This window comes from Rhinolophus sinicus, linkage group LG01, assembly GCF_036562045.2.
Source record: "Rhinolophus sinicus isolate RSC01 linkage group LG01, ASM3656204v1, whole genome shotgun sequence".
In the NCBI taxonomy this organism is placed as follows: domain Eukaryota; kingdom Metazoa; phylum Chordata; class Mammalia; order Chiroptera; family Rhinolophidae; genus Rhinolophus; species Rhinolophus sinicus.
Window position 1 is genome coordinate 50,362,926 of NC_133751.1, and position 144,179 is coordinate 50,507,104.

At 43.9% G+C, this 144,179-nt stretch overlaps 2 protein-coding genes and 1 long non-coding RNA gene across 7 annotated transcripts; 2 read left to right on the forward strand and 1 right to left on the reverse strand.

The window, feature by feature from the left end:
* Positions 1–460: 460 nt before the first annotated feature.
* Positions 461–71,204, reverse strand: MASP1 (MBL associated serine protease 1). 5 transcript variants are annotated; one of them, XM_019752100.2, is made up of 16 exons: positions 70,802–70,939; positions 64,952–65,183; positions 43,982–44,159; positions 43,061–43,192; positions 40,696–40,892; positions 38,891–39,038; positions 37,368–37,486; positions 36,298–36,376; positions 24,280–24,417; positions 23,447–23,521; positions 12,814–12,951; positions 9,189–9,302; positions 8,111–8,296; positions 6,215–6,282; positions 4,182–4,281; positions 461–3,723 (listed from the first exon to the last, which is right to left on the reverse strand). In XM_019752100.2, the coding sequence occupies exons 1-16, from the start codon at positions 70,804–70,806 to the stop codon at positions 3,533–3,535; spliced, it is 2,100 nt and encodes a 699-aa protein (XP_019607659.2). In that variant the 5' UTR covers positions 70,807–70,939; the 3' UTR covers positions 461–3,532. The 5 variants fall into 5 exon arrangements, with proteins under 5 accessions (XP_019607659.2, XP_074185334.1, XP_019607658.1 ...); XM_074329233.1 differs by lacking the exons at positions 461–3,723; positions 4,182–4,281; positions 6,215–6,282; ... (2 more) ...; positions 12,814–12,951; positions 70,802–70,939 and adding exons at positions 16,867–19,344; positions 71,120–71,204; XM_019752099.2 differs by lacking the exons at positions 461–3,723; positions 4,182–4,281; positions 6,215–6,282; ... (1 more) ...; positions 9,189–9,302; positions 12,814–12,951 and adding an exon at positions 16,867–19,344 and having other exon boundaries at positions 70,802–71,056.
* LOC141570957 (uncharacterized) lies at positions 68,572–74,666 on the forward strand. The gene is made up of 3 exons (XR_012495391.1): positions 68,572–69,234; positions 70,602–70,706; positions 74,431–74,666. It is a non-coding gene; the product is annotated as an uncharacterized LOC141570957 (long non-coding RNA).
* Positions 74,667–129,238: 54,572 nt separating this feature from the next.
* Positions 129,239–134,683, forward strand: RTP4 (receptor transporter protein 4). Its single transcript, XM_019752139.2, has 2 exons — positions 129,239–129,464; positions 132,640–134,683. The coding sequence occupies exons 1-2, from the start codon at positions 129,286–129,288 to the stop codon at positions 134,654–134,656; spliced, it is 2,196 nt and encodes a 731-aa protein (XP_019607698.2). The 5' UTR covers positions 129,239–129,285; the 3' UTR covers positions 134,657–134,683.
* Positions 134,684–144,179: the final 9,496 nt, after the last annotated feature.

The window sequence follows — 144,179 nt, forward strand, 5'->3', positions numbered from 1 at the left end:
ACTTTTGCTTGAAGGACTTCTTGGTGGCACTGATTCTTTGATTCCTGTCACTAGGAAGCAAGATGAACTCATGGCAGAAGGAAAATACATACTCCAGTTTGTAACAGGCCACTCAGAGACATAGTGCCATATTTTCTGAACCAAACAAGTGGACATATGATTAAAAAAAAAAAGTTTTTTCTATTCTGGGTGTGACAAGCAAGAAATGTAATTTGGATGTTGAGAGACTGGCATCCTGAGATGTTTTGATACTTTACAAAAACAATAGGACAAGATATTTAATCAGAACTGACCTGGAAAACCTAAGACATGCTATAGTATCAATAATATAGTCTTCCCATTATAGTCTCTTTCTCTCTTTTCATAGAACAGCGATCCTAATCAGATACAGAGAAATGTTGATAAATGAAAACACAACTCACCAGACTCATCAGCGCATGAAAAACATACAAGCCGAACAGAATGCTTAACTCAATGCAGATGTTTATTGGAACAAGTGTGTAGTTAGCTACAAGAACAACAGCTTCTGTTGCTAACAAAATTGGCATGATCATTACTGATAACAACATTCACAGTATGGAATCATAACTTTAGCTATAAAACCTATATTCCAGGGAGGTGGGTTTTAGTTGCGTGGAAGAGACCTTTGTAAGAGGTGGCTCGTTTTGCAGTTGGAATGGGCTGCATTTGGAGGTAGTGAGTTTCCCATGTCCAGAAATATTCAAGAAAGAGGTCATGAAGTTCGACAAGACGGAGTTAGATACTCCAACCATCTGCTTCTATGACTCTGTGAGTGACTTGAGTTTCTTGGATGTTAGCATTAGTGCAGGGGCTCATATATCTAATAAATACTGTAGATCAAGCTTAGGCTGAAGCCCCACAGCACATTTAGATATTTCCTCAGAATAAGGATGAAGTTGCTGTTGGAAGAATAAACGATAAACTGGGTCCAGCCAGAAGTCAATACATATCTCCCTTGCTTTTTGAAAGTTTGCTTTACTTTACTTTACTTTTGCAAAAGACAGATATTTGTACTTGTTTCACTAACAGAAAGAAATCTGAAGAGGATTTTCAGTTTTAAGAAGAAAGGTCAAAAGCAAAATCAGCGTGCACTGTTTTGCAGCAAGCTGTTATCGACGCAGCACGCACCTTGAGCAGTGAGAGTGGCCCGGCCAGTTACTTCCCCAGAAACTACACTCAGCACCTTAGCATCAAAGCCTCTATAGCTCTGAACTGTGTATGTGAGCATCTGGGCTCTATCTTGATTTGTTTTGTGTATCAGTTAGCAAGATGTATGCGAGGGTAATTGCTTCTTTGCTTTACTCCATTTGGCTTATGAAAAGTTTCTTAGGAATGTTCTTCTTTCAGTTAGAGGGGGAAACCTGTATTTGTACACAAATCCTGAGGCTGTTTTAAGTCCCATCCTTGTCTGGCTTTAAGAAGAAAGGCTCTTTTAGATGTTGGTTCTGACCCTAGAATCAGAACATTGGTCTACTAGACAGGTTGTTTTTGTGAGCGAAGCTAGAATAATCTGAAGAAAGCCTGAGGGGACATTTATTCTGTTCTCCTTCTACCTGGAAGACCTCCCTGTCCTACCTGTGGAAATGCACACCCTACTCAAGGTTCAGCTCCAGTACCACCTCCTCTGGAATGCCTTCCTGATGTCCCCTCCTCCAGTGCCTTTGTGCTGCTCCAACACGTGGCACTTGGTGGGTTCATTTGATTCATGGTGGTCACTTGTGTATGTGTCGGTTCTCCCTGTTGGAGCTTGTGGAAGGTAGGAATCATGCTCCCCTCATCTCAGTAGTTTCCAGAGCAGTCTGCACAGCCTGGTACATGGAGGCTCCCAGATAGTGCTGCGAATCAGGAAGGTAATGGTGTTTTGGAATGCCTCAGGACAATTCCCAAACTTCGCATTGCAGTTCTTGGTGCATGAAATAGAGCTCCAGCTTGACAAATACCTGATGGAGTTGGGTACCGCTATCATCTTCCATTTACAGAATAAACCACAGGGCACAGAGAGGTAGAATGACTTGCTCATAGAATGAGAATCAGGCTGTGAACTGCTCTCTCTGAGCATTCAGCCCAGGCTTTGTGTCTATACGTCCTTATTCCTCACTATCTTCTTCTTTCAGCAAGAGACCCTGAATGACTCCAGCAGCCGCCATGCAGGTCAAGAGGTGAAATCTCCCATGAGGACCAATTTTGATAGAACATAAGAAAGGGACTTGGGGCTTCTGATCACTTGAAGGGCTTAAATCTCAGAGTTCTCAAGAGGATGAGGTCCCTGGAAGCATGCTGAGAGGGGAGATGGCATTCTGTTTGGGAAACACTTAGGACCATTTGGGGCTAGGGTATTCAGGGTGAGAAACAGGTGACGAATCAGGGGAATGGCTGCTTGGGGCCAGCTGTGGACATAGGGAGGCAGAGTGCAGGGGCCTGAGTCTAGCCTACCTAAGCTGACCTTGTACAGCTCAGGTTCTCAGGAAGGGAAGCAGGCTGGGGCCTAGAGCAGAGGCTCTGCTTAGGGATAAGGAAAGGTCCCTTGACAAGCACTATGTCCCTGGGAATCAGGGTGAGGTGGGCAGGGATGAGTATTGCTGAAGCGGCACTATTTTTTCTGTGTCAAAACTCTATTGAACCCTAAGGTAATTTCTGCCTTTCGGTTACTTTGGCTTTAACTTATTTCATCAAGGAAAAATGGCTTCATTGGATCCTAGGTTGTCAGAGCTGGGAGCGTTCTTAGGGATGAGGGAAAGGGACTTACATAGTCACACAGGGAGCTGGGGGCAGAGATAGTTCTAGAACCTGGTGTCTGGCTTCCCAAGCAACCATTCCCAGTCTCCCTCCCTGCCCTGCTTCTCACAGACACTCTCATTATTAGGTATCTAGCTCACGTCCATAATCGCATTGCTTTGGGACATGCTATAGGACTAAGAACCTTGTCTCTTTTACATTTTTAGTGATTGGGGAAGGGACTGGGGTTGGGAAAGGTGCATGATAGTGAAGAAGTGCAGAGCATTTGGGGCAGATGAAAGAAGGGATGGTCAAGGTTGAGGGTAAGGGCACACGGCAAGCAGCCCGCAGACCCAGCCACAATGTGTAAGAGAACTTCACACTGACCTTCTGCTAAGTCACATTTATTGAGCACTTAGTTTATGCCTGCACTGTGCTAAGTGCTATGTATATATTAATTAATTTGATCCTTATCAGACTCTTATGAGGTAGGTAAGGTATGCCATTTCCATAATGTGGACCAGAGACACCCTGAGGTTCAAAGAGGTGAAGTCACCTGCCCAGTGTTGCAGAGCTAGCAAGTGACAGAGCCTGAATTCATCCTTGTGTTCTGATCACTCAGCTGTTCTGCTTCTTTAAAAAGAGTGAAAGGGGGGCTGAGATGCCCCTATTTTTGATCAGTAATGAATGGATGGACTGAATGAGGTGTGTGCAGGGCAAGGGTGCCTTGCATCAGATAATTATCCTCTGCGGCCGACTGACCATGGACAGACAGTGTGGGGGTGAGGAACCGAATTCAGTTCTTCATTCTGGTGACGTTCTGGATCCAGTCCTTGTTGTGGTAAACGTAGGAATATACTCCATAGCGGTCTTTCTTTCCGCAGTCGTCGCCCCAGGACACTGTGCCCACCAGGTACCACTGGCCTTTCTCTTTATCCAGGGTCACCATGGGGCCTCCAGAATCACCCGCACAGGCGTCCTTCCCCCCTAGATGAAAAAGAGATACAAGTTAAAGTAACGTGTCCGCTTCCCTAACCCCAAATTCAAAGGAGCCTCGTTCTCCCCACATCTGACTTGTACTTCAGAGAATTAGGCACGAGGGGGCGCAAGGAGACCATTTAACGCAAACGTGGACTGAGCAGTTCTAGCACCGGCCTCTTCAGAGCTCAGTGATTTTAGAAACTGCAGGTTCAAGAATTTCGTGTTTCATAGGGGAAAAGTTGCACTTGGAGAAGGGAATAATGGAAATTCCTTAGCACTCTTCTCTCTGATGCGGTTTCTCCAGAGGAATCCTTCCTCTCATGACCATCTCCCTCTCTGCCTCTCCCCTCCCCTCCTCCAGTGCTCAGCCTACCAGACTCCAAGGTCTGCAGCTCTTCCATGGCACGGCTCTGCATCTTTCCCTGGCTCGTGGTGCCATGTTGTATGCCAGCCTCTCGACTTACCTTCCTTCTCCCCAGCACAGATCATGTCCCTCGTCACTTTCTTCTTCAGTGGGGCGTAGGCCTCTTGGCAGGTGTGGTGGTCAACAACTGGGATTTCGATCTGGAACACAAGGTCTTTGTTGGTCCCCACTCCTGGCTGAGGAGTCTCTGCTGTTCTGACACCCCTAGAGCTGACTCCTACCCATATCCTTCCTGGATGGGCCTGGGTCTACCTTATACCTGGACTCAGAAACTGCCCTATAGTGCAGGTGCAGGAACGCTGAATGGAGAATCAGGAGATCCATGATCAGTCTCAGTTATGACCTTGCTGTGTGACCTTGGGCAAGTCATTTGCCCTTTCTGGGCCTCGGTATTCTCATCTGTAAAATGGAGATAATAATACTTGCCTGGAACATGCATTATTTCAAATATGGCAACATACGCAAAACCTATCAGTCTTCTACCCCAACTGTTACTGGGTGTGGGGCCTGGGGCCTGTAGCTTAGTCAGTTTTCTGAGACTATTTACTGATCTGAAAAATGGAAGTCACAATATTTGACATACGCATCACAAAGAATTTTACAAAGAAGAGAGGAATGAACAGATGCTTTGTAAACTACAAACAAAGCATAAATATTAGATATTGTAGGGTTACTGCTGCTCGCCTTGTAGCAGCAGTATTTACGTTCTCCCTCACTGCAGTATGAGTTTCTATATCTGGGTCAGCATCTTGTACATTTCTGTCTTTCATAGCTTGGAACACAGTTAGTCTGTATATATTTAAATTGAGGCAATAAAGTGATAAAATAAAAGTAAGGTATTGCGGTTATCACTGCCTTTGATTCAGCTTGGGGTTAAATGTTGGCATAGATGTCTGGAATAAAATGAGGAAACACATGCGTTTCATTCAGCCAAACCAAGAGCTGAATGGGTCATATGGACTAAAAGTGCAGCTCCTTGGCCTTTGCTGGGAGGGAAGCCATTCAAGTCCCTCTTGGGCCATGCCTTCCCAGATAAATGGAGAGAAGAAACCAGGGCAGGGTGTTTGCAAGCATATATTTTCAGCAAACTGTCTGAAGATTTAAGTGCCTGATTAACCTCTATTTATTGTTCAGGTGTCATTTAACTGTCACTTCCTCTGGGAAGCTCTCCCAAACCCCTAAGACAAGGTCAGATCCCCTGTTATACGTTCCAGAGCAACCTGCACTTCTCCATTACATTTATCATGTTGATAACTACTTTCAGTCTCTCCCACTTGACTGTCAGCCGAAGGAGGCCAGCATACCTTTTATCCTCCAATATACCGAGTAGCTGTTACATTGACTACTACATGGGAAGCACCAAATAAACACCTTGGAGTTAATGAATGGAGGGGTGAATCATTGTTGCAAATCAAAATTTCAAAGTACATTGCATTGAAGGATTTAGAAACTAGCTGTGGCAGTCATAGAACCCAGTAATGTCAGAGCCAGGCGTCTCGTGGGGGCATCTAGTGTTGCCCCTAACTTTGCAGCTTGAGATATTATACTGTGTCTAGAGAGGCAAATGACTTGTTTAAGATCACCCAGCAAGTTAGTAGGAGCCAGGACGTGGAGCCATGTCTCCTTGCTCTTAGTACAGTGTTCTTTTATGCAGTGATATGAATGTGAACTTGTAAATGCAATAGTCAAGTTCATGACTGCAAAGACTGTGGCTCTCAAGGGCCCATTCTTGTTTAGTCTGCTATGTGAGTCTTTACTGTGTACAGATGGACCATTCTTTCGAGTGCAAAAACCTGCTGTTTTCGGCAAGACTTTTCCTACGCTGAGCCTTTAATAAGCTACAGAAATAATGAACAGTGTTTAGCGCCTAGAGACCAATGACATGCAGAACAAACAGATGAAACTTGTTGGGATTCAAAGTCCCGATGAACTTTGGAGGTGAGTGTGGATCCCTGGTGTCTCCCTCTCCCACCCCCTGCCCTAACCTCCAAGTCCCTAAGGGGAAACATGGAGTAGGAAGGTCCCAGGCAGGGCAGACGTGTCACTTTCTGTAGGGCATAAATTGAACTTCACCTCCATCAGGGTATCTGGGAACCTTTGCAAGAACTGCTTTCCCCATCCACTGACAATGACCACGGCCCCTGGAGGAGAGAAGACACAGTGAGAGCAGAAGAGGCTGCTGTGGCGTTTTCGGAAGGTCGCATCTTTCAGCCCCTTCGTCTTCTGCCTGTGGAAGAAGGGCTGAATTTGCCCCTTCAGAGAAAGGCAGCATGGTGGGAGGGGGGCTGCTGTGTTGGGGGTTACCTGCAATAGAGGTTTGGGCATTTGTTTCTATGAATCATTAACTGGTTTATTTGTCTATTCTCTCACACTGCCAACTAGCACGGAACCGAGGCTCCATGAGAGCAGTCGTCTCATCTATCTTGTCCGTTGTTGTATCCCCATGACTACAACAGTTCTGGCACATAGTAGGTGCTCAATCAATAACTGTAAAAAAAAAAAAAAGTCTGGCCACAATATGCTATGGGGCTTTTAGCAAGCCTTCACTCCTGCCTCCCCTTCTGAGTCTCAATTTCCCTATGCATAAAACGAAGAGGCTGGACTAGGTATTCTCTAACTGCCCCATGCTCCAGCTCTGATATGCTAGAAGTCCATGAAATTGGCCAATCTCGGGGTGATGTGGAAAAGGGTTGAGCACTGATAGAGTACTTATTTCTTCATTTGAAAAAGAGCCTGGATCCTGAAAACAGTGTAATGCTTTAAGTTGAAAAACCTGGATTGCCAGCCCCAGGTCTGTTCTTACAAGCTGTATCTTGGGTAAGTCACTTCACCTTGCTGACCCTCAGTTTTCTCATCTTGGAAAACGGGACGACAATACCACATCACAAGGCTTTCATAAGTAGTAAATAAATTAATGAATATAAAGCAACTGGTACATGGTAGGCACATGACATCTGCTGAATCAGAGCCGTATCCATGCCTTTCCTGTTGGCTCACTTCCCCTAAATACTCCTCAAATTTCATTCAGCAATTTTTTAAATAACTTCTTTGAACTAAAGGCATTTAGCTATGACATGGCACCACTGAATTTAGAATAGAATGAAAAGGAAACCAACAGCCGTGCATTGGACTCTCACTCTATGTTGGATACGTTTGAGTAAATAATTTCATTTAAATATCACAATCACCCCATGGGGTTTTATCCTCAGTGTGAAGGTTTGGCAACTTCCTCAAGGTCAGTCAACTAGGAAATGGCAGCATGGGGATTTGAACTTACCCTGGTGATTAAGCTATTGCCCCTCAGCAACAAACTTACCTTCCTATCCTCTGCTTTGTGATGCTACAGATGAGGCTCTGAAATGACAGTTCTGCTTTGCCAGGGGGGTGGGCCTGAAGTTAGGGGGCACTTCCAGGAAGGCTTGCCATTACTTTTGGCATCACCCTAGCGATAATTCCTCACCAGCAGTGGTGGTTGGTTCCAGCCATTTTCCCCAGCACGGTCAGCTCAGGGCCCCTTCCGCAGGAGTCTGAGTTCCCCGCTCCACAGGTACCCTAGCTAAGCTTCCATGGTCTATAACTCCGACCTCTGCCCTTTGTTCCCTCAGCCCCAGGAGGGGTAGTTTCCTCCTGAAAGTACCGCCGCTATTACTTCAGCATTCCCTCTTTACTTCTCCAGTTCTCCAGTACCCTATGTTAAATTCTCTCTGTCACAGTAACCAGTCTGGTGTCCGTTTTCCTATCTGGACGCTGACTGATACACTATTCACAGTACTGATTAAGCTTGCCTGTTTATTATGTGCGTCTTTGGAACCAGTTCTGACTTAGCTGTTTTATGGGAGGCAGCGGAGGAATCACGCAGACACTGTCAACTGGCTCAGGTGGCACCAGAGCTCACCAATGCGGGAGACGAGGTCTCCGAGGAGGTACCTGCTGTTCTGCAGAGGTGGGATCTGGGGTGGGGAGGGGTACCTTTCTCAGGGGGCCTCTCAGGTAGACAGATGGGCATCACAAAGTCATTCAGCACTGGGCCCTTTGACAGCTCCACCAGCGCCACGTCATTCTCAAATGTTTCAGGGTCATACAGGGGATGGAGGAAGATGTGTTTGACCGCGAGATGCTGTTCAGTCTCATCTGACCGGAGCCTCCAATGCTTGCCTGGGCAAGAAGAAGGTACATGAGACACGGGAATAATGGAGGTGCAGAGGATAAGGTCTCACACACACCTTGCTCCCTGTCAGCCCCCTGTCCCATCCAGCCTGTTTCCAGCCTTAATTCTTTCACTCCCCTTCATACCTTTTCTTAGTCCTCCTGCCTACCTGCCCTTCCCCACTCATTCTCATGGGCGCCCAGCTCTGTCTTTGTGCATGAGCTGATCCCATGGCCTTACAATACTCATTCCGGTGCTCATTTCCACATGTTCAAACCACATAAACACCCTTCGGTGCCTGGATCACGTGTTGCCTCCTCCATGAAGCCTCTCCAGTTCTTGAATTAGATTTTTCAGTTAGAAGTCTTTTCCCTGACGTTTTATCTGTTTCTCTCCTACAGAATTTACTACTTTCTCTCTTTCTTATAAGAAAGTAGAGGTCTCCGTGTCCATGGTTTATTCCTTTATTAAACTGTCAGCTCCTTGTGGGCAGGAACTAGATCTTAACCATACCCGTGTCCTAGATCCTGGCATAATGTCAGTAGATAAATATCTGTTGAACTCATTGAATCAGCTGGTGGTCTTGATTTTATAAAGGGGAGGACAGGCTTGGTGTGTATGTATATGATCTGTTTCCAACCATGGTTTTCTAGAAGCCTGAAGCATCTTTGGAAATTATCTAGACCAGGCTCTTTATTTTACCTTAATATAATGTTTATTACAAAACACTGAGGCCTAGACTTCAATGACTTTCTCATGGTCCCACCACCTGGCAATCATTGCCTTGGACTTAGACCCAGATTCCTGGACTCCAGTCCAGCTCGTTGATGAGTGAGTGAGTGCACACACCCCATGCCCAGAACCACACTGGCTTCAGGAATCAACTTGCCCCTCACTCACCCACGATGATTTTGAAGTCAGAAGGGCTGAGCAGGTATATGTCATATAGGGTTGGGTCCTCTGGATTCAGCGAGTGGTGGAGGCAGTGAGCTGCAGTCACAATCCATTTGGAGCCTGAGAACAGAATTGTACACACATGGCCCTGCATTGCCCCATCCTGCCTCCGAGTGTCTTGAGCTGAGGGTCTACTCCAAGGTACCCCTCTCCATCACATTTCACAGGCCCCGTCCAGACACTCATATCCTAATCTGAAGATGAGGAGGTAAATCTGTGATTGTATCTGCCTATTGCAACCAAAGCCTATACATCTTAAACAGGTTTTCAGGGCTCCCTTAAACCCATGGGGTTGGGGAGACCCAGACAGCCCAAGGTGGGTCCACAAAACTCCTGGGACTCACTGGCCACCTCTCAGGCCTTGTGGTCCCCAGGCCAGCATCAACAGCCTCATTTGGAAACTCCTTAGAAATGCAAACTCTCAGGCCCCATCAGAACCTGCATTCAGTAGGAAAATCTGGGGATTTTAACAAGATAATTCCCATGCACACTAAAGGACAAAAAGTACTGCTTTAGCGTGGTGCTTCTCAGCTGCGAGTGCACATTAGAATCATCTGGGGAATTTAAAAACAAAGCAAAACAAAACAAATTGTGCTTAGGACAGATGCCAGACCAGCTAATTCATGGGAGTGGGGCCCAAGCACAAGTATATTTTAAAAGTTCCACAGCTGATTCTACTGCTACCACGGCTCTGAACATAACTTCTCATTTTATAGATACAGGTCCTGAGGCCTGGTGTCAAGCAGAGATGTCTACAGTTACCCGGAAGGTTAGTGGCAGGCCAGGGCCAGGGCCTGGGTCTCCTGACGGTCAGCTTAGAGCATTTCTTGTATCTCCACTGTATTTCCTCCTCAATGGACAAGTTCCTGCCCTTTTGTTAGTACAGGGTCAGGCTTCAGTTCATCCTTTGGAATGGATGGGAAGCCCATAAATAGCTATACCCAGAGGCATAACCATGATGAACCAAGCAGCAAGAAAAGCACCAGGGCTTTGGGATGGGGGCATCGGGGCAGAATCCCAGGAAGAGGTACCTTTCTGGAGCAAGTCCCAGGCTCCATTTGGTCCTCAGTGTCAGCCCTGTGCTCTGCGTACTGGGTTCTGGGTGGAGTGGCACATGGATCAGCTGGGGGCGTTTTCCATCTCTGACCATAGCCAGAGGTTGTTGGCCGAACTTTCCAGGTAGAGAAAGTGGGATGAGGTAGCCAGGTAGGAGAGCCTGCCTCAGTGCAGGGCTCTGGCCATTTAGATGAGCCCAGGAGTGTGCAATGGCCAGTCCAGAGATGCAGCTTTGCTTCCCAAATACTCTGAGTCCCTGAGCCAGACTCCCTCTAAGCAGCCTTCAGTGTGGACACTGCCATGTGGTACTTTCCCTCCTTCCTTTTTCCCTTAGCCCCTTTTCTGCTTTCTCTGCCCTCTCCCATCCCTCCCTCTCTCTACAAAACAGAATCACAGGAGGAGGAGATTCTAGATTAGGAATGTTGTACAGGGCAAAGCATGAGAGAACTTGTAGTTTGGCCAAGGATAGAGAAGCAGACTCCAACATGTTCAAAACAGAAGTAACAGGGAGTAAACGTGCAGTAGACACGGTTAGCCCTCTGTATGTGCTTGTTCCAGATCCAGAAATTCAACCAACTGTGGATCAAAAACATTAGGAAAAAAGTTACATTGTTGCTGACACGTACTATTTAGTTGGGTCTAGGATGGTTGCTTGTATACGGAACATGCACAGACTTTTTCTTGTTGTTATTCCTTAAATAATACAGCATAGGAACTATTTACATAGCATTTATATTATATCAGCTATTATAAGTTATGTAGAGATGATTTCAAGTATACAGGAAGAAGTGTGTAGGTTATGTGCAAATACTAAGGCATTTTATATCAGGGACTTGACGTCTGCAGATTTTGGTATCCAGTAGGGTAGGGCCTGGAATCAATCACCCGAGAACACTGACGGATGACTATACAGTAAGCACTGAACATTATCAAACTTAAAAACTCAGGACCCAACACAACTAATTCTTAAAACTGTGGGCACATAATCGATCTCCTTTACTCACGTTCTAGCAAAACCGGCAATGTCTGGTGATGGAGTCTCGCTCCCTCCATCTCTCTGTCTGCTCCCCCTCACTCACCATCTCTCTGCTTCTCTTCTGACCCTTTCTTCACTTTTGGTTCCTCCCTGTTTTTCTGTCTCTCCTGATTTCTCCTCTCTCTTGGGTGTCTCGTGACCCATCAGTCTCTCTTCCTCTTGTCGTATTTGTTTCCTTTTATTTTCCCCTTAATCTCTCTTTAGTTCCCTCTCTTACTTTCCAGGTCTCTCTCGTGTTCTGTCTCTCTTTCTGTCTTCTCTATATTTGCCCTTCTAGCTCTGCCTCTCTTTTCCTCTCCCCCTTCTTTTCCTTGGTCCTCGCCCCTGCCGACTCCCCACAGGGCTGCCCCTGTCCCACCTGTACTCATTCTCCAGGCCCCTTGGGGAGGGATCCTTACAGTGAGACCATGCGTCTTTGTGTTATTGGGAATATAAGGATCAATTTCTTGGCAGAGGAGGGGTAACGCCTGTTCCCATTTCACATTCCCCAAGGTGTCTGGACTGCAGCCCTTGTCCAGGGCTGGTGTCTCCCCTCAGGGATCCCTGATGAGGAGTTGTCCTCACCTGACCGCGCCCTGGAGGAGGTGGGTTGGTGAGAGGTGAGGCCTGCAGCCCAGGAATGGCCCAGGCAGACACGGACCCGTCCAGGCCTTCTTCCTCTGTGATGGGATCAAGTCGGAAACTGGCTGGGGACTCTAGAATGCTATTAATTTTTCTTATGTTGTTAGAGCTGGAATGGACCTTCGATTATCCAAACCAAACTGTGGCAGGAAGATGTGTCAGCCATTCCTTTCCTGTCCTCACTCCTACTCCCACCACGTTCAATCCACTACAAAATTCTGACAGTCCTATTTCCCAAATGCTTTTGAATCTGCCTCATTTCCATGTGGTCCCCTGTCCTTATTCTGAAGCTAATGACTTCCTCCCCCACTGTTGCAATAGCCACTTCACTGAAATCCTGGACTCCGGATTCTCCCTCCTTTCAATCCACACTGCCTTTGGAGAGAACTTTCCAGAACATGCTTATAAACCTGCAGCAGCATTCAGGATAAAATCTGAATTCCTAAGCAGGGTATTCTAGGCCTTTGTTCATCTCCCTTCCCTGACTTCTCCAGGGTGAGTTTCCTGGTTCTCACTGATCCCACAGCCCTGGTATACTCTGCCTTTGAGCTGCAGGTAAGTGCCTTGGGCTGTAATCCACATTTGAGGGGCTGACTCCCTGACCCTTCCCAGTGCCAGAGACTGACCAGGACTCAGTAGGTATTTGTTGACTGAAGGAACCAGCTAGAACAGGAACACATGTCTCCTGGCTCCAGCTAAAGACTCTGTATCCCACATTTTACTTCTGGGCCCTGCTACCAGTGTGGATAATGATTCTCAATGATGAAATCTTGATCAGTCTCAGAAAGAGGGTCGGGTCCCTTTGCTTCCACCCTGGCACCTAACCCTGGTCCCCCATCCCTTCCACCTTCTCCTTACCTAGAAGGGAGCCCCCACAGAAGGGCTGCCCATTCAGGTGCGACAGCATGGCAATCCAGGGGGTGGTGCCCTTTACAGCCGGGCGTCCATTGAAGATCCTGGCCATCAGCTTCCGGGAGAACTTGGGGAGCCCGCACACTGCAGTCAAGGGAGGGAGGGACACATCACACTCTGGGCTCCATCTTGCCCTCTGCCAGAGCTACCAGCTCATCACCTTCTGTAAGGAACATCTGTTACGCTTTGATCTCCCAGCATCCATTGCCCCTTCCGGTGATAGCACGCCAGTTTTCCTCTGGGATCCACTCTTCTCCCTTGCTTAGTCCATATATCCTGAGTTGGAGTGACTTTACCAACTCAGATTCCAGGGGTAGGAACGTGACCCAGACCTGACTAATTAAACCCTCTCGTCCTCTGGTCCCAACTATTGCTCAGAGATGGGAATGAAACCCTGGCCAGGGCAATGAGTCTGACTTGGGAGTTTTGTAAGCATATTGGAGAAAGAGATGGCCTTTATCAGTTGGGGTTGCTAAGCTACTGGCTATAAGCCCAGGTATGCCCATGATCACTTCATGGAGAACCTGCTGAGAATGATGCTACTAACATAGAAAAGGGGAGCTAGAAAATGAGGAGTGAAGCAAGAGAGACCTTGTATCCTAATGTTTGAGCTCCTTGATTTAACCATACCTGAAGCCTTTTGATATAGACTTTTCAGCTATGTGAGCCTATAATTCACTCTCTGCCCACCCCCTCCCCCCGAAACTGTTTATATTGTGTTTCTGTCACTTAAAATGAGAGTCCTGACTAATAAACAAATGTCATGCTCCATCCACAGGGATCTCTTTGCCTCAGAGAAGCCCTGCCTCAGGGCCTTGGGGATTGAATACCCCTCCTCGCCCCCAACCAGTGACTGCCTGCTTCATACTGTGTTTTCATGGACCTGGACTCACAGACACAGCACACATGAACCTTACAGCGGAAGCCCTTGGAGACCATCTAGGCTATCCCTCCATCATGCAGCTAAGGAAACTGAGGCCTAGAGAAGTGAATTGACTTGCCAAAAGTTACCCTGTAAGTTAGTAGCAAGAGTCTATTTCTAGGTCTCCTGACTTCCAACTCTGGGCTTTTCCCACTCTGGCCAGTACCACTGACTCTTACTACATATGTGACTTCCCAGAGCCCTCATACCGCAAACTCTGATCCAGCTGTCACCAGCCTGCTGAGTAGGGCTGAGGAAAATCTCAGATGTATGTGCTGCAACCTTGCCTGCTTCTTCAGCGTCTCCCAGCATCATCAATGCTACCTGCCCTCAGCCAGCTGCCCCAAGCTAACCTCCTGCCCCCATTCCCACAGATACTCAGAGGCCACTGAGTAAAATCTCCCCCAACCAGCCCCTATCCAATCTGCTTCCTCTGTAAACTTTCTTCTCTTCAGAACTAATTCCAGGCTTTGGATCTCCTCACTTCCAAACTCTTGGGGACCTGGCTTTGGGGATACTCACCCCTCTCCTGTATCATGCATCTCTCCTTTCTCTATGTGTCCAAAACATTTTAGAATTCTCATTCTAAAATCAAACTTCCATTTTCCCTGCTTCCGTTCATTTCAAAGTCTCTCCTCCTCTCATCCATAGTCAAGCTTCTGGAAAGAGGAGTTGATACTCAGTCTCCACATCCTTCTCTCTCCTTTGGGGATAAATTTGGAAGAAGTGCCATGCTCTGCACATACTTGGAAGCAAAGTGGCCATTTGAATATTTAATAGATCCACAACCATAGATGGCGATAAAATGGCTCTGGGCCAATAAATGGAACTTCAACAGTGATATGTACATGTATAGGGAGATACAATTTGAAATTTTATCTCATGTATTTTCATCCCTAGGAAGTCTCCTTGTCCTGTGACTCCTCACTATTGAAGCTGGAGCATCCACTCTTTTAGGTGAAGCTAGATACAGCTTTGACTTTTGAAAGAGCAAAGCACAAAACAAAGTCTAGAAATACAAACTTTCATTTGAAGAGTCAGGGCTTGTAGTAAAAAACTTGTATGTTTCAAGGAACCAAAACCCAGAGAACTGAGCATAGACTATTTACTATGAGACACAGATAAGGGAGGATGTAAGGGCAGTTTCCTGCCTCAGAAAAGAGGTCAAACCTAAGAGAAGTCTGGAGAAGGACGGAGGGAGGAAAGTGGGGAGGGAGGGCCGAACCGGGAGAGATAGAAGAGAGAGGAGGAGGAGGAGGGGACAGAGGAGGAGAGAGGGAGGGTTCGGGACCTTAAACACCAGCAGCTGGCCTGCCCCTGGCTCCTCTCGCAGAGTTGGCAGGAGTGACTGGGTCCCTGTCCCTGGGGCACTCCAGTCGGAAGCTTCCTCTGGACTATCCTGTGGCACTTGCACTGTTGACTACTTTTCATCCCCCTTGACACTCCCTGGGATCTGAAGCATGTCTCTTCCTGTGTTTCTGACCCCTCTTTTTGTCTCATTTCTCTTCTTCTCTCTATGCCTCCCAAGCTGCAGATGGGGAAATTGAGGCCGAGAAAAGGAAAGTGATTTGTTAAAGGTTATACATGCTGCTGTTTCCCTTGTTCAGTCTGCCCCTCCACCCTTTGTCCTGCAAACTTCCAGTAGATAATACCACCTCCTCCTATGTCATCATACCTCCTATACCCTGTGGGATTTCAACTCAGGATCTCTAATCTGCCCCCTGCTCTGAAATATTCCCTCCTTAAGTCTCCAGCTGTGTGGCTCATAAACTCTCCCAGCACAGCAAAGCCAAGCCCTGGCCTCCACTCTCCCCTTTGTTATTCCAGATGTCTGCTGGTGTCTGCACAGGCCTCATCCTTGTAGCCTCTCTTTCCTTCAACCCCCATATTCAATTAGCCACTAAACCAGCAAAAAGAATCACCAGGAGAAGCAGAGAGTAATGTGTCTCCTCTGCTCCATGTCACAGTGTGCTCTCCATGTGACCTCATGACACTTCAGTGTCTCAATATGTCACAACATATAGTCCAAATGTCTAGAGGAAAGTAAACATCTGAAATGTCATAGAACACAAGACATGATAATACTTGAAACCTGCTAAATACAAAGTGCAAAACATAACTTAGGATTCTTTCAGTTCTCAATAGGGTAAAAAGCATGACATTTTCATTCTGATACAAATTCCAATCAAAGGCACAGCAGGAGTGCATCCCTAGGACAGCCCTCACGAGCAGGCTAGCTTGTGCCACCCCAGCACCTGCACTATTTCCAAGCCCAGACACGAAGCTCTGTCCAATGCACTGCTTAAATGTTTTTACACCTCCCCTGCCCCCACATCTGCACTGTCACAGCCCTAGGTCTGGTGGGTGTTCACCAGCTCTTTCCAGAATGGTTTCAGTAGCTTCCCGACCGCTCTCTCTAGCTCAGTCCCTCCCCATACACCACTTGCCCCACCATGCTGCCCACCCTCGGACCTGCTGATTCAGAATTTCACAAGCATCCTAGGTAACTCTGATATACCCGAAATTAGAGAATCACTAGTTACAGGATAGAGTGAAGACATAGTGTGTCTTCTGAGATGCTTTCCCGTCTGCTTTAATCCCCATTGTTCACTCCACTCATGGCACGCTTTCCTGTGTGGTCTTTGTCCGCTTTGCCTGTCCGCTCCCTACCCCAGAGCAGTCTTTACAACCTCTCTGCAAAGCTCTCCAGATCCCCTTTCAGCTGTATGGATTTCTTGCTCCTTTAAGTTCCCCTAACACTGCAATCTCCACTCCTCTTGTGACATTTAACTCCTTTTGACTGTGTGAGACCTAGATGTACACGACCTTGCTTTGCATGCTTGTTTAAACTCGTTGAAGTCAAGGGCTTGAATAGCAGGCAATGCCATGTAATGAAGGAATGCGCAGCCTCTGAGAGGGCACGTGTCAATAGCCACCCCCATTCTTCATCACCCCTTCTTGGATGATGTCGTAGATGACAAATTTGTACTTCTTCTGTAATGGGAGAGGTTTTGGCTTAATGAGGGGCCAGTTTCTCTTTAAAGAGTCAAAACAAAACAAACCCCAAATGTAGGCTGTTGATTATCCACGGAGGTTTTATTTCCACTTTAGAACCCTGACAGGAGAAACAGAGTGCAAAGGCACCTTACAGAGTAGTGAAGCTTGTGATATAATATATACAATATATAGCATCCTCTACATACACTTCATAGACATAGGAGTGTGGTTTCATGAACCGATTAGAAAAGTGGACACTTCCCAATTGTTCTCGTGGAATCCCACTCAGGGACTTCTCTGGCCGCCAGTCTCTGATGGAGAATCACAGGACAGCGAGCTCTGGGAGTTGATGGACCATCAGCCCCTGAGGGTCAGGGTGCCGGCAGTCAGAAGCACTGAGTGTTGGAGGTGGAAGGACGCTGAGGGGGTCTAATGCCTTCCTTTTACAGATGGGGAAACTGAGGCCCAGAGAAGGAAAGTGATGTGTTAAAGGTTATACAGCCAGTTGGGGGCAGAGCTGGGGCTAGAGCCCAGGACTCTTGGCTCTCTCTGTCTCTTCTCACTGCCTTTCACGGCCAAGTCTCTGCCTCCCCTCACTCTGGCTTCTGGAAGTCGGAGGAGTGCTTTCCTCTGAACAGTCACGTTGGGTGAATTTTCTGAAGAGCTCAGACCCTGTGCAACCTGGTGGCTTTAGGTCACTTCTAACATCCTGAGCCCATTCTTCTTCCGTTTTCCCGCCCAGAGGCGCAGCAGTGTGGGCTTTCTCTTTTTCCAAGCGACCCAGGTGAGTCTTCATGCCTGGGGCTGGGGCTGGGGCTAGTAAACCTTTTCAGATGATGCGTTTCAAGGCTGGAAGGTTGCTTTGTGCTTGTCTGGAGCTGCAGGTGTGGACACACCATGTCATCAGCTGGCATTTGAGTGTAACATATGGGTCCAAGTGACGTGTTCTGAGTTGACAATAGGAATTTAACAGGATTGGGGAGCCTCCCAGTGCTATTGTCTCCCCCCAGTCACCCAAACCTTCCCAGCTTTCTCCTCGTCCTTTAAAATTCCTTTAGCAGGGAACATAAGGGCTAAGGCCTGGATGGCAAGAAGCTTTTGGGAGAGAAACCCCAGGGATAAGAATACTGCAGCGGTTACACGAAGAGAGAGGGGCTTTCAGGGTATGATCCTTGTCTCCCCCAAACTGAGTGGTTTTCTCCTAGAGGAGGGACTAGACTTCTCTGTGCTCAGAGCGCAGAACTGGGAAAATATATGGACTCAGAATTCAGCTCAATGGAAGGAAACATTTTCTAACAATCAGGCCCAGTTCCACCAACAGGGGGTTTGATAATTGAATCGGAGTGAATAAGGTCACTGGGTAAAGCAGTGACCTTAGGAGAGGGGTGCTAGGACCGGCCCAGACATCTAGCTCCCTTGTATTGCTGAGGACGGCGAGGCCTGAAGAGGGGAAGGGACTTGCCCAGGGCCGTGGACCCAGGATTCTTGGGTAGAGACTTTCCCCCGATACCACACTGCTGCCTCTCGGGGTCCTGGGGCTGTCTCAGGAGGGTGGGGGCAGCATGTTCCATTCCATCGAGTCTGGTGAGTAACAGGGAGTGTGTCATCGGAAGTGTGTGGGCAGCCTCGCTCAGGCTGGGGCAGGGCAGGCAGGCCCTGAGGAGGTCGGTCAGCTCACCGCTCCACCTGGAGCTCCCCCAGACCTTGTGGGGAGCCCAGCTGCTCCCAGACCCAGTCCACATAGTTGGAGACCTTCGTGTAGACCCCATAGACCTGCTTGCTGCCACATTCTTCAGGGCCCCCCCAGGACACCAGACCTTGGGCCACCCAGCTCTGGCTTAAGTCATCGAGGAGGACAAACGCCCCGCCACTGTCTCCAAGGCATGTGTCCTTGCCGCCCTCATAGTAGCCAGCACAGAACATGTTTTCAGTGACACTGTAGTTGCCCAAGCGGGACTCGTAGCTGGTTTTGCACTCGGCATGTGGCACCACGGGTAGCTTGACATACTGCAGGATATCTGACAAGGTCCGCGTGCCGCTGCTGATGATCTCATCCACTGTCACGTTAGGATTGGAGATGCCCCAGCCGGCCACCAGGCCCAGCGTGTGGGGCGCCGGGCCTTCGGGCTCGGGCCTCGGCAGGCAGATGGGCATGATGTGGGGTCCCAGTGGCACAGGCTCCTGAAGCTGTACCAGAGCTATGTCGTGGTTGTAGTTCTGGATGTTGAAGTCTGGGTGAAGCACCACTCGGGCAGCTGAGCTGTTGGCTGCCCCCGATTTGTCCCGTATGTCATGCAGGCCCAGGTAGACAGTGATGTGCTCCTTGGAGACCGGTATCACTGTGTTGTCTCTGCGCTGGGAGCGCAGCACATGGGCTGCCGTGAGGATCCAAGACTCAGAGAGCAGGGCCCCGCTCCCAAACCACTTGTCGTTTGGCACCCTCGAGGTATCTTCCACCACGATGAGGGCCTGCCAGGGGAAGAGGCCGGGCTCAGCATTCCGGCCCCCAATGATCCGCTTGACCAGGTTTGGCAGGGAGCGGGAGGGCTGACCACACACTGTAAGGAGAAGGGAGTGGGGACAAGAGACAGAGACTCGTCAGGTCAACCATGGGAAAAGAGTCAGCAAAAGAAATTTACATCTCACCCACTGTAGATTATGCCACCATGGGACCCTACTCTACATCATGAGGCCACACTGGCCTCGGAAAGCTCTGTGCAGGGTTTTATTTGGCCTAAGTCTTTCTAGTCTGGCCATGCTGTAGCCAGGGCCATCTGTGGAACAGACCATTTCATATATGGGACCTTCACCATTTGAACCATTTCTAGCAAGGATCACTTTTGGCCTGGACCATCTTGAGCCTGGCCTCTCTTTGGCAGTGATCACCTTTTCCCTTTCTTTTCTAGAAGGGCAGCTCCTATCCCAGACGTAGTCCATACTGTAGGTGCTTAGAAAATGTCTGAAAACCACAGGTCATGGGATTTGAGAGATGGAAGGAAACTAAAAGACTGCCTCGCAGGACACAGCAAACACTGACCTGGGAGCTAACACACCTGAGGCCTTGACCCAGCTTTTCTCTCCGAGGTCCTCTGTGACTCTGGGTAACTAAATTTCCCTTTCTGGATTTCAATTTTTTATCCTCCTAATGAGGCTGTTGATCAAGATGATCTCCAAGGATACTTTAAATTCCAAATTCCTTTGATTTTTATTTCATTTGCCATGGCCACCCCCATTTTATCGGTGAGTAAACTCTCTAGCGGTTAAGTGATTTGCCCAAGATCACATGGCTAGTAAGGTAAGTAGCAGGGGCCTAACTAGATTCTCAGATCGATGCCTTGTCCTGTATCCCACAATGACTTGTTTCAGGTAAAGATCATGGTCACGAGCCCTCTAACCTTGTCTTCCTTAGCATAAAGGACTCATTCTGTGAATGGATGCCCAGGGCATCGAAGGTTAGGGGAAGGTGGCATAATCTACAAGCAATGATGCGTGGGCTCTGTTCTGAGCCACCCATCATTGCACCTAGGAACCTTGTAGTACCTTCAAGGGAAGAAGAAAGGTCTGATCAAACTTCGTTCCACCGCGCTGTACCCCGAGCATGCACATGCACCGCCAGCCTCCTGCGGCCAAACACTGTTGGCTCATGAGCAGAGGGTCTTCAGTACTAGCCCCCCGCTGGCTAAAAACACGTTCACATGGGCCCTTCCCAGCATGGTTTTTACGCCTGGGAAGTAAGCCTGGTATGAGTGTGGGCCTCCTTTTGGTTGCAAATGGCCAGACTACACTTCTGGCCCTGGAAACCATCAACAATCCTTTAAAGACCAAAGAGCATTTGAGTTTTCTTGGCAACTTTGGGAGGTCAGGCTTTCAGCAACCTAATGCTTTCCAGACGCTCTTCTTCTTGATGCCAAATGCGTTTTACATGATCCTGAGGCAGCCTGTCTTTCACCCCAGGCCAGATGTGAGCTAGCATTTGCTAATCCAGATATGGCCTTTCAGAGTTGAAGGCCAGACTCCCAATTACAAGCATCAGTCTACAAGGTGACATCTCAAGGCAGGTTTGTGATCAGTCCTGCACAATTTATCTAGTGCCCAAAGGCCCTCATCTGGTGAGGGACACGCCTGTGGCTTAGTCCATGGTCACAACAAAACCAGTGCCGAATGGTGCCTTTTCTCAACAAATGTGCCAGTGGCATACCCCAGAATGTCAGAATTGGGGAAGCTTGGAGAACACCTAATTTACAGATGGAGAAACCGAGGTTCAGAGAAGGCAAGTGATGTGCTCAGTCATTAGTGGCAGAGCTAGAAGTAGAGCCCGTTTCTTCTGACTCTAGCTTCATTTTCTCCACTAAAGTTTGTTTACCTTCTTGCTATGCTCTTGTCCTATTAAAAGGTTGGGAGTGCTCATGGAAATGGGGCGATTCTTTTTGACTGGTACCATTTTACGTTTAGTTTTTCCTGGGACAAAGGAGTCTTCTTGAAATTCTGTATCTTCAGCTGTGCTGAAGCCAGACTTGGTCTCTAGAAGAGTGGAAGTGCTGAGGGAGGGGTCTTAAAACAAATATGTGATATTCTAGAATTTTGGGTTCATGAGGATAGCATAAAATGTAATCACAATCAAGAATGGCTCAGCATTGTTTGTGTTGACATGAAAAATCTTGGCTCCCCTTCCAGCTCTGCACCTAACTTTCTGTGGGTAGCCTTGGACCAATCATTATATCTCACTGATCCTATTTTTTCATGTGTAAAATAAGGGGCAAATAATATTAGCTTAACAGTTTTCTTGGAAAGGTGGATATTATGAGGCTCAGTGAAATGGCTTTCTCCATTTTGGCTTGCTTCAATCTCAGTATTTCAGGAGGAGAGAATTTAGAAATCTCTGGCCTGGTCCAGTGATACACGATAGTTCTACCCAACACCAGGTGTTAAAAGAATTTCATGACTCATTGTACCAAGATGCTTTCTATAAATATAGACGATGATGACTATTAAAAGTTACAGAATGTCATGGATCACATGGTCCTACTCCCTCCCTTTTGAGGGATGGAATTCTAGTCCCAGAGAGGTGACATTACTTACCCAAGACCACAATTAGGAAATGATAGCACCAGGACTAGGACCCAGGCCCCTAACTCCCAGCTCAGTGTCTCTTCCCTTTCCAGAGGTTGCAACATGGCTTCCCAGGATGGAATCCACCTGCGGTGCTGTTTTCTTTTGCCCACAGAGTGTTTTAGCAAAATGAGGATCTGACCCTCCAGTTTGTCACAGCTCCACCATTCCCCATCTTCTCTGACACCTCACCAACTGTGCCCCTGGATGTGCTCCTGGCTAAGGCTAAATGAGACGATGGGGATCAGTAGAGTGTGGGTGGGTTGACCTTTCCCCTGTTCCACCTGCTCATGAATTCTTTCTCAGGCTAAGGCCTTCCTAAGTGATGTCTTCTGAACCAGTCTTCACCCTTCCACTCCTAGACAACCATGTGAAATGACTTCCTCCTTCTCTAGGATCTCATAGCTCCTGTGAGGGCCCAAACTGATTCACAAATGCTGACACTTGCTTTCAGTTCTTAGGTGACTTGATAGCCTTTCCATTTTAACGTCTAACATCTAGAAGCCTACTGAGTGATACTGAGGGTTACTAAAATATGCCAGTCAAATAAAACACTTTATCAATCTACCAACACTCTAATTAAGTAAAATACAAGTGCCATCCAGCATTTAATCATACTGCAAAGTTCCTACTGCTTCAAGCAAATGCAGACAGAATCAGTGCTTCTTCTGAGTGTTATTTTGAATGGTTGTGTCTTTCAATTATTGCTATTCTTGCTGTTTTCAAAGTACAAATTTCTGTGTTGTGAATATTAAATTTAATTTCTGGGGGTTGTTTGTTTAACCCTGCAGTGTGCATATAGGGCTATGATTTTCTAATAAGTTGATTTGTGTGTGTGTGTGTGTGTGTGTGTGTGTGTGTGTATATGTACATATGTATATATATATGTGTGTGTATATATATGTATATATGTATATAGTATATATGTATATATATGTGTGTGTGTATATGTATATATATGTATGCATATGTATATATATGTAACAATGATTGTGATACAAATCATCCATACTTTTCATACTAACACAAATATCCACAAAATATCCCCTAAATCCATATGCACAGTGACACCCCCTGTTACCACAAGTCTTTTTTCATTTTAAAGTGTGGTCAGTAGGTGAGCCATGGGGAGGCCACAGTCAGTAAGACTTGCACACATTGCTCTTTGAAAGAACTCCTTACTCTGTCCTATGGTTATTTGTCTGATGTTGTTTGTTTTCTCTACAGTGGTGAGTGCTGGATGATGGGGTGCTCAGTTTCTTGATTATCCCAACACACGTAGACTGTGTGGGGTGAAAAACCTGGTGTGAAGGGAGTAGAACTGCAGAGAGGAGACAGGAGACTCCTGAAGTGATAGAGCTGGTGAACATAGAGGCTGGTTGGTTTGAGGTATGAGGCTGGGCTTCTCTGATCTTTGACCCTCTGAAGGTGTCTCAAAAAAAAGTCAAAGCCCCATGTCACCCATTTCCCGTTCCATTAACAGCCAGAGCACCTGCAGCCTGAAGGCCTTGGAGGGGAGACCTGGGGGCAGAGGACTTGAGGATGAGGTACCTGGCAGGCAGACGGGCTGGTCTCTCCCCAGGACTTCATTCATCCAGACTCCTTGGGCAGAACAGGTATAGATACCTGGGAGAGTGAGGAAAAATTGGAGAACGTGGTTGGTTGTTAGCACATTGGTTTTATGGATCTGGGTTCTTAATTTCTGTATTGTGGATCATTGCACATCTTCCAAATCATTTTTCTGATGCCTTTCCCTCTAGCCAGTCCTCTCTGCAGCCTGAAGCCTCTTTCTAAAATGAGAATCTGACCATGTCCCACCTTTGCTCAGTGTCACCAATAGCTCCCCATTGCCTCAAAAACAATCACCACATGCTTCAGCATGGTGTCCAAGGCTCTGTACAGTATGACTCCTGCTCCCTCCCTCCCAGCCCTGCTCAGCCCTGGCGGACACTGCTCATTAGTCACACAGGCCGTGGTTCACACAGAGCTCTGTGGGGCACTTGCCCTTCCCTTTCTTCTCCACTTTACAAACTCTTATCTGAGGCTTATGGTAGCTCTGTGAGCTACACCCCTGCTCCCTTTTTGAAGTGAGAACTTGGAGGCTTTGAGAAATTGGGAGAATTTTCTTAGTGCCACTCTGTAGCAGAGCAGAACTGAGGCCTCCCCACCTCCCTGAGGGTACTTCTCTGTGGGAGACTGTGAGAGTGGGAAGGATCTTGGGGTGTAGGTCTGAGCCAGGGAGAGAAACAACATGTTTCCAAGTGTTCCACCACCCAATTCCTCCCAAACCATGGCCAACTGACCGGCAGTTTCAGCCCCCAGCATAATCCTGAGACCCATAGGGTGTGAGGTGGGAGGGGGCTGATTCAGCATACAGGTCTCACCTGTGATATTGTGGAACATTTTGTAGTAAGGCTGCTGGCAGGAGTATCTGATCTCAGATTTGTATGTGGTGAGGTTGTTCCTGGTGGAGAAGGTGACCAGTCCATGTTCCAGCTCTGCTGGGGAGCCACAGTCTGCAACTGAGAGAGGAAAGAGTGAGACCCCTCAACTGCCCTTTGCTGTTCTTGGGGCCATCTGTCTCATACAGGGGGTCTGTCTCATACAGACGTGCAGGTTTTGTACTACACACAACTTCAGTAACCAGTGTTATAGTCTATGAGAATGGTGCCCCAGGGGTTGTGGAGGGTGCAACCTGTGTAGTCACCAGTGGCCCTGCTTTTGGGGTCTCTCCCATCTACTGTGTGGTCAACTCACCTGACCTGGTGTCAATTTCAGGGCAAGGACAGGTCTGCTGAGATTTAAGCAGACTCGTCTCTTCCCCACTAGGACCCTTTCCTTGACTTCCAGTTCTATTATGTAATCCTCTTAGCCTCTTCTGCCCAAGCATGAAGCCTGTGGTTCTGCATGAAAATTCTGGCTAGTGTGAATAAAAAATATTTAGTTCTTCCAGACCCAAACATATGCTGAGAAAGAGCCATTAATGTGCTCACATTGGAGCTTGGCAAAAACAAAAACAAAGCAAAACAAAAAACCAAAAAGCAAAAGACAACAAAAAGAAACCCAACTCCTGCATGAGTGCACAGCCCCATCCTGCTGGCTCTCTGCAGGCACAGAAGTCAGGAGGTAGGGTCACGGTGGATCAATTTTTAGTCTTCACCTGCTCATTTTCTCTAATCATTGATCGCTGGACATTGGGGCTCGCTGTGGAGAAAGACCAAAGATGCCTGTTCCTCAGAGGTGGTCGTAGGAGAGATTGCCAGTCCAGCCAGGTGTTAGGGGAGTTGTCAGCACTGATAAAGGGCAGTATAAGTCTGCTGGGAGCCAGGTCGGAGGCTGAGGAGCCAGACTGTGAGTGTCTCTTCATGGGCCTCCATAGGTTCCTAAGGAAATCCTAACCTTAGGTTTAACAGCCTCCTCCAGAGTTGAAGAATCATAGAGGAATCAGAGAACTTCACAGTTGGAAAGGCACCTTAAGGCAGGCGATCTAGAACATCATCTTTACAGATGAGCCCAGAGAGGAGACTTGACTGGTCTAAGGTCACGCAGTGAGTTGTGATCTGAGAACCAGACCTGCCCTTAAACTCAGTTGTTTTGCTTTTTTGTTTGTTTGTTTTTAAGAAAACTAAACCTATCGTGTTTAAGGATCTGTTTTCTAGTTAAAACTGCCTATAATCAATATTAGCTGGGCAGTGGCGGACCTTAGCTCTCAATCTTCTGATAATTTTGGAGGACTGCATTCCAAGACCATGGTAGAATTTCCAGTTTCTGTCTTCCTGAATTTTACCTGCTCACTTTGGGTAACAGAGAGAGGACAATTTACCCTGAGGCTACTCAGAAATTGTGATTTTTAACTGTAGGATTCCAAATTCATCTGATTGAGCAACGAGTTGTCTAACTTAAAATATAGCTAACTCCAAGGCCCTCCGGGATGGAGCTGAGGGTGAAGGATGGGAGTAAATGCAGGGCCCTCCTACCCATGAGGAAGGAAAAGCCAGGAGAACTGGTTAATGTTTTATCCTGGCCTTCAACCCCTGGACATACCATTTCCATTTGTTTTGATCACCCAAAGTAGACACACTCTTCACCTCTGTGAGGAAAGCATGTGAAGGTTAGCACTAGGACAACAAGAGGTGATAATATTTATTCTTTAAAGCTATCATCAGTTTTTCATGTATTTTCCTGCTGAGTCTCAAAACAGACGTTTCTTCCTTTTTTAGGAAATGCATTGATACCTGGATCTTGGAATTACTCTCGTCTCCCTTAACTTTGGTCTAGGAGTCCATTTTGCCTAAGGCAGCCTCAAGACCTGATACCAAGTTTCAGGTGGAGGGATTCCAGGGTTGGTCTTAGACGTGGCTAGATGGTCAGGAACTGAGAGCCTGTTATGTGGCCAAAAATGGCGGGAAGAGATGTTTCTGGATAGAGGGCCTGCTTTCACATTACTCCAGAGAATTAACTTTGCCCACTGATGAAGCTGGTCCTACAACCATATAGAAGAGGTGATACATAGTGGAAAATAAAGGTCACTTCAGCTTAGGTAGAGTGTGCAGGGAAGGGGTATACTTTCTTCCCAAGTCTACAGTGGCAAGCAAAGAACATGTCTCTCTGTGGCCTAGAGACAACTTCCCTTTTTGAGGGGCCTTGAGCAGCTGCCTGGCACAAAGATGCTATATCCAGACCCTGCTTCCTTAGCTAGTCTATCTTTTTTGCTATAGGAAAAGTGTCATCCTTTTCTCTAAAGCTCCCTGTGCCCATTTTCATGCTCTGGAATCAAAGTGCCCTTCTCTTTCCTGTTCCCTTGGCTTCCCTTTCTCATTATTCTCTAGAACAGGATGTACTACCCCATATCCCATATCCACTGTCACCTCTTGCTGCCTTTATTTTCCTTCAGACACATCTTTCTTGACCTGCTGTCTTGAATATGCTTTGCCACAATCCAGGGGCTTCCTAGAGAACTCACAGTTGGCTCACTCTGGTGCTCAGGCCCTAGGGATGGCCTGCCCTCCCCCCCAGCTTCGTCTCCGTCCTTCCCCTCATTGCACTTATGCTCCAGCATCACAGACCCTTTACTGTGCCTCTCTCTCGCCTGCAGTTTTCCCCACAGGGGAAACCCTGTGTGTCTATGCTTTCGCCATTCTTGAGACTTTGATCAAATCTTGCTTCTTCTTGAAAGCCTTTTCTCGTTCTCCTAATCAGATTGGGCTGCTTCCCTTTATTTATTGATCTCTCTCTGATGTATGCATCTCATGTTGCTTGGTATTGCAATTATTTGGATCCTCCTCAACCCTCTGCCTGAATTGTGATTCCCTCTATCACACTGAGCACACTATCTGTTATACTTTGTGGGCTTAAAAGTGGTGATTCAACTGAGGCTTGTATTTAGTGACCATCCCATGTTCTATCTCAGGGGCTCTCCTGCCCTAGGATGGCACCACAGTCCCCAGACTATTCCCTGTCTACCCTTGCAGTATTCTGTCCTCCTCAACAGGCCATTTCATCACCAAACAGACTGAGGAGTCATAATGCAACGCGGTGGTTCTCTGATGTGTGTACCCAGATTTTGTTCAGGCTGAAACAGATTCCCAGCATGCTGGCTGCCACACCACAGCCCTTTCTTTACTACTCTTCCTGGCCCTGTGATGTACCATGGCACCAGGGCTGAGGAACACTGCTTTCAAGTGTGATACCTATCTTTTGAAAAACTTTAATCAGTGAATTTTCAGTAATGCAAAACTTGTAAGCCCTAGAGGAAAGAATGTCTGACGACAGAATCTCAGCCCTGTGTTAGGTAAAAGTGGAAGGGAAACTTGGGGGCATGAAGATATATCTAGATTCCCTAAAAATCCATGCTATACGAGTTATCCTTAGTTTTACCTACTCATGGTTGTTAAGAAAGTAGCAACAGGTAAAAACATTAAAGTCATAAAGTCATAGGCATGCTGGCCTATGTAAACTTGGAGTGTAGAGTGGATTAGAAGCCAGGACCCACTTTGACCTGGTCAACCCTGTGTCTGTAGGACCAAAGTTATTTTTCCTTTGAGAAGAATACAGTTCATTTAGAGATACTAAAAAAATCTCTCATTGTCTCATCCTTATTTTCCAGAGTAACGTCTGAGTAATGGCTGAACCCTCAAAAGGAGAACTGCTCTCATACACAACAGGAGTTTCAACTGCTTGAGACTGTGTTGCCTTGTTCAGCGTCCATTCTAATCCGCACTGAAATGGGCAATGGAGTGTTGGCAGGGTGGGGAGGGGTGGAGTAGCTCTGGGCCCCCGGGGTCTTGTGAGTGATCCATTCTTGGATGTCTGCCTTGTGTGGGGTCCTGCCATTCACTCTGTCACTTGCTCTGACTCGAGTTCGCTCTCCACATCCATTTCGGTTTCTGCCACCATGGTGAAGATCAAAGAGGGATCAGGGCGTACAGAGAAAGGAAGCAGAGAGAGGAAGGAAGAGAAAAAGAAGAGAAAGAGAAAAATTAGCAAGCAAAGCAGAAACAGTTCACGCAGGAAATACAGAAATCACTCCACCAGAATTGATTAAGAACGCACAGTTTAGGTACAGCCAGTGTGAAGGACAGTTTGGGGTTTTCAGAATTTGTACAGTCATAAATTCTGGCTCATGAGGAGTACAACATTCTTCCCCTGGAGCAAGCTTTGTATTCGTCTGGCCCAAACCCTCATTTGACAGATGGCGTTCAGAGTGGAACAGGACTTGTCCTGGATCATTACAGCAAGATGGAGGGACAGGACAATAAGCCTTAATTTCTACTTCCTGTTCCAGTGAAAGTTTACTCACAGCACACATGAGCTTCCTGTCTGTTCCCAACCCCTTTCCCCACAAATCCCTGGGGACTCTCAACTTCTCAGTTTTATTCATCTTTACATCTCCCCTAGCTCACATGTCTGGGACAGAGTTGCTCAATAAATACCTACTTAGTGAAAGAACAGAGAGGCTCAATGTGTCTGAACAGGGATTTCTAACCGCCCTGATCTAGGCTGTGCTGGGACAACCAGATCATATTAGGGAGAAAAAAAATATATTCTTCTTTTCTTTGGTACAAAATGACAGGCATTTTTTGTATATGAAATATACGTCACAGAAAAGGATACCATCAAATATAGTGGTACTTTATCAATGCTTCTGTTACAATAAAAAGTGTGTGTGTTTCATCAGGGAAAAAAAACTATTATTAAAGTTTCCTCCTTTCCAAAAGGATGAATGAGAGAAGCCAAACCTCCTCCTGGTCACGGGACTGGGTGAGGGGAAGAAATTAGCTTTTACCTACTCCTGGTGCTCCACAGGTGTGATATGTATATTAACACGGCTAGTGCTCAGAACAACCAAGAATGCGGAACTGAGGCCAAAAGACTCTTGAGTAAAAGGCTTAGGGACTCTCAACTGGGAGAGTCTGGATTTGAATCGAGAACTTCCTGATTCCAAAGCCACATTGTGTCCTCTACATCCCACATCCTTTTTTACCTCCTCCTTTCAAATGCTCCTTTGCTTTGTGTAGAACTCAGGGACAGCACTGCGCATGAGCCACACGTTGCAGGAGGTGGCAGATGTGTCTGCCAGCATTTGAGTTCCTGCATGTCTGGACCTTGTCTTTTCCATCTGAATTCCCTATAGACCTCTGCACAGACATCCAGTAAATGTTTGTTGAAACTGTTTGTTGAAGCCATAAAATGTCCCCCCTTTATCCACATTGGGCTCTGGCTCTGGCCACATCATCATATAAAAAAGCAAAATTAAAAACAAACACACTCTGCTCCAAAGTTCTGCTTGGGATTTGCTTCAAGGGAGCCCCACCCTGACAGGGTCCTCTTGGGGCGGTGGGAATGGATCTGCCTGCCCACTGGACCCAGTCATTTAGGAGAAGGGAAGAGGACACCATTCCAAAGTTTATATGATGTCATGAACTAGGGGTGGGCAGGACTATCTCTAATTCTTGACATCTCACCTCTCCATTTAAAAGCAAACCCTCCTTCGTTCCCTCCCTCTCTCCTTTTCCTTCCCTTTCTGTCACCATGCCTCTGTCATCACTGTTACCACAGATGAGTTTCCTAAAATCGTGGTGGTCCTTATAAGTTTTGCATTGAAATCACCTGGGTAGGGGGAGAGGGGTGGTAACTGGCAATTTGTAATTTTACAAAGCTCACTAAGTGATTTATATGGACCACATTATTTAGAACCACCAGGATATATTTTAGAATATTAAAGCTAGTCCAAACTCCTAATTTTACAATTAAGAAGAAGACTCCTGTCCATGGTCACAGGGTAGGTGTCGTGCGGGGAGGCCTGCGGGGTCTCTGCTCCCGCTCCCCATACAAGAACGCAGGATATGGTGAGGCCAAAAAGGAACACCCACGGAGCCATAGGTAGGGGAGTCATACCACTACGGTCTCACTGGAGGCTGGGTTCACTGGACGTGCGACCTGCTGTCCGTTTTGTCTGCAACCCACCGACAACTCTCTTTCACTCTCCTCCACTCTCCCCCTTCTCCTCTAGCGTAGCCACAGCAGTTATATTAGTGGCCAATGGCTCACTGGTTACAGCTGACGGCCAATCAGCCACAGCTGATGGCCATCTACTACCCGAGCCAGCACTCCACGTGAGGCCGAGAGCCTGTAAACTACTTTCTGGGGCTCTGCCCCACACTCCACCTACAGGTTCTCGCCGTCCCTGTGTCATATTAGCCTACTGACACCTATTAGTCTTAGGAACCAACAATGGCAAATCCTTCCATCTGGGAGGATACATGCCAGCTTCTTGTCCTGGGAAAGGAGGGTTGCTGCCACTGGCACCTTTCCCGGTTTGTGGTACCAAACCTTTATGGCAGTGCTTGGGGTCCCTTGCATAGTTTCAACATGTAACAGAACAGGGGACCCCATAATAGGCCATAGTGAGAGCACATAGTTTAAAATCATCCCGGTATCGGGACCTCTGTATACTACAGTCACTTGAGGTGGCCACTCAGCCACCACCCCTGGCGCCACTTGCAAATCATGAGTCAAACCCCCCCATGGGGCTATCAGACCCAACCACCGACAGTGGGGGCTTTTGACCTGCCAGGGCCAAGTCCATTGCTGCCGCCTGCTTTCAAGCATGTGGGTGCTGGCAGCCCATTTCTGCCGTAGCCTGGCTTTAACAGAGTCTCACTGGTGGTAACTTGTAATTGAATGGGAGCGGCCGTTCGATGTAGCAGAGCTTCTACTGGCGCGGCCCTCCCTTCCGTGGTCTCTCATTCAGGACTCTCAGGACGTCCCATAGACGCGAGGCCCAGTCACGCATCGTGGGAGGGTGTTTTGACACCGGAGACCTTGCTTCAAAAGACCATTATAACGTTCAATCATGCCAGCTGCTTGTGGATTGTGGGTGTGAAACAACCATTGCACGTCCATCCTGGCAGCCCAGCGCTGCACTTCTTGCCCGTAAATGGGTACCCTGTCACTTTCAATGACTTGGGGCGCCCATAGGCACAGGTAAGGGCGACCACTGTATGCCGCTGATCCGCAGCCGGACAGGGCCAAGCAAACATCAACCCCGTAGCAGTGTCCACTGCTGTAAATGCATATATCGCATTGCGGGCCTTAGGCAGGGGTCCAATGTAATCCACTTGCCAGCGAGTGAGGGCACCCTCCCTCGTGTAATCTGCTGTGTCTCCCAGGGAGCCTCCGCCTTTGGGGGCTGTCCTGGGCACAGACGGCACAGTCATAGCAGGCATCTGCTATCTCCTGCCATTTCAAAGGCAGGCCCCAGCGTCTGCTCACCTGCCACATGGTTCGGCTTCCAGCGTGCTGTAATTTCCTATGCAGCCAATGGGCCACATCAGTGGCAGGAGCTAACCATCTGCTAGGGCGTCTGCTTCATCATTACCTGGGGACACTAAGGGGAGTGACCTGTGACATGCATTAAGGTCACCTCCTTTCTCTGCCCTAGGTCCCAGAGGTCCTGCCACATGGCTTGACCCCACAGTGGACGGTGTCCCACCAACCAGTTTTGGTGTTTCCATGTAGGCAGCCACAGCGTTAGGCCCCGGAACACCGCCCAGCTGTCAGTGCAAATAACTAGGGGCCCAGGCTCGTGGCTGACCACCATCCACACAGCCCGTAATTCAGCCCACTGGCTACTCTGGCCCGTCCCAGTGTCAAACCAAATGGTGTCTGTTTTGGGCTGCACACCAATAGCCGCAAACAGCTGCAGCCCTCGGCTAGAACCATCGGTAAACCAGGCATCCTCAGGTACTGGGGACTGTCCTTCTTTGTAGGGCGAGGGCTCCAAGTCCTCCCCTCTAGGCAGAGCACTTGGCTCAGCCTGGGCTACAAGCTCCACAGGCCCCAGGACCTGTTGTAGCTCTGTGCTCAAAGGGCTTGAACTAAGGGTGCTACGTTGCTCCAAGTAGGCACCCCACTTGGCGAGGGTGGTGGTCTGTGCCATTTTGGGTCCCTGGGTCCACGGACCCACCCCTGGACAGGATACGTTGTTCTAACCAACACGCTTCCTGTGATGGCTTCTGTGGCCACTAGGGCTGCATACACAGCAGCCAGCTGTTTCTCTATTAGAGAGTAGCGGACCTCCGCTCCTTTCCATAATTGGGACCAAAATCCCACTGGCAACCGGAGACGCTCCTGCCGTTGCCAGAGGCCCCATCCATACCCCTCTTGGGTTACATGAACATCAAGTTCAAATGGGCGGGGTCCACTACTTGCAGAGCCTGTGCCTGCTGCACTGCCCGTTTGTGGCAATGAAGGCTTGCTCTATAGCCTCTGTCCAATCCCATGAGGCCCCTTTTTATCATATTGTACAAGGGCCTTGCCATTTGTGCTAAATGGGGTACAAACTCCCACCAATATCCTAGCAGACCCAAATACGCCTGCAGTTGGGCAGACTTGGTCGGCCGGGCAAAGGCTTGTATTTTGTCAATGATTGCCTCAGGTATAACCTTTGTCTTACCCGACCACACAACACCCAAAAACTTGACGGATAAGCCAGGGCCTTGGACCTTTTCCTCATTCACCGCCCAGCCGTGACTTCAGGTGGCGGAGAAGAGAGGGAGCTGCTTGCTCTAAATCAGAAAGAGAATCTGAGGTTAACAGAATGTCATCAACATAATGAAACAAGGCCACAGAGGATGGGTGATCCCACTGTGCCAAATCCTGGGCCACAAGCCCGTGGCAGATATCAAGTATCCTTGCGGAAGGACTTGAAAAGTCCACTGACGCCCATCCCACGTAAAAGCAAACTGCTCTTGACACTCGGGTGCAATGTCAATGGAGAAAAAAGCATTGGCCAAGTCCACTACATAGTGATATGTCCCCAGGCGGACAATCAGACGATCCATTAAATCATGAATTGAAGGCACTGCAGAGTGCAAGGGTGGCGTCACCTTATTTAACTCCCTATAGTCCACAGTCATTCGCCAGGTCCCATCTGGCTTCTTGACAGGCCATACTGGGGAGTTAAAGGGACTGTGCGTTGGCCTCACAATATGTGCCTTCCCCAATTCCAATATTGTACGACCAATCTCCTCCTGCCCTCCTGGCAGGCGGTACTGTTGCACTGTAACCACGCGCCAGGGCTGTGGCAACGCTTGAGGAGGGTGGTGAGCATGCCCGCGTGTCACTGCTTTCACCACCCGGATCCGGAGACGGAACTCTCCTACCGACGTCTGTAAGCTGAGGCCATGTAGCACGTCCACCCCTAGAATATACTCCGGGACGGGGGAGACATAAACCTTGTAGGTACGAGGGGGAAGCCTTCCTATACCCAGTGGTAAGGAAACGGCTTTCACAGTCACAGTTTTTCCCCCGTAGCCATCAATGCAGATTGCTGGTCCAGGGAACAGTTCTGGGTTCCCATAAACGAGACTGCAGTCAGCACCAGTGTCAACTAGAGCCAAAACCCTCTGTACATTCGAAGGGGACCAATGTATGGACAGTTCCACGTGGGGCCTCCGGTCCCTGCTCGTCCCCTCTGACCGGGTACCTTGGCCCCACCCCTAATCAAGCTGCAAGGAGTCGGCCTCAAGCGGCGGCATGAAGTCCTGAAGGGACACGGGTCGCGCTTTCCCAGACTCCTCCTTTATGCTTCTCCGGAATTGTTGTTGGACGCAACTGTTTCCAAAGTTCAAGCAGGAGTGCATTGGGTTGCTGGTCTATTTTTTCCTGATCAACCCCTGCTGCCACGAGATCACGCCACATCTGTGCGTGTTACTCTCTGAGGCCCGACCTCGCCTTTACCTTTGGTGTGGGCTTCCAGGTCTCAACTGTGCGGACCTCCTGTCTTAACTTCCTTCGCCTCCGGCTTTCAACATCCCCTAGGGTGGCCATGGCAGTTGTAACTTCATGGATCCGTCGCCCTACATACGGTGTAAGAATAGCAACCAAGGATCCAAAAGCACTCGTAGGTGCAGTGTCCAAAACCAGATCTCTCATGCTGGCAGTAAAAAGCTCGTCATCTGGGCCCTGCATGTTGAGGTTAAAAATAGCATGTCTCATACCCATTTCACGGATTATTTGCGTAAGTTCTGTATATGACTGCCACTGACTCACAGTGTCTGGCAGCTCGCCAACCTGTTCCCATACGGTGCGTACCGCAGCCGTGAGCCACGCCATTAGAGAATGGTTGCCCTGGTTGTTGGCCAACCTATGGCAGTTTTGTAACCTTTGTCGGGACGGATGCACTGTCACGAAGGCTAGCTTTTCCATCTCGCCTGGGGAGCAGAGAATGCTGTCTGCTCCCTCATCCCATAAACGTAACAGCCAAGCCGAGACTGGCTCTCCAGGGCGCTGTCTGTACCGCCTCCCCAGCTCCTGCAACTCAGTGGGAGTGTATGGGGTGTAGGTAGTGAACTCAGTCACAGCTGGGTTGCCGGCAGCAACGCCCCCGGGGCCCAAAGGTTGCTCATGCTTTACCTTGTGCTTCATGATGGGCCGGGCTTGGGGTTGGGAGGTACATTTTCTCCACTTGCTTCCTCTGCCTCAGAGTCTCCACCTTGGGGCCCCTGTTCTAACAGGCGGACCCGGGCTTCCAGCGCCAACCGGGACACCTGGTCAGGCACCTGGGCCCTTTCATTAAGCACATTTTCCGTGTTGAGACTCAAAGCCGTGAGGAACATCCAGCCCCCGGCTGTAGCCTTCTCCTCCTCCGGCAACTGCTCAGCCAGAGCCTGCAGGGCCCTCTCCACGCTGGCTGGAGAGCCCCATCTCCTCCCACCCCTCCTTGGGGGTCCAACTCTTGAGAACAGTGGCCAACACCATATACTGTGTGGGGCCATACATCCTCCTGCCCAGAGTCAGACGCCATTCCTACCTGGTCGGAATCTTGCTCACCGTGGCAGGTGTCTGAGTGGGTGGAAAAGGAGGACACCGCCTTCTATGCCCAAGAAGGTGGTGTGCCAGCTGGAGGCCTGGGCTCCACCATGCTTTGGTAGGTTTTGGCCTGCACCGCTGCTTTGAGCTTTAAACTGCTCCAGTACATTCTTTCAGCCGACACCATACCCTGCTCGCGCCATTTGTCGGGAGGCCGGTCTCTGCTCCCGCCCATACAAGAACGCAGGATATGGTGAGGCCAAAAGGAACACCCACGGAGCCATAGGTAGGGGAGTCATACCACTACGGTCTCACTGGAGGCTGGGTTCACTGGACGTGCGACCTGCTGTCCGTTTTGTCTGCAACCCACCGACAACTCTCTTTCACTCTCCTCCACTCTCCTCCGCTCTCCTCCGTAGCCGCAGCAGTTATATTAGTGGCCAACGGCTCAATGGCTACAGCTGACGGCCAATCAGCCACAGCTGATGGCCATCTACTACCCGAGCCAGCACCCCTCCACGTGAGGCCGAGAGCCTGTAAACTTCTTTCTGGGGCTCTGCCCCCACAGTAGGTTAGGAGCAGAGCCAAAGCAAGAACTCTGGGTCCCAAGAGCCATGCAGAACTGTGTTCCCTGCTTCTCACATGTCCACTGTGCTGACCCCACAGCCCGAGCCGTCCCAGAAAACTTAGTGGATATGGCTGATGGCCACGTAGAGACTGGCAAGGTCACTCAGCTCTGGGCACTGGGACCAAAATAGTTTCCTGAATTAGCAATTACCAGAGCTACTTTCAAACCTGAAGACACGCTATTTCTTTAGCAAGTTTGGCAACCTTTCTGCAGGCAGAGGTAAAATTAGTATTTAGAAAGTAAACTGGGACTCACAAGAAGTTTCTTTTGGAATCCTAATGTCTTATTGCTGAAAGAAACAATAGTCATTTTATCCAACCCTCATGTGTCTGTTGAATTCCTGCCTCCATTCTTGTTAAAGTGCATCTGCCGCGCTGTCACCCTCGTGTGGGCTCTGCTTGGATCCCACCTGCGCTGGGGAGCTCATTATCTTTATAATTAACCAATCTTGTTTTCTTACTTTTACAGGTGGGTATCTTGTTACTCCATGTCCCATCCTTCAGACATTCGATCTGAAATGTGTCCATCTCAGCATCATCCTAGGAAGAAACATGAAGAAGGTGTGGGAGAAGGAAGAGGGATGGGGTTGGTGGCTGTTTCCCAGTAAAACCAGCTCAAACTCCAAACCTGAATGTTCTTGACTGAGATTTTCCAGCCATGGGCCTCCAAGAGCAAGCTTGAAGATAAGGGCAAGACAGATGCTGAATTCATACTCCCTGGTCATACTCTGGAGAGAGGCAAGGGCCAGGTATAGAAAGGGGTGTGGACAACAGTCTCTGAAGGGAAACCTGCATCCTAGATTCATTTTTCACTGCAGGGGCTCTCAAACCTGAGTGAGCATCAGCATCCGGGCTTTTGCATACACTGCTGGGCCCCATCCCCAGAGTTTCTGATTCAGTGGGTCTGGCCTGGGAACCAAGCCTTTGCATATCCCACAAGTGAGGTGATGCTGCGGTGGGGACCCCACTTAGATAACCATCTCTTGAGAGTAGCAGTCCTCTAGCTTGGTTCATATCAGAATCATCTGGGCAACATAACAGAAAAAGCTATCCCTGGGCCTCACCCCAGAGATTCTGCTTTAATTGGTCTCAGGTGGGGACTGGGAGGTGATTTTGGTTTTTAAATTGAGGTGACTCCTAGGGGAACCACTGTTTCAGGATGGGAGAGTGAGCAGTGCCTGTGTGCCACCTCTAAATCTCTGCTTTCTATCCCAGTTTCCTCCAACAATCCTGATGAACTTCGTAGGGTTGTTTGTCCTGACTGTAGGGCTGAATAGATCTAGATTTTTTGAAATTCAAATGAGCCAATGGTCTGATAAAAGACTTTTGTGCCAGTTCCAGAAGTGAGAGTCTGGGACACATGCTTTGAGTTTTTAGAAGACTGGAATTTCTGGAGCATTTTGAAGGTTTATGGGGAAGCTGGGAAATACTGTGGTGGGACCATGACAAGCTCTGGAAACCCATCTGCCCCGGGAGCCCTGGAGAACGTCTGTGGTCTGGTGGCTCCCACTTCCCAGGCTGGACCCTGTACCTTTAGCACTTTGTAGCCAGTGTCACAGCTGATGAGCACCTGGTCTTTGAAGAAATACTTGGCTTGCAAGGGCTCGATTTTCCCGTGGACAGGAGGCTGTAGCCCTGGGCATTCATTCCCTGGTGGGGAGCAGTGAAGGAACAGCAGGTAAGAAAACAAGGAAAGTCTGGCAGCGAGAGGCCAGTCCCTAGAACACAAGGCCTGAAGGGGGTGAAAGAACCACAGGATTGGGTCTGAGGGCCCTGGATCTACTAAGTCCTGAAGAAGACTTACTCTGGATCCTTGAGCAAGTCACTTTCCAGCTTGGACCTCGATTTCCTCATTTGTAAAATGAGGTGGTTGGCCATGTGGTTTCATCAAAACCCAGGGTTGGAAAATACATTAAATACCATTGGATGAAACCCTTGTCTGATATATATATATATATATATACACACACACACATATATATAATATATATATACATTTATGTTATATATATATATATATTTATTTTTTTTACAACATCTTCCATAGTGGACATCAAACATCTGTTTACATTCCTGTTTCTATTTGCATTCCATTACAATGACAGGGAGCTCAATACCGCCCAAACCTATGCCTTTTATGTTGGACTCATCTGAATAAAGGTACAGTGTTTTCCTAGTCAATTGAAAGTTATACCATTTCCATTTTACTCATTGGGTGTAGTTTGCCCTCTTGGGGGAAGTCAGGATGACTCCAATCGCTCTTTTTTTTTCATCTTTTCAAGACCATTCCTCTAAGTGTTACACTGTGATCACATGCCTCTGAGCGCTCTTCAAATGGCTAACTCAGGCTGGTCTGGGCCGATCCTTGACATTTTTTCCTGGACAAACTCTCCTTTGTTAATACTCTCATCACTTCCCTCCCAAAACTGGGCATTGAATTGGATAATGCAGGCCAGGATATTGGAGCCTACGAGCCGGCTTAGCCATTGTGGCCAGCGGTGGCCCTGTCGCTGATGCCTACTGCCTTCTTCCTCAAGTTACTGCAGACCCCTTGGGTTAAATGACTCTGTCAGGCTTTGGGCTGGGACTCGCTGCTTTGGGGCACTGGGCAGAGGTCTGTGGGCTTCGTCAGTCTAGGGGGAACACAATGAAGCAAACTGCCAGAATGAAATATTTTGACCTACAGGCCACACCAAAATTCACCTCAGTCCTGGACAGGGCTAGAGATGAAGGGTCCTCTCCAGGCCCAAAGAATCACAGTGTGAAGGGATGCAGTACAGGAAATGCATATTTTTTAAAATCTCCCCATTTGATTCCAAAGTACAGCAAGGTTTGAAAACTATGTCTAGTCCAAACACACCATCACTGCTGCCCTTCATCACAATTTATAGATGGGAAACTTAGTCAGAAAGAGAACGCACCTCAGTCCCAAGCTACTCAGTGTCTCATAACCCGAGAGGAGTCCCAGGCCTACATCCCCTCATCCCTCGGCCACTGCTCCATGAAAGTTGAGCATGGTAACAAAGTGTGACCCAGGAGGGGAGAGGCTGTTACCTGTCGCACTGTATGAGAGCCTCCAGCCCCGGTTCTCGCCTGAGTTGTCACTGCGAAACAGGATCTGGATGCTATGGGTCTGTGTATTGATGGGTTCTGGGGCTTTCTCTCCACAGAAGGGTCCCAAAAGTTTTGGACCAGCTTTAATCTGTGAGGGGCAAGATGGAGAAAATGAGGGTGGCATCAGAGCAGTGGTGGCTGCTGCAGGGACCACCTTAATACTGCACCCGGGGTTTTCTGGGAGCCTCCGTATGAACCCATAGTATTGACTCACGTTTCTAGTGGGCATTACCATTCACCAAATGGTTCCATCTCCACTCTCCAATTTACAATTTACAATGGCCCTAGATATGGACAAGGCAGGCTAATGATCGTCTGCTCAAAGATGAACATATTATGACTCAGACAGGGGCAGAGCCCCGTCCATGCACACAGGGTTGAAAAGGCCTCTGCTCTGAAAGACAGTGCAGTCTAATGGGGTGAGTCTAATAATGAATAATCAAATAATTATAGGCTGTGGTAAGGGTTATAGAAAATAATCAGGATGACATACATACATAATATCAATATATACTATACATTTATAATTTATATAGTAAAATCTACGTAACCTATATAATTTGTCATTAATATGATAGATAATAACTTTAAATAGGTAGTTAGGGAAGGCCTCTGTGAGGAGGTGACATTGGATTTGAGAAATGTAGGATGAATAGGAGCTTGTCATTGGAGGAGGAGGAAAGAATACTTTCCAGGCAGAGAAAACAACATGTAGGGGGGGAGTGGTAGACGAGGGTAAAGGGGATCAAATATATGGTGATGGAAGGAGAACTGACTCTGGGTGGTGAATACACAATGGGATTTATAGATGATGTAATACAGAATTGTACACCTGAAGTGTATGCAACTTTACTAACAATCGTCACCCCAATAAACTTTAATTTAAAAAAAACCCAAAAAACAGAAAACAACATATGTAAAGGTCAAGGCCAAAGGTGAGAAAGAGTCTGGAATGTATTAAGAACAGGAAGGAAGCCAGTGTGGCTGGAACAGAAGGAGTGACATGTCATAAGGTTGGAAAGGCAGGCAAGGGCCATATCATGTTGAAGAATTTAGGCTTATTTTCAAGTGCAACCTTGATCTAATCTGATTTTATAATGATCAGCCTGGATGCTATGGGAGAATAGACTGTGTAGGGCAAGGGCAGAAGCAAGAAAAACAGCTGGGAAGCTTTGCAGTTGGCCAGGAGATAATGGAGTTTGGACTAAGATAGAGGAAATGGGATGGAAAGAAGGGAATAGGCACTATTAGCTGATCCAGATTTCCCAATTCCCAGTCCTGGATCCTTGCTCTGCCTTTAACTCTTCCTTCCATCTCTGAGGACCAGGAGTTCTTAACTCTCATTTGGTGACTTCTACAATCCTGGGTGATATTTTCATTTTGTCACTCTTACTGTGGAAAGGGGGAAAAAGCAAAGCCCTGAGAGGTTAAGCTTCTGGGAAGCTATGTGTGGTAGGCAGAATTCTACGATGGTCCCACACGACCTTCACCTCTGGCGTTACTTCATGATGATGTTATGTTACGTGGCAAAGGGATTTTGCAGGTGGCCAGGAGGCTAGTTTTAGATCAGGGAAGATCCCTAGACTTGATCTTAAGGTAGCAGATGTTATTTTAAATAATTACTTTTGGGGAAGCACACTCCTTGACCCCCTATCCTGGGAGAAGGTAAAAGTCAAGAATATCAGTGTTCCCAACCCAGCAGTATTTTCCAGCATCCCCAGGGCAAAGGTCTATTGTAGGCTTACCTTGATGTAGTCATAGGGGCATGGCACCTCTGGGTGGTCTTCAATGTCAAAAATGTCCTCAAATTGCAGGCTGATCACGAAACCCTCCTCCAGTTCGATCACATAGAAGCATTCAGAGCTCTTAGGATACGGGTTGGGAAAGTCGGGGCTGGTGATCACACCAGTCCTCTGGGTAAAGAGGTTGTCATGGCACTCCACTGTGGGAAACATACCAAAGCAGAGTGACATACCACACCATGGCCACAGCAACTCCTTTCTTAACTTTACTGTACGATTTCCCAGTAGTCCCAAGTGACAAGCAGGAAAAGAATCAGTATCCCCGTTTCACAAATGGGGACATTAAAGTTCAATGAGGGGAAGTGATTTTTTTCAAGCCACACACACAGCAATTTTCAGAGTCAAGACTCAAAGGCAGTTAATGTGATACACCTTCTCATCAGATTCTCTGACATTGGTGGGGGGCAGGAGGAGGTTTTAGATGGGAAGCTTTGAAGATAAAGTGGTTGTAGGGGGCTGTATGGTCCTCTTTGGTTCTGCTCTCCCCCCAGCCCAGCACTCCATTAGGTCTGCTCAAAGCCTGCCTTGATCCCTCATCGAACAGAGGACATTCACACACACCCTCACTCTCTGGCCCCTGGCCTCGCTCTGTTTCAATACATGCTGCTGACCACTACTTACCATTATATAATATAATATATTCATTTGTGGATTTTCTTGCCCCTAATCAAGTGCAAGTCTCCTGACCTCAGGGATTCTGGTTTGTCCCTGTTATACTTGCTTCACCAAGGACCCAGGATCCTGGGATCATGGCCATGGTTTAGCCCTGCTGAGGCCCCTTTGTTGACCACTGAACCTTTGTCCTTGGGCTGACCCTTCCTAGATCTGGGGTATCAATCCTTTCTAAGGCTTTGTTCATCCAGCTTGTTTGCAAATGAGAAAACTGGCCCAGTAAAGGGGGTGTGACTAACTTGAAGTCCCACCGCTCTAAGCTCCAGAATAAAAGTTTAGACTGAGGTCACTTGAGTCCCCATCTTTCATTTTCTACCCTAACTACTCTCGTGGGGATGATAGTGTCCCAAAGGGGGCTAAAAATTCATTCTTGGTTGGGGGAAAGTCTTACTCTTTTATGCGTGATACACAGATAGACATGTAATGTGTGTATATATATATACACATAGTGTATCTGTGGTATTAAAATTAAAATTTCATGGGTTAGGGCAACTAGAAAGATAATATTTTTAAAAGGCTCCTGGAGGGAAAGATGAAAATGAAAAAGAGATCAAGAAACTTTGCTCATCCTTAGCCTCCCCTGTACTCAGCATAGAGTGGATACTCAATAAATACTCAGTGGACACCACAGAAAATATAATCCTCTTCAAGAAAACTCCTGTATGTGCCTGCTTTCTACTGATGGGTCATATGAGGATTTTATTCCAAAGCAAATAGAAGTTTGTGCAGGAGAAAGGAAAAGAATTCTTGTTTCCAGCCTTGCTCTCCTCCAGTGGTCTCTCACTTAGCTTCCAAGCGAGCTTTCTAAAACACATATCCTTACCTGTAGTCACACTAATCTACTGGTAATTTCCCAAACATTCCAAATTGTACCCTGTCTCAGAAGGTTCATGGAAGCTGTTCTCTCTGCCTGGAATGCTCTCCTCTTCCTTATTCTTTCATCTCCGTCAGGGTCACCATCTCTGGGAAGTGTTTGCCTACTTCCTAGGCAGACTCAGGTCTAATCGTGCTGTGGCCACACTTCTTGTGCAGCATTTACTACATTTCACCATTTGCCTGTGTGGCTGTTACATGCTAGCCAGGACAGTCCTCATGGAGAGTGGCTGAACCCCGCTGTTTCTCCACCCCTGCCCAGGCCAGAGATTAGGAGAGAACAGGCACATTGATGATAAATGAAAACAGAGATAGCAAGAATGAGATGGTTTCTTGCTGTTTTTGTCTTTGCCTCTCTCTTCTCTCTTTTTTTCCTTTGGACTGAGAATCTTTTAATCACAGAAGAACTTAAGGGACCATGGAAGAGAAGATAAAAAGGAACTGCTAGGTAAGGCGAAGTTCATGGCTAGAGAGAGGACTGGGAAACCTACTTTTCCCCTAAACTGGGCCAGGCCAATTACCTGAAGTAGGAGAGGAAATAGGGACTAAAGGGCAGAGATTTCTGTTGCCCAGGAAGAAAGGTGGCCTAAAAGGTAGGGCTAGTGAGCATTTCTAGCATCTTCGTCCATGTGGTATATGAGGCATAGCTCTCTGACTTCATTTTTAATTGGTCCTCCTGCATATCTGTCATTTCTCTGAGCCTCCCTCATCTGACTGAAAAGCGTGGCACATAACAGTGATGAACAGAACCCCCCGGGCCCACCTCGGCAGGTCCTGTTGTCTGTGTGGAGGATGTAGCCGAAGCGGCAGGAGCAGTAGTAGCCGCCGATGTAGTTGTGGCAGTAGTGATCACAGGACAGCTCCTCGTCCTCCCGCTCCGTGCACTCGTCCACATCTGGGGGGCAGACAGAGCCTCTCAGTCAGCCAATCCATGTGTGATGATGAAGGAAACGGCCAACGTTTACACAGCGCTTAGCACGTGCTGTTCACTGTGTTGGGAGGTCCATGCATTCCCTCATTTAATCTTGCTCCAAGATGAACAAAGCCCAGAAGTAGCCATCATCTCTATTTATACAATGTAATTGGAACCCAGAGAGGTGAGCAACTTACCCAAGATCACAGAGAGCCAGGGTCAAGCCCAAGCATTCTGATTCCTGGTGGTGCCATTGCCCTCCAACAACTGTGAGAATAGCAAGCAGGACTGTTACTATTCCCATTCCGTAGATGATAAAACTGGGACTTAGAAGCCTTAAAGAACTGACTCCAAGTCACACAGATAGTAAATGGTGGAGTCAGCATTGAAATCCAGCTGGGCTGGTGCCAGAGCCTGGACTCTTAACTTCTCCTCCGTGCTGCCTCTCTCTTTCTATGTCGTTTGTAGGGGTCTAACCCTGTCCGAAGCATTGGAAATAGAAAGATAAAAAAGATGTATGTTCTCAATGCAACTAAAAAATTGGAACATACATTTCTCCTAAAAGGATATATGAATGGCCAACAAGCACATGAAAAGATGCTCCACATCCCTAGTCATCAGGTGGATACATATGTGATAGAGAGAATGCACTAAGGCATTCATGGTAGGATCTGTGTATACAGATGTTCACTGTAAAGAAGACAGAGCACAAGGCACTTTTAATCTTCAGAGAGAAAGGGAGAGTGGGGATGAGCCGCTCCTCCAACTTACCCACAGCCATGTAGTGGGCATCAAATCCCGTGAATCGCTCCTCATTGGAGAAATCGGACTGGAAAGTGATGGACATGAAGGAGCCCGGGGAGAGGACCACTTCCTGGCCAGGGGTATGCTCAGTGTCCGTGGACTCCCTGCCGCAGAAGATTGCCAGCAATTGGTCTTCAGTTTCTACCTTTGGGGTCAAAGCAAAAAGGCACAAGATGAGCAGCTTCCCAAATTAGCTTCTCTGCTGGTCTCCAGTAGAAAAGAGGAAGGGGTTGACCAGGAGTAGAGCAGGGAAACCCAAAGAGTGGGGGTTGATTCTGGGATTTAAGGAAAGAAACATTATAGGTTAAGTCCATGTGGCCATCCAATCACTGTTTCATGCATTTTGTTTAGGTCCATCCGAAGTAGCTTGACATTTATCATTCCTGTTGACAAAAAATGACTTATTTGTTAGAAGTAACTCAACGTTAAAATTCAAAAAGAGTTATATAACCTCACAGATGAATTCTATATGGAACAGAAGCTTCCCACATTTCTAAAGAAAAGAAACCTTACATACAATATATTTCATTGATTGAGCATTCCGTGTGTGCCTGCCACTGAGCGTAGCATGGGATGGGGGTGACGACAGCATAAGACATAGAGCTGTGCATGGGGAAGGCAGTGTTCAGACTGATGAAAACTCAGAGCTATTATACAGTGTGACAGGTGCTTTAATGGAACACAAGCACTGGGAATGCACTCAGAAGGAGGTGAAAGATCCCCGGTAGAATGTAAGCTGCCAGAGAACAAAACTTTGTTTTTTGTACAGATGTGTCTTAAGTGCGTAGCACATGACCTGGCACATAGCAGTTATCCAATGTATATTTGTTATGAAGAAGTCAAAGTGCAAGATCCATTCTGAGAACAATCCCCAGGGGGGATTGTAGGAGGAGATGCACTTAGAAGGATTGGTTGAAATTAGATTATGGCTGACTTTGAATGCCATAATAATAAGTGACTCTTCATTCTGTGAGTAAAGGGAAGATATCGAAAACTTTTGAACAGGGAAGTCATATAATCAGAACTACATTTTTAAAAAATTTATTGGACTGACAATTGTCAGTAAAATTACATAGATTTCAGGTGTACAATTCTGTATTACATCATCTATAAATCCTATTGTGTGTTCACCACCCAGAGTCAGTTCTCCTTCCATCACCATATATTTGATCTCCCTTTATCCTCATTTCCCACCCCCCACCCCCCTTACTCTCTGGTAACCACTAAACTATTGTCTATGTCTATGAGTTTTTGTTTTTCATCTGTTTGTCTTGTTCTTTTGTTGTTTTTGGTTTATATACCACATGTCAGTGAAATCACATGGTTCTCTGCTTTTTCTGTCTGACTTATTTCGCTTAGCATTATACTCTCAAGATCCATCCATGTTGTCACAAATGGTCCTGTTTCATCTTTTCTTACCGCCGAATAGTATTCCATTGTGTATATATACCACAACTTCTTTATCCATTCATCTATCGAAGGACATTTAATAGGTAGCTTAATAATACCAAAACTACTGGAATCATCCAGAAATAGTGCATGTTTGTTTTAAGTTCCAGATGCAAAATATGCCTATTTGCTAAAAGAATTCACTACATTGGAAGAGCCAGAGGCCCTGTATAAATTCAGAGACCCAAGCAGAGATCTGAAACGGGTTGCCTAACACTGATTTTGTGTGTTGGTTTGGGAAGCACTGTGTGGTAGCTGGTCGGTATACTTATTTGACCACGAATACTTGGCCTACCCACCACTTTATCATTTACACCTAAGCCAGTTCTTTTAAGCTTGTATTTGTGTTTGCACCCTCTAGACTGACATTTTAGCCAACATGCATGAGAAAGTCTCTCACCAAGAATTATTTCTGCTGCATTTCAAAGTCATTAAGGGAAAGTTCTCAAAGGCTGCTTATCTCTAGTAGATTCTAATGAATTCATTGTTTTGTTCATTAGTTTAGTATGTCAGAGTATCTTGACATTTGACACTTCTGTTTTGAACTAATGATTTATTTATTTAACATAAGTGGGAGTTTTAAAGAAAAACAATTTGCCTTGGCAACAAAACACAAGGACAATTAATCACTAACTTTGGGAATTGAAGTGTAAACAGAAGATGAGATCATGGCTTTGCTATTTATTCCTCTTCTCTGCAGATACTAGCCTAACTCGCACCAGCCTTATTACTGTAGAATATGCCTATCTTCAAGCAGCTGAAATGTCACTTCCTTGAACATCACAGCTGGTTTATTATTTTGGTTATTTGAGTTTTCCAGATGGTTGAAGTTTTATTTAACTATAATTTCTAAAATAATAATAAAACAAAAAACTTTTTTGGGTGGTATAATGCTTTTTAAAGTGTATTATACAAATTCCTGATTTTTTTAGGTGAAACATGCTAACCTTTTCTTGGGGATCCAGGGACACTGTTATGAACATCAAACATCTTGGGGATATTAAGTTGTGCAATGTGGCTTGCCCTGCACTGAACGTCCCCAAACTATGCCTTTGTAAGTCTCATGTCTTCTTTGTGTAGTATTTTATTTCCTGTATTTTTTATGAATATATTGTAAAATACATTGTAAAATAGAATCCAGTTAAGCTGCTCTTCTTAGAACTTAATAAAAATAAGACTAAATAGATTTAGTGTGAGGACCTCGGCAAAGGTTTCTTCTATGAGTAACTGCATGAACTTAAGTGTCTATTTTGGTGGCCTCTGCTTTGAAATAATGGAAGGTGTATGCACCTGGCAGTTAGAAGTCCTAAGCCCTGTTCCTGACTCTACCATAACCTGTAACATGGCCTCCTTCTCTTTAACTCTCAGTTATCCACCTGATAAAAACAAGGATTTGAGCTAGCTGAGCTCTATGTTCTCTTCCAATTCTGACATACTAGTATTCTAACAAGTCATCATATCCATACATCAGAACCACACATAGAAGATAGTGAGCAGGAGTTTCAATAAATAGATTGCTTCCTGCTGAAGAATCTGATGAACTTGAACTTGTTTGTATTCTATAACCGCATAATACAAAATCACTTACTAATGAGTAGTCATCTCTTGAGCATTAACACTTCCAGATAGAGCAGCCTCCTCAAAAACACCCAAGGTCTTTTGGGTCCTATAATGCCTGTAGCATGGACACTTTCAAGTAAAACTAACCAGAGATAATTTGCATTAGGGAGAGACCTAATGAAGTTCTGTGAAAAATAAACTCCCTCTTTGTATCTTCAAGGTTTAGGAACCTTTTCATGATGACAGACAAACAGTCATCACCTGTTTATTTTAGAGAAGAGCCACATTATTTTAGAGAACAGGTAAGCCTGCCGCAGCTGAGACCCATGGGACAATCTGAGCCATATACACCTTTAGAAGCAGGGAAGCGAAGTGCCTGAGGCCCTGGGAATTCAGCCTGTAGCTCAGAATGGCATCCTGGAGTATCAGAGTTGGGAGGGAAGGCCTTTTAAGAGCTATTTCAATCTCCTTCCTTCTAGAGGAAACTGAGGGTGAGAGAGAGAAAGTGACTTGCTCAAGAGTAGAGATAACCACAAGCATTTCTTGATATCAATGTTGCTTTTGGAACTGTTTTGACCCTGGAGAAAGGAACCCACCAATCCAGAGCATCCATGACAAAAGACACAGATACTTTGACAAACAACTTTCCTGGCTCAAGGGCCTCCTGAAACCTTATCTTGGGTGCATGGACTGTCTCCCAGAGAGGATGTGGCTCAGTGACAGCTCCAGCCATAACCTAAACAGAAAGGGTCACTGGCCCTGATTAATATTTGCAGCTATGAATTGTAAAATTCTATAAAAATCATATACCTCCCTGAGAACAGGTGGACTATTGAGCCCTGGCTTCTGTTTGGACGGTCCCATTTCTAGGGTCATCATGTTAACATTATGAAGAGAAATACCTTATCACATGAAGACACAAAATTCATAATAACAGACAACCATCTGGCTGGGGATCACAGACTCTTCATTTTTCTAATTCTCACTATGGGCAACTATGTCCTTTCCGGCTCTTATAGGGAACCAACACATAGATACATGTCCTCAAGTTGTTTTCTTTCATCTTAATTAAGCAATTATTTATACACCAAGTTCTGTCTGGATTATAATGTGGAGAATGCCAAAAATTACTTATTTGTTGCATGAGCATAATATGCAAGTCCCCTGCCTCTGGGAAGGTAAATTTAATAGAAGAATAACGTAAGTACTCAAATGTGTACGTGTTAGGACATTGTCAGGGTGTAGTGACTACAATGAAAGATAGAAATGCCCAGGGCTTAAAAAAAGGGGTGGGGGAAATTGCATCCAGCTGAGGGGAATTAGGAAACATTTCGGAAGAAGAAAATGTTCTTTGAGCTGGGAGCTAAAAGGTGAGTAGGATTTAGGCTGGTAGAAACAGTAGGTGGTGGGTTGGGAGTCTTAGGGAGAGCATCCAGGCAGAGGGAATCCATGGCCTGCAGGGTTCAGAGTCTCAACAACCCCTTCCTTCCCACCACCATCTGATGAAGGAAAAGGGTTCTACTGAGGATAGAAATCTGGAGAGAGCTACGGAGGAGAAGCCAGGGTTTTCTATGAATTGTCTACCTCACTAAAAGAGCACAAAACTCCTAGGCGAAAGTAAGGCAAAGCAGCAGAAAAGTTGGCCAAATTTCTGTGGGAAGACAGCTGCAGCTGCTCTCCACATGTCCATAAAATTATCTCATCGGAGTTTAACAAATGCACTGACCTCTACCCATCAGCTCCTCAGAGCAATGGAAAAGGTAGCTAAGAGTGATTATTCTCATTTTATAGATGAGAAACTTGAAACCCAGATGACTTAAATGAATCAGGCAAGGTCACTGCTTAGCGCCAGGTCCATAATTTCAGCATCCTGATTCTATAGCCAATAACACTCATGCTCCTTTAAGGCATGAGGCAAACCAACAAAGGCTATCCTACAGACCCAATGGCTCAAGGTTTTGCTTGTCTATGTTCCCGAGCTGCACCCTGGAGGCCCTCTGATACAATCTCTGGGCCCTTGAAGAGCTTTTCAGGGTTAATTTAGGCAGACATTAAGAGAGTGTGCTGGATTGTCCTGTTGTCAATTCATCTGAAAACTACATTCCCAAGAATTTCCGTCCCTGTATAGTTCCAGGAAAGAGTTGGCCAAAAGAGGAAGTTGAGTGAGTTTAGAAGGGAACAATCCTTTACTCTCTGAAGGTTGTTTTGTGATCAGATACAGAGATGGACAGATGTAGATGTGCCCACTATGTTCTAACTTGTCCTCACACTCTTCAATCTGCATCCAGATCTTCTTTCCAACTACTGACTCTGATGACCAACAAGGGCCCAGACTTACCATCAGATGCTTGCAGGTGGGACGGTAGCTGCTCAGAGCCAACAGCTTCTCATTGACTCCTCCCCAGGGGCTCTCCTAGTGGCACTTTGACTCCTTATATGGCCCTGACTTCTTGAATTCCCCTGCAGATGCCATCATTTCCACTCATGCCAGGGTTTCAGGAGAAATGATTAGTGACCTTTCTGTGGTTCTCTAATCCCTGTCTATGCGAAGCTGGGACCTTCACTTTCCCAGCTCCTCCTATAATTACATGAGTTCTAAAGCCCATAAATAGCCATTATCTCACAGTACTCATAGAAGCTCTGCTTTCCTGACTGTACTCTGACTGATACAGTTATTGACATCAGAAGTAGATGCTGCAGGAATAAAAACTCTAGAACATATGGCTCCATTTTGGGGGCTGGCCAACAAGTGCAGGCTAGAAAAGCAGTGAGGAAACTGCTATAGGAGGCTTGAAAAAAATGTGGCCTGAGTCATATAGTGGTGAAACAATTGGCAAAATTTGCTTGTGGCAACTTAGAAGGTAGAAAAGTGTACGGTAATAAGCTTATGGATCTGGTTAAGGAGATCTCTAGGCAGAATGTTGAAAGCGTCAGTATGTGCTTCTAGCTGTATGTGGCAAGGTACTTCAGGAAGAAGTAAGTCTTCAGAAATTAGAGGAAAAACAGAGGGCCCAGGGCTAGCTGTGTTGGAAAATAAGACTACTTCTCATCCATAGTCTCTTCACTAAGAAGATATTTTAAAAGCAAAAATGGCTTTAGGATAAAAATCATGTTAAAGATCTGGCGGTAAGACCCTTCATTGAGATGTACAAGATTTAAGACAGTGCCTAGGGCTCCCTATCAGCTAGACAACAGGGCATTGAAGAATCTGAAATGCATTGTCTCATAGCACACTGACATGCCCTCCAAAGTAGAGAGAGGACTATTTTGAAGAGAACGGTGGGTGTTGTTTTTGGCTAGTGGAGTGGACTATATTCTGATATAAGAGACACATGAAAAAAATTTTAAGGGAGATGTACCAACCAACTTGGACTAGAAATGACTGAGGCAATTCAAAATGAAAAGAGGCCTCCAGGTCTCAAGTTTCAGTGCACAGAAAGTAAGTGGAAAGGTCTACTCAGCTGCAAACATGTGGCATCTCTTAAGGAAAAGAAGAATGTCTCAGAGGGTGAAGCTGAGAATCCAGAGGGCAGAGACAAGAGCCTCAGAGAGCAATGGACGAGGGAACCGCTCTCAGCGACAGGAACTGGGCTCTCATTGAAGACAATTCCTGGTCTCTGGAGGAGGCAACACGTGCCCGGCTGGATTTCAGACGACTACGGTGCAGCAACTGTGATATGCCTCCCATTTCTCCCATTTTTTCAGTAGGAATTCTATTGTGGTTATCTTGTCCTTGAACTACCAAGACAAAAAGATAATGGGTCTATGGAAGGAAGACGACTTTTCTTTTGGGTTTAGAGATCTCTGGATCAAGAGAAACTGCACTCACAGATTTACACCCTTGGTGAGTCATCTGCCTCTGGATCTGATTTAAATCATGAGGTCCTGGACTTCAAGCTTGACATACTAATGGGATGAGACCTTTGAGGGATGGGGCAAAAGTGTATTTTACACATGGGAGGGGCATGAATTGTTTTGGCCAGAGGGTAGACTGTGATATATTGTTTGCAAAAATACCTACAAACAGGGGCAGCCAGATGGCTCAGTTGGTTAGAGCATGAGCTCTGAACAGCAGGGTTGCCGGTTCGATTCCCACATGAGCCAGTGAGCTGTGCCCTCCACAAGTAGATTGAAGGACAATGACTTGGAGCTGATGGGCCCTGAAGAAACACACTGTTCCCCAATAAAAAATTAAGAACAAAACAAACCTACAAACAATCCCTTTCATTTCTGTACACAGACAGTTTTGCAAAGTGACTTCATAGATTGGCCTTGTGAATTGCTTTGACAAAGAAACGTGTGAGGTGGCCTTGTAGCTCTTTCCCCTGTGGAATACTGCCCTGAGGCTACCATATACAGAAGCCCTGTCAGGCCTACTGGAGATAAAAGGCCACATAGGGCAGACATAAGTCATCCTAGTTGAATTCCCTAGATGGACCAGCTGACAGCCACCATCAACCACCAGATCAATGAGTGAGGCCATCTTGGATCTTTTAGCTTCAGTTAATATTCTAAATGACTATAGCCACATGAATGACCCCAGACAAATTCGTCAAAAGGATCACCCTGCTGAGCCCATCCCAAACATGAGCAAATACAATGGATTTTGTTTTAGCTACTAAGTGTTGGACTGATTTGCTACATAGCAATAGGTAACTGATATGGAGAGTAAGGAAACAATATGGGACAAAGAGTAAGACTGACATTTGTGAACTGAAATTTGGAGAAGTACAATCTCATGGATTCTGGGGGCCTTGAAAGTTCCTTAGTCTAACCTCTTATCTTTCTACCAGGTCCTTATCGAAACTCATGCCACCTTTCTATGATCAGTTGCAGAGATGAGAAACGCACTTCCTTTCAAGATAGATCAGGCCATTTTGGATGACCCTTTAGAAAGTTCTTCCTTGGCTCCATATCTGGGAATATAACTTGGGGAAAATATTCCAAGTATGGAAAGAACTTCTATGAACAATGATGTTACATATAATAATACAAAACTGGAAACAATGCAAATATCTGATCCTAGGGGAACGGTTAAAGTGGTATTAACTTTGTTAAGCAGCCATTAATTATCACATTAATAGAGAATTTATAATGATCTGGAAACATATTAGTAGGTTATATTAAGTGAAAAAGCAGGAAAAATTGTATATACAGTATAATTACAACTGTGCTATACATTGAAAATAAAAAGTGGAATGAATTAGAGCAAACTGTTAACAATGGCTAGTGGAACTACAGTTAATTTTTTTCTCTGTTCTTATATTTAAAAAGGATTTTTTAAAAAACTTGGGCCCAGAGCTACTTTTGTCTTCTACTCAATGACATAAAATCATTTAGTTCAGGTCAACAAGCAAAAGGAATGCACAGGAGGGGCAACTAAACCAGCCTGGAAGCTCAGTCCCTTCATCTCTCATCGTCACCCGAGTCCTCCCTTTCTCATGGTCATGGAATGGGGACTCCTCATCACTCTCACCTCCTCTCATTTTTTCTAGCCCTTGAGTCCCAACAGAGCTGAAAAAGAGACAAAAATCTTTTCTTTAATTCCACGCAAACCATACAGTGAAAAATACAATACTGATAAAATAACCAAGAAACTCAGAATAACCAAAATTCACAGATCGTAGTGCATGGCAGGGAGGGTCTCATGTCAGGGGACAGGTTTGCAATTGTCAAGTTTAAGAGGGACTCAGTGGATGGAGTGTAAGTGAATGGATGAGAGGATAGAGAAGAGTTCCTTTGTGTGGAGTTAATGAAGACTTTGGGGGAAGAAGAAGGAGAGAGAGAGAGAGAGACAGAGAGAGAGAGAGAGAGAGATTGAACATTTAAGAATATTTGTGATAACAACATGTGGTTTCTCAAGAGAGTGAGTTGAATTGTGAATTGCTTTTGATCTTTTAAGCTTTCTGTTATTTTGGATGTAACTCCTTACTGAGACTGGATCATGTGGACCTCCTCTTTACATAAGACCTCATCTTTATATAAGTTGCTCATGAGTCTTCACCAGCTATTAGGTGCTGGGAGAATTATTTAAACTCTCTGTATTGTAGGTTAAATTGTATTCCCTGAAAAGATATGTTCAAGTCCTAACCCTTGGACTTGACTTGACCTTATATGAAAATAGGTCTTTGCCATGTAATTAAGTTGAGATGAGTGGCGTCCTTGTAAGAAGAGGGAAATGTGAACAGAGAGACACACACAGAGGAAAGTGTGAACACAGAGGCAGAGATTGGAGATATGCCATCACACCCAGGAAATGCCAAGGGGTGACAACAACCACCAGAAAGCTAGAGGGGGCAAGAAAGAATTGATTCTTCCCTGGAGCCTTCAAAGGAAACATGGCCCTGCCAACACCTTGATTTCAGATGTCTAATCTCCAGAACTGTGAGAGAATAAAATTCTGTTGTTATAAGCCACCTGGTGTGTGGCAATTTGTTATGGCAGCCTTAGGAAACTAATACGCTCTGTATATAGGTTTTCTCAAATGTAAAATAGTGAGAATAGTAGTATTTATATCACAGGACCTTTGTGAACACAACATGAGTTATTATATGTAAAACATTTAGAAAGTTGCCTGTAATATAGTCAGTACTCAGTAAATCAGCGAGAAGAGCAAGACCGCTGAGGTTCGGCCAGCTGAGATGCCATATTTTTGGACTCCCAGCTAAATGGGGCACGGGTAATTTCATGTGTCTGAAGAAGAATGAAGACACTGGAACTGTCCCTGGGTATCGTTTTTTTATCCATGTCCCACTCCATTCCTAACGTCACTGAAGCTGTCAGCACAGACTTCCCTTTCTATGAGATCCCCAGGTCCCCAGCTGATGGAGCAGGACTGAGACCTAGAGATCCCTCTCAGCCCAGCCCCTTATTTGTCAGGTGGTATCTTAGGTCCCTTTGGCTCTCTGCACTTGTATACCTCCTAACAATCCTGGCAGATGTGTGACATGGAAAGGTTTGTTCCCTTATTTTATGAGAGAGGACCAGAGTAATGTAAAGGATCTCTAAAAGCTTCCATCCACAAGATAATAGTATTAGGTCCAAGAATCTCTTCACGTTCCTGAGGTTCAAAGGATTTTTTTAGATGTGTAAATTTAGGCCAATGATTCAGGGACAGCCCCAGGCCCAGGACTCCTGACTCCCAAGTGAGTGCTCTGGGCTCCTGAGGTTACTGTCACCACAAGTTTGTCACCTGCAGGGACTGCGCCAGAGGTTAACAGCCCGATTGTGCTACTTTATGCAGTTGTCAAAACTGCAGTTAAAGATCATAAGAAGGAGCAAATTAAAGGTATTGGATGCCAGACAAGAACCTGGGACTAGGGGGAAAAAAAGGAGACGTGTGTGTGTGTGTGTGTGTGTGTGTGTGTGTGTGTGTGTGTGTGTTGCATTTCAGAAGCTCTTGAAAGCCAGGTAAGTAAAAATAGCACAGCTGGTGGGTCTAAGACTTGACTTGGCCTCATTTGAGAGGGGCTAGAGGTCGATGCTTCCATCCTGGCCCATCGTTTGGCCATAAAAACAAAAACAATAAGAGCAATGACTATAACAATAATAGTAAGAGTCTCCTGCTCTGTGTGAAACTTTCCAGTTGGGAGAGGAGAGTATTTTCACCTTTGGTTTATTTGCTTCTGATGGCAGTCTTGTAATGAACGTACTTCAGGTAGACATTGTGATTCTGGGGCCAGAGAGGGGACATAACTCCCTAAGGCCACACATCCTAGGAGTAGCAGACCTGAGACAAAAATCCAAATATCCTGTCTTCCAGCCCTGATTCAATAATTGGAATCAGAGAACCATAGAAGGTCAGAGATAGAAAAGATATTACAGGCTATCAAGTCTAGTCTCTCCTTTCTTGATAGGGAAACTGAGGATCAGAGAAGTGAAGTAACTGGTTCAAGCTTACACGCCCAGATAACGACAGAGTCCAGACCAGGGCCCAGTACACTGATAGTACAGTGTTCTTACAGGTTTGTGAGTCACAGTAAAAACCTCCTCACGGAGCTGCGGGAGTCCCTAAGAGTGTATTGTGTGTATGCATGTGCTAGAGACGCTGAACACTGTGACGGCCTGAGACGCAGCTCCCTTGCAGGATTTTAGAGTCTGAGAATCTCACTGCTACAGCAAGGATTGCTATTTATAAGGAGGGCTCTGGACAGAAAGGAGGATGGTCTCCAGGCAGCATGAGCATGGGGAGAAGAAAGAGCTGGCTGGGGAGGGGTCGCTGGGAGCCTGGGAAGCAGGCATCCCGCAGGTGGGAAACTGGCAGTGCCCACCGTCTCAGCAGGAACAGGGGTTGGGGTGGGGAAGACTCTGGGAATCCTGGCTGGAAAGGAGGGCCAGGAAAGATTTATAGTCTTGTTGGCCTGTGAATGGCTCAGACTCCCCACCCCACCCGTCAGAGACTTCAGAGCCAGATCCATTCACTTGCAAATCCCCTCAGGCACTGGGAGGCTGAGCCCTAAACAGTTCAGGAAAGTTGCTGCAGGACAGAAAAAAACAAAGCCTTTTTCTGTTCTGCTGCACTTGCAGCCTGGCTTAAGGTATGTCACAGTCAAGACTGGAGTGAGAGCAGTGATTAAGCAAGTGCTGAGGGAAGAGAAGGGACCCGTGTCACTTTCACTCGGCAGTTTCCAGGAATGTGTGAGCTGATGTGTTCCTTTGCCACCTCCTAGGACCCTACCCTACCCCAGTCCAAACGTATCTCCTCAAATCTTCCCATGGAAATGCTTCCAGAGAACTGGAATAGGAAGCAAACAACCCGAGTTCCGGTCACCACTCTGCCACTCATATGTCATGTGTCACTGTAACCTCCCCAGGCAGTGGTATGCCGCAGTTGGGTTGTGCCAGCTTATAGGAGCCGATTGTCTACTCTACAGGGACTTTTGTCACCCTGTTGCTAAACATAGCCATCATAAAACATTGTTTCATAAACTTATAATTAAGTAATATATATTAATAACAAATTATATAAAAACTCATCACCTCCTGTTTTATCATTTTCCTATTATCTATGCTCTTAAGGCCGTTAATGTCTAGTATATCTGCATGGTGAATAGTGTGCTACTGTACATCTCTTCTCCCCACCCGCCCAGCCGTCTCCCAGTCCAGATCCAGTTGTGAATCATTTATAAACACACCACTGGGTTCAAGCTGAGTTTTCGCAAACATGCAAGGTGGACGTTAAGAGTCAAGAGGTGAAATGAAACATGGGTGTGAAAGCAGCTTGTAGAATCTGTCCTTGCCATTAAGGCTCTCCTTCCCTGCTCCCCACCAAACCTCTCTCTTCAGTTCCCATCCCCGTCCTTCCTGCTCCAGCCACGTGACCACACTGTTGTTCTTCAAACACACCAGGCATTTCCCATCTTAGGGCCTTTTCTCTCTGGTTGGAATGCTTTCCCCCGAAAAGCCACATGATTAACTGTCTCAACTTCACATCTTTGCTCAGATGCCACCTTCTCAATGAGGACTACGCTGAGCAACATTATTTCAGTCATAACCTCCACCTCGACTCACACAGCCCTCTTTACCCTGATTTCTTTGCCTATCACCTTACTCACTATATAATTTACTTGTGAATTATGTTTAATATTTATTATCTATTTCCCCCAGTGCAATATAAGTATCCACCTGGCAGGGATTCTGTTTTAATTACTGCTATACTCCAAGCTCTGGTAAACACCCTGTTTCCCCGAAAATAAGGCCTAACCGGACAATCAGCTCTAATGCGTCTTTTAGAGCAAAATTAATATAAGACCCGGTATTATATTATATTATATTATATTATATTATATTATATTACATGAGACCCAGTCTTATATTGTAGTAAAATAATACTGGGTGTTATATTAATTTTTGCTCCAAAAGACGTATTAGAGCTGATTGTCTGGCTAGGTCTTATTTTCGGGGAAACATGGCAGTAGGCATGCAATGAATACATCCGTTGAATAAATGAACAACTCTCATTCCTTAGCTTTTTCCTTTCTGAGGAAATCAAAGTAAACTCAAGCTCTGCTTTTTACTAAGGTGTATCTGAGAGCAGCCTGTGTACACACAAGCACACAGATTTGCACACCAGGTACACCCACATCCCAGAGAACTCCCACCTCACACTTACCTACACTTGAGCACATTCTCTGCCCCAGCACTTTGACCTTCCTTCTGTTTTCCATCACCTCATAGCCTGTGCTGTTTGCACTTCCTGAAAAAAATAAGCCTTTTTTTCACACTTTTCTGAAGCTCATTTTCACTTCTTGATTCTTCTGAATCAGCCAGATTGGTGTTTGGGACACAGTATCTCTGGAGTGAAAGAATCCCACCAGGGAATAAAATTAAAATTCATGAGAAACATTTAGCTATGTCCCATTTCTCTTTTCTTTCGGGGGTCAAGGCCGCCTGTCCACTCTCACAGAATTAGCAGAGCTGCTGCAGGGCTGGGGTCACTGACAGCCACAGCCTGAAGGTCGAGGGCATGTTCTGAGTAAACACAGAGGTCTGCACAGAAATTAGGGGCCGAGGGTCAGAGGAGTCAGTTTGGAGCGGGGCATGGGAGGGACTTCTCTCTGAATGATACAGCAGCATGCGGACTGACCCGTGAGGCCTGGGGAAGGGGCAGTGGACTGGGAGCTGCAGACCATCAGGACTAGAAGGGCTTGCAGAGGTCAGCTAGTGAATTTTCTCAGCAAGCAGATGGGGAAACTGAGGACCAGAGCAGAGAGGTGACTTTCCCAATGTCTCAGTGGACACCAGTGGCTGATTTTTAGACCAGAGTCCTTTCCTTTATGTTCACTCCCAAGAGACACGGCCTGTTTCTGTTCTGCCCCAGGACTGGGAAAAAACACAGACATGAGTCCTGAACTTATGGGGCTGACAGTATAGTGGAATGACCTTGAGTTCGCCATTAGAACTTGTGTAGCACAAAGAGATAAATCAAGTATTTCCCATCCTTCATAGCTCAAACTCCATTTCCAATTGTTATTATTATTATTATTATTATTATTATTATTTTGTAAAATGCATTCCTCTCAAAATCAGGATAAAAGAGCGAGTTCAATCTAGATAACACAGGGACCCTTAAGGTCCTTCCATTTTACTTAATTTTACTAAATTACCCCAACAGGCAATGTTGCCTTAGGAATAATGCATAGCCAGGAAGTATACCAAGTTTCCTTCCAGGATAAAACTTGTTCTAAGAAGGGCCAAATGGAGAGAGAAAATCATGACTTGGAAGTAAGGACACCAGGGATTGAGACCTGACGTTCTGTGGAGACTTGGACAAATCCACTTAAGTTCTTTGTGCTCAGTTTTCTTTCCTGTAAATTAGGCGTAATAATCCCTGCTCTTCCTGGTCCACAAGAATGAAATGAGGCAATAGATTAGAAACTGCCATACATTTGTGTTACTACAAGGTAAACACACAAGAGGAAATAAACAACTTCCTGCATTTGATCAGCCCTTTCAAAATACTTTTCCATAAATTGCTTGAAAAAAACTGAGGGACATGAACAAGGTCTTAGATGGCCAGCTAGTGGTAGAGTCAGAGTATCCATTGAGCATCACTGACACCAACAGACACTTTATTACTCACACTATTGCCAGCAGTACCACTATAATAGTATTTATTGAGCTAATCACATACATGTTAGATATGTACCTTTAGAGCTTTTATCTCATCTGGCATTCACGATTAGTCCATTAGATAGGCATTATTATTATCCACATTTTGCAATATGAGGTAGAGGCAGGACTTGGTCTGACTGGCTCTAAAGCCTGATCTCTGGGCCATTGAGCATGATTGCCTTTTGTGATAGTGCTTCCACTCACAGCCATTATCTGCTTTAAGCCCTCCTATAACCTGCGAGGAACGTACTGTATCATTATGAACTTTTTTGTTTTGTACTGATGACAAAGTCGATGCTTGGGAAGACTGAGATGCTTAGGGGATTGCATCGTTGCATTCCTGTTTGCCCCATAAGATTTATCACAAACACTAACAGTTCCCAAAGCCTTTTCTGAACACCCAGAAATGACTACTCCCCAACTTATATACTGCCTCATACCCCTCATGTTATTTGCCCAGTTTTAATTTAGTAATTATATACTTGTCCCATAACATACTACAAAACTGTGAGTCCCTTGAGGGTAGGTACTATCTAACTCATCGTCGTGGGCCTTGTCTTTGGTGCAGTGTGCAGCTTGGGCTTTCAATTGGATTCTTGGACTTCGTTCCATAGATGTTGGAGAGACATTGAAAGATTCTGAATGGCACAATCAAAGCAATGTCTTAAGAAGACCTCTCTGGACACATGTAGAAGGAGAACTGGAAGGGGAGAGACTGACAGCTGGTAGACATTTAGGGGACTATTGCAATAGACTAGGTGAGAGGAATAATTGGAACTAAGGGGCTAGCAGGGGAAATAATGAAAGAAAGGTCAAATACATCAAGGATATTGGGTTAACAGGAGAACAGTGGCATTGCATTATATGAGCATTCAAGAGACGCCAATTGAGCTATACACACTCAATGAGAAAAAGACAGAGAGAGAATAAAAACTGAATGCAGGTTTTTATTATCTCCTTTTCCAATGAACAGATGACATGGAGTAAACTGGAAAGTAGGATGAGTGAATCTACTACCTCCTTGGGGGTTCTGGTTTCTAAGTACCTCTTTCAGTAGCTATAGCTCTTGGGTACCTTACTAAGTCCAAGTGGACCACTTGGACTTGACCAAAGCAGTTGACCACAATTGCTCAACAAAAGCAACTGTAATTTGTTGCATTTCTGAGGAAAAAAAAGGCTCTTCTACACATATTAAAAGACAGTGCACTACAATATTTAAGAGATTAGGTTTGACTATAGACAACACTTGCCTTTCACTATACTTACATTGCAATACATCACTTAAAAACCTAAGCATCCACAAGATGGGACTCCACGGTTATTTAATTTTTTAAAAAATAATAAAAGACTGAGAGTCTTGAGATATAAATTTTGGTCCCAGTGTGAACTTGGCCCATGAATTGCCATTCCTTGGGTTTCAGTCATGATAATGTGGAGTTGAACCATGATTTTTGAAGCCTTAGATGCATAGAATATTAGGGCTAGATGGCCTTAGAGACCCTGTATTTGAGAAAGGAGGAAGCAGAGTCCCCTCTAGAAGTAATCACTTGCCCAAGGTTACCTAGTTAGCAGAGAATGGCCACAGGGATCCAGGCCTGCCAGCTCCTTAGCCAGCATCCATGCTCTGCCCTCACCTACAGCATTAACCAGCTGTGGTTTGTGTGCCATATCCGTGTACTGCAGGAATCCACACATTGTAGCCACATTCCAAGGAGGCAGATGCTGCTGTGCAGATGTGCATGAGCCTTGAAGACCAAGCACTGCAGGAAGTCAGGCCAGAGAGAGGAATTTTCATAAAACGAGAGCACCCGGACCGCAGCCTTGGAGTCCTGCTTTTCTTCAAGCTACTGATGTGCGGTGTCAGCAGTTTGGTCATCATCACTCTGATGAGCCAGGGTGGGAAGGGTGGACTGTGGGTTTGGGCTGGGCCAGAAGGGTTCTTGTGAGTGGGAGGGCCCTTTAAACCCACTTCTAACCCTGCCAGGGGAATTCAGTCACAGAGTGAAAAAGCCTCAAAACAGGGGACATTATCCCATGAAATGGAAATCAGTGATATTTAAATTTGCTTAGAAAAGGACAGCGGTGGCATGATATGTTTACCAGTGTTCTTTAAATGACACGTCACTAAGGCATCCGCAGCAGACAGTAGGCTCTTATCGGAGTGCGTATGGCCATGGAACTTTGAGAAGTGGCTGTTGTAACATATTATTACTGGTTTCTGCCATTATCCTAATTAGGATAATGAGGGTTTGGTGGGGTCATCTGGAAAGTTCTGGCAAGGAAGATTAGGATTAAAATTCTGGAATTTAAAGGACCTTAGGGATCATCTCATCTCACCCCCTCATTGGAACAGATTGAAAAAAAACCAGAATTTTGGAGAGAGATGTCGACTTATCGGGGGGTGGCCTGGCATTCTCATGCTTTATTCAGATGGAAAGGGAAGTGCTTCCTTCTAATTTGTAGCCAAGGAAGACACATTCTGGGGTTAAACGTGGGGGGCAATTAGAAAGAGTGAGGGGGTTTCAACTATGTGGAAGGCTTCTGGGTTTAGGAGTTCAGATGCCAGGGTACGAGTCTTGTCCTTGAATTCTGAGCTTCAATCTCCTCTTCTGTCCAACGGGAACTTAACCAACAGTTAAGCTATAATTCTGGAAAGGTGTGACTTTCAGAGTGACTAAGGAGGACGAGTGAACAGAGTGAGTTTCAGAACCACCTTCAGCCTGAGCAGCCCCACTTCTGTTTTTCATACTGAGCCTACTAGAAGATTTGTTAGAAGAAAACGTTCACTGGGAAGAAAAATTTGGAAAACAATAATGACAACTACAAGAGTGTGGGACTAGATGAGTCTCCAGAGGGCCCCTGCAGCTCAATATTTTGTGAATTCTTGACTCTAGGAGAGGAACTCTGCAGGGCATGTGCGGCCAACAGCACAGGGCCTGTCCCCCTGTGGGCTCCAGTTGTCAGTAGACCACGTTGCAGCATCCTGCAAAGGGAGGCCTGCTCAGGCCTCATTGCTGCTGGAAACTGCAGGGAGGCTAAGCCAATGCTGGGATGGCATTCTGGAAGGGAGTCAGCTGGGCAAACCCAAGCAGAGAAATACATCTTGCCCTTCCTGCCCAATATGTCAATCCCTTCTTCCAAAGATTTTGGAAAAAAATGTGTCTGAATCAGAGATACAAGGACCGTAAGGTACTTCATGTAGTAGATAGCTCAGTCTCTGCATTGCCTGAAGTGATGGCTTTTTTGCTATGCGCAAAGGTCATAAGTCTAATTTTGGAGCAGAGAGAATGGTGCAAAAAGTAATTGCAGTTTAAAAGGTTAAAAATAATTGCAAAAACTGCAATTACTTTTGCATCAACCTAATATAAGATTTTTCTGAACTCCAGATCATTTGGGAGTTAATTGCAGATATGGCACTAGAATAGGCATTTCCTGAATCCCAGGCAAGAACCTAAGACCACGCTGCCCTTCCAGAGGGTCTATCTAGTTCCATCTCCTTGGGCTTTCAGGAAGGTGTCTCATTAGCCTGGACAGAAAACATTAATCAGTTTCCCAAATATTCTCCAGACAGAAAGGCCAAGCTTTGGGTAGAAATGTATTCCAGTGTCCTTAATTCAGTGTCAGAAGATGTCTTCAGATTCTATTGTTGCCCTTGAAAAGTACCTTGTGATTTTTTCCCACTATGAAATGCAGCTGATGTCAGCTCCTTAATCTGCCTTGCCAGGAGACTAAATTTGAAGTGGGAGGGGGCTTGGGCAAAGGAATGAGTTAAATCTTCTATTGTGTGTTTATCATCTTGATGAAGGAGTCCTAACAAGGTCAAACTTGGCATCTGTCTGAATAAGAAGAAAACTTGTAAGAAAGAATTGTTCAGTGCGTACGAACTGAGAGTCAATTCTTGGGGAGGCAGGGAGGAAATAATGAAAAGAAGTCACTATTTGAGCTAAAAAAAAAAAAATCTGTAATTTCTATGGTTGTGAGTCCTCAGTTGCTAACAAAAGCAAGTGTTTTCACTGACAAAATTTCTAGATGGTTGACGTCTTTGGAAGTAGAGAAGAAGAAAAAAATGGTTAGAAAGTTCACATCTAGCCTTGTCTAAATCTATGGAATTTTCTGTCATATTAAACCAACATTTGGTCATTTTCCTTCTGATTACATCCACTCTCCAACTTAAATATTCAAGAGTGTCATGGTTTTATGACAAGCATTAGTTGGGGAAATGGGCCGAGGGATTCTGCTAACCTAGTGCTCCTTAACCATAATCCATCTTCCGCTGGAGTTTGGCTCTGGCAGAAGCTAAATTATATCCTGGAAGACATAACTGACCCGTTTGTCAGAAACTTCAATTTAGGATGATGAATACTTAGGGTCTCAGTGAATAGCCCCTGCCCGATCCTTGTGACTCAGAAGTTGGCTCCATTTTTGATGAATTTATAAAGACTATATGTCAGTCCAGATTACCAACCTACATCATCTCTTAGAGCAACCAGTTCCACCCCTTCTGATTCTGTTAGTCTTTTATTGTCATTACTCTTTTCCATCTTGTGCAATGGCTATTTTACTAGGCTGATCTCTCTTTGTAAGAGGCAAAATCTTTTGTATCCTTAAATTCTCAGAGTCCCTAGCACAAAACATTCCAAAAAGGGCAACATCCCACAGAACAGTGGTTCTCAAATGGGGAGATTTGGCCCCTTTGGGGATATTGGCAACTTCTGGAGTCACTTTTCGTTGTCACAACTAGAGGGGAAATGCTATTGGCATCTAGTGAGAAGAAGCCAGGGATGCTGCTAAAAATCCTATAATTCTCTAAACAGCTTTCCTCAGAAAAGAATTATCTGGCTCAAAACGTCAATAGTGCAGACATTAAGAAACTCTGCCATGGAGCACCAGTTTTGGAAATAATTTTAGTTATAGAAGTCTTGTTACAAATGAGATATTTGATGAAGACCCAACATAAATAATAAGCAACACCCAACAATGGAAATGCAGGGTAGGGGTTCACAGCCCCTCTTCCCAGGCCTTCTCCCCTCCAGTGGCCTTTTAAGCCCCTGCAGAATCCTGGGGCTCAGGGGAGCACAGCTAGTGTAGCCGAAAAAGGATGGAATCGAAATCACAAGACATGGGTTTGGAACGTTGATTCACCACTTACTAGTAGCTACTATAAAACCTTGGATGAGTTGCTTTACCTTCTTGGGTTTGTTTCTTAGCCTGTAAAGTGCGATAGTAGTACCTGTCTCATAGGATTGTTTTAGAGGTTGAACGCGATTACAAGTGTAAAATCACCTTGTAAATGCACTGCTTTGCTGTTGATCAAACACCTTGGTTAATACAAGATTAACTCTTATTGAGTTACTGGCTGTGCAAAAAATGAGACTGCAATAGTACCAAACATATACAAAGTCTAGCCTACAGTGGTTTGATGAGAGCCTCTTCCAGGAAGCCAGAGAAAGGCTAGAAAGTAGGTTCTCATATTTTTGAACCAGATACAACCTTGATAAACTCGATCGCTTCAGAAATACTCCAAATGTATTTTCTTACTTAAATTAAAAAAAAAAAAAAAGAAAGAAAGGAAAAAAAAGGTACTGCAACTTTTCTCAGCCCTACTTTTAAAGAAGAGCCTCCCATCTGTGGCATTGTTGTGAGTTCTCTATAAATTCCAGGGAATACTGTGTTGATGTAATCATTTCCTGCTCTTCTTCCATGTGTTTTTTACATGTACCTCTAATAGTGATTCCCATCCTTGTCTATAACCTTGGCTGATAAAATCCAGACTCCTTAGCATCACATTCAAGGCCCTTCAGAATCTCTCCCCAATCTAACCCTCCAACCTCATCTCCTACTGTCTACTACCTCACAACCTACACTTCCCAAACACTTGATCATTACTTAGGGAATGGGGCAATGCTTTCTAATGCCTCCGCTTTGGATACAATTATGGATGCGTTTCAGTCCGATTAATGCTGACTTTGGGGGTCTCTGCCCTTTTCTGCTTTTTTGAATTAAAGGTGACCTTGGAGCAGAGGTTAGCGGAAACATTAACTATTGAGAACAGAAAGACACAGAGGAGGTTGCATTGGCTGAGTTACACTTTGCCAGCCTCAGTTTCCCTCATGGTCTTTTCTAGGCTTCCCCACTCAGCCTGCACCTAGCATACCACCCACAGCTTCATTCATTATGTTGTAACTAGTGTATATCCCTCATGCACTCGCGCTCTGGGAGGGTAAGCACAGCGTCTAACTCGTCTAGGCTTCTCTAACTCTCAGCAGATGCTCCAGTAGAGATCCTGGCCCAGTTAGGGAACATCAGAGGTCTCACCTTCACGTAGTCATATTCACAAAGGTAGGAGGATTCCAGGTTGAAGTGCATGAAGTAAAGCTTGATCCGAAATCCCTCTGGGACAGTGATATTCCAAGTCACTTTTGAATCACTCGGGTAGGAGTCTGGATAGCCAGGTGACTGGATCTGGCCATACATATTGTTAAGCTCCACAGTGTGGGCCAAAGCCTTCAACAAGGAGAAGCATAGAGCATGATAGAGAAGGAGCCACCTGAAAGACACACATGGATCTTCTTAACATTCACAGACATAAGTCCTCACTATTTAACTAAATCAGCAGCTAGGACACCAAGTTCTCAGCATATCTCTGCCTCTGACCTGCTGTCATTACTTTTCCCCTCTGGGGGCAGGAAGACACTAACCTGCCCGTCAATAATACAAGAAGATAGTAACTCAGTGATTTCTAAGATTTTTCCAGTTGTGCTCTTTTGAGGATTTGATAATAGTATTACATTTTCTCAGAAAGTACCAGATTTGGGAATCTGACACATATTTTTCTGTTGAAAATGTAAATTTCATAATTAAGTAAAATTTGATATCATTTCTTTAGCTCAGCTTCATTTAAGAATCATAAAATCTTGACTCAGTTTTCTAAAAAGTAAGTAATAGTAACTTGGTAATAGTGCGATGAGATTTATACTCAATGATCTGCAGTATCTTATATACAAATTTAACAAAATCAATCAAGGTATGCAAAGCTTTAAAGTAAGACAGAATGAGTGAAACAATTTTTTTTTCCCTCTTGGTAAGTGTGCTTATAAAAGGATCAAAAGCCTACAACTTATTTCCAGCCGTAGGAATCAGAGATAGTGGACTGTTAAAAGAATTGTAAAAGAGACAAGAAAAACTCAATAAAACTCACAGAACATGCCCAACGTAGCTGATGCAATAAAGAGGCAGAATGTCTAAAGCTAGTCAAAACCCTAATGGTCAATATACACCACAATTACGCCCACTGCAACACCCAAGGACCTTGAACTCAAACATCCCAAACCTGGTTTATCAACGTCTTCCATAAGCCCTATTTGTTCTGCTTCCTATGTTTTAGAAACCCATCTGCTTTTCTCCAGTCAGTTAATTTAAATGTTCTTATCTAACCTATTGCTATTGCATACTAAGTGATCTCCCTGCTCCCACTTTATATCATTCAGCAATCTTTCTCCAAAGTTGATTTTCTAAAACACAGATGTGACCATGCAGCTCCTCTGTGCCTATGGGGTAAAGCATCTGGTCCTGGGATAGCTGATGAGCCCTTTTTGATCTAGTGAGGATCTGCCCATCCAGCTTCATCTCAGTGCCAGCCACGCTCTGGCATGTCTTTCTGGGAGCCCATCATTCCCATCCATGCCTTGGCCCCATTGCTCCATTGCATATGCCCTGTTCATTCCTCACCTGCTTGTCTGATTTCTCCTCCACTATTCAGCTCAAAGCTTCCCCGGCTGTGGAGTACCCTTCACTCCATAGCTCCCTGTAGTGCATGCTTCCATTACAGCATCTTTCACACTGCACTACTTTAGAGGCATAACCCCTGAAGTTAGATGTATTTGGGTCCAAATCCCAATTCTTCTATTTACTGGCTGGAAAATCTTGGGTAATTAGTCATTCTGAGCTCCAGCTTTCTCATATGTAAAACGGGGATTATAATCTCTAATTACAATGACTCACATGCGCATTCAAGATGATGTACGTGTATACAAAGCACCTCGTATAGAGCCTGGTATGTAATAGATTATGAATGAATGAATGAATGAATAAAAGAAAGTGGGGCCAGAGCCATCTAGCTCAAAAAGTCAACACTGGGAAGTTATATCAACACCTTCAGATTAATCATTACACGCTAATCAGGCAGCTGTGTCTCCCCACCCTTCCCCCCAGTATACAGATGCATATATGTGTATGTGTGCATAAACACGAATTTTTGAGTGTATAAACCCAAGATAAGTATATACATATATTATTTAGCTGTCTCATATAATACTGACATAAAAGGTAAATAGGTAAGTACCAAAAGGCCTAGAAGGATATCACCAAGGTATTAACAGTGGGTATTACTGAAGTGGGAATATGAGTGTTTTTAATTTTATTTTTGTATATATGAAATGTTCAAATTTGTCTAGAAGGAACTATAACTATTTTTTTCCATAAAAAGAAAAGAATAAGTTAATTCAATTATTTCCAAGGCCCCTATAATAGCAACATGTGAGATGCAACTAAGGAAAGAAAATGGTTTAATCCAATTGCCAGGGTCAATATTTTTAAAAACTAATCTGTGGAGGGAAAGCCTCAGAAGCAGAGAGAAGGGAAGGCATAAGTCCAAGCTCTCCAGTGAATTCATAGGAAAGCTGAGTTCAGAAACTCTCACTTACAGGGTCCAGGCAGCCTACTTTCAAGTGAGGAAATGTAGCAATGTCAGCAGGGCAGGGAGCTCTGGTTCAATGCTGCCTGGGGAGAGGAGAGTACTGCTCATGGGTCAGAAGAACCAGGGTCAAGTCCAGACTTTGGGTTCGTTTATCTGACCCATCTTAGGGAAGTCATGTAAGGTTTCAGTTTCTTCATCTATTCAGTGGTGATAATAATGACTTCCCACAGGGCTGCTCTCAGAATAAAGGAGGATTGGAAAGTACTTTGTGAACTGTCCAGCCCTAAGCAAACTTTAGTTATGATTAGTCCATCATGCTGCTTCCCGAAAAGCAGGGAGGGGTTAGGAGTAGGTTTTGGCTCCCAAACTGGACTTCTCTGCAATAGCCACGTCCAAATTATGCAAGGCTGAAAGGTCAACTTTCTCCATGTCTGCTTTTTCCAGACCACATGGAGGAGACTCTCAGCCTCCTGATGTGGGTCTGTCAAGTGCTGGCTGCTGACAGCCCCGGGAGGCCCAGGACCATATGTGGTCGGCAACTGGTCAGCGTGGGAGGAAGGCCTATGAAGCTTTCTGTTCTATTTTGTTTGCCTCTCAAAACCGTCAAACATATGAAACAAATATCTCCTTGCACATAATGGGCTTGAGCATATGCTTGCTTGCTTTAGGGGCTGCAAATCAAAGAATACAAGTGGCAGCTTTCACTCCCCATCACACTCTGAATTTTTTGGCTTCTTATACACCAGGCACCGGCTGTACAATTACTGACACCTGCTATCTATTCTCCAGCTAATCAAAAAAGTTTAGCTCCATTTGCTTGAAATGTCAGAAGTAATGTATAAAGCTGGGATTTCATAGGTTCCACTGTCAGAGCAGGCTATCAGGAATGCATAAAACTGTCTGCATATATCAATGGTTGTGGAATGAGTAGCACTTTATATCCTCTCCATTCACTCCCCTCACTTCGACCTACATTACACCCAGACAGTTTTTGAGTAGAACAGTTGAAAGGGACTGTATAGATCTCTTTGACAACACCCTTATTTGACAGATAATGAAAAGGATACCCCAAGAGGTGACATGTCATGCCCAATACCATATGGTGAATTAGCTTCAACAGAAGACAGGAATAACAAAAGCTCACAGAGGAAGCTGGGTCCTTGCCCATATGCCCAGGCATCTGGCCAAAGCAATTAATCCTGTGAAAAATAATTCAAAAACCCATGGCTTTATGTGAAAATTAAAAAAAAGATACTAATACCAAAGCCCCTCCCCAACAGATTCTAGTTTAATTGGTCTGGAGTGAGGTCTAGTCATTGGCAACTTTTAAAGCACAACAGACGCCTCTAACGTGCAGTTAGGACTGAGAGCTGCTGGTATAGACTGATACACTTGGTTGAGAGTCTGGTGGAATACAGTAGAAAAAATCCTGGATTTGGAGCCCAAAGACCTAAGTTTAAGTCTGAGCCTTTTCAAAAATCGTCAGTGTGTCTTTGGGCAAGTTAACTGCTTTTACCCTCACTTTTCCATCCATCCTTATCTTATCCACAATCTGAAGACCAGGTGAGACAGTGCCTATAAAAATGTTTTTGCAAACTCTGATGTGCTGTTCTATGTGAGGCAAGACCCTTTGAAAACTTCTAGTGGAGCACTTTTCCAATAGTACTTTTGGTATTTCAACAACTGAATTCAATTCAGCCAATATTTATTGATTGACTAATAGGAAACAGACATCATGCTAGGTGCTGGGCATACACAGATGGACAAGACATAGATTCTGTACCTTAAGAAACATTCAGTCTTGGAAAAGGAGGTTGAGGTTTAAACAAGGAAATATTACAAAGACAAGAAGAGATGGAGCCCCAAAGGACAAAGACAGAACAAAGGAGGGGATGCTGGCCAGGTGAGAGAAGGGGATGCTTGAGCTGGTTCAATCAGTCCGGTCCCCTAGGTACCAAATTAGGGGAGGGCTGTTCTGGTGAAGGAATGAGTAAATGCAACGATATAGAACTATTAATCAGCCCTGTAGTTTGGTATGTCTGGAACATTGGGTGGTAGGGTGGGATTCAAATAGTGACAGATCAATCAAATTGTCATTCCATGTAGATGGCATAAAGCTCCCCTCTTTTAGGAGAAACGAAAATGAAGTTAGATGGCAGGTTTAAAATGACAATGGATTTAAAAAGAACAGAATGATTGAATTAACCTTAGAGATCTGATTCTCTCTCTGAACCACAGGTAATCTGAGTTGAAAGAGTTAACAGTCTGAAGCCTCTCACTGACTCCAGTCCCAGAAAAGTTGCTAGGTGACTTTGCAGAAGAGAAACAAATAGAACCCCTTTTCCAATTGAGAAGAAAATTAATGGGAAAGAGGTGTTTAGGGACTTAACATCTACAAAATGTCTTTCTTCCTTTCTTTCTTTTTCTTTCTTTCTTTCTTTCTTTCTTTCTTTCTTTCTTTCTTTCTTTCTTTCTTTCTTTCTTTCTTTCTTTCTTTCTTTTCTTTCTCTCTCTCTCTCTCTCTCTCTCTCTCTCTCTCTCTCTCTCTCTCTCCCTCCCTCCCTCCCTCCCTCCCTCCCTCCCTCCCTTCCTTCCTTCCTTCCTTCCTTCCTTCCTTCCTTCCTTTCTGTATTTTTAATAGCACTAACACTTAAAGTAGTAAAAATAATTATGGTGGTAGGGGCTTTGAGACTTGCAGAGGAAAATTTATACAGAATGTTTGGTAAGAAAGACCAAGTAACTCTAAGTGTAGGCTGAAGAATAGGAAATGTTGAAGAGAAAAAAAAACCAGTTAAAATTTAAAGTCCTAGGTTCAGAAATCTAAAGGCTCCTTTTTTTCTTTTTAATTTGTGATATCCCTTTAAGAGCCATTTGGTGCAATTGATAGCCTGATTCATGCCACCAGCTGCCTCTGATTTCAGTGAGAAAGGCAGAAATTTATAGGGGACTGTGGAGCAGGGACAGGTTTTCAGTTTTCTAAATTGAGGTTTTAACTGGCCAACTTCTGAAGGTTTAAGAAACCAGAGCTGAGCTGTGGGAAGCTGGTTTCTTTTCCGGTCAGAACAAATAAACACAAAAACACATATCTAACTCACAAAGTGTTAGAGATAAACCAGTGCACTTAGCAGAAGAAGAAAACAAAAAAAATCAGCCTTGTGGGCAACAGAGGGAAAGTCATATTCACCAGCAGGCAGCACCCTATGCTGGCAGAGGCAGAAATGTGAGCCTCAGCAGCTTTGGGGCAGGATTTGCACAGTCTCCCGTTTCAAGTTGCATGTCTCCAGAGCCCCGGGGAAGGCACCCAGCCCTTGTCTCCCTTCCAAAGCCCCCAAGGATTGAGGAGAAACTCCCTTCTACCACCCACAGGACACGCAGGTGAGTCTGCCCAGAGACAAGGTCAGACCTTCCAGGGTTACTTCACACCTGGTCCCTGAAGGGACACCCGTGCCTACTCCTGTCCTGGCACTCACCTCATTTTCCTGCCTTGGGTGCTCCTGGCTGCCTGGCCTTCGTCCCCCCGGCCTGACTTGTCTATGAGCTCGTCCCTGGTGTGGTGTCAGCGATGCCTTATCTTTGTTCTGAGGTCCCTCTGTGTCTCTGGAATTGGCTGGCATTCTCCATTCAGGTCACGCCTTCCCCTGCCTGCAACAGATCCCCTCTCCCCCTCTCCCCCTCTCTCCCTCTGCCTTTTCCTCTCTCTCTCTCTCTCTCTCTCTCTCTCTCTCTCTCTCTCTCTCCCTCTCTGTCTCTCTCCCCCCATCCCCCCCCTCCGACTGGCTCTTACGCACACTCAGAGGAACCTGACAGAACAGAATCTGTCTTCTTCCTTAAGAGATCTGCTCCTCTAGTTCCCTCCTTTATCCCATGTGACTGGCTCCAGCTCTTGAGAGAAAATAACCGAGAGGCTCAAATAGGTATTCGTGTCACTGTGTGTGTGTGTGTGTGTGTGTGTGTGTGTGTGTGTGTGTGTGGAGGGTGGAGGGGGACAAAGTCTAATTTCTCTTCAGTCTCCCTTGCCAGATGGCTATAGTTTCCTGTTATTTTTCAGGGCACCAGCAAAAGGACACCAAGTTAGCAGAAACCACCAACCAAGAAGGCAATTCTAACATCTACAGTAGGAAAGAAAACAGATCCTGATCCCAAAGCCTCGCTCTGTGGACAAATACTACAGGTTTCCCTGTGAGCAGAGCCACTGGCCCAGAACGGCAGGGAGCACCCAGGTCTGCAGTTGGCGAGGTCTTCTTCCCATTTACTCACAGTACCTGTGCTGTTTACCAACTCAGAGAGTGCAGAGGTCCAATCCAGCCAGAGAGGATCTTCCACAGCACAAAAGCCCCTCTCCCTGGGGTGTAGGAAGACCCAGGCCCGTATACATGTCTACAGCCAGGGTTTGTGGAGAAATCAGATCTAAGCTGACCTGAATAATAAGAATATTGCTCCCTCTACTACAGTGACAAGCAAATGGTGTACAAACTAGATTTTGCTGAAAAGTTCTTCTGTGTTAGGTACAAATGTTATCTCAATGACTCCCACATACTTGTGAGGGTCATACATTACACTCATCTTACAAAGGAGAAAACTGAAGCCCAGAGAGGTTACATGACTTACTGCTACTACAGCTACGAGTTAACGTTTCTTGAGCACTATGTGTCAGGCACTTTTCTAGTAATGTATTAATTCCCTCCAATCATCGTTATATCTCATATAAGTGGGTAGTAATATTGCCCTCATTCAGATAAGCCAACTGCACAGAGAAGTTAAGTAATTCACCCAACGTCACACAGCTAGAAAGTGACGAGGGAAAATCTGAGCTCTTACAATTATACTGTATTGCTTCTCATAATATATTATAATGCATATGACATTTTAAGTACACACAACATTCACAAAGAAACTCAATTTGAGGCATTTTGAAAAAAGTGTTAGATGCAGAGTCAGAACTTAATTGTAATCTTTCCTTTCTATCCAGCCATCTGTGTATGTTGGGATCAATACTTAAAAATCTTTGATCCTGTTTTCTTATCTGGAAAATAGGGGTGGCGATGAGACTTAAGTGAGATTATGCTCAGAGTGCTTTTTTAGCTGTCTAGTGGTATACCTGAGAGAGGGCCACCACCTACTCTAACCACGGGGGCAAACGCATGCACTCTCAACCTGCTTTGGCATATTCTGGGAAAAGTGGCTTGAATCTCACTGGAATTCTCATTGCTCCATTTTCTCTATTTTAACACTTTCGAATGTCAGCTTTGCCAAGCCTTGCATTATTAAGAGGCTGCGGTTGATAATGTGGGTGCAAGTATATGGGATGAGAGAATATGTTTGTCCTTAGGCACTGTTTCAACAAAGTGTTGCTTTGTGTTTCAGGCAGAATAGAAGAAAAAAACCTTTAAAAATCGCATTAAGAAGACTCACAGGCTCCTCAGACATCAAATAACTCTCACAAAACAACATTTTAATGATTTAAGTGTAAATGAATCAGAAACACATGGACAACATTTCTCTTGGAATACACAAGAGTTTTAAAACCAAAGGAGAAAGAACTTGGCTCAAAGAACACTGAACTGTGCAGAGGGCCCTGCCCATTAAAGACATACCCTTTATTCACACTGCAGCTGAGCTGGTCCTCTCCTAATTTAGGGCACACACAGGGAAATACAGTCATTTATCCTGGGCAGGGAGGGAAGAGCTTGGGAGGGAAAGCCATCAGTTTCTTGTAAAGTGTCACAGAACAATTGAGCCTCCTGGAATAATTTCCTGCCCATGTTTTTTCAAGGCTGCCAATGTTCAATGGGAGGCATTTGAAATATGTTCTAAGTCAAAGTCTTGCCAATATACAGAGCATCTGATATGTGCTTCCCTGGGAGTTAGGCAAGGCTCTGATGGAATCTGCAGGAAAACAAGAACTATGTGACTCAGGAATGATCTGGGTGGGCTTCAGGGCAGCTTCCCCTTGTGTTGGACTACATGGGTGATATTGTCCTGTGCTTTTGATAAAAACTCCCCATGGTGTCGTTAATGGATGTGGGAGTGGGAGGAATGGACGGGAAGTGGTTGGGGAGTAGGCTCAATATCAGTAGGCTAACCTGTAGGTGACCTCGGGCAGGTCACCTACTTTCTTGACCAGGGGATGAAGAAGAGAAACATGCGTTTGCTCCACTGTGAAATCAGGGGCTGGAACTCTGTTGAGATCATGAATACGTGTAAATCTGGGCGTGAGGACTAAGGGATAGTATTGACTAAGGGATGGACTAAGGGAGGCCAGGTGGATGGCTAATGACCTGTAAAGAGTCCAGAGTGGCCCTCTAATCTTGACACTGGCTTTATCTATTGTCATAATAGCACCCCATGACTCAGCCTTCAAACATAGCTATGCAGAAAAATAATTTTTAAGAAGATTCAACTAGTTTTTAAAAAGTTTCACAAAAGTGTTTAAAATACGCATACAAGAAACTGACAGTATATCATTCAGGATCATAAAAGTATAGAATGGTAGATGTGGGCTCAACACTCCCAGGTTATAGTTAGGGAAAGAGATCAGAAAAACTACTATAAAAGAGTAAATGCCACAGCATTCCTACCACTAGAAAGGGCTTGGTTTACATGTTCTACAGAAGTATTTATTACATGCATCTCCTAAGTCGGACCTTCTGGAATTCCATGAATGTGTTAGAGAATGTAAGGAATTTGGGCAAGGGGTTTTTGTTGGCAAAGTCTGAAATCCAGGCTTCCTATAAAATATCTAAGAAACCATTAAATATCCCCAAAGATCTCAGAATTAAATTTTGGGTTATTCAACACATTAACTGACAGTATGCTAAAAGCCATCACTGCAGAATCTATCAATTATCAGAATAATGTGGGAAATTAAAAAAAATACCAGTTCCTGAACACTATCCCATATTCACATTTAATGACTCTGGAGTAGGGTTCCTGAATTTGTAATTTTCAAAAGCTCCCATGGCATGATTTTGCCATTTTGGGTACACATAACAGAATGGTACATCTTATAATTGATGGTATTTTAGGTTTGATAAAATATCCTTAGTATGTAGATATTTCCATATACATTGTTACCCGTAATATTCACATCTTCTTACAGATGATGACACTGAGTTTCAGAGAGACTAAGTGTGCCCACGAGAAGACGATCAACATCTAGAGCCCAGGCCTCCTGGCCCCAATCCAGGACGCTCCTCTCCTCACCTGCAGACTCACGATCCTGCTTGTGGACTTTGAACATTCATAAGCCATGCTCTTATGTGACGGCAAGATTTCAAGGGAGAAAATAATAGTTTCTATTAGAAAATAAACTATTAAGCTCTGTTATGGGCTGAATTGTGTCCTTCCAAAATTCATGTGTTGCAGCCCTAACCCCCAGTACCTCAGACTGTGACTATAGGGTTTTTAAAGAGGTGATTAAGTTAAAATGGAGTTGTTAGGGTGGGACCTAATCCAATATAATTTATGTCCTTGTAAGAAGAGATTAGGAAGGATACAGGTAACAGGAAACAACATTTGAAGAGACAGCAAAAAGGCGGCCATCTGTGAGCCAAGGAGAGATGTCTCAAAAGAACACCTTGATCTTGAACTTCTTTAAAATACCTGCCAACACCTTGATCTTGAACTTCTGGTCTTCGAAAGTGTGAGAAAACGAATTTCTTTTGTTTAAGCTACCCAATCTATAGTACTTTGTTATGCCAGCCCTAACAAACGAACACAAGCTGTCTTACAGAAGGTTCTCCCAAAGCCTGAGACATATACCACAAGTGATATCAAGCTGATTTCAGGTGCCATGCATATGGAATTAATAAACCCTGGGTCAGTTAAGATTTTATTTGGTAGGTAATAAGAGAAACCTTGATTAATACTAAAATAGATAGAATTTATTTTCTTCACGTAGCAAGAGATGAGGAGGTGGGTAGATCTGGGGCAGCTGTTCAACATTGTGGGCTTTCTTTCTGCTCTGCCAGTCTTAGGAGTTGGGTTTTTATCATCATGTTTGACACCTTATTATGGTTACAAAATGGCTGCGGTAACTCCAGATGTCATGTCCATATCTAAGCAAGAAAAAGGGAGGAAGAGGAAAAGGTAACATGAATGGACTTCTCTTTATGTCTCACAGGTCAGAGCTGGGTCCCACGTCCACCATTAAATGCAAGGGAGGCTAGGAACATATTTCTTACTTTTACAACTTATAGAGCAGAAGCGGGCAATAAAGAAGACGGGGGTTAGAAATGGGAGTTTTCTGAGCTGAACTTATCCAAGCCGTCACCATCATATGCCAAGAAAGTTCTGCCTTTTTTATTTTTCTTTCACTCCTGACATTATGAAGAAGAAAGTCTGAAGGCAGTACCACTTTGCTATGAATGCTATTTTTCATTTTAACCAGGAAAGGGAAGTCTCAGGTCCAGGGTTTTGTAGAGGCAAGAGTATTCTGCTAGAATTGAATAACTTTTTAATTAATTATCTTTATTTTTACATTTATGGTAGTAACATTTTCAAATATGTGGATTTTAGTTAAAAAATAAATGCAGAGTCATTTTAAATAAAAATACTTAACAAAATAATATAAGTGGTATTCACGCATGTGAAAAACAAATTGTAAAGGTGAATGACTAAGGGTTGGAAGCACCAGTCTAGAAGGCAGACTCAGGAACAGAAGGTCGGAGAGGACTGGCCTGTGAGTCAAGATACCAGGCGGTAGAGGCTGCATTCTGCTCCAACCCAGTGTGAAGCATTGAGCTCTTTGTCTGTCCTGGGCTTTGAGTTTCTAATTCGCAATGATGACGATGAACTAGGTGTTTTGTTTTATTTTTTTTAAAGTACATTCCTATTCAAACACTTTATGGCATCTGCTTCAGTGTGTAGAGCCATACCTATCACACCATTATTAAGACTGGATTAAAGTGTTAGAAGATCTCAAAGTAGTTTTTTAAAAAAGGAACTCTGAGATAAAACAGAAAAAACTATTCCCAAGAAGAATGCTTCTCCGTTATGACTCATTTTATCCTCAAGACAACCAGTAAAGGCCATACATTATGATCTCTATTTTACATACATGATTAATAATAGTGAGATGAGGTAATTGAGTCCCAGAGGAGAAAAATGCATTGTCCAGGGTTTCATAGAAATGAGATGGTGGGGCTGAAACCATGAACTTGGATTTCCCTTTTCCCCTGCTCTTTTATATTAGGTTGTAGGCCACTCTATTTGAGACTGAGTACTTTAAAAAGAAACTTATTTGAAGATCTTTTCCTCCACAACACACCCTGGCTCTCTACCACACAGTATTGTCAAACAAAGAGGTACTCTGAGGAATCTTAATCTCTTTTGAGCAGCAAAATCTTCATGCTTTCTTAGCGTTATTAGGCTTATGGGTTCTAGACCCTACTTTGGTCTCTATATAAAAGGGGATACCTCTCTTTTCCCCCCCATCTCTCTGCCTAACCTAATTTCCACCACCTTCCTCACTCTTCTCCAGATGAGAGTCTATGTTTGCTAGTAAGTAGGCAGTGAAAGTGACTCAACTGGGCACACACATCAACTTCAGCTGTCTGTCTTATTTCATTCAGTGAAAAGACATCTTGGAACCAGCCTCTTTTAGGTCACTCTGGCTCTCTTTGATGTTAGTTTTCCATACACCTGGCCAGAGGGTGGTAGGAGAAGGAGATTAGCATTTAAGTTCTGGCAAGGGGTGTGGATGCTCCATTTAAACTTTTGACCAAAGGAAGCATTATCATCTAGCCAAGCTTTACTGAAGAACCCAAGGCAGTGAACCTGGTACTAGCCTAGCAGGTAATACAGGGTATCTGGTTTCCTCTTTGCTTGTTTCTCCTCATGGTAATCTTGCAGGGGCTGGGGGTGGTGTACAAGAGAGAATCCTGGGGTTCTTTAGAACTTGAGACATACCATACCATTTGTTGGGGGCTGAATTGTGTCCCCTCCCAAATTATATGTTGACATTCTAACCCCTAGGACCTCAGAATATGACTGTATTTGGACATAGGGTCTTTAAAAATGTGATTAAGTTAAAAGGGGGCTCTTAGGGTGGGCCCTAGTCCAATATGATTGGTGTCATTAGAAGAAGTGGAGAATAGGGCACAGACAACAACAGACAGAGGGACAACCATGCAAGGATACAGCAAAAAGGCAGCCATCTGCTGGACCTGGAGCTGAGCTGCGCCCTCCACAACTAAGATCGGAAGGACAACAGCTTGACTTGGAGGAGGTCCTGAAAGTACACTTTGTTCCCCAATAAAGTCCTGTTCCCCTTCCCTAGTAAAATCTTTTTTTTCTTTTTTTTTTAAAGGCAGCCATCTGTGAGCCTCTCAGGAGAGAGGTCTCAAAAGAAACCAAACCTGCCAACATCTTGATCTTAGACTTTTAGCCTCCAGAACGATTAGAAAATAAATTTGTACTGTTTAAGTGACCCAGTCTGTGGTATTTTGTATGGCAGCCCTAGGAAACCAGCCCTTCCTTACCTTTACTGACCTAAATCCATTTTGTACCAATTAGAACTGCTACCCATTCATATTTGATCTCCTCTCTCCCAGAGGTTCCCAGATGCTAAGGCCACATGGACCAAGCAGATTCGACCACAGGACAGGACTGATTAAGCCATAAGAAGCAAAGTGAGAGCTGGGCTAAGACCATGAGGGGAGCAGGACTCAGATCATGATGAAGTCAGGGTCTTCACTTCCTTAACTCTCTACTGCTGTTTCATGTCTATTATATTTTTACCCTCCTTCCAATCTCCCTGTTCTTCTATCACTATGGTATGACCTATTCATCTCTGGTACTGTTGCTTTCCAACCTCTTGGTTCTATCCTTCGTTCCCTTCTTTAAGAACCTAGGCACGTGTCACCATTGCTTACTATTCCTTCCCAATTCCGGATGTCTTGAGTGACAACGGGCTCTCATTCCCTGACTTCTTCATCTTCCATGATGAGTTCTTCCGCTTCACCTTAGCCGCGTACGACACCCAGAGCCATATTCACCTCTAAATTCTTAAACTCATAACACCCCATTCTCTGACCACCATCTTCTATCTTTCTAGATCTTTTGCTCCTTCAATAGCCCTATTCTAGACTCCAACCTCACCAAGACACCCAGTTATTTGACACCACTCCATTTTCTACCAGTTGGTCAGATCCTCTTGGCTTTACATCTTTTCTGAATCTCACAACAAATCACCACCACTCCTATTATTTCTCTACCTGTTTCATGGTTTTCTTCTTACTTCAGAGGAATGGTTTTTCCTCTTTCTGGTGAATCATTGAGAATCTAAGGAAAGCTAGATTTCCTCTGTCTGGAATACCCCAAGTAAAGGCTCATAGTTCACTCCCTCAGCTCCTTCAGTTCTTTCAAAAAATGTCACCTTTGCAGTGAGGTCCTACACAACCACTCTGTTCTACTAATTCTATTCCCACCCAAGCTTGCGATCTCCATATTGTGTTTCATTTTTCTTCATGGCACTAATCACCTAAGATACTATTTATTTTAATTATTTATTTGTTGATTGCTCCCCATCCCATTAGAATAACTCAATCTCCAAGTGGACAAGTATTTTTGTATTTTTTTGTTTACTGCTATATTTCCAGTACCAAGAATAGTGTCTTGGACTTGCACATAGTAGGACCTTCAAAAAACATTTGTGAAATAGAGCTTCTTCTAAGAAAAAATTAAATGCTCACATATTCTTTAAATTTGTCATATGATTTCAGAGGCCTGATGGCCTTCTTGAGGCCAGGAAACTCAGAAGCTCAGTTTCAACTATTCTTCCTGAGTATTTCTCATATGCAATACCACAAAATTTTAAATATCATTTTACATACTAATCACTTAAGAATGTATTTCTTTGGCCTAATATCTTCCCACAATTCCTTACTCACAAATCAAATGTCTATTGCCACCTCCATCTGAGGTTCCAATGGACAGAGGTTGTTAATTTTCCATTCCTAAAAAGCTCATTCTCCTGTACCAATTGTGTCCATGAACCACCATCAAATCAAAAACCCAAGCCAGGTATTTAGTGTCATTCTGATTTATGTTTTCCTCTTCTCCTCATATGCCATAAGTCAATGTCCTGTTGTTTAGATATAAGTATCTTTCAAATCCATCGGCATGCATATCTTCCATTCTCTATGCTCCTACATTAGCAGAGGGTTTCATTATTTCTCACTGGATTACTTCAACAACCTCCTAATTGGTTTCTCTGCCTTTAGTCCCACTCTTATAAAAATGTAAGTCTCATTAGTTCGCTCCCTTTGCCAAATCTTTCAGAACTCTCCTTTGCTTAGAGAATAAATCAAAATGCTTTAGAATAGTATTTAAACCCTAACTCATGTTGGCGTGAGATGCAATGAGATTGAAGTAGCCTGCCTGCAGGGCTGAACCATGTGGAGGACAGCTGCCCTGGACAGTCACCTGGGCCCACAGCAGACTTTGCATGCATGAGAAAGAAACTGAGCTTTTGGTATTGTTTGTTACTTCAGATAATCTAGCCTATCCTGACTGACACAATATTGTTATATGGGGTTGCTCTCTCACCTCTATATTCTCCCCCACAACCAGCACACTTTGACACACCCTGTCGTGCTGGGAGGCCTGTGGGGTCTCTGCTCCCGCTCCCCATACAAGAACGCAGGATATGGTGAGGCCAAAAAGGAACACCCACGGAGCCATAGGTAGGGGAGTCATACCACTATATTCTCTCTGGCGGCACTATACTCTCACTGGAGGCTGGATCCACACTGTCCGCAAACCGCCATCCATGCTTGCCAGCCCAGCCGCCATCTTCTTGCTAGGCCTCCATTCTTCCTCTCTTCTCCTAGCGTAGCCACAGCAGTTATATTAGTGGCCAATGGCTCACTGGTTACAGCTGACGGCCAACTAGCCACAGCTGATGGCCATGCAATCACAGTTGATGGCCATTTACTACCTGAGCCAGGCACCTGTCTATGTGAGGCCGAGAGCCTGGAAACTACTTTCTGGGGCTCTGCCCCCACACACCCACACTTTAATATCTAGAACTGGTACCAAACTAGCTGTGTATTCCAGATTCCATCACACTCTCATGCCTGCAATCGTTTATATACCTTGTTCTCTTGATCTTTAATGGGATGTTCTTCATCTGTCTGTAGAACTTCCTCTTATTTATCCTTTGAAATCTTGCTCAGATGTCAGCTTATCTGGGAAATCTTCCTGTGGGGGCAGAGCCCCAGAAAGCAGTTTCCAGGCTCTCGGCCTCACATAGACAGGTGCTGGCTCAGGTAGTAAATGGCCAACTGTGATTGCATGGCCATCAGCTGTAACCAGTGAGCCATTGGCCACTAATATAACTGCTGTGGCTACGCTAGGGAGGAGAGAGAAGGATGGGGGCTAGCAAGAAGATGGCGGCTGGGCTGGCAAGTGTGGATGGCGGTTTGCGGACAGTATGGATCCAGCCTCCAGTGAGAGTATAGTGCCGCCAGAGAGAATATAGTGGTATGACTCCCCTACCTATGGCTCCGTGGGTGTTCCCTTTTGGCCTCACCATATCCTGCGTTCTTGTGTGGAGAGCGGGACCAGAGACCCCGCAGGCCTCCCTGCATGACAAATGGCGCAGCGAGCAGGGTCTCCCGCATGACACTTCCCTAATCACCCAACACGAAGTAAACACAATTTTGTTCCTTACACATAATTTAAATTATTGAATGTGTCAAATTATAGAGAAAATACTTGTTTATTTGTGTCATTCTTTCACTACAATAGTTCAAGGGCCTGAACAGTATCCTTGGTACCTTGGAATCAATAAATGCGTTTTGAATACATAGATGTTTAAATGATGTTTTAAAAAGGCATGCAATCATCAAGACAGGTAAACATATAACTGCATCTATAATTACCAGTTGCGATGAGTGCTATATAGGAAGACAACAAAGTTCTATGAGAAAGACTAATAGAAGGGCCTAATTTATACAAAGTGGTCAGCAACCTTATGGGGATGTGGCATTTAAGCTAAATGCCATGAGTACAAGTCAGCTAGTGAAGAGTTGGTGATTTCAAGATGATGGGATATGTTATCTGGACTTCAGCACATGTGGAAACTCCCCATTTCTACACCAAATTCATAGAAATAATAAGGAAGATATAAAGATTGGATTAATACAGAGCAGCTGCACTCAGAATTAAGGAAAGGGATCATCTGTGGATGAGAAAATGAGAAGGTCTGTAAAAGGAGGGCAGTAGACGAGGCGCTATCTACAACAGTGAGCTGAGGCTCAGTGGGAACCCGTCCTGACCAAGTAGGAAGGCTTCATGGTCCCACTGGGAAGCTGGACGCTGACAAGGCTGTAGCAGGAAGTCACTTGGGAAGGAGTAGGAACCACAACCACAGAAAAGGTGCCAAACACTAATCAACGAGTATTTCTTTTTAAAGCCTGTATTTGGAAAAGAGATAATAAACTCAATAAGAGAATAATTTAATGGAAGGAAAATAGAGTTACGAGGACCATAAAAACAGATTTTAAAGTAAGTGTCACACGGGGGTCTCTGGTCCCACTCCCCACATAAGAACGCAGAATATGGTGAGGCCAAAAAGGAACACCCACGGAGCCATGGATGGGATGTTCATACCACTATAGTCTCGCTGGCGGCTGGGTTGGAGACACAGGAAGCAGGCTCCACACAATGCGCAATCTGCCGTCCGCTTCTCTGCCAACCAACCAACCCCTTGCTAACTGCAATCCACTCTTGCTAGCTCAGCCACAGCAGTTATATCAGTGGCCAATGGCTAACTGGTTACAGCTGATGGCATCTACTACCTGAGCCAGCACCTTTCCACGTGAGGCTAATAGCCTGAAAACTGCTCTCTGGGATTCTGTCCCCACAGTAAGTTATCTCAGAAAGCTAAAGGACTTCTGGAATACCGTCTATAAAACAAGAAGAGGAAGACTTCAAACAAGAAACAGGTTGAAATGCAACAAGAAGCAATTGGATAATTAGCAAAATTGAAACAATTTTGCATTTATTAAATATAGTCATTGAAATGAAAAGTAAAATACAATCGTAAGTATGGACAGCTAAGTGACCCAATGAAAAATTAATTAATGATTTGGACAATTAAGTTGAGGAATTCCCCTAAATAATCAGAAATATGAAAAAAATAAAGGGAGCATAGATTCGGAAGGACCTATGTATGTCTAACAGAATTTTCATTAAAATGGAATAAAGAGAAGGGAAGGGATCTTTGAAGAAATATTGGTCTCAGTTTTCCCAGAGTTGAGAAAAGACATGAATTCTCAGACAAAGAATTTAGCAAGCCCCAGTTGGAATATATACACAAAATTATACCTAAATTCCTTGTAGTGAAATTTCAGCATATCGAGGATAAAATTAAAATCTTAAAAATTACCAAAAGAAAAGAATGGAAATTCGATTGACATTCAGATTTCTCAACAGCCACCTGGATATAAAAGGGAATAAAGAATATCTTACGTGCGAAAGGAAAATACCTTTAAACCTATCATTCTACACTATCAAAGGATTGTGTAAATAAAGTTGAAATAAAGACATATTCAGACACTGAAAACTTACCACTTGCAGGCCCTTTCAGAAAGAATTACCGGAGAATGTTAGAGATGGTTAGTGTTGAAATTGTAGAGAAATGAGCACACTCATACAATGCATGTGAGAGTATAAAGTGGCATGGAGACTTGAAGGTCGAACTGGGGGTATTAGTAAAGTAAACATACACGTATCTGACAAATTAAGAACCTTACTTCAAGGTATCTGTCTTAGAGAAACACATGTGAAAGCATGTTCATTGTAGTTTCATTTGTTAAGGTGAAAAATGGGCATCAGTACAGTAATGGCTAAATATAATCCATTCATACTATGAAATATTGGGAACCAGTTAGAAGGAATGAGAAAGATCTATATGCATCATCATGGATTTATCTCCAAGACTTATTATTGAGTGAAAAGGGCAGGTTGAAGAATGACATGTACGTCAGAATATCATTTATTTAATGAAAAACCGATAGGCTCACCAAAGAACACATTTTTTGTATGTATCATGAATATTTTGTATGTATTTTCCATATATCATAGAAGAAAGTGGGGAAGGTGATATATCAGACACAACCAATTACTTGTGTGGAGGGTGTGGTTGACAGAGGCTTTATTTGTATCTACAATAATGCAAAGCCTCCTGTGTCCAAACTTGTAGACTGGGTCAGGGGTGTTTAACCAGGAGAGTGGCACAATCCAATTTATAATGACAAAAGATCCCTCTGGGTATTGTGAGGAGAATGCATCTGGAAGAGGGGAGGCAGGAAGGCAGTTAGGAGGCCGTTGCCGTAGTTAGGACCAAGGCCCATTCATCCAGCAGGCACAGTGGGCATAGAACCCGAAAGCCATGAAAATGTTTAATTTTAGTTTCTTTTAAAATCAGAATAAAAAGCATGAAATAATAAATATATAACAATGAATCCAGCCTGGATTATATTTGCCTTTATACCAATGCAGCACTAAAATATAATTATTTTATTTTTTTTATGGATGAAGGGGCTCATAAAGGCAAACTATATTTTGTAAGAAGAAAAGCCTGAACCCGGCCATAAATTGAGAGTCGGGAATGAAGGAGAGGGAGAAAGCAATTATAACTCCTAGAATTCTGTCTTAAGGTGACATTGGCTTCATTTACAGAGATGAGGAAGAGAGGTGGAAGGTAAGTAGGGGTCAGAGTATAAGGAGCCCACATGCTGGGCTAGATGTGGAAAATTTACCACTGATCCAGCATCTTGAAAGGGTTAAGGACCACTGAACTTTTAGGCAACAGGGAGACAGAAAAATTTTTTAAATGGAGATTAACATGATCAAATAGGTTTTTTCTTTCTCTCTTTTTTTTTTTTTTTAAAGATTACCTTTTATTGCCAGGATTGCAGTGGCTTCTGTCACTATAGAAAATATGTGTAATCTTTGACCTCCACCAGCCTAAATTTCAGCCTTTATTTATTTATTTTTTATTTTTCAATTACAGTTGACATTCAATATTGTATAGTTTCATGGGTACAGCATAGTACCCCTGAAATTTATGCAGTGATCTCCTCGATTAGTACCCACCTGGCACCATACAGAGTTATTACAATATTATTGACTATATTCCCTATGCTGTACTTTACATGTCCATGACTCTTTTGTAACTACCAATTTGTACTTCTTAATCCCTTCCCCTTTTTTACCCAACCCTCCAGTCCCCCTCCATCTGACATCAACCATATGTTCTCTGTATCTACAGTCGGTTTCTGTTTTATTTGTTCATTTATTTTTTTCTTTAGATTTCACATACAAGTGAAGTCATGTGGTATTTGTCTCTCTGTTGATCAGATAGTATTTTTAAAAATTCCTGTTTGATAGCAGTGTGAAAAATAGAACCAAATGGGTGAGAAGCTAGAGACTGAGCAAGGAGCTAACAATACATACATACCCAGGCCTCTTGGTTCTCAGGCCACTCACAGGCTCAGAAAAATGTGATGAAACTAAAGCAGGTTGGAAAAGAACAGGAAAGACCTCCTGGCTAGGCCCAGCCCAGAGCTCATCTTGGCTGAAGTTCATGGGCATGTGTGGCACATGGACCTTGAGGCTGGCAGCACTTTCTGGCCAAACCACAGGGCAAATTTAAACACTTCAGTTGTCACAGCACAACAAACCTGAATGACGATGATTTTTTCTAAAGCAGGATTTCAAAAACAAAAATACTTCTTCACAAAAACATGTCAGGAAAGCTGGCTGCCCCTACGAAGATTGTTTTAAAAGGTTGGACCTCAAAATATTTTCAGCCCCTGCAAGGGGCACTAAGCTCTATGGATCTTTTGTCTTTACTCATATCTGACTGAGAAAAATGGTGATGCTTCTGAAGACGTGTCAGTAGACTTTAATAAGTAAGTACTTATTACAGGATGCTCAACGCTATATTCATTAGGACAGTGAGGTAAGTGGGTAAACCGGAGCAACTCTTTGGGCCTGAGTTGTGTTGGTTTTTTCCCCCCAAAAGATGGAAGTAGTGATAACACTTTCTTTACATATCATTTCAAGGACATAGTTATTCTTAAAGTCTTTTAAAAATAACTAAAACCTTTGAGGACCTAAAGAAGGTTGTTGACCTTCTCTAGAAAAAAGTGTAACTCAAATACAAATTTTTATATATCTTTGTTTTTATAGGATTAGTGATTAAAAACTCCTTGGGATGGTCTACAAAACACCCACAAAGCAACTAGCTCTTTATAGGGACTCAACCAATAACAATAATATAATTGGAAAGTAGGAGTAGGAGGATCATGAAAATAATATTTAGAAAGCGGCCTTTAGCGTGGGACTAAAAAGATGAGTAGGATGTCAACAGGCTGAAGGAAGAACAAAAGCAAGTGAGAAAAATTGAAGTGAGAAAATGAGTGAGGGAGGGATTATGCAGAATGAGTAGCCAACACTGAGCTCACTGAGCCCTCACTGTGCGCCAGGCATTATATGCATTATCTCACTCAATCTTCACACCAAGTTAGGCATTGTTAGCCCATTTTAGAGATAAGGACACAGAGTTAGGGAGGTAAGGAGTGAGGCATGTAGAGGTAGGAACTTACCTTAAAAGTCTCCTATGTCAGTTCTGGTGCAATTCTCTTTACTTTTGTGTATGATTAAAAATTTGCATAATAAAACATTTTAAAATTCTCCCATTCTCTGAAATTTCTATACCACAGAATGGCTTAATGGGAAGAGCACTACACCTAAGACCCTGTTAACTGTGGACACGTTGCTTTCTCTTTCTGAGTTTCAGTATTTATTCCCATCTGTAAAAGCAGGGTACAAGTCTACAGTGATCTCCAAGTACTCTTCCAACACTTAGAGTCTATGGTGTTTTTTTTAAAGGAGAAATTGTTCTTATTCATCATTTACTAAACACTTTCCTTTTGCCTGTTCATACTCTTACTTGCTCAGTAGCTCACGTTATTTTATTTTTCAGACATCTTTATTGAAGTGAACTTGACATTCAATAAGCTATATAAATGTAAAGTGTATACAAAAGCCTTTCCCACGTATTCTCAGGAAGACATGTCAAAACCAGTAGTGGGATTGGGGACAGAAGATCTGGGTTTTCGTCCTGCCTCTACCACTCTTTCTGGTGGCGTGAACCTTGACAAATAAGTTTGCCTCCTTGAGCCTCAATTCCCTTCTCTATAACATCATCACCACCACCATCATCATCACCATCCCTTTCAAGTTTACCCTTTGAGTTTTCCTGGAGAATCAGGGAGATATAGAGCAAACATACTGAAAAAACCCTCTAAATCTCTTACTGTCATCTCCTCCAGGAAACCTCCCTGAACCCTCTCCTGTCAGTAGTTCTGGGGCTGGTTGTGTAAACACCTCCTCTTCAGATCCCTGTGTACCGAGGATGGTGGGGGTACACTCCCAGCTCCTCTGGCAGTGTGATCTTAGCCTGTCATCTTGACTTCTTAGAACTTTTACACCTCATATCAACCCTTGGACAATCTCCAAAGCCTCTTCCAACTCTAACATAGTCTTGATTCTAAGGGGGAATTTCCCAGTGTATGGCGAGTATACACTCATATGAAAAAAAAGCTGGTTCAGTTGGGGTGGGGCAGAGTTGATGGTATAGGCTGGGCTGGCATGCTTTCTTCTCAGACATTCTATGTAAGTAGCATGGTACAAAACAAAGAGCACTGGGTCTGCACTCATGCTACCTGGATCGATGGACACAGCTCTAAGAAGTTGAGCATCTCATGTAACTTGCCTGGGCCTGTTTCCCCATCTATAATGAAGAGACACAAGTTGCCATTCAGCCTACCATATGCCTCTGTAAAACAGAAAAGGATTAGTATTATTGTCATGATTTTTCTGAAAATTTCAGAAATTTTACAGAGATGCAATGAAAACGTATATCACAGACTAACAAACGAAATCTACCCCAAACACTTTTTGCACCAAGTTAGAATTTGAAACAGAAATTATTTACCAAACAAGCATTACTACTGGGCATGTTTTGATTTTTAATTAAATTATTTTTTTAACTCTGGCTCCATGGTGTGATGGTTTTGGAATTAGTAATATTAAAACATTAGTTACACTGGTGAGTAATGGTTTTATTTAAAACAGAATGAGAATGTTAACACAGTGGTGCCTGGAACCAAACGTAAGACCTCTAAGTGGCTACTCTTGTAGATGTTAAAGGCCTTGGTCATTATTACTAATCTTTAGGTGAGTGGTTGACACTCACACAGCACCCTGCAATTCACCTCACAGTTTCACCTTGCTGTTTTATCTGTGCCTTAAAATGCTTTAGGGAGTACTTGTCATCAGCTTTTGTTACTGGCAGAGAAAGTGAGCCTCTGAAAAATTGCTTTGGTCAAAGTCACATAGCCTGTAAGGAGTGACAAAGCCCAGGAGGTCGTGGGGCAATTCCCACCAGTGGACAGAGCAGGGTCGGCGGTCAGGCATCAGCAGGTGTGGGTACCTGTGTGACCATGGAGACGTTACGGTGCATGGATAATGCTTACTTCATGGAGCTAAACTGTGTACAGTGCTTAGCCCAGGGCTGGGCACTTACTTAAATGCTTAATAGAACTTCATAAAAGCTAATGCATCTTCTTCATCTTCCACCTCATTTTCCACTGGAGCACACAGGTGTTGAAAAACACAGCCACAGGCAACCTGCTACTTACGCAGTTCCCCCAAACCACCCAGTAACATTTCCCTAACAGATTAGTCTGGAACTGACTAAATTTCCACTTCCTTCCTAGCTTGTGTATCCTGGACTTTGAAGATTTTCTTCCACTCCTGTCTTTCCTTCCTTCTGCCCTACAATCAGCACCTCAGCCTGAGTCCTGACCTCACTTGGCTCTGGAGCCTTCCCAGGGGTGGGAGTGAGGGGTGTGGGGCAGGGGCAGTGCTTCATTTTGAGTGAGAAAGGAGAAAAAAGTGGAACAGCTGGAGCAACTCTTCTCCCTCCCCCACTGCAAAGGGGTGCCTCTCTGCTCTCACAGACCTTCTCTTCCCAGGCTCCAGCCTTTACAGCCAAATTCTCTGGCAAGTCTGCTTTTCCTCTGTAGCATGGGGCATGTAGTTGTCCTCTGCTCTTTCAAAGAACCCAGGTTAACACCCGACCTACTGAATGAGAACTCTGGGCATAGGGCTAAGCAATCTGTATTTTAACAAGCTCCCCAAGTAATTTGGATGCATCTAGAGTGTGAAAAGCACTGTCCTACGTAAACAACTGAGGACCTGAGCACTCCATTCAGCTTTTTGCCAAGCTCAGAGAGAACCTCCAGGTTCTTGTTAAAGGCTACAAGCTTGGCCCAGGCACAGGGATGAGGATGGTGGGTGGGGGGTGGAGGAACTCAGAGACTGAGCTGGGGAATTTGAGAAGTTGGGCTGGGAAAAGGGTGAAGAGAAGAGGATGAAAGTGACACAGACGTAGGACCACAGACTGGGCCATAGATGGGGTAGGGCATTATATATGAAGACCATCTTGTCCAACACCTTCATTTTACAGATGGAGAAACTGAGGCCAGAGAGGACAAAGGATTTGTCCAAGGTCACAGAAAGTCAATGTTTACTAATTCCTGATCCAGCACTCTCTCCCATGCCCTATCAATAAGCAGTTTCTTCTGTTTTTAAAAATTGCTTTTAATTTTTTTTATTTTGAAGTAATTGCAGATTTATAAAGACGTTGAAAAAGTAGTATAGAATTCCCTTACATTCCTTATTCTGCTTCCCCTAAAGGCAACATCTTACATATTCATAGTCTAATTATCAAGAACTTTTAGGGGATTTACTTAAACCTTTTCACTTTGAGATAATTGTAGCTAAGCATTCAGTTATAAGAAATAATACAGCACACACCCAGCATTTCCAAAAGAGTGGGAGATTATGGATAATATTTCTTTTTTTTTTTTTTTTTTTTGCTTTTCTGTACTCTGCACATTTATACAAGAATATAATGTTTACAACATGAAAAAATAATATAGAGAATACCTGTGTATCCTTTGTGCAGTGTTCTCAATGGGAACCTTTTATCCAGAACTTTTATGTTTATTTATATGTTTTTGGTTTATTCAGGTTCATCCTCCCTTGGGAGAAAGTTCTCAGCTCTCTTTTGAAGGGACAAAGACAATAAACAATAAGAAATAAGAATGATAATGGTTTTCTCAGAAGGAAAGATGGCATCTGCTATTTCTGGACCCACTATTGCTTCTTCAGGGACTGCCCATGGCTTCCAACAAAAATCTCTGGCTCTAAGTTCCTGCAGGCCTTCCAAGGAGAATCGTGCAGTGGGAGGCAGGAAGGCAGCAGTGGCACTGTTCCAGGAACTTACAACTTCACGAAACTTTGTACTTGGGAAGGATCTGGGAGGTCAGTCACCCAATTCTTCATCTGATGCTTGAGTCTCTATCAAGCTCTGCTTGAACACTGCCAGTGCTGGCAACTCACCCCTATTGAAAAGCTTTGATAACGTAGAGTGCTAGAAAGTTCTTTCACAAGATGTGAGAGCAGGACTGTGCTTTCTTATTCACTGTTATATTCTTGCCCCCGCCCCTATAGTGCTCAATAAATCCTAGTAGAATGAGTAGAGGAATGAATGAAGTAATGAGCAGACATTCTGCCCAGTCTGTGAGGTTGGAAGCACAGTCTTCCTCTGAAGGAAGGTGGCAGACAGCTGTCTGGGGCACTGCCATCATGACTGAGCCGCCCAGCCTGTACTATGCTGAGGGTAAGAAGCCTTGGAACTTGAAAAGGACGGGAGAGCTCCAGGGTAAGACATCCCTGGGGGTAATGACTCTTTCAAGTGCTCTGAGTGCCGTGACCCAGTGGCAGCCTTCCTCCACGGCCCTGACTTATTACATTTCTGGGTAAGTTGAGGGAAATTCAATCCATATGTCCTGGAGTTCTATACACGATTCTCAGCAAGTTGCTGCTGTTGTGTAAGAGCCATTTGACGTCGATGGTGCTGCTTTTTTCCATTCTGAAGAGTCCCTGAAGAAAAGCCAACTCTGCCATCCCTGAAGAGGGAGGGGCAGGAACTCAGGGGACAGTCATCTAGGGCAATGCAGGGTTTGAGACTGTTTTCAGGGCGTCTCCATGGGGAGGCTGAGGAGAGCGGGGAACACAGGCGCGCCCGGACCATTGCCCAGCCATGTGCCATGTGGGCTCTGCTAGCTGCTGCCAGCAGGACCTCAGTGGAGGGGGAGGTGGAAACAGCTTAAGACTCCCAGAGCAGGGAGGGGCAGTTGGCACAGTGGGGAGATAGAGCTTCCAGGAAGGGCAGCTGGCTTTGTATTCTGGTATAAACTTGGATAAGTTACTTCCTCCACATGGGTCAGTTTCCCCTTTGGCAAAGGGTGAGGCTGTACTCTGTCCCATGATGTCTGTAGGTCCTAATAGCCTATTCTAGAACCATTTCCTGTGTGTCTTATTGTGACTATTATCTAGCACTGCCTAGATAAATATTTTTCAACAAAATACTTTGTCTACAATCCTCAGTAAGAAATACATTTTACACTGAAATCTAGTATATATAACAGAAACAAAGTGTTCATGAAGAAACACTTACCTTTCCTACAAAAGCAGACATGTAGCTCAGTGGAACAGAAGAGGAGTCCAGAAATAAACCTACACATTTATGGTCAGTATGGATTTCCAACAAAGGTGCCAAGGCAGTTCACTGGGGAAAGACGGCCTTTTAAAATGGTGGCACAATTGGATATCCATATATGCAAAAATGCATACATACATACATACAGACACAAATACATAAATTTAGACCCTTACCTCACATGATACACAAAAATGAATTTAAAAATGACTTAAAGACCGAAACGTAAGAACTACAAGAAGGAGTTCAGGTAACGAAAAGGATGATCTTCACAGATATCCCACCAAGTGAAAGTTCAAAGCCAAAAGTGAAAGACTGAATATTTTGTGTTCTCATTTACATGAAGTTTCTTAGACAAAGCAAACATTAGAAACAGAAAGCCGATCAGAGGTTTACTCGGGCTAGAGGGCTATTCACAGGTGTGAGGGAACTTTGTGAGGTGAGCGCAGTGTTCTAAAACTGTGGAGAGGGCTGCTCAGCTGTAGAAACTTGCTAAAAATCACCAAAGTGCATACTTTCAATGGGTGAACATGATGGTATATAAATTACAACTCAAAGAGATATGACAACTGATAAACTTCAATCTAAAGGAGAAAGATAATAAATGATTTGTTCATTTGTGTTCTCTGGGCATGATGAGTTAGTTCCAAACCACCTGTTACTACTTGGTTAGTCTCTCTTCATAAGATCCATGGTATCATTATACGTGGACATATTGCTCATAAATGACTAGTCATTTGGAAAGACTAGAAAGAATAGATAAAAGTGATTCGATTTATATTGAAAACTGAACTCTAAGGAAAGGAGTTTATAAATCTAAGCAAATCTTTTAACATTTTTGTGTGCAGTACCAATCAATGTCATTAGGAGACATTACCTAGGATAATTAGCCACAGTTTCCAGCATGTAAGTTTGTCATACTCACTAAAGGCACAGTGGGATGGTTCTGAATGCTTGCGAAGCACAAGGAAGAATGTCCTGTCTCTCCTTAGTAGCTTAGGGTGGGAACCAGACACCGCCAAAGATTTCCTAACCAGTTCAGGAGCTTCCAAACCTCACTGGTCATCAGGATGATTCACTGACAGCATCCGTCCTCACCTCCCAAGCCCTACACAATCCAAGTCTCTGAGTGAGGGAGGTTTAGGGCTCTTTATTCTTGCAAAGATTTCCCAGGTAGTCTGGGAGATTTGTGAGTTTCATTTGGTGAAATCAGTGTAATCAGTTTTGAGATTGCTCACAAAGAACTGGTTTCTAATATAGTTAAATATGAAGGTCTGCAATTGAGTAACTTAAAAAAAATGATAACGCAGAGTATAGACTAAGTTTTCTCAACAATCATCCCATCCACTCTTCCTTGCCTTCTCATATCTCTAAAAAGGGCTAGAGTAAGTGTTGTAGGCTAGACTTCTGCAACCCCTGGGATCCCTCGTTGATCATTTCAGCTTCTTAGCTTTTGAAAGTTTTATAATCCTTTTTAGTCAAATGAAGAATATCATCAATTAATTTTTTAAATTGTCGGCTGCTATTAGGTCAGGTTACCCTGACCTAAGGATTTTAAGGAGGAAGGTAATTTTTAAACCAAGTGCAGAATTTACGTTTGAACTCTGATAGCCATCTTTTAGCTCTTCGCTCTAGACCAGGGGTGTCCAAACTTTTTTCGACGTTTTTCACCAAGGGCCATATGCGGTAAAATACACAAACAGCCGGGCCACTCACTCGAGGTGAAATACGGATTGCCTCACCTGGTTTATTTAAGTAAACTAAATGTATTTTTGGAATTTGCTGCGGGCCAATTGAAAATGGATTGTGGGCCACAGTTGGCCCGCGGGCCGCAGTTTGGACACCCCTGCTCTAGACTCTTAATGTCTTTTAGACTCTTCATTCAGTTATTTAATGAACTCACTATTTCTCCGAGATTTATATCAACCCGAATTTTGATAAAGTGAATCTACATATTTATGGTATTTGTTTTCTTTGTCCCTTACTTTAACCAGCCTGCAAACTTACTTTCACTCATATTTTTCCCTTTTTTCTCCCCACCTGCCTCAGGAAAGGAGGGTCCGTTTTCCTGTCATGGAGGGGGGTTCAGGTTATCTCCCCAACTCCTGCTTGCTCCCTTAGGAGCTTCCCTTCCTCAGCCACTCGCTCTTGGACCCTCTGCTTGTGATCTTGGCTCATTCCTCCACAGCATAGAAAGATTATTAAGGCTTTCCCATTTAAAACCTCAAATCCTTTTCCAGCACAATAGTTTTCTTCCCATCCAGCCTCCATCCCCTTTCTCATTTCTTTCCCAGTCAAGCTTCTGGAGGGAGAAATATCTCCTGAGTGTCAGTATTTCTCTTCTCCAGTTATTGCATGTCCCCCAGTGTCTGGTTTCTGTCCTCACTATTCCAGTAAAACTGCAGGGTCATTAAGGACCATGTAGTTGCTCAAATCTAATAACCTGTTTCCAGTTCATACTTAATTTAAACTTCCTGTTGAGTTTGCTTTGGGGAACCGTTCTCTCATTCTTAACACAATTTTCCTTTGGTTTTTCTGGCACCGCTTGTTCCCTTTTCCCTTCTCACCCCTCGGGCTGTTCTTCCTCAGGGACCCCTGAGAGGCCTCTTTCTCACTTCTCACCCCTTACATGTTGTCTTCAGTCCTCGGCTCTGTCCCCCTCTCATTTTTCTCCAGTGGTTCTCCAAGTGTGGCCTGTAAGCCGTTTATATCAGAACACCCACAGAGCTTGATTCTTGCTGAAAATGCAAAGCCCTGGGGCTCTAACCCAGACCTACTGAATCAGAATTACTGGAAGGGGGCCCGAGAATCTGCATTATAAGTTATCTCTCTTGGAGATTCTAAAGCACATTAAAGTTTGAGGACAATGACTATAAAGACTTTCCCTGGGCCGCATATTCTAACATTTCTCAATGCATTGTCTCCACTGCTGCCCAGACCCTCTCTCATTGTTCTCCTTAAATTCCTTCCTAGTGATCTTATCCCTAGAAATGGAGGCTAAGCTCCAACAGCCTGACATTAAAAGCGTTTGTCATCTGGCCCCTGTGCAGATTTTGGGTTGGGCTCCCCCCAACCCTCTGAACTCTCCAATGCACTCTATACTCCAGGTATACACTTAACACGCCTGCTTACTCACTCCTCTGGGCCTGGCTGTTCCTGCTTCCCCTAAGTCCTCCACCAAGTTTCCCCTAAATTTACCTTCAAGTCTCAGAAACTACCTTGTACATTCCGCTCTGAAACTGCCTTGAGCTTCACAGCGTAATCCTAGCCTCCGCTCCTTGCCCTTAGGGCACCCGCATGTAAGACTCTCTGCACAGTATTGTGATTAATGCCTGACCTCACTGGGTCTTCTACCTGATTAGAGCTCTGCCTAATGGGGGCCATGTCTTGTTCTCTGCAGGACGCCCAGCAGCCTAGGGGCTCCAGAGCACAGAACAGACAGATAGTACATGGGAACAGGCGCTGCAAAGGTGCTTCTGGCTGACTCACGCTGTGCTGTTCACCTGGGTGATGAGTGACGTCATCTGTTCATGTGTGCAGGCTCCTGGGGTGCAGAGCATGAACAGTCTGTGCTCTCAAGGGTCTCCTTTTGAGCTAAAGGCACAGAAAAGTTAGTCAGGATCACCTGGGAAGACGATACTGCTGCAGAAGGAAATTCAGGAACCTGTGGGAGCATAGTGGAGGACAGTCAGTCCAGACTTTAATTCTAGATAGAAAATCCCTGTCCAGGGAAGGAATGAAGTGGTAGGAAAGCTTAAACATGGCAACACTGCCCACAGGGTGGACGAGCACCCCAGCAGGACTGTGTGAAGACCTAAGCCTCCATCTTAGCTCTGCCACTGGTAAGCCATGTGGCACATTGTTTCTACAATCCCTGAGCCGCAACTTACATGTACGGGATGGGTGAACTGAATTCAGTTTGGAAAGCCTTGAGAAGATCAGAAATATGGCCTTGGTACAAATGTGTTGTGAAAGGTGCATTGATAAGTCAGAGCCACCAGATGGCACTAGAGGATCTCTTTCTGCAGAAACTTGGGCCTTGCTTCCGTTACTGAAACCTCATCCTGGAGCTAGTCCGCCAGAATTTGGGGCTGAGGGGTGGGTGCCACCGGCTCCAGGTCTGGCCTCTATGAACGGGCTTTCTGAGCCATATGAGTAGAAATTACCATTAAAAACCTCACTCTGGGGAACTTTATTAGTACCCTTTGAACACACACATTTTAAAAGCAACCCCTTCGATGCCCGCTGATGCATTTTGGAGGCTCTCCTGCCATTCCTATGCTGCAGCTCTGGTCCTGACCCCATCCATATACTGGACACGTGGAGAGAGACGTTTTATTCAGGTCCAGGTGGTACAACCTGCCCTCTTCCCCCCAACCCCTCCTCCCCCCCGAAGGAGGGCAGATATTGATCACAGGAAATGGCATGGGCTGCTTTGCAAGAGACACACATCTCATCCCTGGGGCTTTGAGCAAAGCTGGGCAGTTGGGGAGCCAAAGAGGTAATTTTAGATTTTCATGTGGCTGGATTTGTGAGGATCTGATGAAAGCCATGGACCCTCTTTTCCAGAATATTCACAATACGCGTGTTATTTCAGCAACTTCTCAGACCTTCTCTCTGGGAACCCAGGCCCTGGACCACTCAGAGTTCCTTTCAGCCTTAAGAACTAATGTCAGGTAGTGACTCTGATGGTCGGCTATGCATGTGAGCTTCCCAATTCATAGAAAGACTACACTCTTGGTTATTTCCTGTGGAGAACAAATAGTGGGGATGATGAATTCTGAGTCTTAGCATGGTTAATACCTAAATAGGGGACCATGCAAGGATCAGTTAGACATGACTATGATGTGTTTGGATCTGGTGTTTCTGGTGAGTGCCTCAGTCCCAAAAAAGGCTGCATTCTGAAGCTCTGCTGCAGGGGAGGCTGAAGAGCTGCAGAGCCTCCTAGCCACCCCCAACCCTCACCCCCACCCCACATTCTGGGAACGTGCTTTTGAAGTTCTGGGAGGACTTGGAGCTTCTTGCCAGCTATATACCGTCATCTTGTTCCTGAGTTATCTTTCTAAATCTTTCTTTGTGCTGGAAAGCTCCTAGCATCTTGCCTGCGTGTCTGTGCACTATCCAGCTGCTCCCTACACTCCTGTCTGAGGTTCTTTATTTCCTCAGGCTAGTGACCCAGAAGCTTAACAGGACAAAATAAATAGCAAGGGTCTTGGGACTAGGCCTCTCGGTCTGGTCCTGGCTCCGCCATTTATTAACCGTGAGGCTGTCGCCCTCAATTATAAAATGGGGATAACGACACCTCTTTCTTGCCTCATAGGATTCATTTATTAAACAAATATTCACTGAGCACCTGTTAGGTGCCACTCACTGCTCTAAGCACTGTGGATACAATGAATGCGACAGACACAATTTCTCTGTCCTGCCGAAGCTGACAGGGTAGTTTAAGAATCAAATCAGAAAACATACTGAACACCTTCTGTTAACTACCAAGTGTTCTGTGGACAGACGCTCTTCCTACTGTTTTTGTTTGAATGGTTTTGCAGCCTATTTTGGCAGGAAACAGCCTCAAGGTTACAAATATTACAAATGTAGAGAAGTTACCTCCAAGCAAAGTTGACACCTCAACCCTGGTGGGAAGGAAATTGTAATGAGGCTGGCCAGCCTGTCCCCATTTCTCCTTTTTAGTCTTTCTCCTAGAAGTTAAATTAGTGGGGCTGAGAACTCCACTATTCAAACAAAACTAAATCCTCCATTGAGGTTTGGGCCAACCAGCATGCTCCTATGGAGAATGTAGGCAGGACACTGCACCCAGGGCATCTTCTGAGTCTCCTATCCCTCAAGGGTTTCTCTGTCCATCCCACTGCCCTCACCATATGTAGCTCTGAGTACCACGCTTCATGCCCTCCCCCCATCCTGAGCCTTCACCTTGTGTTTTTATTTATTTTTAGCACAATTGACTAAGTACGGCGTTGGGAGAGAACGTTGTTTAAAAATGAGGAGAAATGACAAAATTGATAAGCTGTACAAAATGGGATGTGTTCTTAGAGAACAGGGTTTTGAGCAGTAGAATCTATAGCAGGGAGGTCTGAATCCCCTTCCCCAGCACTCACCTCCACCTATGGACCCCTAGCTGGCCTGGCATCTTCCACACGAGTGCCCTTACTGATTCTGTGTGAGGTGGTTTTCAGGTCTCACCTTGTTTCCCAAGCACTCAAGCTTGGGGTGAGTTGACCCTATTCAAGAACAATTTCCAATGACCTGAAACTAAGCCTTTCCTTCTCTCAAAACCCCCTCACCCAGTCCAAGTTATTGAGATGTGTTGAGGTCACAGCTGATTTGAAGCCTTCTTCTGCCTTTCTCTCCACCTGTCTTGTACCTATCCTCCCTCCTAGTCCACCTCTGTACAGGACTGATTTCCACGCCTCTCTTTATTGGTGCTCCCTGCTTGTGTCTCTCACATGGAATTTCAGCTTGGCTAGGACATCTACTTTCGAAAATATAACAGTAGCAAACTCAATATAAGCAGAGGTTTTTAAAGTGCTTTATTTCTCTCTTGAACCATGAAGATATACTTGGGCTGGGCTGCTGGAAAGATGTGATGGGCACATGGAGGAAAGCTGACCAGAGGGTCCCCAGCCAACCTACCTGCTGACCAACCACAGACATATGAGTTAGCCCAGTCAGGATTGACTGAGTGAGCCCAGAGCAGCAGAACCACCCAGATGACTTAAGGATGCTAGGTTTTAGGGTGACTTGTTACTCAGCAGTACCTAGCTGATGCAACTGTGTTGCTCAAGCCATTATCATGTCTTTCTTAGGCTATGATCATGGCAGTTCATTAGTAATTCAATAGCAACTCATCTCCTGGTCTGCAGGTAACATTCTTCTAATCTAGTCTCTACTCTGACATCAGAGTGATCTACTCATGTTGCTATTGGACTGAACTGAATTATTACCTGAAGAGGCCATGAGAATCATCGTGTCCATTTCACAGATGAGGAAACTGAAGCCTAGAGATGAAATGTGACTTATCCACATCACAAAGATTCATTGACAGCCCCAGTGAGCCCCAAGACTGGGACCAAAATCTCCAGACTCTTTCCCTGCACTGGGAGTCTGCTACCTGGTCAGAGCAACTCATTCCCATCTCACACGCTAAAGTGTTCGTCCTACACTAGCTTTCCTGGTAGCAAGTGTCTACTCTCTCTTTTCACTGAAAGTCATTTTGGAAATCCAAATGTCTCTCCTCAGGTGTCAAAGGTGACTGTCATGGGACTGCCCAGTTCCAGTGACACCCTAGAAAATGACAGCTTCCCCTATCACTCAGACCACCCTTCCTCTGCTTTCTCTTGCTCTGTTTGGCGATAGCCTGGGCCACTCTTATATCCCAAGACAGCTGTCCCTAACCTTTTTTGTTTTCTTAATTAAAGTTTATTGGGGTGACATAGGTTTCAGGTATACAATTCTGTAATACATCATCTATATGTCACATTGTGTGTTCACCACCCAGATCAGTTCTCTTTCTATCACCATATACTCGACTCTCTTTACCTAACCTTTTTAATGTTTCCGTACACATGCCTTATGAGGCCCACTTGCTGGATATGCTCCCACGGACCTTCCCAGGGTCATAAACATTCCCAGCATAAAGCCTTAATTCTACTTCTCTTGCTCCTTTTAGAGGGAAAATAGGAAGGAGATGAGGGTGACATTATTAAAGGAACAACCTGATGACACCTTGATTTTGAAAGCAGTGCGTCACTGGAGAGCTCTTTGTAACACAGCTCCCCTCTGAGCAGGGCCACAGCACCGCCCTTGAGATCGCAGACCATGTACAGGCTCTGTCAGGGGTGGCAGGGGGGAGCCCAGGCTCTCCTCCCACCACAGCTGAGCCCATGGAGACTCCCAGACAAATCGATTCTTAGAAACAACCAGTACAAGGTTTCCATTTGATCCCACAGCTTCAGGGGGTCCTAAATTCTCACAACCATAGGTTACCTTATTAAATGAATTAATATTAGTAATGAGGAACCGGGAGACCCTGGATCCCCATTTCCCACTCTCATCCCATTTTCATCTCCAACAGTGCCCTTCTTGTGTGTCGGGTTCTGCTTCAGGGCAAGGAGCGATCTGTGCACAGGCTAGTGCTGAGAAGCAGTGCAAGTCTACAGCCCAGAGGACTCTGGACCAGACAGTGGGGCTCCTCCTCACCCAGAGTGCTTAGAAATGTAACATAGAGTCCCTCTGCTCTCCCCAGGGCCCCTCTCAGTCATTTGAATACCCACCCCTCTTATTGGATGGGCTTTAAATCAACACTGGGCTTTTAGACAAGACCTGCTTGTTGAAGGTCTGAGGTCATTCAACAGGGTATGGGTTGCTGGATGTCACTAAAATCTGAATTTTTATTGAAGAATATGTTAGACTGCAGCTATTCTATTCTGAGCAAATTATTCACAAAACCAATATTCCTGGACAAAGTAAAAAAGCAAGGAAAAGAAGAATTAATGAGATTCTGAAGATGAACCCCCCTCTCTCTTGTTTCTGAGAAAATTGAATAACAGTTGCCTGTTCTCCTTTAAAGAAGACAGATATGCAATGTTATTTTACAAAACAATGTATTTAACGCAACCCTCCCTCTTCTCCCCTCCTCCTCACATTCTCTCAATACCAAGAGTCTCCTGTTGGTCTTGCAGGTGATATGAAGTCTCCCATCCTTTCAGATGCTCAGTCCTAAAACCATGCTATCATTTTTGACCCCTTTCTTTCTCTCATGGCAGAGATCCAACCAGTCAGGAAATTCTATTGACTCAAATTTCAAAACGTATCTAGAACCCGGCCATTTCTCACGTCTTCTACCGCTGCCATTGTGAACTGAGCTATCAGCAACTCTCACCAGGATTATCACAATTGCCTCCCAAGTGGTCTCCCTACTTTTGCCCTTGTCCCTTGCCTTCTATTTTCAAAATTACAGCAGAGTGTTCCTGTAAGTCACATTAAGTCGGTTCCTTTGCAAACCACTTTGTCAAAAAAATAAATAAATAAATAAATAAATAAATAAATAAATAAAATGAAAAACCACTTGTATCCTCTATTGATCATTGGAATATCCTGACAAGCTATGCAGAATCTACCTATACTTTGTTCAGTAGCATTAATGATGACAAGCTTTTGGGTTTGGGCCTAATTTTTTTATTTCCTCTTAAAGACTAAAAAAATCTTAGAAATGAAGTAACAGCAGAAATAGGATGAGATTTCTTTGAGGTTGTTAATTTTTATTTTCCACCAGCTAAAATGGGTCTGAGGTTCTCCCGAGAAGCGCAGAGCAATGATTTTAGCTGCACCCAGCCAGGGTAGGTCCCAGGGATCCATCCAAGGCTCGCCCAAGAGAGCGGTTGTAGGAAAACTGAGAGAGCCCATGAAAGTTAATTGGGGATAAATGAGCATTGGATACGCTTTATTAACCTGCAAGTTCCCCACTGCCCGCCCTCATCCAGTGTCTTTCCTTCTGGGGGTCTGTGCCAGTCAAGCTCCTAGACCTTCATGCTGCAAAATCTGATCTGAATACTGGGAGGCAATATCGATGATGGCTAATCATTATTAAGCACTTGCTTTGTGCCAGGCACTATTCTAAACATTTCTTATCCATCCATTCATGTATTTACTCACTCAACAAATATTTATCGGGCACTAATTACACAGGTAAGTAAATAAAACAGAAAAACAATTTCCTGCCTTTCAGAGCTTACATTCTGGTACTGGGAGATAGAAAATATTTAATAGCCATAATGAGTAAGTAAATTATATTGTATATTAGGAAGTGATGGGGCAGGGGAAGAGAAAGAAAATACTTGAGGTCAGATAAGTTTATCCAGGAAGGCCTCTTCATTGAGGAAGTGACAGATGAGCAAAGATGGAGTTGGTAAGAAAGTTATCTGTGTGATTACCTAGGGACCAGTATTCCAGGCAGAGGGACCAGCCAGTGCAGACTCTGGGGTGATAGCAACTTGGATGTTCTCGGACAAGCAAGGAGCCTCATGGCTGGAGTGGATGGAGGTGGGAGGATAGAGGGGATGAGGTTAGAAACGTAAGGGTGGGCAGAGGCCATGACGAGCCTAGAGGGCCACTGTAAGGGCTCAGCTTTCTCTCTAATTAAAGAGGATTTGACTTAATGTGACTTACGTTTTACAGGATTTCTCTGTCTGCTGTGTTGAGAATAGAGGGTAAGGTGCAAAAGAAGAAGTAGGGAGACCAGTGAGGTGACTATTACAATGCTCCTGTTGAGAGATGATGATCGCTCAGCAGAGGGGGTGAGAAACGTTTAGATTCAAGATATATTTTAAATGTAGGGTCAATAGGACTTTTTGGGTCTGTGCCATGAGAGATAGTAATGAGTTAAAAGTGAATACCAGGTGTTGGCCTGAGCACCTGGAAGGATGGAATTGCCATTAGTCAAGACGGAGAAGAATGTTTGTGGACAGACTTTGGAAGGAAGATCAAGAGTTCAGATTGGGACATGTTAAGCTTGTGGCATCTATCATAGTGGGCAGCTGGATGTAAGTGTGGAGTTCAAGGGAGAGGCTGGTCTCGAGGCAAAATTTTGGGCATCTTTGGCATATACATGGCAATTAAATCCTTGAGCTTGGATGAGCTCACCAAGGGAATGTGTGTAGATAAAAAGACCAAGGACAGGGCCCCGGGGTCTCCCACATCCTGAGTGTGGGAGAAGATGAGTAACCACCCACGGAGAATGAGAAGGAATTTTGTCAGAGAGGAAGGACAAAGCCAAGAGTGTGTTGTCCCAGAAGCCAAGGGAAGGAAGTGTCTGGAGGAGGCAACAATGATCTGCTGCTTCAGATGTCACTGGTGGCTCAGATAAGAGCAAGACTGAGAGCGGGCCATTGAACTGAACAATGTGGAAGTTGCTGGTGACTTAATGTGGAATAATGGGCATGAAAGCCTAGTTTGAATGTGTTTAAGGAAAAATAGAAGGAGAGGAATTGTAGACAGTGAATACATCAACATAAGAATTTTTGCGGCACAGTGTTACAGAGAAAAGAGGTGGTGAAAGGCAAAAGAAGCAGAGTCAAGGGAAATTAAAAACTTTTTTTTTTTTTTTAATGGGACAAATAACAAACAGCCTGTGTGGCTGCTGATAATAGTGAGTAGAGAGGGGAAAACTAATGCTATAGGAGAAAGAGGAAAGAGGTGTGGGAACAATGTTTTTGGATATTCTAAATAGGCAGAATCTAATCATTTTAAGTCACCTAGGAATGGCTTTTGTCATAGTGTTTGTTCTAAGGCTGCCATAACAAAGTACCATGAACTGGGTGGATTAAACAATGGAGATTTATTGTCTCACAGTCCTGGAGGCTAGAAGTCCAAGGTCAAAGTGTCATCAGGGTTGGTTCCTTCTGAGGTCTGTGAGGGAGAATCTGTTCCCAACCTCTTCCCTAGCTTCTGGTGGTTTGTTGGAAATCTTTATCATTTCTTGGCTTTGGGGCAGATCGCCCTGGTCTTGCCTTCTTGTTCACAAAACACTCTTCCTGTTTGTGTGTCTATGAACACATTTCCCCTTTGTATAAGGACACCAGTCATGTTGAATTAGGGGCCCACCCTATTCCACTACGATCTCATCTTAACTAATTATATCTGTAATGATGCTATTTCTAAATTAGGTCACATTCTGAGGTGCTGGGGTTTAAGATTTCAACATACACATTTTTGGAGGGTACAGTTCAACCCATAATAGCTTTATATAGGAGCTGGACAATTTATATTTAGTAACAGGAGGGAAGATAGAGCACCTGTTTGGAAATGATGGCAGGTTTATAGATATATTTGTGGAAGTTCATGGAAATGCTCTTCTGATTGCTTCAGAGATGTGGAAAGCAAGGTCATTAGCTGAGAGCACGAGCAAAGGCACGGGGAGGACAAGGGAAGTTGTGAAGTGGTTTCTAGCAGGGTGGGAGAGTGAGTTGTCTAGGAAAATGCAACATAGTAGCTGAATAGTTTTAAGGGCACAGTGTAGTCCAGGTGACCATGAGTTTTTCTCAAGCTCCCCTCAAACGCATGGTGGCAGGCAGAGAGTGTGGGGAGAGCTGTGATTCACTAGGGTTGTGGTTTTGCAAAGCGAGTAGAGCACACGGAGGAGTGGGAGGGGCAAGGGAGTTGAGAGTAAATGCAACGAAGTTATGACGATAGACTGTGGAACTAAAATTGGGTGGAGATACTATGATTAGTCCGATTTTACAGATGAGAAAAGCAATGGTCGGAGAAGTGAAGCACTTTTCAATCCGTGGTTCAATCCGTGGAAGAATTAGAATCCAACCCATGCTGTGCAGCTCAGAGCTCACGTTCTTAGAGACTGGACCAGAAAGGTGTGTGGAAAGAGGTCGGAAGGACGAGGCTAAGATTAGAGTTATGAGACTGTTGTCTCCACTGATTCCGCTCGTAACCTTAAGTAAGGCTTTCCTATCCCCTAATATGACGATCCATGATTCCAATGATTTCCACTTCTTTGGAGAAGGATCTTTTCTCTTGTATTCTGACAGATACTCTCTTTTATTTAGGACAGAGATCCTTCCCTACTAACCGCCCATCCTCCCTTCCTTCCCTCCCTTAAATATATACAATATTTCATTGTTTACAAAATACTTCTATATTCATTTTTACATTTTGTGTCCACAGCCACCCTGCTATGTCAGGCAGTTACTATTATTCCTATTTTCAAGATAAGAAAACGAGGTTTAGAAAAATAAAAAGATAAACCCTACAGCCAGTGAATAGCAGACCTGGGCTTCCAATTTAAACACTTAATTTTAAATTCAATTCTCTTTTAATCTCTTAAGACATTTTCTTTCAAAAATTGTGTTTTTCTGCATTTGAAATAGGGTGAATTGGAGAGTAGGTATATACACAACACTGGAGAAGTTCAGGAACTTAGACTAGCACTCTTCTAGGATTCTGTAGAATAAACTCAAGCAACAATTGTGTTAGAGTAAATGACCACTTGCATGCCTTCTACCCTTGACTCTGGGGTTAAGTCAGGGAATAAATGTCTGTGTTAATAGGAAAAAGGTTAGTTAAATGGTTTAGCTCTGAAGTACACTCTTGTTTATACCATGTTTCGTATGGTAGGTGAAGTTGTCTTGTTTCTTCTTGGGGCATTCTTTCTATATCAACAAAAAAAGCTTCTGAAATAGTCAGTAAAGCTCCTTAGTAAAGTTTACTCATTCACACATTCAGTCATTCATTCGTCAAACCTTTATCGAGCCCTTGGTAGGCACCTGGATAGTGCTAAGTGTTGGATCCTTGCCTTTAAGAAGTTCATAATCCATCGGATAATGAGGCCCTGTAGACAAACAAATACCCCACGAATGCTCTAGGGAGAAATTGTAGTAACTGCTAAGGAGCACGGCTGGGACCGACCAACGGGGAAGAGAAAGGAGGGCTTCAAGTTGTAGGCGAATTTAAGCTTGTTAGAGGAGTTTTCCTGACAGTGTAGGGAAATAATTGCACAGCACCCACAGCTTTCTCCATTTCTCTCCTCCCCCCGCCCCAGACTGGTCTTAGTATGGCCTCCACACCTGTAATGACAAAACACATGCCACATTGATATTTTAAGACAAGCGAAGAGCAGAATGATTTCTTCAGCTCTGAGAGGCCAGGGAATTCAAGAGACAGACACTGCTATGTCCAACACCATTACGGGTAGTAAGAGGACACAAGCAGGCAGAAGTGAGGGTACATTTGGGCTTCCTATAGGAGATGGTAACTCTCCCTAGGTTTGTAGTCAATCTTCTGTTCCTGAGCCAAGAGAAAAAAACAACCATCTTTCTGTTTCAGAATGACGTGCAGAAGATGATATGGAGAAGGCTCGTCCAGTGACCTGCTGGTAGGTGGATTGTTGGTTCACCATTTCTACTCCCTGGGCCACAGTTTGTAAATTATAGTGATGATATTACTAATCGTGATGGGATTATGGATGAATATTTTTCTTTAGATTACCTTTTCTGTACTTTCGATATTTTCTACAATGAGAATGTTTTAATTAACCTTTTTTAAAAAAAGTAAAAATGAAGAGATTGAAATAAATGACTTTTGAGGCCCATTCCAATTCAAAATCTGATTTTCAAGGAGGAGTAGTGACAGAGAAAATGAGCAGACAATTTGTGACTTCTGGTGACAGTAACACGTGCTGTTAACAGTGATTTTTCATAGTAGCTCTCATTTATTGAATGCCAAAACTTATGTAAAACACTTTATGTATGTATTTAAATATGCACATGCACACACACACACACAGAGGGTGCTAACAATGTATACACGTTTTAAGAAAGGAAAAAACTGTATTATAATTATAATAATATATACTAATAACAAAAGATGAATACAAGTTACATTTGACATCTGCAATTACAAGAGGTGCTCAAAGTGATTGCCATTAGTGTAATTTGAATAGTTTTTTTCTTAAAACGTGCATACATTTTTTTGGCACCCTCTGTGTGTGTGTGTGTGTGTGTGTGTGTGTACTCTCACATGCCTTCCATCCTTGACTCTGGGTAAGTCAGGGAATAAATGCCTATGTTAATGGGAGAAAGGCTATTTAAACGGTTTAGCTATGAAGTACACTATTTTTTATATCTATAGCTATATCTATCTATCTATCTATCTATCTATCTATCTATCTATCTATCTATCTTATATAATAGATATAGATATATCCCTAGAATAAGGAGAAGTGATATAGTAAATAGTTTAAGGTCCTTTTGACTTTGAGTTAAATTCTGGCATTATCTATATATTTCTTATACGTCTCTGAGCCCAGTGCTAATAACATTCAAAGATGGGCACACTTCCTCTTTTTGTGAGCATCAGCAGTATACTTACCCATGTCCAATGGTCTCAAGACTCACTGCTAGTGCTGTATGTCCTCATCTCCTCCCTCACTGAGCCAAGCACCAAGCTGCATGCATGAGTGCCTTTAAAACAGGATGGTGCCCTGAGTGCTGGGGCTGCAAAGCAGGGAAGTACCTGTGACATCCAGGAGTATCTTGAAGCCCCCAAATTCAGAAGCCTGGCCCAGGTATATCCCACCCCTCACCACAGGGCTTGGTACAGAAAACACACTCTCAAGCAGCCTCAAAATCAATCTCTAATACAAAGTCGAGTATGTTACCAAGAATTGCTGAAGATTTAGGGAAAACAAACATTGTGTAAGAAAGGAATAAAATGCAACAAACAAAAATTAGCACCCTAGGAAAGAGAAAGTGGAATGAATAAAAATGGAGAGAATGTAATTAATATTTACATTCATAAAACAGGAACAAGATGTTATGAAAAAGTACCAATTAACAATGTTATATTTAAAAAAAATTTTTGTTAAAAAGAAAAATATCAATAAATGTGGTGCAGAGCACATTGGACATCACTGAAGAGAAAAATGACTGTGTTGTAAGACAGTGCTGAGTAATTTTGCCAGTTCTCAGAACACAAGGACCAAGAGGAAAAACATATAAGGTAAAAGCACAAAGTCAAAAGTCCAGTGTCTATGTAATAAGACTTCCAGATGGAGAGAACAGACAGAATGAATGAGAGAAAAATAAAAGATATACTAGAAGAAAATATCCCAATGTTGGAGAAAGGTATACTTTTAGACTGAAAGGGCACATCAGGCTTCTGAACAGAATAAACGGGGTGAGGGGCAGGGAGTAACCTCAGCTATGTCCCAGTGAAATTTTGGAAAATGAAGGGAAACAACAATCTAAAGCTTTCAGAAAGAAAGCAAAGATTATCTACAAAGAAAGAATTAGGTAAACAACAATCTTCTGATTCTCAATAATGGCTACAAGAGACAATGGAATAACGTCTTCAATACTAGGAGAGGAAATGATTTTGAGCCTAGAATTTTATAATGACCCGAATGATCATTAAAATGTAAGGTCAGAATAAAAGTATTTTAGATGTACAAAGTCTGTACAACAATTCTCACTATAAGAATTTCTGGAAGGTTTAGTCCAGCAAAATGAAAAAGGAACACAAGAGAAAATAATTACAGAGAGAAACTTTCTTGAGTAAAGAAACAAAGACAATTTTAAATTAAATCTAATACATATTGACTATAAAAAATAAATCAATGTTATGCTACATCCCAAATCCAAAGTGATCCTTATGTTTAATGTGGAGGAAGAGGAGGTAAACATTTTTGTTTCTATAAATAGGGGAAAATATAGATACACTTTAAGTTTAGATTATAGAAATATGTATTTATTGTGTTGTTTGGTCTGCAGTCATAGTGCGAATTGCTTTTAAAATTTGAAAGGAAAACCAGCAAGATACATATAAAAGAAAAAAAAAAAAGAATGCTCTGTCAAAATGAGACTTGCATTCTTAGCTAACACCACAATTACTGATTAACTCTTTAATTTCAGTCTAACACCGATTAGTTGACTATTTAACAAAGATTAACAATGGAGCTGTGGCTCTCAAGTTTAGTTGCACATCACCAGGTAGTGTTTGTAACTCTCAACATCCAGGCCCCACTCCATATTAATTAAGTCAGAATCTCTGGGGTGGGACACAGATATCAAGAGTTTTTAAAACTCCCTAGGTGATTTCAATGTGCAGCTGAGTTTGCTAACCAGGAGGATAGATGACAGGTACTTCAAGGGAAAAAGTCACACTTCAGGTGGGATTAGGTGGCAGAGTGACTGTGGGTGGGTCCTCGAACCCTCAAACATATATTTTGTCCATCTCTGAGCTGTAAGAGTTGGTATGGAGCAGCTGTATGGGTCCTGCCAGAGCTGAGGAACTCTGATTCTGTAAGACCAAGCTCAGATAGAAGAGAATGTGTTTACTCCCTTCTAAATGTACCACATGGGGCCAGGATGAACACAGAGCTCAGCCCCTCCTAGTCGTCAGAGCTGACACCCACGCTGTTGTTTGAACTGTTGTAGCCAAACATGAGCCCTTTCTCATTAGGGGCTTGTTAGGTGGGTGTCCACACCATAGGTAAAAAAGCCTGTATCAAGACCTTCTTGGTCTAGGACCATGGGCAGCACCCTTGCTGAGCACTGCTGCTGACCCCACGGCCAAGCCTCGCCAAGCCTGGAATACCTTTTCTTCTCCCCACCTATTCCAGGACACGCTCAGCTTCTATAGGAAAATACTGATTCTTTCTCTCAACTCCTGGTAAATACCTATTGTCTTGGATCCTAAATAGATGTCAACCTCCCATTTAGCATTTCTTTTTCAAACCCTCCAAATGCTTGTTTGATCCTAAGTCCGATATGACGAAGAAGTATTTAAACCTGCAGTCTCTGAATTCATGCCCAGCATAACCCACCAAGGAATAGCTTAGTCTTCTGAATCTCTTTTCCTCTTTGACGTGATGAAATCCACATGCTTTTGCATTTATGCTTTTCACAATCTAGTACTCAAATCAACCTCACAAGGCACCATTCTCTCTGCCTTTCAGTAAATCTATTCTCCAGCTGTGTCTCTAAGACTCCACAAGTTCTCATACAAGTTCTCCATGAATCTTCTCTGTGCGGTGCTCCTGGACTCCCCATTCAGAGCTGAGTTCACCTGCCTCTGTGACCCCATACTATTGTTTTCCTCCCTCTGATTTGGTGGTGTGCTATAATTACAATTCTAATGTGCTAGTTCCTCTTGCTAGACTGGAAGGAACTAGAAAACAAATTACCAGTCTCTGTATTCACCTGAGACTAGCACAGTGCCTAATGATTAATAAATATTTATCAGATGAATGAATGAATTGGCCCAGAACAACATGGCTGGTCCTGGGTCTGTTTGCCCCTCACTCCCCAGGAGGGCTGAAAAGGCCCCTCTAGCATGCTGTCCTCATGTTGAGAAGAGTCTTTCCAGCTTAAAACTTTCTGAGGGCTGTGCCCACACGGACATACACAGTCATGGAGCCCAACCTGGTAGCAGATTTGCATTTTGGCTCATTTCTATATCCAAGAGGATTTGAGGAAAATAGAGCAACGTTTTGCTATCGGGGTCCCATAATCCTGTTATTTTTTCTGACGTGATTGACAACCCTGGTATGAGCAGTCTGCTTTTTAGCTTCCATCTTTCTCTAAATGAATATTGATGCTGTGTTTACTTTTAATTAATATTCATTGCGAGAAAGGAATTATACTCATTCACTTTTAATTATATCCTTTCTGCATAAACAAGCTTTTAATAACAGATTTTCCAGGGTAGGAAAAACAAGCTCTGTGCCCCCAGCCCAGTCTCATGCCAGGAAAGCCGCCTCTGCAATCGATGAAGGGAATTTCAATTTGTTTCTTGGTGCAGTGGGAAAAGCTGTGGGTGGAAAGTTAGTTCTTCTAAAATCAACCGCCTCGTCTACCATTGCTACTGTGGGTTCTTGGGCTAATTACTCAGCCTCCTGTACTTCATCTTCATATCTGAAAAATGGTAATTGGACCAGATCAATCGTTTTCATCCATAGCTGCATATTGAGATCACCTGGGGGAATTATTGAGCAATATCAAAGCCCAGGCCACATGCCAGATGAATTAAAACAAAATCTCTGTGGGTTGGGTATAGGCATTGGTACTTAAAAAAAAAAAATCCTTAGATGGGATTCTTTTAATGTTGAGAATTTCAGAGTTGCTATCGGCTGACATGCACATCACTTTTATCAGACTTCTGGTAGCTCGTGGCTCTGGTTAGGGTGATAGATTGCACAGGATCGAGAAGGAAGATCAACGTGGACCTCAAAACTAGCTCAGCTCTGCCTTGGTGCGTCCCTGTAATGGGGGCTCACATCCTGGGATGGGCTCAGTCGTGTTCTCTAGGAGTGGAGAGGAGGAAATAATATTCCCTGAGCTTCTGCTGTGGGCCAGGTACATCCAGCATCTCATCTGTTGGTCATCAGGCATGTTTCACATCTAGTATGTTCCAGGCCTGGGGGATTTAATATTGCTGAACAAGGCAGTGCCTGCCGTCATGGAACTTAGGATCTAGTAGGGAAGAGAGACTTTAAGCTGATAACTCACAATGAATTACATGAGTTTAAGGAGCTGCATGGGAAAAGTACAGGTTGGTATCAGAGCCCATAATAGTGGTGGGGGATTATTCTAAGGAAATCAGCATTATGAAGCAGTGTCTAAGACCTGAGGCCTGAGGACAAGTAGGCCTAGTTCAGTTATTAGATGGGGAGGAGCATTCGAGTCGGGGATGAGGCTCTCACAGGGAGACGTTGGCACTCTTCTTTTATGGATGAGCAAACTGAGTGAGGCCCAGCGCTTTTCCTGAGGTCCAAAGCAACCAGCCTCATTCTGACTTCTCAGCTGGGAGGGGTTTTAGAAACCACTGAAATTGCAGGATGGGGTAGAACTTGTCAAAATGACCTTGGCTGTGGCTGAACAGAGTAGGAATCCTATTGGAGTGAGGAAGGAATAAAGCCATAGGCCGTAGGCAGAAAATGCCACCTTCTTGGGTGGGCAACAGGCCACATGCAGTGCTGGGAAGGAAGCCACAACACCTGTCCAACATGGATCTTGGATGGGAGTGGGATTCTCTGAGGCAGACAGAGCCATGTGGCATGAGCAAAAGAGGGGTCCAACAGCAGGGGGTATTTGGATTAGCCCAGCAGGTGTCCAAAGCAAGGCAATCTTGGAGCCAGTAGCATGTGTCCCCCCATTACCCTGGAGTACAGGGATGGGACTCTAGACTCCGAGAAAAACAAGACAATGCCCTGCCAACCAGGCCTGGACAAGCCCAGCAATGCAGCTCCGCCAGAGGACAAGGTGAGACCACACCCTGACGGCTAGCCAACGCTCAATGCCAGACTAAAACAGGAGGTCAGAGCCAGTTTAGCACCAGTAGACTAGGTGCTCAGCTCCAGAGCTTGGCCTGAGGACAGGATCAGTGCTGGAGGCTGTGGGCAGACTTACCTTGAGCCTGGGGGTCAAATAGTTCCAAGCATGGGGGGAGCAGGTATGCAGAGGTAGGAGGCAGGTGGGGACTGACTGTCCATTCCAATGGTTCTCAGTGAGCATGAGATTCTAATACTCGGATCGACTTCAGTATATTATCTGGGGTGGAGAGTGGGCATCTGCATTTTTAAGAAGATCCACAGGCAATTCTAGTGTACATTTCTGGTTAAGAATCACTGATCTAGACCTATCCCTTCAGTTTGCAGATGAAGAAATAAGCCTAGAAAGAAGAAGTGACTTGCACAAGGTCATAAACATACTAGAAGAAATAGGACTAACACCTTGGTTTCTTCATTCCCAGTCCAATGTACCCCTATGTTCAGGTTAGCAGTTAACACCAACAGCAATAGCAACACCTCCTTAAATGCATACTCCCATGCCTTTGATATCATCTGGTCTTGGGATCATTTATCCCTCAGGTAGCAGATAAGCAAACGGAGGCTGTGTGAAGTGCAACAATTTGTCTGCTCAAGGCCATATGTGTGTGTAGGGACAAGAACATATTCTTCTTTCCTAGTTCTGAGATATTTCTCCTGCTTCAAGCATCAGACTATAAAGCTAGGGTTTAGGCTTTTCTCCCAGGAGGTAAGTCCTGACCTTTCTCAACCTGGACAGTCTAATGGCCACCAATCCATTTCCTGTGCATGTCACCAACAAGCCCCTAATGGAGTGTAGCAATAAGGCTAAAGGGGTGCCCAGTAATTAGTGGCCTAGAGGCATAAGTGATGTTTGGACAACTGGCCGGCTGGCTACAGTGCATTTGGTACCCCAAGGGCTCCAGAAACTGGAGCCAAAGTGCCAAGCACATCAAATTCAAGTGTCACCGAGGTCTGAGCTCAGCTGCTCCCTTAGCATTTGCAAAATGTCCTGCCCATAATCTTCCCCTCGTATCCTCCCTTGGCCCCTTTCAGGAGCAGATGAGCTGAAGTTACGTGCAGCTGATCCCAGACCTGCTGGTTAATTATCTTGGCCTGTAATTAGTGTTTCTGATTTCTCATTCCTTGCCAACTCCTGCAGTTAATGTATCATTTCTCGCTCTGTAGAGAGTCCATCGGGAGGGCTTCGCAGCCATGGAATGAAAATTTCTGGCAGTGGCAGCCTTTTGGAGACATTGCACCTGCTGACTGTCCCATTGTCTTCTCCTCACCTCCAAGTGTATGTAAGTCACCAAGTGGGCAGTTCTCTCCCGAGCATTTCCTGGACGTATCTTTGTCTCTCCATCTTTGCGCCTTCTGATTTGTTCAGGCCTCATCCTTTCTCATTTGGACGCATACACTTTGTTCTTAATGGGCCTTCCTGTCCTGGTGTTACAAATGTCTCCTCTACAATATGGGCAGAAGAGTCTTTCTGAACTGCCAATCGGGCTGCGGTACTGTCCTCTCTAAAGCCCAACCGTTTTAGTTCAGCTTGGAAAGCCTTGTGCAGTATGGCCTGTCTGGTTTTCAACCCCCTCTTTCACATGGTTTTTATATTCCAATAATTCAGAACTACTGTAATTCTCTCCTCCTCTCCCTCCGTTACACATCCTAACAGGTATGCACATGTGCATGTGTGCACACACACTCATGCACACCCTCTGTCCGTGCTGCTCCTTGATGAGGAAAACAGGAAGATGGGGCAGGAAAAGGATCTGACTGAGTTGGGCAAGCATCCTAAGAACCATCATGAGCAAAGGGAGAAGAGAATCGTTCTATTTGGCTTTGGGAGATAGGACTAGAAGCTATCAAACCATTTTAATATACAGAATAATTATTCAACAATTGAAGATCTATAGAGAATATCTCAAGAAGTGGACACATTGGTCTTCTAAGCTTGGCATCCAATGCCTCTTAATCTAGCACTAGAGGCTTTTACACATCCTCCTAGAACCACCACCAGACATTCTATCAATTCAATGACTTCCAAGCCATGTGACTCCAAAGAAGTTACTCAACCTCTCTGTGCCTCGGTTTTCTCAATCAAATGAAATAAATTATTTAAAGAGTTTTGCACACCATCTAGCATGCAGTAAGCATTTGACAAATGCTGTGTATTAGCTCCTGTCCCATGAATACCTCTGCCTCTGGGCCTTCACTCGCTTTCATCCTGGCACATCTGTATGTTTCCCATTCCTTAAGATTGAGCTCAAATACTGACTGGCCAGAAAGTTCCCCGATTCTCTTGGTAAGAAATAACCTTGCCATATCCCACTCATCCCTTCACTGAACCTCCTGCTTCTACTTATCATCGTTATTTTTCTACTTTGTTATAGTTTGTTGGTACTTATTACCACAAATATCTTAGGGACAGAACATGTCACCAGTTCTCTTCTGAATACCCTCCATGGTGCTGAGCCAAGAGCCTCAGCACATGAAGGATTTTGGGTAAGTGTTGGTTGAATGAATGAATCAAGTAAATCAAGCAAAACCTCAAAAGCCCGATTGATTCTCCTTTTCATTTTGCATTCTGATACTTTGGTTTCATGAAGATGGGACTCTAAGGTCAGTTTCCAGTGGAAGTCTAGAAAGGCTCATTAGTTTTCAAAAATATATTGGATATGAAAACTGACAGAAATGCAATTTTTGCTCAGGTTTCATTTCAGCATGGGTGGATGGTTTTTCTCGATAATTTGTAGCCTATGAACTCATTTATTTATACCACATCTAGGCACAGACTGGAGACTTGGAGTTTTGAGCCCAGGAGGAAGCAGGAGCAAGTGAGCCTGGGACCCAGGGCATGAGAGAGACTTTGTCAAACGTTGCTAATTAAGTCTGGGATCCATCTCTCCCTCAGCCTACCAGAATGATGACAATGGGCTGCAGCTATTATTTTATTAGAGAATTCCCACTGTAACTTGTTTCTTTGTTATTAGTGAAAGAGAAGGCTGTGTGCATTAGCCACATACCAGGGCCACACTTTACCCCAATTTAGAAAATAAATGTTCTCCTACTGGATTTAAATTCATGGAGTTTAGTTTTAACTTCAGGGAAATTGTGGTTCCCACGCCTATGACACTTCTAAGTGCTGGATGAATCACAGACTTCTAGAAAATTGAAAAGGGACTCAGAGATTAATGATTCCAACGTCCGATGCTTTCATCTCCCCAAACAGCTCTAAGCGAGAACTGTGCAACTTCCAGTGACAGGGAGTTCTATTGCTACATGAGGCAGCCCATTTCCTTTTTATTATAACTCGAATTCTTATTGATATTAATAGTAACATCGGCTTGCATTCTCATGGTGATTTACTTCCAAGAAAGCATTTTCACATTCATCATGTTTGATTTTCACAAGGTTGTTGGGAAGAGGCCCTGGTCCCCTCCACCACCCCTTCTTCACCGATGGGGAACATAAGCCTGGATTGCTCTAAGCTATGACTCTTGTGCGGGGTCTCTGACTCCACATGTGAGATGATTTCCACCAGGCTGTAAGTTCCCTTTTAAAAAATAAGTTATTTTTACCATCAATTTTTAAATAACGTAGTATATTTTTTGAAAATGTAGAGGGAAAGTGAAACGCTCTAACTATATGTTTTGAACTCACTCCCTATCTCAGTACTTACTCTTGGAGATAGTTTAACCATGTGGCCAAAGTCCAGGGAAGAAAGGCGGCCTATAAGAGGTCCCACCTGCCCGACTGCAGCCGCAGTTTCCATGTGGAGATGATTCGGGCAACTTCCTGAGATCTGCTTGCAGTGAGCAATGGCTTGCATCTCAGAGAGCAAGAAGCAAAGCCTGGGAGAAGCTGGCTGGCCATTAGTGTGTAGTTCACAACCCCAGTAGAAGCTGGGTCCTACTGGCATCAGCTATTTTGGGTGGCCCAGTCCTGCTGAAAGGTACCGCTCTTTTCCAGTGTCGCCTTTTCCCTCTCATGTACCTGCACAAGTTCATGAACCTAATGGCCTCCCCCTTTCCTCCATTCAATAACCCTAGACTGTCTATCAGTTGCTGTTGATCTACCTGGAAAGGGACCAAAGCCTGGAAGTCCCCCAAAGCCCAGCCTTAGTAGTGTTGAGGGAACTTACACTGGCTGATGGTGCTGGCAGGTCTAAGCCTGTGTTCATAAGAATGAAAATACAGAAAAAGGAAGAGGAAGAAAGAAGGAGAAGAAATAAATATGGAAAATTTGAGAGAAGGAGAAACCTAAAGGGAGAACTATAACATTGACAAGTAAAAATAGGGTAAAGCTTGTTTAAATGGAAAGGAGAAAAGAGAGAGCAAGAAAGAGAACTCTCTGGTACAAATTTTCAATGAGATTCAAGAAGATATTACAAAAAGGAAGCTGATAATAAGAAAGAACTCAAAAATTAGGAAAAATAATTGAAAAACAACTTCTGAAATTAAAATAATCTATAGGAGTGTAAAAATATTAAAGGACTGAAAACTAAATTATATTATACTAAACTAAACTAAATTATACAGAATATAGAACATAAAAAATCAAATCAATGAAAATTATTGGTGAAAATAAAAGAGAAATGGAGAATAGGCTTAGGATATATAATTGGCCAAGACAAGCATCTCCAGAGGAGAAAAAGGAAAGAATGGAGAAACAATTAAACATTTCAAAATTTTTCCTGTCTCTGATTAAAGATCAATATTTTGGGATTAAAAGCAGAGAATTATATACATTATTTTAGAAAGTAATAAAAATAAACATTTTCTGGTGGAATTTTAATTTCCAGGAATAAAAAGCACATTGTACAAGTTTCTCAAAAGAGACAACAAGTTACTTACAAGGGGAAGAGAATGATTTTGACATCAGAGTTTTTATCTGCAACACTGGAAGCTAGAAGATATTGGGAAATATTCAAAGAATATCAATGGGAAAGGACTGTGATTTCTTTGGTTTTCCAACCAAGGACGTCAAAGACTCAAAAAGTATGTACCCATGAATATCTTACAAAGGACTTAAAGAAATAGGCCTTTTAAGTTAAAATTTAATCAGGAAAAGGAAATCAGATTGGGGAAGATGAAACATACAAGAAAAATACTGATTTCCAATGAATCCAGTAAATTTTATTTTTTAAATGTAAACCAAATTTCTTAAAATAGAAGAGGGATGCTGAAATAAATATTGTAACAACTCAGAATAAAAATTTCAATCATGTTAACAAGCAAAAGGAGGATGGAGTGGGGGAACCCATTCCTAGAGTCTCTCCTTTAGGAAATAAAAGTTAGTATCTAACTTTTAAAATTTGTATTTGGATAGGTTTAAGTCAACTTGTTAAAGGTTTAAAACTAACCATTAGTAAAATATAAATGCATAGTACAGCTAAAACAAAATATCAAAGGTGAAATGATGGAATAAAAAAGACAGTTATATCAGATATAGTAAGGAAAGGAAAAAAGAGTAAATAAGAAGTCATATGAATGAAAAACACAAAATACAAAACTCAAGTTCAAAATGGTTCAATGAGTAATTCTACTGAGTATTTAAAAAAGAAAAAAAATTGCTAATCTTACACAAAATGGACCAGGTAATAAAAAGAGGGAGCACTTTCCAATTTGTTCTTTAAAGTCAACATATTATGAATACCAAAACCTGATAAAGATGATTTAAAAAAGGAATATTACAGGTTAGTTTCACTTACAGATATACTCGTACATGCAAAGTCCTAAACAAAATAGTAATAAATGCATTTTAGCAACACATTAAAAGGATAATGCCTCACGTTCAATTGAGTTCATTACAGAAATTCACGTTTCATTTAACAACAGAAAAAACTATCAATTAATTTGCAACATGAATAGAAGAGCAAAACATAATATAATCATATGAATAGATAAAGAAAATCATTTTATAAAATTCATCATCTACTCATTATAAACATTCATAGCAAGCCTGGAAGCCAGCTATATAAAACTTTCAGCAAATTCATACTTAATGGTGAGATGTTGTAAACTTCTCTCTCAGAGTAATTTCAGTGCAAAATACCTGATTTCTACATCTACACTCACTATTATTTTGGAGGTTCTAGATAGTGCAGTAAAGCAGGACAAAAAAAAAAAAGTATAACAAAGGGATTAAAAGGCTTAAAAGGAAAGAATAATAATGTCATTATCATAGATATATAATGGTGTATGCAGAAAATCTAAATAAACTTACAGATAAAGCATTAGAATTAATTTAAAAATTTAGTACATTTTCGATATACAAAACCATTACACAAAAATCAAATGTATTCATGAATACCTGCGACAAGCAGTTAAAACATAAACTTCTAAAAATGTGCCATTTGTAAGAACATAAAAAATATTAAATATCTACGATGAAATCTAACAAAAGATGTGTAAGGCTTCCCTGCAGACAATCATAAAATATTGTTGAGAGACATTAAGGAAGATCAAACTAAATAGAAAGATTTAATATGTTTATAGACTGGGAGACTCAGTATCATAAATACGAAATTTGTTTCCAAATTGATCTAAAAATTCAAGGCAATTCCAAACAAAATCCCCAAAAGATGATATTTTGGGAATTTGATGAGCTGAATATAAAATATGTGTGGAGATACAAAGAGTCAAGCATAACCAAAATACTTTTGAAGCAGAAACCAAGGCCGGAAGACATACTATACAGGATATGAAGATTTATTATCAGGTTACAGTTATTAAAACAGTATGATGTGAGCACAGACTATAAACCAGTGGACTAAAATGTAGAAGACAGAGGCCAACTCCAACACACATGGATACTGCATCTGTTACCCGAGTGATAATGCAGAGCAGTAGAGAAAGACACTAATGGTAGAAATTTAGGCTTTGAATAAAGAGAGAAAATAAAAATTAGGAAACAGAAATGTATGAAGAATCTAAGCGAAATACATAATTCTTTAGGAAAGCTGAAATGACCAAAACTGACTTGAGATAGGGCTCTCTGGCCCCCCGCACCTTGTATATGTAGGCTTAATGTGCATCAGGAAGAAGGCTTTGTTGCAGTACCGCCCAGTGACTGGCAAGTTCAGTTCAGAGGACACATTTTGTCTGCAGAGCTCACCAAGTTCTTCAGTCCAGCTTTGCTAGTAATAAAGAGGTGACTGCGTTTTCATTTGCTCCTAGCTTCAGTGCCTATTTTTCAATGTGTTCTGAATATGAGCGGAGAAAGTGTGAGTAATTAGCTTTCCAACATATTCCACAATATAAACAAAATTTAAAAATTCCCAAATCTTTTTCTGAGGCTAGCATAGACCTGACACCAAACTTGACAAAGAAAGCATTTTACACACAGACACACACACACACACACACACACACACACACACTCACACACACACTTCTAATTAAGGAATGTTATATTAATTGTGTCAACTGACTTAAGGAAAAAAGGAAACTTATTTGTATATGTTACAAAAATATATGAGAATATGTCCTTTGGTATGCTGGAAACAAGTATTTAAAGCCTCCCTTTGTGCTGCTTCCATTCCCAGACACACTCTCACCTGGCCATGGCAAGGTATTCACCAACAGGTACAAACTGATGTTCTATCAGCTTAGGACTCCAGCAGAATAAGAGCCTTTCTCCACTGACAACTGCAGCTCAAGTCCTGAGACAGGGTCTCATTGGTCTGGCTTGGTTCCCATGGCAATCACTGACCCATTCACCGTGGCCAGATCTGGTGCTCGAACTGGCCAGGAGTGAATTATGGGTCCACTGCTGGAGCAGGGGTAGAGTTAGCCTGACCTGAACCTCATGGGCTGAGAGTGAGAAAGTGGTAATTAATAAAGTAAAATAAAATAATAGTAATAATAAATAAAGTTTAAAAATTAAAAAAAAAATTGAGCCTCTTACTAAGAGAAAGGAGAATTTATTCTGGATAAGCAAAAGCAAAAGACAAGCATACACACAGAACAAACACAAAATATAAAACAACAACACTTAATGTAAGATTATAAAAATCTTAGTAAATTAAATGCAGCTATATATTCAATGAATAATATACAGTCAATTCGAAGAGTTAATGCAAGGATAGTTCAGTATTAGGAAGTCCATGAATGAAAATCAGAACATTAACTATTAAAACAGAATAACCATGTGGGCTAAAATTATTGGACTTGATTCAGCATCTATTTCTGGTTAATTGACTCATTCTTCTAACAAATATTTCTTGCACACCAACTATGTACTAAACACTTTTCTAATCACTGGATATAGGAGTGACCAAATGGGCAAAACTCCTTTCCTTGTGGAAGTTACATATTACTGATTAAAACTCTATGCAAAATAGTGAGAATATAAACCATCATAAATATGGTAAACATTATTTGTCAGATGCTAACAACAAAATTGAATATTGAAGCACTAAAGACATTTCCGTCCTAGGGTTTTTATTTTATTCATCTTTCAGGGCACAATTTTAATAAGGTTACTGGGAAGTGCAGATATATGTACTGAGTTCCTACTTGATAAGAATATCTCCCCCCCACACACACCCTTGCAAGTGAAAATAACTTGACTAGATAGATTTTCCAGCCTTGAATTTTTCCATTTAAATTCTGCACAATGGTGTACCAGCTCGAGAGTGTTCCTGCTGTCACAGAGCTTAAGTCATAAAGAGTGATAACAAAGTCAATACATTTATAAGTGTGAAAGTGTTTTAGAAGGAGAAATACCAGCTGCTAGGGGAGCACACAGGACAGACAAGTCCAGGTGTGGGGAACATGAGAGGCTCATTTGTTAGAGAAAAAGACATCCAAGCTAAGACTTAAGGGGTAGGTAGGAGTTGCCAGGGTGAAGAAGGGATGAAGGAGCCTTCTCGCCGCCAAGAGCAGGATGTGGAAAGGCACAGAAAAGGAAGAGGAGCCGCAGACTACGATTCTAGAGCAAGAGCCCTTGGTTTTAAATCCTGGCCTGGCCGCGTAGCGGCTGTGTGAGAGTAAACAAATTGTTTCATTGTTGTGCTTACATCTGCGAAATGGGGTTCAGAATGGGAACTACCTCACAACAGTCCTTAAGGTCATGTCCTCCAACCTACCTTTGGTGCAGAACTATTCAATATCCTCATCGTGGGGTCACCCTGCTGAGTCAGTGTAACCTACTCTTGAAAGAGCTTGGATTTCAATCCAGGTCTTTAGTTTTTAATCTGGCCCTTTCGATGTGACATCAAAATTCCCAGGATGCTGCTAGAGAGAGGGAGCTGGTGGGTGCGGCAGCCCACACTATCTTTATTCAGCTTGGCATGACAGTTTTGTTCAGTTACCCCTTATGTCGAATAAAATGCTTTGCTTGTGGCTTCTCTCTCCTGCATGTAGTTCAGCCCTTTGGAATGATCACGGATAACCTTGCATAGTTTTGAATATGAAAGGGCTTTGGTAATTCCAGATGCATCTGTCTAGTGCATCTTCCCTTTCTCACAGTAATAGTCCCATTTACTTCACCGCTGTTCCTTCTTCTCAGGCACAGACTTATATAGACTATTTTCCTCCTCTTCCAGAAGGTTCATTCTAGATCTCTTCCTCAGCTTTAACTACCTAGTTTTCTGTGAGGGAAAAGGTAAGCCCTGCCAGCAGGTGGACTTGCACTGAAGTTCACTGCCCTTCTGCACACCTGAGACAGCGGGAGTGCTGTCAACAGCACTAATGGGATACAGGAGGACTTCTTTGCATCCCTTCGTGTAGATCCAGAGCTCGGATCCATCCGCAGAATGCCAAAACTGAACTCAGAAACCATCAGGTCCAATGCTATATTATGCAGAAAGGGAAGCTGTGGCCAAGAGGTGAAGCAACTGATCCAGAACGTGGCCATTGGCTAGTGGCACAGCCTGGATTCAAGTCCAAATCCTCTTACCCTGCATCTGATCCTCTTTATATTTATCAAATCCCCTGGGACAGTATCTCACTTTCTTCTCCCTAAATATCTGTGCTAGCATAATTTTCCAGCTCAGTTCCACATATTAGCGCTCAGAATATTTGTTTCCCAAACCTCAGGAGCTTAATCAGAAACAAAATTTGAATCCAAAAATTAATCTGCTTTTGGGTGACATGGATTATAACAAGGATGGAGTGGGAGAAAACACACAAAAAAATAAAACCTCAGAGTGTTTACAGCCTTATGACATCCATCAGACTGCAACTGAAATTGGACGCGACAGAGCATTATAAATCTTGGATGTAGAAGGGAAGAGCAAGGAGAGAAAATACTGCAATAGCCCTGACGCCTCAAGCAGCATTCATCACCTGTAATCTCCCAGCCTCTCCATCTTTGGAGCATGTCGTGTGCACAACAGCTTTTGTGCAGAAGCAGGAACCCTCACTGATCTCTCTGCAGACCTGACACATGTGACTGATATCTAACAATTAAAGGTGCTCACAGGGTCAGCCAAGCCCCTCCTCATTGAAACAGGGTTATAATGAACCTGGATTTTAAAAAATAAAATGAAAAAATAATCTCTGAAGAGTTGGGAGGGAGAGAGATAGAATTAACCTCTTTATTCTCAACAAGAATGGAAAACCTAATCTTTGATCTTATGGATGAGAATGAAGAGTGCCCCACAGAGGTACATGAAACAGGCTGTGAAAATGACCTGTCAGAAGGAACTCAGGAGAAATCAATAACTTCAGTGGGAGATGCTAGGTTAGATTGTGAAACTACTGCAGGCTGAATTTCTTGAACTATCCTTGGGGGGACAATTCTGAGTCTTTGCAAAACAGCTACATGGAGGTCATGGTCAAAAGACCTTTAAAACACTAAGCAGACCACCCCTAGATGGGCCTGTGGCTTTGAGCCTGCTTGTTTCCTGCTACTGGCCTGGGGTCTTGGTTGCTCCTTGCACAGGTTTCAAATTCTTCCTGACATCAGGAGAGGTTATGGGGATCTCACCAAGACGCGAGCTGCACTCTCAGGGTCAGGCTGAAGCCACACAGGTCAAAAGCCAAGTTCCTGTGATGGGTACGCCTGTCAGCAGACGGCACAACCTCGCCCCAGCTTCACATTGCAATGACCCTGAGTGATCTATCTCTATTTCTCGTAGCTCTCCTCCATGGATTTCAGTGGGCCCTGCTGTTAATTAAATTCATACATTACGACGGCGGCTGTCTCCTGGACCCCATCCACCAGAAACCAAGCTCCTTTCTGGTGCCAGGTCAACTCAGCCATAATGACTAGACTAATGAAGGCTGACCTTGCCTTCCAGAATCACACAGTGGAAGAAAGCACACAAGTGGGACGTAAATCATTTGGCTTCACCTCCTATCTCGGCCAGTCATATGTTAGATCTCAGTCCGTTGCTCAAGATTCCTGAGCCTCAGATTTTTAATTGATAGTGTTTTTTTATGCAGCAGTGTATTTCAGTATCAGTCTTGGAGCTGTAACACAGGAGTTCTACTCCCGGCTGTGTCGTGGATTCAGTGAGGCTGAAGAAAGAAGATGCAGCCATAGGTAAAACGTTCATACCACAGTTATATTCTCAAGGCGGCCGGTTGAGACACAGGAAGCAGCGTCTGCACTCGCTGGAGCAGCCACGACAGTTATACAGCACACAGAACAAAAGTGGCTTACAGCCAGATGGTTACATACATGAACGATGGGCGTCCAGGTGGTCTGCGAATGCATGGGCTACCAGCCGAGCCAGTACTTTTCCATGGGAGGCCGAGAGCCTCGCTCCACTGCTCTCCTGGCCCTGTCCTAACAGAGCTTTTTAAAAATACATGCTTTCCCCAGCCCAGACCTGTTAAATGAGAATTTCCAGAGGTGGGACTGGGCATCTATATTTTACAAAGCTCTATTAGATGCCTCTATTCTGAAACATTCTTTGTTAAGGGTAATAAGCCATTGGGTTATTGTAGGGACAACATAGCTATGGGGAGAAAGGTACAGTCTAAGAGATAAAGTTCTCTAAAATTTAGTTATTCAATTCATCTTCTCCTTTTCTTCTTTACAACACACAGGCACAGAAGCTTTCTTGGTTCTTGGTCTTCAATATCTCTTTCTTTTCCATATGTGGGGACTTATCTCTCCTTTACTCTTTAAATATTGAATTCAAATGCTTTATTCCATTCAAATGCGACTACCAGTATTTCAAGACTTTACATATTCTTTCTTCTATGAAATGATACTGTTTGACGTTTTGTAGTTATGGGTTATATCTATATCATATTGGTACATTTATCATTAAATCCAATGCGATGGGTATTCTTATTTCTGCTTTATAGATGAGGACATTAAGTTTCAAAGAGCTTAAGTAACTCAGTAAGGGTTGGTGGTGGAACATATACCCTTTCCTTCTAATTTAAAGTCCATTGCTTTTCTCCCTGAGTCATGCTAGGAAAAGTATCTGAATTCTTTACTTGTAATTCAAATGTCAAGCATTACAAAGAAAGCAAGTGAGGAATGGAACTTAGAGAACCTTTAACAACTCTCCCATGGCTTTGTGGTTCAATGATTCTAGTTGTATGTTGAGAAATCTTGATGGCTGTTGGAATTTCTTATTCCTCCCTCATATATCATGAGATGAATAGATAATTCGTCTGACCCAGGTAGCACCTGGCTCCTGTTCCAGAGAAGAGCACAGGGGTGGCCCTACCCCCTTGAGCATGGGCCCTGGTCTCTTCTCTCATCTATATTTTAGATGAGAGAAATCTAAATATAGATTAGATATATTTAGATCTAAATATAAGCGTGGTATAAGCGTGGCTATAAGCGTGGCTGTAAGCGTGGTGGGCTTTGTTCTCATTACTAGGTAGAAACGAAGGCACACATGGGAAGGAGTGGGGTGGTTCCCATGCCCCACAGTGAAGGCTAGAAGGGGCTGGCATTGGGCATTTCCCATCCTCTAGGTCAGTTGCACTTTTGTAATACCCAAGTGTGTTATGCCCCAATGAAATAGTTGTCCTTCCATTTATGACAACATGGCCAGACGGAAAAAGCAGAGAACCATATGATTTCACTGATATGTGGTATATAAACCAAAAACAGCAAAAGAACAAGACAAACAAAAGAGACACAGACAATAGTATAGTGGTTACCAGAGGGTAAGGGGGCGGGTGGTGGGAGATGAGGGTAAGGGGGATCAAATATATGGTGATGGAAGGAGAACTGACTCTGGGTGGTAAACACACGATGGGATTTATAGATGATATAATACAGAATTGTACACCTGAAATCTATGTAATTTTACTAACAATTATCACCTCAATAAACTTTAATTTAAAAAAAAAATAGTTGTCCTTGAGGGCAGTCCTTGTTAAGAACAGAGAGTTCTGGGTATTTTTAAAAGGTGGCTATTTTCTTCCTCCTCTGGTCAGAAGCACAGGAAGATTTTTCTCCACTTTCACAGTGAAACCCTGGTGGCACTCCTGCAGGTAAAACTCACGAAAGTGTGAGAACTCCCTTAAGACTGTACACCCGTCCCCCGGGATTTTTCTATTCTCAAGCTTTGCCTTATTCAGCCTCCAGCAATTGGTTAACGACAGTTTAACTTTCTTACCAGAACTGGTTCCAGTGGTGGCTTCTGTTCCTGCCATTTAGTTCTGAGAAGCTGTGATTCTCTGTATCTACCGTCTGTCTCCCCAGTTTCCAGGGTAGCAGTTCGCCCTGTGACCCCAATTCTCTGATGGATCTAAGAAGAGTTGTTGATTTTCAGTTTGTTCAGTTCTTTTCTTGCTGTGAGGATGGGAGTGATGGTGCTTTATACATGGGAAGGAGGTGAAGAAAAATTAAGTTGCTCTTTGTCTTGATTGGGGTCCTTCCAAAAGCACAGCCCAGACAAGAACTTGGTGCAGGTAATTACTGTGAGAGGTAATCCCTGGGGGCAGGAGCAAGGGATTAGGTCAGGGATGGGAGAAAAACCAATTACAGGCATAGTGTTAGCCTGCTGGTGGGGGTGGTTACAGACGCTGCCTTAACACATCTTCACCACAGCCTTGGAACAGAGCCTGGAGAGTCCTGACTCCGGTTTTCATTCCACCTGTGATAACATGGAGGCAGTAGCTGTTAAGACTGGGTCTCAGAAGCTCTCATTTGCCAGTGGCTATGATGGGCTTGGCCGCTTGGGACTGGTCACCCTCCTTTCTGGGGCTCAGCTTTCTTTCTCACAGAATGTCTTTCTACCCCAAAACTATCCAAATGGTTTTCTATGGAAGCAAACCCCAGCATCCCAGATAGACTGTGTGAAGCCTGAAGCGTAGCAGGTTTTCACGGAAATTGTGAAACAAATTGCCCCTTTGGAAATTTGTGAGGTTTTGTTTTAGTTCTTTTGATTTTACACATGTCTTCTGGTTCTTTCCAAGAGGTTTATTGTATTGTCCTTTTCACGCTGTCTTTGCACTCTGGAATGGTGTTCTCAGCAGGCCAAGCCTAGGTCTGAGCAGCAGCTGGCTCTGGGCTTCACACTCTGTCTCACTGCTTACAAGGTATTTGGCTATCAAAACAGAGGTTGTACTGGTGTCCTAGGCGAGAGCTGACCTCTCCCAGGGAAGTGCATAAAGTGGGGTTGGGGGTTAGATAACAAACGTGTGACAGGAATGTATATCGCTGCTCAGTCTGTATTCTTCGCTGACTGTTCTACTTTTTGAGTCCTTATACATATGCTTATTTGTAGTGTTTTTTTTTTTTTTCACCTTGTGCTGTAATTTTTAAAAATCTCTATTTGTAATTTTATTTTGCTCCATATCCAGTGTGTTTTAAAACAATTTTATGGTAAATTACAAAGAAACATACAACATAGCAACAGCAACAACAAAATAGCAAACACTTCTATTTGCTTACTAAGTGCCAATAACTATTTTTAGACTCATTCAATCCTCACAACAGCCCTGTGAGGTGGGTAGTATTATTAGCCCCACTTTTTAGATGGAGAAATTGAGGCACAGATAAGTTAAGGACTTGCCCAAGGCCACCAAGCTGGTAAGTGGCATAACTAAAGTTCAACCAGGATAGGCTGGCTCCAGATCTATGCTCGCAACGAAAAGGATAAGCTGAGAAAAAAGTGAGAAGTGGGGAAATGAAGGTAGACGCCCTTTTACATGTCTGTCTTTTCTGCTAGACTGTGCTTTGCCTGAGAATAAGGGCTAGCAGATTATGGGTATTCGGTACATGTGTTCTTTGATCTTTTAAAGAAAACTGTCTAATTCTACTTTCCCTTAACTCTGCTGGTGTCCTGTTGTAAGTAGTTGTGATTTCTCATACCGTGCAGTATAGGGACAGTAATGAGGGGTAGAATTAGCCCCTTCCATTACATTTCAGAACATGTGATCTCAACACCTCCCTTACCCTCCAGGCTGACCTTATGCTGAGGAGTGGGCCTAACTGGGGCAGTGGGCCTTCCTAGGCTGTGCTCAGGGAACCCAGCTCAGATGGCACAATCCTTAGAGGAGCGGCATGGAGATCCCTACTCAGATTCCCCAAAATAGCTCCCTGTGTCTCCTGCCATTAGCAACCCATTCTTTCTTTAGACATGCCCATTATTTCATGGGTCGTAGGGTGACCTCAGAAATTTGAGCCTCGGCTCTGCCACTTAGCAGACAGATCATCTCAGGGTCTGGGGGGTGAAGATATATTTGGCATCACCGACACAGCAGGGGCTCCTGGTCCAGAATTCAGTTTTTCCTACTCTGAATTCTTGAAGCAGGAGAACTGGACTTAGATTAGGGATCATCCAGCCTTATTATTCCCCAGATCAATCACCTTAACATGTTCTGTATCTGTTCTCCATATACCTCCAGAGCGTATGCTAACTAGTTGAAGAGATGTTTAAATACATTTCTTGTTTCTCTCCTTTAATCAAAGCAAGTTCCTTCATCCCCTACCACCCCCAAGCTCACATAACTACAGGAATAAATTATCAAGTGGATGATGACTATAGACAGAGCGTCCACCTCTGCTTGCAGTCTCACGCCCTGAGTCCTTGTCATTCATGCTGCCTTCCTGTATTCCCAAGCCTACAGTATCCCCAAGAAGAACACATCTTTTTCTGTTAAGCTTTCTGCTAGACTTATTTGTGAAGGTCATGTGATATTCTAAAAGTGAGTCATACCTCAGATTATGAAACTGGACTTTAGCTCTAGTTATTGCAAATCTATCTTGGCTCTGGTTTCTGCCACTTGTAAAAATAAGGGAGCTGGACGATTGCAGGAATGGCAAAAAAGTTTCCTCTACCAATCAGTTAATAGTAGCTACTCAGAACACTGTGATGAAAGGGTAAAGTTATACCCCGACCCAGAGCAACAGGTACAAGCATTGATCAGTAAGGTCTGTCTTGGGCAAGAACTAGGGAGAAACATCACTTGCCATCCCAGGATTAGATGATCCTGTAGATTCATCCCAGCTCTGAACTGCTGAGAATCTAAATTTCCCCATGCCCTCCTTTCTCAGAAATGATCTGTGCTTTGTTGCTTTGGGGAATCCTGCCTTGATTTCTACTGTCTTTTGAGGAACTCTTTAACTAATCTATGATAAGGCACCAACCGTGGATGAAAGCCTAGAGGTCATTATCATCACATTTTTTGATTTGGGTAAGTCACTTCCACACCTTGGTTCTCAGTGACATGGGAAGAGGGGTCATAAGATGATATCTAAGACCTCTTCCAAATACTGAGTTTCATGAATCATTATCCTGGAGTCACAATGCTGTGGCACAAAGAAACCAAGTGACTTACAGTAGCTCCATGGCATTTTAAAAGGGTTGTAATCTCCTTGTCTTTCTTCTTTTTCTTTGTGGTGGTGGGGAAGGTAATGGGCTTTCTCCAGCCCTCAAATCTCAAATCATACCTTTAGGCTACCCCCTCCTCTGTCTACTGGAACAGGCTGGCCTGGAGCAGTTGTGTGTGTTAAAGGAAACACACAAAGAGAAGGCAGAGGGGCAGGGAGTGCAATGGTCCAGTCAAGACAACATTTTGGGGGAAAAAGAACATTTGAGGAGTCAAGAGATAGGGTATATGGCCATGCTCTGAAGATAAAGGATAAAAAGTATGGACTTGTGTTCTTAGACCAAGCAGAAAGTAGAAGAAAGATGGGGAAAGGACCTATCTATGATTGGGGCAGGTGAGCAGAGCTCAGAGAAGGGACATGGGATGTTTGGGTTCTGATCCGTACTGGCATTGATTTGCTGTGTGACCTTGATTTGGGCATGAAAAGTTTCCTCTGGGTCTCAGTTTTCTCATGTATAATAATCAGAGACAATGAGAACAGTTGATTCCAAATGAGAACAGTGGATTAGAACTGGGCTTTCCAGTTCGAATATTCTGTGGGTCCAATCCAAATTCCTATAATTGTCTCTATAGACAAGAATTTCCTATATTGTCTGTGTAGAGATAGGTGCCCTCCACGTGTAAAGTTATAAAAACAGAGAGTTTGTATAGAACAGACTATCCTGGGAGGGAGGGAAGAAGGGGAGGGTGTTTCTGCCTCCCAAATAGAGCATGCTGAAATCTCGAAAGCCTGAAAAGACAGACTGATGCTATTGGGGACCCAGTAACTAGTGGGGCTTCTAAGTACGTAAGTGTCCTGCTTGTCTTATTTCCTCCATTTGAATTTAAACTCCAGAGGGACAGAGCCTACTTATTAGAATCTTAGACTCTGAGTTAGAAGTTACTTTAAAGGTCATCTAGTCCCAATCCTTCACCCCATGAATGGAAATTTTCTCTATCCTTCCACCAAAATATGGCTCCCACACCTGCTTGTATATTGCCCCCAAGATAATTTATATAGCCAATGGCAGAGTTAAATAATCCTTTCATTCAGCCTAGTGTCCTGCCCCAGGACCCAGAAGATCTCACTAGACCAAACCACTAGGTCAGGATTTCAAGATGTTTCCTCTAACACTAGCTCCAGAGTGCCAGCCTCTAATGTGAAACACTATTTTAAGCTTCTCAGGGAGGGAGGTGGGTGGAGACATTGCAGATTTTGGAGTCACACAAGTCAGAGTTCAAATCTCATCTATGCTGTTTACTAGCTGGGTGGCTTTGAGCAAGGTACCCGAGCTCTCTGGGGTGCCCACCTGCAAAATATCAGTCATAACCTCCCTCAGGGAATTACGGTGAAGATTCATCCTGAGCTGAGTGTTGTTCACATGTCCTGTGTCTGCACGAGGGTGTGAGCACCTATGGGAAAAGAAACTTTCTTAATCAATGGCACTGGCCCTAGTACTGAGCATTGTGCTTTGCTAGGTGTGAAAATAGGAGAATAATGAAACAAAAACTAACTTATAGGTGCTCCCAAAATCTAGAACAAAGCTCTGTACTCAGACATATCTTAGCAATACCTATTCACAAACTGCTAATAGCATTTGGAAGACTTGTTTGTGTACTCAGTCTAAAACGGAAGTTTGAAAAAAGAGCCAGTATGTGTCTAGGCATAGAAACTGAAACTGCTTTTTTCTCTTGCAGGCATGAAACGAAACTAACGGCAACTCACTAAACATGGACTCCCAGCTGCAGGAGAAAGTGGTTGTGGATGTTGGGACATGGGAGCAGACATTTCAAGAACTGATCCAGCAGGTGAAACCCCGGGCCAGATGGACCCTGAAGTTGGATAAGAATCTTCAGCCACACTGTGTGGCCCAAGGGTGGAAGCAATACCAGCAGAGAGCATTTGGCAGGTAGGTGAGAGTTTGTCTAGGATAGGCCTTCCTGGGCAAAGAGGCTCAGCTTAGCTTTGATTGATTCCTTTGAGAGCTTGTTAAAAGAATAAATGTATCCAGGCTCCACCGCCCTCCCCCAGCTTTTTTGTGTCTGTGGTTACAGTGTTGTTCTTCAGGATCTAAATAAGACTCCATGCCTCTATTTTTCTCAACAGCAGGAAGTTTCTTCTTTTATTAGATTTCCTCCCTAAATATTTCTGGAAATCCCCATGGAATGCTTTATGTTCCATGAATCTGTCCTCCTATTCCCTCACCCCCTAATTTGTTCCAGACTGCTTCTATCTAGCTAGCGTCTTTTGCTATGTCGCCTGCCGGTCCTGACTGGCTTCCCCAGGCTGCCGCGACCCTGCTAGCTTGTTCAGTATTAGCCTGCAACTGGAGCCTTCCTTTAAAGCCCAAGAACTGATGAATGCTATGCAATCACTTTGAATATTACTTTACTGAAGGCCTGGGGATAACAGGAGGGAATGATGCTGCAAGAAGGACAATCTAAAATGTAGTTCCAGGAGTCCCCAAATGGTGCCCCCCTTTCCGGCCATCTCCTTCTTTAACCCCAGCAAAAGCCTCAGAGTTGCAGGAACCAGCTTCCTTGCTCACGTCAGGGGGGTGAGAATTGCTGACCTGGACAAGGAAGTCTTTTCTTTTGATATGGTATACAGAAAATTTCACTCTACTTTCCATCACCTGTTATCCTGCTTCCCTGCCTGCCCCTATCCTGCCTCGGGTATCTTCTGCTCCATTCCTTATGGATTATTAACGATGTCATGCATTTGCAGACTTCTATTCCCTTGTCCATAATTTCTGCCTGTTTGGCAGGCCCTTTCCTTCCTCCCTCCTTATGCATCCTTCAAGGACCAACTCAAGCACCACTGCCTCCTTAAAGCACTCTCTGGTCTTCCTAGGCAGAGCAAGTGTCCCTTCTTGTCCATTCCCATAACATAATGCATATATATATATATATATATATATATATATATATATATATATATATATGTATTTATTTATAATACATTTGTTATATAAATAACATATATGTATATACCACATATTATAGAATATATATTGATATATAATATTTTTAGTGGCAGAACCCATGATTTAAATGAATGCTCTGGGGCTCTGTAGAACAGTTTTTAAGGCACTGGCCCAAGGCCATGTAGCCATCATTCTGTTCTGCTTTGTAAGCCGTGAGCTGCAGAAGTGTCTCTCTCTGCACAAGTGTCTCTCTCTGCACCAGCCAGAGCTCCCTTAGGCAGTCCCCCAAACAGGAGTTGCTTCTTCTCCTGTTCAGATAAATTGATTTGATAGTCATTCTCAGATGGGAAAAGCAACCTACCAGCACACCTTTGGAAAAATGTCAACCAGATTTTGAAAAGCGTTTTGTAGTTTACAAAGTGCTTCCACACACACTATCTCACTTAATGATGACAACATAATCCTTGACTATTTTATTTGATGGACATAAAAATTGAGGTTTAGAGCAGGGAAGTGCTTTTTTCAAGGTCCCCTGATGTAAACTATGAACTGGGGTTCCTACCCAAGTATTATGGCCCCAGGCCCTAAGTCAGTTTCTGTAGGGGCAAAACTAGCCCTGTTGCTCATAGAGGTGATGTGGTACAGTAGGTAGGTAAACAAGGTTGGTTTCAAAAGGCCTGGAATTGGAAACATGATTCTGCTTACCTTGTATGTTCTTGAGGAAGTTGTATACTTTGTTACTCAGTTTTCTCATCTGGATATTGGGCTCAATGATGCCTATGTCAGAGGGCGGCTTTAAAAATGAAATGGTGTAACACCTGTAAAGTACCAGTTACAGTGCCTGCCTCAAAACAAGTATAGTAAATCCTCCTTGTCTGTGGTTTCATTTTTTGTGATTTTAGTTACTTGCATTCATCTGTGGTCCAAAAATATTAAATGGAAAATTCCAGAACTAAACAATTCATAAGTTTTAAATTGCGCACCATTCTGAGTAGTGTGATGAAATCTCATGCAGCCCCACTAACCCACCTGGGTTATGAATCATCCCTTTGTCTAGCCTATCCACACTGTACACCCTCCCTGCCCATTAGTCACTTAGTAGCCCTCTCGGATATCAGATTGACTGTCATGGTATCACAGAGCTTTTGTTCACGTAACCCGTATTTTACTTCCTAATGGCCTGGAAGCATAAGAGTAATGAAGCTGGCAATTCGGGTATGCCAAAGAGAAGCCGTAAGGTGTTTCCTTTAGGTGAAAAGGTGAAAGTTCTTGACTTAACTAGGAAATAAAGACATTTGTGTGCTGAGGTTGCTAAGATCTATCATAAGAATGAATCTTCTATCCATTGAATTGTGAAGAAAGAAAAAGGAATTTGTGCTAGTTTTGCTTTTGTACCTCAAACTGTGAAACTTATGACCACAGTGCATGATAAGTGCTAGGTTAAGATGGAAAAGGCATTAAGTTTGTGGGTGTAAGACAAGAGCAGAAAACATATTCCGGTTGATGTGTTGCACCAGAAAGCATTGAGCCTATAATGGAGACTTCAGCAAAGGATCCCTGAATCGAGGTACATTAAGCAATTTCCTGCAAGTAAAGGGTGGTTATACAAATTCAGGAGTAGGTTTGGGTTGAAAAATATAAAAATTATTGAAGAGTATTGTTATAATTGCTCTATTTTATTATAGTTATTGTTGTTAATTTCTTATTGTGCTTAATTTATAAATTAAACTTTATCATAAGTAAGTATGTATAGGAAAAAACAGTATATATAGGGTTTGGTACCATCCACAATTTCAAGCATCCACTGCAGGGTCATATACCCTAGATAAAGGACTACTGTACCTTCTAAGAGTTTTGTGTGACCATTGTGAGGACCAAATTTTGCTGTCAGATAGCAGAAATGTTTTTCCCTCTGAGACATCTAGAGATGTTTTACTGGCAAAGAGGCAGACTTGAAACCATGTATGGATGGAAGCTCACTGGGTCACAGGAAAAAGCTTTATTTGAAATGCAGTCCCTGTTATTTTTATTTGTCAATGTATCAATATCACATGAACTTTCTCAAATTGAAAGGGATCTTAGAGACCGAGGCCAGGACAATTCCCCTCATGTCAGCAATCGGCTGAGAGGACAATGGCCTTCTTCCTTCTGTTTGCAGGTTTCGGTGTTCCTCATGCCGGCGAAGCTGGGCTTCTGCCCAAGTGCAGATCCTATGTCACATGCATCTGGAGACCCGGAAGTCCCAGGGCCAGGTGCTTATGCGACTCTTTGCTCAGAGGTGCCGGAAGTGTTCCCGAACTCGATTTGAGAAGCCTGAGTTCTCCCCAGAGAGTACCATGAGGATTTTGAACAACCTGGTGTGCCGTATTCGGGAGAAATACTATGAAAACAGCAGGAAGTTTCGTGAGATGCCAGTGATTTTGGAGATACCTTTGGAAGGGTCCCATGACATGGGCAATTGCGAGGCGTGCATTCTGGGCCTCTGTATAAAGAGCTTACAAAACTGCGTGACAGAACCATCCAAATCCCCTCTCTCCTACATGGAGATTGGGAGCCCCTCGCCTCATGTTGGTGACATGTTCAGCCAAAACCAAACCAGAAAACTGTCAGCGGAGGCAAAGGAGACTCAGGGGAGGGGGTATTCTTGTGGGCATAACAGGTCAGGGCCTTGCTATGCCACAGCTGGAACCCAAGTGCCTGCAGCATTTTCTCAGCCCAAACGGGAGATAGGCCAACAACGCATACCAGGGGCAGACCAGCAGGGAACAGGGTCACAGCCAATCCAAGTAGCAAGATCACTTCCCCCAGGGTGGACAGACCTACAGCCCACACAAGCAGTAGGCCCATTACCTTCAGGGTGGGTAGATTCACAATCCCCCCTAAGGATAGGACCACAGGTCCCCCGGAGGAAATACTCTCAGGTTCTAAGGTGGGCAGGCCAAATGTCAACACAGGAAGCATGTTCACAAGCCACACAAGGGACAGGCCAATGGTCAACAAAGGGGACATCCTCACAAGCCACACAAGGGACAGGCCAACAGTCAACAAAGGGGACATCTTCACAAGCAACACAAGGGACAGGCCAACGGTCAACAAAGGGGACATTCTCACAAGCCACACAAGGGACAGGCCAACGGTCAACAAAGGGGACATCTTCACAAGCCACACAAGGGACAGGCCAACGGTCAACAAAGGGGACATCCTCACAAGCCACACAAGGGACAGGCCAACAGTCAACAAAGGAGACATCTTCACAAGCCACACAAGGGACAGGCCAATGGTCAACAAAGGGGACATCCTCACAAGCCACACAAGGTACAGGCCAATGGTCAACAAAGGGGACATCCTCACAAGCCACACAAGGGACAGGCCAACAGTCAATAAAGGGGACATCCTCACAAGGGACAGGCCAATGGTCAACAAAGGGGACATCCTCACAAGCCACACAGGAGTCAGGCCAACAGTCAACAAAGGGGACATCCGCACAAGCCACACAAGGGACAGGCCAACAGTCAATAAAGGGGACATCGTTACAAGCCACACAAGGGACAAGCCAATGGTCAACAAAGGGGACATCCTCACAAGCCACACAAGGTACAGGCCAATGGTCAACAAAGGGGACATCCTCACAAGCCACACAAGGGACAGGCCAACAGTCAATAAAGGGGACATCCTCACAAGGGACAGGCCAATGGTCAACAAAGGGGACATCCTCACAAACCACACAGGAGTCAAGCCAACAGTCAACAAAGGGGACATCCGTACAAGCCACACAAGGGACAGGCCAACAGTCAATAAAGGGGACATCGTTACAAGCCACACAAGGGACAGGCCAATGGTCAACAAAGGGGACATCCTCACAAGCCACACAGGAGTCAGGCCAACAGTCAACAAAGGGGACATCCTCAAAAGCCACACAAGGGTTAGGTCTTCAGGCTACAAGGGGGACAGATCTACAGTTCACATGGAGGGCAGACCGCGAAGCTACACATGGATCTGGGACCTTCAATGGAACTCAAGCTGACTGGGGAAGGCAGGAGACATATCTACGCAGAAGGCCTGATCCAGACAGTCACGGACCCTCTACCGTAATGCCACCGAATAACTTGGTTGTGTGGGGCTTTGTCTGTGTTGCTGCTCTGTGGGCCTTTGTTGTATCCCGATACCTTAGGTAGAATGATAAAAATAGCCTTGTCCTCCTCTGTCCTGTTGTCTTAATTTCACGGTCATCAATGAACTAGCTGCCTTTTTAATACAACAGAATTTCCTTTCAGACCAAGCAGAGTCAAGTTTATAGAATAGGCATTGGTTTCCTGAACCTCCTTTGCAGATAGTCTAAAACATGGCCTAGCAGATAATAAACCCAATAATAAATATTTGTTGAATAACAAAAAGGTGTTTGTTCATTCACTCATTGGAATCAATATGTGTGTGTGTGTGTGTCATACTATATATTGCTACCCTAACTCAATTCAACTTCGAAAAGTAATACATAGATAACATCTCTTAAAATGTGTACATTTTTTGGCACCCCCGGTATATATATGAACCAATACACTTTCTCATATCTTCGCAAGAACTTGGGGTCATGAGTGTTATCAGAAAGTTACTGTGTAGGCTAAATAATTGTCCTCCAAAGACATCCATGTTCTAATATCCAGAATCTGTGAATATGTTACTTTACATGGCAAAAGAGATTTTGCAGATGTGATTAACTTAATGATCTTGAGATGGGGAGATTATCTTGCATTATCAATATAGGCCCAACGTAATCACAAGGGGCCTTATAGGAGGGAGGCAAGAGTATCAAAGTCAGACAAAGGAGATATAGCAATGGAACCAGAGGTTGGCGTGATGTGCTTTAAAGATGGGAGAAGGAGCCGTGACCCAAGGAATGCAGGCAACTTGTAAAAGCTCATGAAGGCAAAAAAGCACATTCTCCCCTAGTGCCTTCAGCAGGAATCAGCTCTGCTGACACATGGCTTTAGCCTAGTGAGACTGATTTTTAATTTTCTGACCTCCAGAATTGTAAGATAGTAAATTTGTGTTGTTTTAAGGCACTAAATTTGTGGTAATCTGCTACAGCAACAATAGGAAACTAATACAGTTATCAATATCACTGCTCAGATCAGGCAATTATGCTTTCGGTATGCTTCAGTTTCAACAACGAAAAAGAGCATTTCATTGGTTAAAAATATTGATATACCCATCGCCTTTTGTTCTTCCTTCTCTCCTTCGTAAACCCACCAAGTGTCCCCATCCTAAAGTGATTCCCTTTGATTTGGTGACTTCTGCCACTATCATATGCGTATTCTCTCACTTCTTCTAGCATTGGGTTGGGAGGCATGTAAGAACTTGCCAATCCTGAGATGCATGGCTACATCGTTCACTCCCTATTTCTATCTGTCTGCTAGGCATTTCTATATGGCTCTCACACTGCCATCTCTAAATTACCATGTTTAAAACCAAGCGCATCAGCATCTCTGACTTTCCCATTCTAATTTGCCCTAGTCACCAAAGCTTATCACCTTACAGTCATCTTTAACTTCTTTTCTCCCTGTCACCAACACTTATTGTCCCTTCTTTTGTCAAGTTATTCCCATCTCTTCCCACTACTTTTCCCTATAAATACGTATCCCCAACAAGTTAAAGAACTTGGGTTACTGAAATAACTATGGAATTTGGATTTCACTCCATGTGGAATAGGGAGTGATTGCAAGCACTTGAGGATATGGGCAATTTGAGTAAAATCACATTTTAAAATTCTTATATGTTGCTGGGAAAGAATGGAGTATGAGATAGAAATAATGGGGAGTCTGGCTTGAAATAGGATAGTGGTAAACAGAGAGAGGTTTCTATAGACAATAAATATCTTGAAGGAATTTGAAGACTGTAAAATATAAGAGGACAAAAAATCCAAGACAGAAATCCCTCCCATTGACATGTAAACAGCAATCAAGTCTCAAGTACAACAGGAGGGCATAGACAACCCATCAAAGTGGCACATCTGGAGCACCTGGCTCAGGTGACCATAGAGTCTGTACCACTCAGCACACCTACTACATAAGGACACTCTACTAACACCGGGAGACATAGAAGCCCTACTAATACATTGAAACAAGCACAGGAAGGCAGCCAAAATGAGGAGACAAACAAACAAAATCTGGAGTAGCAATACTTATATCAGCCAAAGTAGACTTGAAAACAAAGGCTATAACAAGATACAAAGAAGGACCCAGTAATCCCACTTCTTTGTGAACTTATCCGAAGAAACCCAAAACGCTACATTGAGGGGATGTATGCAGTCATATGCTCATTGAAGCATTGTTTACAATGGCCACAATGTCCAGGCAGCCTGGATGTCCATTAATGGATAAATGGATTAAAAAAAGAGGTGGATGAACACACAATGGGATTTATAGATGATGTAATACAGAATTGTACACCTGAAATCTATGTAATTTTACTAACAATTGTCACCCCAATAAATTTAATTAAAAAAAATAGAGGTGGTATATATATATATATATATATATATATATATATATATACAGTGGAATATTTCTCGGCTATGGAAGGGAATGGGTTCTTGCCATCTGCAGCAGCATGGATGAACCTGGAGGGCATTGTGCTGAGTGTAGTATATCAGACAGAGAAAGACAGATGCAATGTGATTTTGCTTACACATGGAAACTAAAGAACAAAACAAACAAACAAAACAGAAACAAACTCATAGATCCAGAGAACATTTTGATGTTTGCCAGATGGGAGGAGGGTTGGTGTGGGTGAAAAAGGCGCAGGGATTAAGAAGTACAAATTGCTTGTTATACAGTAGTCATGGGGACGTAAGTATAGCATAAGAGATATAGTCAATAATATCGTAATAACTATGTATGGTGTTATAGAAGATTGAACAGACATATTTCTCTCTGATCCCTCTTGAAACCCCATTGAGTGACAGTAAAATGGAAAAAAGACATCAATACACAAGGGCCAAGAGAATGGATAGAAGGTAGAAAACTCATGGAGTAGTGATGGGCAACCAACTTAGCAGAGTAGAGCGATCCGGCATAGAAGTTAGGCAAGGGAAAATTGAGGTTCAGGGCAATTCATTTGGCAGAATTTCAGAAAGGCTGAAAAACTGTAGGCAAAAAGTAGCTCTGAAGGTGAGAACTGGGAAGGCTGAATTAGGAGGATTGGCTGAAAGCCTTTATACTAGGTTTCTTTCTCCCACTCCTGTGCAGCCTGGTAACCACTCTGAACTCACGGCAGGGAGAATAGAGGTTTATTCTCTGAAGACATTGGCACAGAGGGATGCAGGGCTCTGGGCTCAGGCGTAGCTAAGGCAGGGAGTGCCACCCAACTATCAGGAAGATAGTGAAAGTTTACCTGCTGACTAATGGGACTCCTTTAGCCCACTACCAAACCTATAAGCTAGCTTTATGTCCTACCCACCCACTCGTCAAATATACAGGAGAATGGATGATTCCTCTTTGGGAAAACTGATCAGCTCAAGAGAAAAAAAAATTACATACACTGAAACGGGGGTGTGGGTCAGAGGGAAATTCCTCCAATGGACTGATCAATTCAGACAGTCCCAGAGTAAACCTATCAGATGCTAAAACCCCACAGAGCCTCCAGTCAGCTTTTTCGTGTCTCAGTTACATTTGGACAAAGGATTATCAAATATTTTATAAATCCCCTAATGTGAAGGCAAAGAAGGGGGAAAAAAAGGTTAAAAAAAAAAAAAAAAACTAAGAAGAAACAGAGGTAATTCAAGTATAAGAAAACAAAAATATTTTTAAAATAAAACTATAATTTATGCCTCAGAGAGATAAGAGAATGTATAATATTAATGAAAAAAATAATTGGGTATGATCCTCTGGGAAAACCTCAGGTGAGGCATCTATGTTTGGCTAGAGGCAAGTCCTTGGGGGGGTTTCAGCTGCAAGCCTTCTTCTAGTGATGCTTCCAGAAGCTGGGAGAATGAGTACTCTAGTCCCAAAGGAGGGACTCTGGGCAGCACACCCAGCCTCCACTACAATCCACATACTGAATCTACTCGCTTGGTATAAAAATCACTGCATCTGGGAAAAGATCCCCCAGAATTCTTTTCTTCAAGAAACGTACAAGAGGAAAGTTAGTGGGCAAACTAAGCTCCCACCACTGTGCCTGGTCTTGTGATGGCAACTGGACATGCATGACCTCCCTTTACTACCCATTCTTGATTCCCCTTTCCTTAGCACTTCTGCTGTTTAGGTGGCTTAAGTAATGGGGTTATCCAGACCTTCAACCTTTGAGCCCTTGGTCTTTCTCAGTCTATGACATCTGCATCTGTCCACCCACTGTTAAAATTAGATACAGAAGTATCAAGAGATACCCTAGTGGATCACTTGGGTGCCAAATATATTTTTTCTACTCATACAGTGTAACAGCAGGCCTATTTCTGATAATCAGGAGAGTGACTCTTTTTCTTGCCTGTTGGTCTGTTGGCAAATGATCTCCAAAATGACCAGTCATAGCTGGTCAGGATTCTTGCCAAGTTCTTTAGTGGAAGCATTCCCCACCTAGGATCGCCAGACCTGCAGGGCCTTGTGACAATGACACATGCAAAAATGGCAACTGATTCAATATGAGAGAAGGTAAACAGGGTCACTCCTACTTTCACCTCTTGATTTCCAAACCTATATATTCTACCTATTGGGGTCACTGCACATAATGGTCATTGATTCATATCCTAGTGGACTTATTTCACAAGATAGCATCTCCAAGCTGTACCACAGCTGCATCGTTAAAAGGCTATATCATTGATCTATCAGGCTGGCAGCTTCTGGGTGATGTTATGTTTGATAAGACCAGGAAATCCCATGGCCTTATGACCTCTGCTGTAACATTTTTGCTATAAATTTGGTCATTTATTTAATGTAATATTCTGTGATACGCTAGTTTGCTAGGGCTGTTCCATGCCTCTCACCTAGCTTCTGGTGGTTTGCTGGCAGACCTTTGGAGTTCCTTGGCTTGTGGAAACATCACCTTGATCTCTCACGTCACCTTAACATGACGTTCTTCACATGTGCGTGTCTGTGTCCAAATTCCCTCTTTTTATAAGGATACCAGTCATATTGGATTAGGAGCCTACCCTACTCCAGTATGACCTCCTCCTAACTAATCACACCGTCAACAACCCTATTGCCAAATAAGGTCACATTCTGAGATATTAGGGGTTAGCATTTCAACAGACGAATTTGGAGGGGATACAATTCAATCTGTAATATGTGGGATCCTGGTTTTGTGAACCAAATACTCCATAAGACCTTGGAGAGTCATGCTGCCTAAAGTCCTGCAAACAAGAAATGCAAACCCATATCTGGAATATGTGCTGATTCTAGTCAAGATGAATCACTACCCTTTCCGGGATGGGAAAGGTGTAATGTATATTCCACCCCTGACTGAGATTGTAGTGCAGCCAAAGTCTGTTTTCAGCTTTCACCACCTAAAACATTGGGAACCAAGAATGGCCCTCTCCTTCCTCTGTTGGCTGGTAAGTGATGACCCCCTCACCTTCCACCCCACCACCATATGATCAGGTGTGAGCTGAGGGAGAGGCACTAGTGCACCACTGGTGGTCAACATGGGGGCTGGGCCACAAGTCCACCCAGCTCACTTGCATTCTCTAGTCTTGACTTGTGCTTAGTCTGGCTACACACTTCCATATTCTGATGAATCATGCTGGGCCTCCTCTACCTTATGACTTAATGAGCCTGTCAGAATCTACGTCATGATGGGCATCTCTTTTGATATCCCATGATCAGGAGTTTTACCTCTACTTACCATCAACTAGCTTGTAGGAGTGGTTTTTTGAATGGCATATAATTCTCTAATGCAGATGACATGGACTTTCTTTAGAACACAAGTGTTATTAATTATATTGATTCTACTGGCGATTGCCATAAACACCACACGGCACCATTTCCTGCTATAGATAACTCTAATATTGAAGGGTCTGTTGGATCACATGGCTCATGTGGCAGAGCTGCTGGTATAGACCTGTGGACCTGATGCAGAGCCCTCTCCTATTCTGGGTCCCACTCAAAGTTGACAGCTTTCACTATCATTTAGTAAATGAATCAGTAAGTGTGGACTACCAGGTACTATGCTTCCTTTTAGTGGTGGGAGGGTCAAAATACAGTAACCAGACCTTTACCTTGGAAGTGTTGTCCTGGCACTTCCAAGTTACTGTATCCCAAAAGCCTTTATGGATGCATCAGGGCATCTTTGTAGGGATTATTTTCTACCCTCTGGAATACATATGTCTTACCAAGGCCTCTGAGGCACTTGCCACTTCTTATTCACCTCGTCTGATTAACATGATGTCATTGATTGAGTGGACCAATATGATATTCTACTGAATGTCCAGATGGTTCAGACTCTGCAGATTATGTTGTGATGCAGAATGAGAGTTAACATGGCCCTGGGATGAAACTGTAAATGCATGGTGCTATCTTCTCTATATGAATGCAAAGTACTCCTGGTTATCTCTGAGAAGGATGAGAAAGAATGCACTTATCAGATCAGTGTCCATATAATGTGTACTGAAGCAATGTTAATTTGCTGTAGTTAAAATATCACTTCTGGCATAGCAGTAGTAATTGGGACCTCTACTTGTTTGAGTTTGAGATAGTCCAATGTCATCCTAAAGGATTTGATTGGTTTCCATAGGGGTCAGACTGGTGAATTAAATGAGGATATGTTGGAGATCCACCTCTGTATCTTTTAGGTTTTAAGGGTTTAGGTTTTAGGTTTTAAAGATACCACCTCTGTATCTTTTAGGTTTAAAGGGTGGCTCTAATCTCTGCCATTGCCATTTTAGGGGGCCGGGCCCTGGGGAGGTTGAGACCTGGATTCACTGAGATGGCAGGTCGAGACAAGGGACAAAGGGGAATGACCAGACTGGGCCCTCTGCCTCCCTTCTCCCCTGCTCCTCTTTCTGCACCTCCTCTCTCCCTGCTATGGTTGGGGTAGAGCAGGAATGTTCATCCTGGCCCTTCCCTTGACTGTTTTTCTTGCCCAGATGTAAACCTGGAGAAAACTGTTTCCCAAAATTCAAGGGTTTTGTAATGGGGTGTGCGATCCATTTGTAGTTGGCCTTCCTTCTCAGGGACACAAACTCCTCTGCCCCTTAAAGTTCTTGAAGAAACTTACGTTTAACTGGAGCAGAGGATCCTGCAGCTCTTTGTCCTATAAAGGAGGAAGGCGTTTTAAAAAATGACCCACTCAGCATGTCAAATAGGTGCATCACTGATTGATTTCAAATTAAATTTCCAGGATCACCATATCCGAGCTTTTGATAATTTTGTTTCTATGGCACCTTGTATAACCACTTAATACTCACTAAATATTATTTGATTTGTTGGGCCTAAACTTAGCTAATCCTCCCCCGTCATCCCCTCCTCTGCCGCCACCACCACCACCACCACCACCACCACCACCACCACCACCACCATGCTATATACTTGAGGAGTGGTAAGGGCCAGGATGTCGCTGGCAGCCTGGGAAGCATGACTGCATTCCCATGTTAGAGAATTAGCTTGAATCCTGGAATTGTAGACTTGAATGTTACTGGAGGGAAGAATGTTGTGGAAAGAAATTCAGCAGCACCTCACCAAGCCATGACTCAGGCCAAGCAGCCAAGCGAGCATCAGAAACAGAAACATTTATTTTATGAATATTGTTAAATACTGAGCTGATTTCCAGGCAAACAGAGATCTGACGTGAGACCGCTCAGCAAAAAAACTCCTGTTAACAAAATCAGTCATCCCCTGAAACGGAAAAGTTCTTTTAAGTGTTGATCATTAATTATAGTCCAGGACCAAAAACTATGGATTTTAAGAAGTAGGAGATGCATCCAATGGCCTTTCTTGACCTACTTTTCATGTTCTCTGCCCCCATCTACCCTTCAAATGCTCATCCCTGGTGAATTCATGGCAATTTCAGCTAGTGTATGATGGCTAAGTGTCCTCAGGCCAATAAAGCAGAGCGAGAGAAGCCTCTGGAGGTTTGGAAGGACAGATTCATCAGATGCCACAGCCAGAAGCAGGTTTAGAGCAGCAGGAGTGAGGAGAGAAGCTATGTGACCCCTGCTGCCTCAGCAGAGGCTGAAAGGCACTGATTTCTACTTAGGATGTCAAGGAGGTGAACACTCAGGGGCAGGGCCTTACCCTCCAGATTAAACTAAAAGCCTGGGGAGGTGGAACTAGAAATTTCTGAGGTTTATAGTGGGAAGTAGTGGGTGGTTAGGGAAGGGAGAGGAAGGGCAATGAGAGTAAATTGGGCAAAACAATGTAGTCTGGCTCCTGAGAACTTCTAAACAATCTTAGAGTTGCTGCAGGCGAGCAGAGCAGTGTTCTAGAGTGATCTGAGCACCTCTCTGGGGGCAGGGCGGCAGGGAGAGGTCCTGGAAGCCACGGATTTTCCTGCTCCAGAGAGTTAGGGTGGCCCTTTCTCTGGTGACCCAGGGAAGCTGGGAAAAAGGGTCCCAGATGGCTTGGTAGCTCAGATACCCTAGATTGGGCGGCCTTCTAGTCCTAATTCATCTTTTAACAGATAAGGAAGCCAATGCTTGGAGGCAGAAATGAGTTGCCTGTTAAAGTATAATTTTCAAAAAGGTAAAATAATGTCTCATACAGATGTTAAATGAATAGATTTCAAAGATTTTATTGGGCTTATTAATTAATGAGGAAAGCAGTGAGATTTAAAACCAGCCCAAAGAGCATTTGAGAAGCTAGGATAGATAGGCAATTTAATGGCTTGCTGTGTTATAAGCTATTCAAAAACTGGTTTATGTATAACAGGATCATAAACTGTAAACTTTGAAGCTATTAATTTCTCTGGGAAGAAATTAATTGCATCTTTTCATACAAAATTTTCCAAATGAACCTCTGCCTTATAGTGAAGCAAAAACAGTCCAGTAAATACAAAGTCAAGTCCGGCACTGTAAGAATACCCAGTAACCTCTTTCACCTATTTCCAAGCTTCAGATAATTTTTTGTCCAAGGTCATGCTGGCAATTTCTAGCAGATGTAAGATAGTAATTGAAGTCTCATTATGCCCAAGCCGATATTTTTGTGCTTGCAACACAGTCCAGAAAGACCAAGATGTATAAGGGCTGAATTGTTACTTGGAGAAAGGGCTGCTTAGGGAAGTGGTGTGTTACTTTCACCCCATCTGCCCAGCCTATCTGCCCCCTTAGGGTGTTGCTTATGCAAACATTGACCTGTGAAGAAGCCAACACTGCGTCCTTGTCCCCATGTCCCCCAAACTGAAGGTGAGGTCTCAATGCCTGCTCACTTCCTTCTAGCAGGATTCCTTAATCACCCACACCCACTCAGTCCCATAACTGAGTCTCCAGGGCTCCTTTTCTGCATAGTCTCTGTTGGAACCTTCATTAGATGCGTTCAAGTGAGGCTAGATGACACCTTGGCAGAGATGTTAACTAAAGGGAATTAAGTACTGAATATGCTCAGTTGGCATAGGTACCCATTAAAGTCCTTCCAGTTCTTAAATTCAAGGACTTTATATAGTTTATATCCCAAAATGGAAGTGATAGCTTGTATACAGGCATACCTCAGAGATATTGTAGGTTCTGTTCTAAACCACCACAATAAAGCAAGTACCACAATGAAGCGAGTGAGGGTCTTG

What these genes read in the sequence shown, in the direction of transcription:
- MASP1 (XM_019752099.2), bottom strand. An exon ending in GCTCTCATACAGTGCGACAG is followed by an intron (nt 37,487 to 38,890) that starts GTAACAGCCTCT and finishes GCTCCCCACCAG; the next exon opens with GGAATGAATGCCCAGGGCTA. An exon ending in CAAGATACCCACCTGTAAAA is followed by an intron (nt 24,418 to 36,297) that starts GTAAGAAAACAA and finishes TTCCTCTCTCAG; the next exon opens with TTGCAGACTGTGGCTCCCCA.
- RTP4 (XM_019752139.2), top strand. Translation starts at nt 129,286, where the DNA reads ATGGACTCCCAGCTGCAGGAGAAAGTGGTTGTGGATGTTGGGACATGG. An exon ending in CAGCAGAGAGCATTTGGCAG is followed by an intron (nt 129,465 to 132,639) that starts GTAGGTGAGAGT and finishes TTCTGTTTGCAG; the next exon opens with GTTTCGGTGTTCCTCATGCC.